The 144,179-nt window shown below is 44.6% G+C and overlaps 2 protein-coding genes across 2 annotated transcripts; both read right to left on the bottom strand.

Moving 5' to 3' along the window:
• Positions 1 to 26,249: 26,249 nt before the first annotated feature.
• Positions 26,250 to 82,272, bottom strand: vstm2b (V-set and transmembrane domain containing 2B). The gene is made up of 6 exons (XM_041192489.1): positions 82,141 to 82,272; positions 81,204 to 81,388; positions 79,543 to 79,575; positions 78,577 to 78,943; positions 72,062 to 72,091; positions 26,250 to 26,716 (listed from the first exon to the last, which is right to left on the bottom strand). The coding sequence occupies exons 1-6, from the start codon at positions 82,211 to 82,213 to the stop codon at positions 26,640 to 26,642; spliced, it is 765 nt and encodes a 254-aa protein (XP_041048423.1). The 5' UTR covers positions 82,214 to 82,272; the 3' UTR covers positions 26,250 to 26,639.
• A 3,057-nt stretch (positions 82,273 to 85,329) lies between these two features.
• On the bottom strand, positions 85,330 to 142,460 carry LOC121280056 (ninjurin-2-like). Its single transcript, XM_041191685.1, has 4 exons — positions 142,344 to 142,460; positions 94,625 to 94,777; positions 92,823 to 92,923; positions 85,330 to 85,477 (listed from the first exon to the last, which is right to left on the bottom strand). Exons 1-4 carry the CDS (start codon positions 142,458 to 142,460, stop codon positions 85,330 to 85,332), a joined length of 519 nt encoding a protein of 172 aa, XP_041047619.1.
• Between the last annotated feature and the right edge of the window lie 1,719 nt (positions 142,461 to 144,179).

The following is a 144,179-nucleotide window of genomic DNA, read 5'->3' as shown; positions in this document are numbered from 1 at the left end:
ATGTCACAGACAACAGAACAAAAGAACACATAGGTGTTGAAGTTGGTGATATATATCTAAACAAATGTGCTAATTAAGTATGGATGGTAGGGCACTCAAGGTACAGCTCTAGAGGGGGTGCAGGGAGCATAAAATATTTAAAAATATTTAAAAATAATGGAAATAGGTGGGAAAAGAAAAATCTATATAATTTATTGGAAAAACCAAAAGGAAGGGGGAAGAAACAGAAAGGGGGTGGGGATCGAAGAGGGAGTTCAGGACCTAAAGTTGTTGAATTCAATATTCAGTCCGGAAGGCTGTAAAGTGCCTAGTTGGAAGATGAGGTGCTGTTCCTCCAGTTTGCGTTGGGCTTCACTGGAACAACGCAGCAAGCCAAGGACAGACATGTGGGCAAGAGAGCAGGGTGGAGTGCTAAAATGGCAAGCGACAGGGAGGTTTGGGTCATTCTTGCGGACAGACCGCAGGTGTTCTGCAAAGCGGTCGCCCAGTTTACGTTTGGTCTCTCCAATGTAGAGGAGACCACATTGGGAGCAACGAATACAGTAGACTAAGTTGGGAGAAATGCAAGTGAAATGCTGCTTCACTTGAAAGGAGTGTTTGGGCCCTTGGACGGTGAGGAGAGAGGAAGTGAAGGGGCAGGTGTTACATCTTTTGCGTGCGCATGGGGTGGTGCCATAGGTGGGGGTTGAGGAGTAGGGGGTGATGGAGGAGTGGACCAGGGTGTCCCAGAGGGAACGATCCCTATGGAATGCCGACAGGGTGGGTGAAGGGAAGATGTGTTTGATGGTGGCATCATGCTGGAGTTGGCAGAAATGGCGGAGGATGATCCTTTGAATGCGGAGGCTGGTGGGGTGATAAGTGAGGACAAGGGGGACCCTATCATGTTTCTGGGAGGGAGGAGAAGGTGTGAGGGCGGATGCGCGGGAGATGGGCCGGACACGGTTGAGGGCCCTGTCAATGACCGTGGGTGGAAAACCTCGGTTAAGGAAGAAGGAGGACATGTCAGAGGAACTGGTTTTGAAGATAGCATCATCGGAACAGATGCAACGGAGGCGAAGGAACTGAGAGAATGGGATGGAGTCCTTACAGGAAGCGGGGTGTGAGGAACTGTAGTCGAGGTAGCTGTGGGAGTCGGTAGGCTTGTAATGGATATTGGTGGACAGTCTATCAAAAGAGATTGAGACAGAGAGGTCAAGGAAGGGAAGGAAAGTGTCAGAGATGGACCACATGAAAATGATGGAGGGGTGGAGATTGGAAGCAAAATTAATAAATTTTTCCAAGTCCCGACGAGAGCATGAAGCAGCACCGAAGTAATCATCGATGTACCGGAGAAAGAGTTGTGGAAGGGGGGCGGAGTAGGACTGGAACAAGGAATGTTCCACATACCCTATAAAGAGACAGGCATAGCTGGGGCCCATGCGAGTACCCATAGCCACACCTTTTATTTGGAGAAAGTGACAGGAGTTGAAGGAGAAATTGTTCAGTGTGAGAACAAGTTCTGCCAGACAGCGGAGAGTAGTGGTGGATGGGGATTGTTCGGGCCTCTGTTCGAGGAAGAAGCTAAGGGCCCTCAGACCATCCTGGTGGGGGATGGAGGTGTAGAGGGATTGGACGTCCATGGTGAAGAGGATGCGGTTGGGGCCAGGGAACTGGAAATTGTTGATGTGACGTAAGGTGTCAGAGGAATCACGGATGTAGATGGGAAGGGACTGGACAAAGGGAGAGAGAAGGGAGTCAAGATAACGAGAAATGAGTTCTGTGGGGCAGGAGCAAGCTGAAACGATCGGTCTACCAGGACAGTTCTGTTTGTGGATTTTGGGTAGGAAGTAGAAGCGGGCTGTCCGAGGTTGGGCGACTGTCAGGTTGGAAGCTGTGGGAGGAAGATCCCCAGAGGAGATGAGGTCAATGACAGTCCTGGAAACAATGGCTTGATGTTCAGTAGTGGGGTCATGGTCCAGGGAGAGGTAGGAGGAAGTGTCTGCGAGTTGACGCTCAGCCTCCGTGAGGTAGAGGTCAGTGCGCCAGACAACAACAGCACCACCCTTGTCAGCGGGTTTGATGACAACGTCAGGGTTGGACCTGAGAGAATGGAGTGCAGTAAGTTCAGAGAAAGAGAGATTAGAATGGGTGAGAGGAGCAGAGAAATTGAGACGACTAATGTCGCGCCGACAGATCTTCCTCCCACAGCTTCGAACCTGATAGTCGCCCAACCTTGGAGGAACAACACCTCATCTTCTGACTAGGCACTTTACAGCCTTCCGGACTGAATATTGAATTCAACAACTTTAGGTCCTGAACTCCCTCTTCCATCCCCACCCCCTTTCTGTTTCTTCCCCCTTCCTTTTGTTTTTCCCAATAAATTATATAGATTTTTCTTTTCCCACCTATTTCCATTATTTTAAAATATTTTTAAATCTTTTATGCTCCCCCCACCCCCACTGGAGCTATACCTTGAGTGCCCTACCATCCATTCTTAATTAGCACATTCGTTTAGATATATATCACCATCTTCAACACCTATGTGTTCTTTTGTTCTGTTGTCTGTGACATCTTTTGATGATCTGCTTCTATCACTGCTTGCTTGTCCCTACAACCACACCGACCCCCCTCCACTTCTCTCTCCCCACCCAACCCCACCCCCACCCTCACACCTTAAACCAGCTTATATTTCACCCCTTCCTTGGATTCACCTAGTTCTGTTGAAGGGTCATGAGGACTCGAAACATCAACTCTTTTCTTCTCCGCCGATGCTGCCAGACCTGCTGAGTTTTTCCAGGTAATTCTGTTTTTGTTTTGGATTTCCAGCATCCGCAGTTTTTTGTTTTTAATGCTGCTGGGGTCTCTTTCAGCTGTTACCAGACCAATGCAGCTGTAGGCACTGAGTTATTGTCCGGGTGCCGTTTTAAAATGGCCCCGGACCTTCAACTTTGTCAGCTGATGGTGGGTGTGGCAACTTTCTGTCCATCCCCACCATGTAATTGCCGGGTGCCCTGCCTCTGCATATTTTATTGGCTGACTGCCACATAATTGAGGTCAGCCAACCATTCCTCCCATGAGTAGATTTTACATGTGCTTTCAGATCCGCTATTGGGACCAGCGTGGTTTTAATTAAACAAAGTTGGATTATGTGTCCTAGGTCGGGAAATAAAGGGACAATGGTTAAAAATAACATTTTAAAAAATAAGGTAAAGAAAATGTTTTTATGAAATAGCTGAGACATTTGCCCAACAGGCATTTGGATCAAACAAATTAGGTGTTAAAGCTGAAAATCAGGCCACAAAAATGTTTCAATGAAGTAATTAATATAAAGCATTTCTTATATCCAACAATTTCATTCAACAATTGACTTAATTACCTTCTTTCACACAATTATTTTAATTAACAATTTCAATCCCACAAATATAAAACACAAATACCTAATTCTCAAAACTTATACTCAAAAACATTATTTGACAAAAAATTCTTTTCACAATAAATTTACATTCATTTGTTTTACATAACTTAGTTTGGCTTGACTCTAGTTTAATTAGATTTACAATTTTTACTATATTATTTCTGAAAATTATTCTCTAGAATCCTCAGTGTCACTCTCAAATCCTCAGGATCAAAATAGGCTGCGCCTATTTTCTCCATATTTGTTAATATCCTGAATATTTCATCATCAGTGTCAAACGCAACACTTCCTACATTTTCTGTCTGTGTTTTCAGTGTTTGTTGGAATATTAGGTATTTCATGATGGGCCACATGAAAGTTCTTCCTTCTTGAGTCAAAATAGAGAGATTTCTTGGTGATCCTACTCTGGTCTTTCATTTTCTGATGTTTTTCAAGAAGTGTTTTGGTTTTGTGGTTGTTCCCATAAGAACCTTTGATGGGTCAAGTGCCCCTCTGAAGGGTGGCATTCATACTTTACCATTTATGCTACAGATTGAAGGTATCTCTTTATTCCACTTTGTTGCACCACAATATTCACATACCTCTGATCTACTGCCAATATCATATTCTGGGTCTGACTCATAATTATGATGAGATAAAAGCTTCCTTCAAGAGCCTTGGTCTCCTACGTGCAGCATTAGTTCCTCTTGCATTCTGTCGTTCTCTGTCAACTTCTTGCCTTTTTGTTCTAAACTGGCTTTGGGTGCCACCTATCCTTTGCCTTACCAAGTAATAATGTGTAATGTCTCAAAACATAACTTACATGAAACAAATATGAGAAATAAAGCAAATGAAATATGAAGGATAGTTGTGGACTTATGATGTAAATTCATCATATTCTTTCTTGGTTACAGTTGGTTAAAGCATGTCTGAGTTACAGTATTAGCAGGGACACAGTGCAGGCAGGGCCGTGGGATACCATGCTAGGAGGTCAAAGCCTGGTAGGGGTGTGATTAGATGTCAGTTGCCCTACAACATGCCACAGTCCAAGTTATCATCCCACCAAGTTTATTTGAGATTGGCCCAAGGACCATGGAGGAGTGCGCCAACAATCAAACAGACATTTCGCTTTTATATATATATAAATTCAGTGCATTGTTATTCATAATAAGGTAACACAATCTAACAGATGCTGACAGTATTGCCTAAGACCGTAATAAAAAATGCAGTAATGATTTATCTTTCTAATAAAACCTCGAGTGGTTGTTGCTTAGTATAACACTGTACTCATCTGGCTGTATCTCGATAATCTTGTAATACTGAGAAACTAAATTGAATTTGAAGTGATGATGAAAATGAAAAGACTTATTAGATCCATGTGACTCATTGTGAAAAATTACCTGTGAGCTGTGTATCAAATGATAAGACATGAGTTCATGCTATTAAATCATGAAATGAAGTGTTGTCAATCTACGCCTTGCTGTTAAGAAGAGGGGCTCTACTTCCTTGAGGTGTGCAAGCTAACTTCTGAGAGGAGAGTGACTGTTAACCATGGCGATATTGTCTTCTCACATATCTCTTGAACTGGGGTAAGAAAAACATCATGCACTTTAAACACCACAAGGGAGTCCTGTATACAGGCCGCTGACTGTACAGAACATATTGACCTGGAACTTGAAGTCCCAATTTGCATTGAGTGGTGTTACTTCACTGTTGATGTTGAAGATGACGCCCACCAAGATCAACTGAGTTCTGTGATGTGAGTTTTAATATTCTTAATGTTAATTCCATTCTAGTGCCAGCTATCGGGTATATTTGCTGTCAAACAACAGGGATGTCATCAGCAGGCTAACCAACCAATCACATTGAAGAATTCTCAGAGAGCAGACAAGAAAGTAATAGGAAGGTTTTATTATTTAATTTTTATAATTTCACAAAATGTGTGATAAAGATTTGTATATACACATGGAATTAAGGTTGAAGCTGAAATATAGTAAATAAACTTTAAGCTTTTATATTATTTATTGGAAGAATGGAGAAATTTCACTTTCCACAAACATGCACTGCAGCAACTCACCAAGGTTCCTTCAACAGCACCTTCCAAATCCACGATCTCTACCACCTGGAAGGGTAAGGGTAGCAGATGCATGGGAACACTACAACCTGCATATTCTTCAGCCAGAAGTGCCGAATGCATGATCCATTCCAGCCTTCTCCAGAAGTCCCCGGCGTCACAGATACCAGTCTTCAGCCAATTTAATTCACTCCACGTGATATCAAGAATTGGCTGAAGGCTGGCTGGATACTGCGAAGGCAATGTACCTGGACAATATCCTGGCAACAATACTGAAGACGTGCTCTAGAACTTGCCGCGTCCCTAACCAAGCTGTTCCAGTACAGCTATAACCCTAGCATTTACCCAGCAATGTGGAAAATTGCCCAGGTGTGTCCTGCACACAAAAGGCAGGACAAAACCAACTTGGCAAATTACTGCCACTTCAGTCTACTCGCGAACATCAGTAAAGTGATGGAAGGGATCATCAACAGTGCTATCAACCGGCACTTGCTTAAAAATAACCTGCGGAGCCCCTCAGCTCCTGACATCATTACAACCTTGGTTCAAACGTGGACAAAAGAGCTGAACTCCAGAGGTGAGGTTCCCTTGACATTAAGGCAGCCTTTGACATTAAGACAGCAGTTAACTGAGTGTGGCATCAAGGAGCCCTAGCAAAACTGGAGTCAATGGGAATCAGGGGGAAAACTTTCTGCTGCTGGAGTCATACCTAGCACAAAGGAAGGTGGTTGTGGTTGTTGGAGATCAGTCATCTCAGCTCCAGGACATCATTGCAGGAGTTTAACAGGGTAGTGTCCTAGGCCCAACCATCTTCAGCTGCTTCATCAATGACCTTCTTTCCATCATAAGGTCAGAAACGAGGATGTTCGCTGATGATTGCACAATGTTCAGCACCATTCATAAATCCTCAGTTACTGCAGCTGTCCATGTCCAAAAGCAGCAAGACCTGGATAATATCCAACCTTGGGCTGACAAGTAGCAAGTAACATTCACACCATATAAATGCCACACAATGACCATCTCCAACAAGAGAGTATCTAACCATTGCCCATTAACATTCAATGGCATTACCATCACTAAATCCCTCACTATCAACATCCTGGGGGTTATCATTGACCAGAAACTGAACTGGACCAGCCATAAAAAAACTGTGGCTACAAGAACAGGTCAGAGTCTAGGAATCCCGAGGTGAGTAACTTGCCCCCTGCTTCCCCAAAGCCTGTCCACCATCTATAAGGCACAAGTCAGGAGTGTGATGGAATACTCTACACTTGCCTGGATGAGTGCAGCTCCTACAACACTCTAGAAGCTTGACACCATACAGGACAAAGCAGCCTGCTTGAATGACACCCCATCCAGAAACATTCACTCCTTCCACCACCGATGCACATTGGCAGCAGTGTGTACCATAAACAAGATGCACTGCAGGAATTCACCAAGGCTCCTTAGACAGCATCTTCTAAACTCATGACCACCACCATCTAGAAAGACAAGTACAGCAGACGCATGGGAACACCACCACCTGGGAGTTCCCCTCCAAGCCACTCATCATCCTGACTTGGAACTATCTTGCCATTCCTTTACTGTTGCTGTGTCAAAATCCTGGAACTCTTTTCCTAACAGCACTGTGGGTGTACCTACACCACATGTACTGAAGCAGTTCAAGAAGGCAGCTCACCACCACCTTCTCAAGGGGAATTAGGGATGGGCAATAAATGCTGGCCTAGCTAGCGATGCCCACATCCCATGAAAATAATAAATAGTTTGCTTGCTGCCTGCATCCTGCATCAAAATTCCTGCACCTTTTTCGGGTCTGTCCAATTTCATGCCATTCCAAAGGTGGAATTTCACATCAACACAGTGATTCCACATTGATTTCCATCTGTGAGGACTTCAATAGAGGAAGGACAGAGAATCACTGTCTGCAACTTTTGGACTTTTGTCTTTTACCGTGCATATCAGAATTGCTGTCAGTCTCTTAGAGTAGTGATGACAAATGGTGATAGTTTCACCTTCAATACAACTATAAAATATTGGGAAATAGGTCAAGATGTATGAAATAGAAGTGTTTTACGTTTCAGCAGAACACTATTTTCCTGTCAACTAAATCAGTTACAAACATTCTAGTTTTATCAGCTGAAAATCCCTCTTTTCTTGTCACATGATGGAAAACCACATAACACAATCTGGCAGTCATAACTGCAATGGTCAGCACTAGTAATGAAAGAATGGCAGTAATAAGCAGAACTTGGATACTGAAATAAAACCTGAATAACAGGCCTCACAAATTGATAAAATGCCAAAGCTGTAACACGCACCTCCCAGCTTTATTCTTTACAATTAACTCTATCTAAACTCCTTGGCATACCACACAAGCTTAACAAACTCCCAATGGTTAAGTATCATTGATGAAAGTTATTGGTGTCCAGAACTTTGCAGAACTTCTGTGAAAAAAACTATTTTTGCAGCACATGACAAGCTGACAGTTTCAGTGGAAGCTGTTCTACATTTAGCCTCAAGTTTTTCATATGAAACAGTTCATATGTAATGTTGCCCATTGTATAAATGTTACTGCTGGACGAAGATTTGCCGCATTACTTACTGTATGTTGCAACAGTGAGATACACTATGACACAATAGAACCTTATCAAAATGCTGCTGAGATGAAATGCATCAAAGGTCAAATTCAGAATTAATTTGATATTGCACTTTAGATTAGTATTGATGGAAAGCTTACTTCCTAATCATGGGCTGTTGTATTGCATTACAGAATGCAGTAAGCTGCCAGTATAATTGCTCTATGATTCTCTCCCTGAGGAAGCGCAGAAGTGCTACCATATAGTACAATTAAGGGTGAGAGCAAAATACTGTCTCATCCAATTTTTCCATTGCTATTGTGCTACTGAGTAACTGCCACAGATTTCAACGTATTTAATGATCTAAGATTTTGGTTATTGTTTTATGTGTCGTTCAAAAGTAGTGAACCTACACTGAACCAAGGATATCAAAGAATGATTAAAGGTGAAGATGAGCCATAGAGTAGGATTGAATCAATGTAGCACAGAATGCAACATTTCTCCAATCCTCAGCGTGGCTTTGCAATGTATGTTATAATGAAGGACCTATGTTAATATTCAGAAATGGAACTTTTGGAGAAAAAGATCAGATAGAAATAGGTGAATGGAAAGATTAGGGCATTAAACAATAAAGAGGAGGGGAGGTAAGGGTAAATTTGTAATTCTGAAAATTCAAGGCCCCAGGACAGAGTTGTGATTTGGATAAAATCAAGCAGATTTAGTGAAAGGGTGAAATAGGTGCTATTTGGATGCTATGCTAATTAGACACATTTGCTTCAGTCTAGTTTTAGCACACAACTTTGGAGCTAATTGATTGCCATGATTTTAATGTATCACCACGTATTAAAACAGACACTTGCAGGGTTAGCACTCAAGTGCTGATTTGAATTGTAAAAGGGATATGGATAGGTTAAGTGAGAGGGCAAAAATTTGGCAGATGGAGTATAATGTGGGAAAATGTGAGGTTGTTTACTTGGCACGGAAAATAAAGAAGTAGTATATTATTTAAATATAGAAATGTTGCAGAACTCTGTGATACAGAGGGATCTGGTTGTCCTGGTACATGAATCACGAAAAGCTAGTACCCTGCAAGTATTTCGGAAGGCAAATAAAATACTGTATTTCATTGCAAGGGGAATGGAAAATGCTGCAGTTGTACAGGATGTTGGTGAGACCACACCTACAGTACTGTGTACAGTTTTGGTCTCTTTACTTAAAAAAAGATATAATTGCATTAGAAGTAGTTCAGAGGAGGCTCACTCAATTGATACTTGGGATGGCGGGGATTATCTTATGAGGAAGGGTTGGACAGGTTGGGCTTGTATCCCAATGATGAGGTGATCTTATTGAAACATGTAAGATACTGAGGAGACTAGGGTGGATGCTGAGAGGATGTTTCCCCTTATTGGAGAGTCTAAAACTAGGGGACACAATTTAAAAATAAGGGGTGTTTCATTTAACACAGAGATGAGGAGAACTTTTTTTCTCTCAGAAGGTCATTGGTCTGTGGAATTCCCTTCTCCAGAGATCAGTGGAGGGTGAGTCATTGAATATTTTTAAGGCTGAGTTAGATAGATTCTTGATTGACAAGGGATTAAAGAGTATAGGAGGTAGACAGGAAAGTTGAGTTGAGGCCACAATTAGGTCAGCCATGTTCTTACCTAATAGCGTAGTAGGCTGGAGTGGCCAAATGGTCTAATCTTGCTCCTAATTTGAATGTCCATTTGGTTTCACTAATGTCTTTTAGAAAAGGAAATCTACCATCCTTACCTGGTCTGGCCTAAATGTGACTCCTGACGCTCAGCAATATGGTTGATTCTTAACTGCCCTATGAATTGGTTTCATAAGTCACTATCAGTTGCACCAAACTGCTAAAGCCACATAGGCTGCAGGAATTCAAGAATGCAACCCACCACCACCTGCCCAAGGATAATTAGGGAGTGTGCTGCTCTTAAGAAATTGTCCAGAAATACTCCATTAGCTCATCTTTCAGGCTACCTTTGCTAATCTGATTTGCCAATCTATATGTAGATTAAAATCACCCATGATTATTGCCATACCTTTCCCACAGGTCCCTAATATTTCTTCTTGCACACCCTGTCCCGCAGTGTGGTTGCTCTTTGGGGACCTATAAACTACTCCCGCAAGTGACGTATTAGCTTTGCTGTTTCTTATCTCTACTCAAACTGATTCAATACCTTGATCTTTAGAACTAAGGTAATCTCTCACTATTGTACTAATTCCATCCTTAATTAACAGAACTATCCCATCACTTTTTCCTGGCTTCTTTCCCTTCAAAAATGTCAAGTACACTTGAATATTTAGGTCCCAGGCTTGGTCATCTTGCAGTCACTTCTCTATGATGGCTATCAGATAAAACACATTTATTTCTATCTATGCTGACAATTAATTTAATTTGTCATGTATGTTACACACATTCACATACAGAGCCTTTAGTTCTGTCTTTTTACAATTTTTGTAACTTCCAGCCTTACCTGCTCGTGCACTCTTAAGTTTATACGCTCTGTCCGTTCCTGCTATACTCTGATTACCATTAACCTTATTGCTACCTTGCTCTATCACCTTGTCCTCATCTTCCCTCATGTCCCCATCACCCCCACTATTTAAAGCCTTTTCTACTGCCCTAGTTATATGACTCACCAAAACACTGGACACAGTATGGTTTAGCTCCCACGTTCACCAGTACTGGTCCTAGTGCCCCAGTTAGCCTTTTTATTTCAGATTTATTTAATTAGCTGTTTTGAAATTCCCAAGCTGCTGTGGTGGGATTTGAACTTTTAAAAAATTCTTTCATGGGATGTGGACATCGCTGGCTAGGCCAGCATTTAGTGTCCTCATTTCCTTTGAGAAGCTGGTGGTGAGCGGCTTTCTTGAACTGCTGCAGTCCATGTGCTGTAGGCACATCCACAGTGCTATTAGGAAGGGAGTTCCAGGATTTTGACCCAGAAACAGTAAAGGAATGGCGATATAGTTCAAGTGTGGTGTGTGAGTTAGAAGGGAAATTACAGGTGGTGATGTTCCCATGCATCTGCTGCCTTTGTCCTCCTAGGTGTTAGAGATCGTGGATTTGGAAGGTGCTGTCAAAGGAGCCTTAGTGAGTTGTTGCAGTGCATATTGTCGATGGTGTACTCTGCTGCCTTTGTGTCAGAGGTGAAGGGAGTGAGTGTTGAAGGTGGTGGATGGGGTGTCAATCAAACGAGCTGCTTTGTTCTGGGTGGTGTTGAGCTTCTTGAGTGTTGTTGGAGCTGCACTCAACCAGGCAAGTGGGAATATTTCATCACATTCCTGACTTGTGCCTTGTAGATTGGACAGGCTTTGGCAACTCAGGAGGTGAGTTACTCACCACAGAATTCCCAGCCTCTGAACTGCTCTTGTAGCCACTTTTTATTTATATGACAGTCCAGTTCAGTTTCTGGACAATAGTATCCATCAGGAAGTTGATCGTGGGGGATTCAGCGATGGTAGTGCCATGGAGTGTCAAGGGGAGATGGTTGGATTTTCTTTTGTTGGAGATGGTCATTGTCTGGCAATTGTGTGGTGTAAAAATTACTTGCCACTTATTCCAATCCTGAATCTTGTCCAGATTTTGCGACATATGAGCACGGACTGCTTCATTATCAGAGGAGTTGTGAACAATGGTGAATATTGTGTGATCATTAATGAACATCCCCACTTTGGACACACGATGGAGGGAATGTCATTGATAAAGCAGCTGAAGATGATTGGACACTACCCTGAGGAACTTCTGCACTGATTTACCCCTGGAGCTGAGATGACTGACCTCCAACAACCACAACCATTTTCCTTTGTGCTAGGTATGACTCCAACCAGTGGAAAGTTTTCTCCCTGATTCCCACTGTTACCAGTTTTGCTAGGGCTCCTCGATGCCATACTTGGTCAAATGCTACATGGATGTCCATAAGACCATAATATATAGGAGCAGATATTAGGCCATTCGGCCCATCAAGTCTGCTCCGCCATTCAATCATGACTGATAAGTTTCTCAACCCCTTTCTCCCGCCTTCTCCCCGTAACCTTTGTTCCCCTTACCAATCAAGAACCTATCTAAAACAAAAACAGAATTACCTGGAAAAACTCAGCAGGTCTGGCAGCATCGGCGGAGAAGAAAAGAGTTGACGTTTCAAGTCCTCATGACCCTTCAACAGAACTATGTGAATCCAAGGACAGGGGTGAGATATAAACTGGTTTGGGAGGTGGGGTGGGGGGGTGGTGGGGGGGGGTGGGGGGGGGGTGGGGGGGTGGTGGGAGTGGGGTTGGGTGGGGGGAGAGAAGTGGAGGGGTGTGGTGTGGTTGTAGGCACAAGCTAGCAGTGATAGGAGCAGATCATCAAAAGATGTCACAGACAAAAGATCAAAAGAACACAGAGGTGTTGAAGTTGGTGATATTATCTAAATGAATGTGCTAATTAAGAATGGATGGTAGGGCACTCAAGGTATAGCTCTAGTGGGGGTGGGGGAGCATAAAAGATTTAAAAATAATGGAAATAGGTGGGAAAAGAAAAATCTATATAATTTATTGGAAAAAACAAAAGGAAGGGGGAAGAAACAGAAAGGGGGTGGGATGGAGGAGGGAGCTCAAGACCTAAAGTTGTTGAATTCAATATTCAGTCCAGAAGGCTGTAAAGTGCCTGGTCGGAATTTGAGGTGCTGTTCCTCCAGTTTGCGTTGGGCTTCACTGAACAATGCAGCAAGCCAAAGACAGACATGTGGGCAAGAGAGCAGGGTGGAGTGTTAAAATGGCAAGCGACAGGGAGGTTTGGGTCATTCTTGCGGACAGACTGCAGGTGTTCTGCAAAGTGGTCACCCAGTTTACGTTTGGTTTCTCCAATGTAGAGGACACCGCAATGGGAGCAATGAATACAGTAGACTAAGTTGGGGGAAATGCAAATGAAATGCTGCTTCACTTGAAAAGAGTGTTTGGGCCCTTGGACGGTGAGGAGAGAGGAAGTGAAGGGGCAGGTGTTACATATTTTGCGTGGGCATGAGGAGGTGCTATAGGTGGGGGTTGAGGAGTAGGGGGTGATGGAGGAGTGGACCAGGGTGTCCCAGAGGGAATGATCCCTACGGAATGCCGATAGGGGGGGTGAAGGGAAGATGTGTTTGGTAGTGGCATCATGCTGGAGTTGGCGGAAATGGCAGAGGATGATCCTTTGAATGCGGAGGCTGGTGGGGTGATAAGTGAAGACAAGGGGGACCTTATCATGGTTCTGGGAGGGAGGAGAAGGCGTGAGGGCGGATGCGCAGGAGCTGGGCCAGACACGGTTGAGGGCCCTGTCAACGACCGTGGGTGGAAGAAGGAAGAAGGAGGACATGTCAGAGGAACTGTTTTTGAAGATAGCATCATTGGAACAGAGTGATGGAGATGAAGGAACTGAGAGAACGGGATGGAGTCCTTAAAGGAAGCGGGGTGTAAGGAGCTGTAGTCGAGGTAGCTGTGGGAGTCGATAGACTGTCCACCAATACCCATTACAAGCCTATCACCAGAGATTGAGACAGAGAGGTCAAGGAAGGGAAGGGAAGTGTCAGAGATGGACCACATGAAAATGATGGAGGGGTGGAGATTGGAAGCAAAATTAATAAATTTTTCCAGGTCCTGACGAGAGCATGAAGAAGCACCGAAGTAATCATCGATGTACCGGAGAAAGAGTTGTGGAAGGGGGGCGGAGTAGGACTGGAACAAGGAATGTTCCACATACCCCATAAAGAGACAGGCATAGCTGGGACCCATGCGGGTACCCATAGCCACACCTTTTATTTGGAGGAAGTGAGAAGAGTTGAAGGAGAAATTGTTCAGTGTGAGAACAAGTTCAGCCAGACGGAGGAGAGTAGTGGTGGATGGGGATTGTTCGGGCCTCTGTTCGAGAAAGAAGCTAAGGGCCCTCAGACCATCCTGGTGGGGGATGGAGGTGTAGAGGGATTGGACGTCCATGGTGAAGAGGAAGCGGTTGAGGCCAGGGAACTGGAAATTGTTGATGTGACGTAAGGTGTCAGAGGAATCACGGATGTAGATGGGAAGGGACTGGACAAGGGGAGAGAGAAGGGAGTCAAGATAACGAGAAATGAGTTCTGTGGGGCAGAAACAGGCTGACATGATTGGTCAACCGGGACAGTTCTGTTTGTGGATTTTGGGTTGGAGGTAGAAGCGGGCTGTCCGAGGTTGGGCGACTATCAGGTTGGATGCTGTGGGAGGAAGATCGCCAGAGGAGATGAGGTCAGTGACAGTCCTGGAAACAATGGCTTGATGTTCAGTGGTGGGGTCATGGTCTAGGAAGAGGTAAGAGGAAGCGTCTGCGAGTTGACGCTCAGCCTCCGTGAGGTAGAGGTCAGTGTGCCAGCCAACAACAGCACCACCTTTGTCAGCGGGTTTGATGACAATGTCAGGGTTGGACCTGAGAGAACGGAGTGCAGTAAGTTCAGAGAGAGAGAGATTAGAATGGATGAGTGGAGCAGAGAAATTGAGACGACTAATGTCGCGCCGACAGTTCTCAATGAAAAGATCAAGAGAAGGTAAGAATCCAGAGGGAGGGGTCCAGGTGGAGGGAGAATATTGGAGGTGGGTAAAAGCATCCGTTGAACGGGGAGAGGACTCCTGCCCAAAGAAGTGAGTCCGGAGACGAAGACGGCGGAAGAAGAGCTCAGCCTCATGCCGAGCCCAAAATTCATTGAGATGAGGGCGTAAGGGTATGAAACTAAGTCCTTTGCAAAGCACTGAATGTTCAGTGTCGGAGAGGGGAAGGTCAGGGGGTATAGTGAATACAGGGCTGGGGCTGGGATTGGAAGATGGGGTGGGGATGGAGGGGAGGCAGACACTTCCTCCTACCTCTCCCTGGACCATGACTACACCACTGAACATCAAGCCATTGTTTCCAGGATTGCCACTGACCTCATCTCCTCTGGAGATCTTCCTCCCACAGCTTCCAACCTGATAGTCGCCCAACCTCGGACGGCCTGCTTCTACCTCCTACCCAAAATCCACAAACAGAACTATCCCGGTAGACCGATCGTGTCAGCCTGTTTCTGCCCCACAGAACTCATTTCTCGTTATCTTGACTCCCTTCTCTCTCCCCTTGTCCAGTCCCTTCCCACCTACATCCGTGATTCCTCTGACACCTTACGTCACATCAACAATTTCCAGTTCCTTGGCCCCAACCGCTTCCTCTTCACCCTGGTCGTCCAATTCCTCTACACCTCCATCCCCCACCAGGATGTTCTGAGGGCCCTTAGCTTCTTCCTTGAACAGAGGCCCGGACAATCCCCATCCACCACTACTCTCCTCCGTCTGGCTGAACCTGTTCTCACACTGAACAATTTCTCCTTCAATTCCTCTCACTTCCTCCAAATAAAAGGTGTGGCTATGTGTACCCGCATGGGCCCCAGCTATGCCTGTCTCTTTATGGGGTATGTGGAACATTCCTCGTTCCAGTCCTACTCCGGCCCCTTCCCACAACTCTTTCTCCGGTACATCGATGATTACTTCGGTGCTGCTTCATGCTCTTGTCAGGACCTGGAAAAATTTATTAATTTTGCTTCCAATCTCCACCCCTCCATCATTTTCATGTGGTCCATCTCTGACACTTCCCTTCCCTTCCTTGGCCTCTCTGTCTCAATCTCTGGTGATAGACTGTCCACCAATATCCATTACAAGCCTACCGACTTCCACAGATACCTTGAGTACAGCTCCTCACACTCCGCTTCCTGTAAGGACTTCATCCCATTCTCTCAGTTCCTTCACCTCCATCGCATCTGTTCCAATGACGCTATCTTCAAAAACAGTTCCTCTGACATGTCCTCCTTCTTCCTTCTTCCACCCACGGTCGTTGACAGGGCCCTCAACCGTGTCCGGCCCATCTCCCGTGCATCCGCCCTCACGCCTTCTCCTCCCTCCCAGAAACATGATAGGTTCCCCCTTGTCCTCACTTATCATCCCACCAGCCTCCGCATTCAAAGGATCATCCTCTGCCATTTCCGCCAACTCCAGCATGATGCAACCACCAAACACATCTTCCCTTCACCCCCCCCGTCGGCATTCCGTAGGGGTCGTTCCCTCTGGGACACCCTGGTCCACTCCTCCATCACCCCCTACTCCTCAACCCCCACCTATGGCACCTCCCCATGCCCACGCAAAAGATGTAACACCTGCCCCTTCACTTCCTCTCTCCTCACCGTCCAAGGGCCCAAACACTCCTTTCAAGTGAAGCAGCATTTCACTTGCATTTCCCCCAACTTAGTCTACTGTATTTGTTGCTCCCAATGCGGTGTCCTCTACATTGGAGAGACCAAACGTAAACTGGGTGACCACTTTGCAGAACACCTGCAGTCTGTCCGCAAGAATGACCCAAACCTCCCTGTCGCTTGCCATTTTAACGCTCCACCCTGCTCTCTTGCCCACATGTCTGTCCTTGACTTACTGCATTGTTCCAGTGAAGCCCAACGCAAACTGGAGGAACAACACCTCATCTTCCGACTAGGCACTTTACAGCCTTCCAGACTGAATATTGAATTCAACAACTTTAGGTCTTGAGCTCCCTCCTCCATCCCACCCCCTTTCTGTTTCTTCCCCCTTCCTTTTGTTTTTTTCCAATAATTTATATCGATTTTTCTTTTCCCACCTATTTCCATTATTTGTAAATCTTTTATGGCCCCCACCCCCACTAGAGCTATACCTTGAATGCCCTACCATCCATTCTTAATTAGCACATTTGTTTAAATAATATCACCAACTTCAACCAACTTCAACACCTCTGTGTTCTTTTGTTCTTTTGTCTGTGACATCTTTTGATGATCTGCTTCTATCACTGCTTGCTTGTCCCTACAACCACACCACCCCCCTCCACTTCTCTCCCCCCACCACCCAACCACCCCTCCCACCCCATCCCTCCCCCACCAACCTTAAACCAGCTTATATTTCACCCCTCTCCTTGGATTCACATAGTTCTGTTGAAGGGTCATGAGGACTCGAAACGTCAACTCTTTTCTTCTCCGCCGATGCTGCCAGACCTGCTGAGTTTTTCCAGGTAACTCTGTTTTTGTTTTAGATTTCCAGCATCCACAATTTTTGTTTTTATCTAAGAACCTATCTATCTCGGTCTTAAATACACTCAATGACCTGGCCCCCACAGCCTTCTGTGGCAATGAATTCCATAGATTCACCACTCTCTGACTAAAGAAGTTTCTCCTCATCTCTGTTCTAAAAGGTCTTCCCTTTACTCTGAGGCTGTGCCCTCGGGTCCTAGTCTCTCCTACTAATGGAAACATCTTCCCTGTGTCCACCCTATCCAGGCCTTTCAGTATTCTGTAAGTTTCAATCAGATCTCCCCTCATCCTTCTCAACTCCATCGAGTATAGACCCAGAGTCCTCAAACGTTCCTCATATGTTAAGCCTTTCATTCCTGGGATCATTCTATTCTCACGAACCTCCTCAGGACTCTCTCCAGGGCCAGCACATCTTTCCTGAGATACGGGGCCCAAAATTGCTCACAATATTTTAAATGTGGTCTGACCAGAGTCTTAGAAAGCCTCAGCAGCACATCCTTGCTTTTATATTCTAGTCCTCTTGAAATAAATGCCAACATTGCATTTGTCTTCCTAACTACTGTGTCAACTTGCAAGTTAACCTTAAGAGAATCCTGGACTAGGACTCCCAAGTCCCTTTGCACTGCAGATTTCTGAATTCTCTCCCCATTTAGAAAATAGTCTATGCCCCTATTCTTCCTGCCAAAGTGCATAACCTCACACTTCCCCAAGTTGTATTCCATCTGCCACTTCTTTGCCCATACTCCTAACCTGTCCAAATCCTTCTGCAGTCTCCCCGCCTCCTCAATACTACCTGTCCCTCCATCTATCTTTGTATCATCTGCAAACTTAGTCAGGATGCCCTCAGTTCCTTCATCTAGATCATTCATGTATAAAATGAAAAGTTGTGGTCCTAACACTGACCCCTGCGGAACACCACTAGTCACCGGCTGCCTGAAAAGGACCTGAAAAGGATCCTGAGAAGGACCCCCTTATCCCCACTCTCTGCCTCCTGCCAGACAGCTAATCTTCTATCCATGCTAGTAACTTGCCTCTAACACTATGGGCTCTTACCTTACTGAGCAGCCTCCTGTGCGGCACCTTGTCAAAGGCCTTCTGGAAGTCCATGTAGATAATATCCATTGGCTCTCCTTTGTCTAACCTACTTGTTACCTCCTCAAAGAATTCTAACAGATTTGTCAGGCATGACCTCCCCTTGATGAAACCATGCTGACTTTGCCCTATTTTACCATGCACTTCCAAGTATTCTGAAATCTCATCCTTAATAATGGACTCTAAAATCTTACCAATGACCGGGGTCAGGCTAATTGGCTTGTAATTTCCCATCTTTTGCTTCACTCCCTTTTTAAACAGGGGGGTTACATTAGCGATTTTCCAGTCCTCTGGGACCCTCCCTGACTCAAGTGATTCCAGAAAGATCACCACTAATGCCTCCACTATCTCTTCAGCTATCTCCTTCAGAACTCTATGTTGTAATCCATCTGGTCCAGGTGATTTATCCACCTTTAGACCTTTTAGTTTTCCTAGCACCTTCTCCTTGGTAATGGCCACCATACTCACCTCTGCCCCCTGACTCTCTTGAACTTTGGGGATGTTACTCGTGTCTTCCACTCTGAAGACTGACGCAAAGTATCTATTCAGTTCCTCCACCATTTCTTTGTTCCCCACTACTACTTCTCCAGTGTCATTTTCCAGCGGCCCAATGTCCACTTTTGCCTCTCTCTTACCCTTTATATATCTAAAAAAATTCTTGCAATCTTCTTTTATATTACTGGCTAGTTTACCCTCATATTTAATCTTCTCCCTCCTTATTTCTTTTTTAGTTGCCCTCTGTTGGTCTTTGTAGTCTTCCCAATCCCCTGGTTTCCCACTGCTCTTCGCTGCATTGTATGCTTTCTCTTTAGCTTTTATGTGGTCCCTGACTTCCCTTGTCAGCCATGGTTGCCTCGTCCTTCCTTTAGTATGCTTCTTCTTCCTAGGGATGAATTTTTGCTGTGTCTCCCACATTACTCCCAGAAACTCCTGCCATTGCAGTTCCACTATCTTTCCTGCTAGGCTCATCTCCCAGTCAATTCAGGCCAGCTCCTCCCTCATGCCTCTGTAGTTGCCTTTATTCAACTGTAAAACCGTTACATCTGATTCCAGCTTTTTCCTCTCAAATTGCAGGGTAAATTCTATCATATTATGGTCACTTCCTCCTAAGGGTTCCTTCACCTTAAGCTCCCTTATCAAATCTGCCTCATTACACATCACTAAATCTAGAATTGCCTGTTCCCTAGTGGGCTCGACCAAAAGCTGCTCCAAAAAGCCATCTCGTAGACATTCCACAAATTCCTTTTCTTGGGATCCACTACCAACCTGATTTTCCCAGTCTACCTGCATATTGAAATCTCCCATGATCACTGTATCCTTGCTTTTCTTACACGCCTTTACTATCTCCTGGTGTATCTTGTGCCCCACAACCTGACTACTGTTCGGAGGCCTGTACATAACTCCCATTATGGTTTTTTTTACCTTTGCGGTTCCTCAACTCTACCCACACAGATTCTACATCATCTGACCCTATGTCGTTTCTTGCTATCGATTTAATTTCATTTCTTACTAACAAAGCAACCCCACCCCCTCTGCCAACCTGCCTATCTTTTCGATAGGATGCATATCCTTGGATATTTATCTCCCAGTCCTGATCCCCTTGCAGCCATGTCTCCATGATGCCCACCAGTCATACCTGCCAATTTCAATCTGCGACACAAGCTCATTTACCTTATTTCGTGTACTGCGTGCAATCAGATACAACACCTTCAGTCCTGTATTTCCCGTCCCCTTTCTCATTGTTGTCCCTTTATCTGATGCGCTTGAAGTTAAATTCCTATCCCTTTCCAAACACTCTGTCCTATTTTGTGTTCTGGAGACTTTAATAGCCTCTCCTGGGCTCTCTTTTCTTTTCAGTTTTTTCATAATTTTCCATGAAGTTGAATCCAGCCCCCCACTCGCTAACCTGCTGCTTTGTTTCCCATCAGTCATACTTCTTGGAGTTTTACCCTTCCCTTACCCCCCACTTTCTAGTTTAAAGTCCTGTTGACCACCCTATTTACCCTTTTCGCTAGAACATTGGTCCCAGGTCGGTTTAGGTGGAGACCGTCCCAACGGTACAATACTGATGCCAGTGCCCCATGAAATGGAACCCACGAAATGTCAAGGGCAGTCATTCTCACCTCACCTCTGGAGTTCAGTTCTATTGCCCATGTTTGGACCAAGGATGTAATGGAGTTAGGAGCTGAGTGGTCCTGGCAGAACTGAGTGTCAGTGAGTAGGTTATTGCTGAGAAAGTGCCGCATGATAGCACTGTCGGTGACACCTTCTATCACTTTGCTCATTATCATAAGTAGACTGAAGGGGTGGTAATTGGCTGGATTGTCCTGCTTTTTTCTCGACAGGACATGCCTGGGCAATTTTCCGCACTGCTGTGTAGATGCCAGTGTTGTAGCTGTACTGGAACAGCTTGGCTAGGGGCATGGCAAGTTCTGGAGCCCATAGCCTTTACGGTATCCTATGCCTTCAGCTGTTTCTTGATATCATGTGGAGTGAATCGAATTGGCTGAAGACTGGCATTTGTGGTGCTTGGGACCTCCGGAGGAGGACGAGATGAATCATGCACTCAGCACTTCTGGCTGAAGATAGTTGAAAATGTTTCAGCCTTGTCTTTTGCACTGATGTGCTGGGCTCCCCCATCATTGAGCATGGGGATATTTTTGGAGCCTCCTCCTCCTCCAGTGAGTTGTTTAATTGCCCAGGACCATTCACGACTGGATTTGGCAGGACTGCAGAGCCTAGATCCAATTTATCGGTTGTGTGATTGTTTAGCTCTGTCTATTGCATGCTGCTTCTGCTGTTTAGCACACAAGTAGTCCTATGTTGTAGTTTCACCAGGCTAACACCTCATTTTCAGCTATGCCTGGTCCTGCTCCTGGCATGCCGTCCTGCACTCTTCATTGAACCAGGATTGATCCGCTGGCTTGATGGTAGTGGTAGAGTGGGGGATATGCCAGGCCATGAGGTTACAGATTGTGGATGTATATCATTCAGCTGCTGCTGTTGGCCCACAGCGCCTCATGGATGCTCCAGTTTTGGGTTGCTAGATCTGTTTGAAACCTATCCCAGCTAGCACGGTGATAGTGCCACACAGCAATATGGAGGGTATCCTCAATGTGAATTTGGGACTTTGTCTCCACAAGGACTGTCACTCCTACCAATACCGTCATGGACAGATGCATCTGTGACAGGTAGATTGGTGAGGACGAGGTCAAGTAGGTTTTTTCCCTTGCTGGTTCCCTCACCACCTGCCGCAGACCCAGGCTAGCAGCTATGTCTTTTAGGACTCAGCCAGCTTGGTCAGTCATGGTGCTACCGAGCCACTCTTGGTGATGGATGTTGAAGTTCCCCCACCCAGAGTACATGGCAATCAACAAAGCCACCCTCAGTGCTTCTTCCAATTGGTGTTCAACATGGAGGAGCACTGATTCATCAGTTGAGGGGGTGGGGTGGGGTGGGATGGTGCAGGCATTGCAGTACATGGTAACCAGCAGGAGGTTTCCTTACCCATATTTGATCTGATGCCATGAAATTTCATGGGGCCCAGAGCTAATGTTGAGGACTCCCAGGGCTCCCTCCTGAATGCATTGCCATCTCTTGTGGCAGTGCTGTCCTGTCATTGGGACAGGACATAGCCAGAGATGGTGATGCTTGGGACATTGGCTGTAGGTATGATTATGTTAGGCTGTTTCTTGACTAGTCTGTGGACCAGCTCTCCCAATTTTGGCAGGGTTGACAGAGCTAGGTGTGCCATTGTTGTTTTGGTGCCTTGATTGATGCTGGGAGGTCCCTCTGATTTTAACTCTTTTGCGTTTTGCAGCGGTTTGATACAACTGAATAGCTTGCTAGGCCATTTCAGGTTGCTGTGGGTCTGGAGTCTCATGTAGCCATACCAGGTAGGGATGGCAGATTTCCTTCCCTAAATGGGCATTCGTGAACCAGATGGGGTTTTATGACAACTGAGAATGTTCACTATTACCGAGGCCACCTTATAATTCTAAAATTATTAATTTAATTTAAATTCTGACAGCTGCCATGGTGGGATTTGAACCTGTGTCCCCCAGAGGATTAGCCTATGACATTACCATTACATCATTGCCTCCCCTTGCGATGAGCCAATGTTTGTCTCTGAATCATTTGTTTAAGCTTCTGGATTACTAGTTCAGTAATATAGCCGCTCTAATATCTTGGTTCATAAATGTTCCCTGTGGATTAAGATGTAGCAAATGTAACTCTGCCACTCCAGAAAGAAGGGGGAGGGAAAACAGGGTGATTGTAAGCCAGATAGCTTGACAACAGGTGTGGAGAAAATGCTAGAATCTATTATTATAGATGTGGCAGCAGAGTGGTTAAAAAAATCAGAATAGCCCAGAATTTGCAATTATAATGAGGATGAAACTGCAACTGCTTGGTATCATTACTGTATAAAACTGATAGCAGAATTTTTTAATCAGAAGGTGTGTATCTTTGGAATTTCTACCCAAAAAGCTGCGGGTGCTCAGTCATCGAGTATATTCCAAATGTAGATTGATAGATTCTTGGCACTAAGAGAATCAAGAGTTATGGGGATCATGCAGGAGAATTGAGTTAGTGTAAATATTCAGCCATAATTTTCTAGAATGCTAGAGACAGAGAATAGGTCATGGGACTGTATGGTCTATTCCTGTTCCTATTTCTTATGTTCTAATAATATGTCTTATGTTTGGCACCCTGGTAGTGACATTTAGATCTGGGATGAATTTGAAAACACAGCTTGCTTTCAGTGCGGTTCACGCTCAGTTTTTCACAATAGTGACATGCATAACTTGTATTGTATTTAATTCATTTTTCCTTGTCACATATTTTTATTCTTGTTATAGTGACTAAGTTCTCATAGGGGAGGCAGTGAATTATGTTCATAACATACAGTCAATGAAGGACCAACAGCAGTAAAGAGAAACAGAACTAAGTAAATGGGAGTCAGATTCTGGTTTGATGACAGATCAATTCCAATAGATTTGATCAATAGTTTCATGAATTCCAATGTGACCCTCAAGATCCATCCTGACTGTCAAATTATCATTGGTTCTCTGGAGAATTGGAAGAAGTGTGGAATAAAGATGGTACTCATGCGATAATTAAAGCTGTGTTGATTGACCTTAGTTGACTATGTACTTTGTGCTAGTAAAAATATTAAGTTATTAAGAAAATGGGCATATAATTATCTGCATATGGAATGGAGATATAACATTCATATTTTCCTCAACATGGCCATAAATGACAATATAGTTAGCTGATGGGAAACATTTCCAAATAACTATTAACAAAGTAGTGGACATTTCTCTAATCAATGTTCAATTTGAGGTTTAAACAGCCTTGAACAGCTCAGTTAGTTAAAATGAGATTGGGGTAGGAATGAGATTGACCAAACAGGCAAAAAAATTGGTGAACTACCAACCTGAAACTTGTTTCATTTCTTTCATTTTGTTTTTTGAAGCCATCACTGAAGATCTGAGTTGACAGTTGCTAGGACAAATGTATCCTTCATTCCCTCTCTGCGAACTCCTCTTTTAAGCCTTGCTGAGCAGAGGCTGCTGCAACGTTGGAGAGGAAAGTATGCATTGGTCGTATTGAGATCTTCCTGGGTTAGCTTACTATTGGGGATGGCTCAAGGATATAGATTCTCTCCTTCAGTAGCAGATGCAGGAAGGCCATAGAGTTGTTTTAAAATTCTAACCTGTCATAGGATTCTGCAACAGCATGCAGAAGAATAAATGACAACTGTTTAACCTTTAAAAAATTATCTGGCAGTTATCCTTAAAATGCTTGTGCAAGTTTAAGTTTCTAAAGAAGAAAACTTGATTTCTTGTATCATTCTGGACATCAGTGAACAATTCTCTTGGACAGCGGATCTGAAGCACAGTTATTGGGATCATATCACTAAGATAATATTTCATCATTTTAAGGTATAACTGCTGAACAATTAGATCTTGGAACTACAAGGACGCTTTAACAAAGTTTTTGCTGTTTTGAGTTATTCACTGCACAATATATCTTACAGTTCTATACATATTGTTTAGCATTGTCAGCAGTCCAAGGACATCACAGGAGTTCCTCAGGGTAGTGTCCTTGGCCCAACCATCTTCAGCTGCTTCATCAATGACCATCCTTCCATTTTAAGGTCAGAAGTGGGGATGTTCTCTAAAGATTACACAGTGTTCAGCACCATTTGCTACTCCTCAGATACTGAAGCAATTTGTATCCATATGCAGCAAGATGTGCACAATATTGAGGCTTGGACTGATAAGTGACAAGTAACATTCGCACCAAACAAGGACCAGGCAATGATCATTTCCAACAAGGAAGAATCTAACCATCTCCCTTTTACATTCAAAGGTTGAATCCCCCACCATCAACATCAAAAACTAGTTGATGTTGACCAGAAACGTAACTGTACAAGCCATGTGAATAATGTGGCTACAAGAGTTGGGGCTGGGATTTCTGTGGCAAGTAATTCACCCCGTGACTCCCCAAAGCCTGTCCACCATCTGTTAGCCACAAGTCAGGAACGTGATGGAATACTCTCCAATTGCCTGGATGAGTGAAGCTCCAGTAACGCCCAAGAAGCTCAACACCATCCAGGGGCAAATGAGCCCGCTTGATCAATACCCCATCAACCACCATAAACATTCATTGCTTCCACCACCGGTGCACTGTAGTAGTGTTATGTACCATACGTAAGATGCACTGTAGCAACTTGTAGAGCCTCCTTCGACAGCACCTTCCAAACCTCCACCAACCAGATAAACAAGGGCAGCAGGCGCATGGGGATACCACTGCCTGCAAGTTCCCTTCAAGACACACACCATCCTGACTTGGAACTATATCACTGTTCCTTCACTGTCACTGGGATTCAAAACCTGGAGCTCATTTCTTAACAGCACTGTGGGTGTACCTACAACACATGGACTGCAGTGGTTCAAGAAAGCGCACCCCACCCAGCTTCTCAAGAGCCATTAGGGATGCGCAGCAAATGCTGGCCTTGCCTGCAATATTCATATCCCTTAAAAGAATGTTTAAAAATCAACTTGTGAAACTGGTGTTCAAAATATTAGATGTTTAGGACAAATAATATTTATGTGATTTTTGTATAGCCTAATTTGCAAGACTGGAGAAGTAAGTCATCTAATTCTAAGTGTAAAATGTATTGAAAAAGCTACAAAATACTTTTTAATCAAGAACAAATTATTTAATTAGAGGAGCTGATGTATTGCTTATCCATGCCACGGATGGGCTAATATCTTATCTCAAGTCATGACTGCATAATTCTTGCAGCTTGTACATTGTACATTACGGTTTTGTAACAAAAGTCACAACAGCAGACATATCTGTGCTAGACATTTGTTTAGCAGGCACACATATACCAAGTAAATTTATAGATATCTGTACTAGACATCTATGCTACTAAGATACACTCTTTAGGATAAATCCTTGCCTACTTGGAAGAATATCAGAAAATCGCAGATGCACTGTCTCCAATTTTCCATGCTACTTAATCTTGTTTCCTACTGAGTTTTAGTGTTTAACTCTGATGTAGTAGTCTCATTAATAATGAACAGTGTACTATCTCTTTCAGAGTGACCTGAACAAGTACAGGAATGGACCTGGGGTTTCCTGGTGTGTGCTTCTTTGTTTAGTCACCACGAGATGAATGTATTTGTAACATCGGACCAATATCTTTGAAGAGAAAGAATTTAATGAATCTGTCATTTTTGTGCTAAGATGAGATGCACAGCAATACAGGTATTGAAGACATTATTTGAAAATTCTTTATTCCAACTTATTTTCAGCAATATATCAATACAGTTTATAAATGAATGTATTACCTTATTTTCCATCTTTATTAAAAATAAATATTGTTGATGCTAAATAGTATTTATGATGGGATGTGTTGTTCCTACTCAAAATTCTCAAAGGGAATTAAATCTAAATGCCATAAAATAAAATGAGAAAATGAACAAAGAGATCAATCTAAAATACTCAAATGTCATTAGGTCACTGACCCTGAATTATCACTTGAGAATATCAAGAACTGATAGGTGGCTATGGAGTGAATTGTGCAGAAAACAAGCAGGTGGATTATTTACCAAGAAAATAATCTTATTAATAACAATTGCCATGCTACATACAGCAAGGCTTTACATTGTGTTTATCGGGAAATTAATTTACCACGTCGAGAACATTTAGAATGTGCAACATTGGACTGCTGAAAATTTTTGAAGGTCGTCCTCAGATAAACATTTTTCCCTCTCAAGCCTTCAAGTGCTTCCTTTGCAATTTTTGAAAGGCAGTTTGATCTAACCAGTTTTGAAATTCTTCACTCTTCATAGTCTTATTTTTTTTTTGTCTCCACTGCACATTTTCTTTGTTTGCTTGAGAAAGATTACTTTGGAGAAATCAGTCAAGGCTTACTAATATGTGCAGAGCCTTTGTAAGATCAGCAGAGAGATAAACAGGAATGGGTGAGATGCAGAAAGGGGTTCAAAACCTGCAGGCAAAATAAAGCATCATTTGTTACAGCGTTTCACTTTGAATTGATGACATTTCCCCATCATTGCAATCAATGTACAAAAATAAGGTTTGGCACTAACCCACAATACCACACTCGCCCTCAGCCTGATTTATGCGGAACATGAAAATTGCCCCATTGCTTTTAAGCTCAAAATATTCCAAACTAAAGTTAATCAATTCAGATCCAAAGTGTTGGGCTATAAACAGAATATACATTGATATAATTGAATTTGCAGTAAAGAATTGGAATTGGATCAGAGTTATACTATTGAATGTGGTTAAAGTGGTGCTATTTTGAGCTCATGTGAACAGGATGCCAGTTAAAATTAATTAATATTTTATGGTTGTCAGATGTTCCTTCTGGTCAATGCATCATAGAAAACTCCTGTGTTACTGTTACGATACCACTATGATACACACAAAGATAAAGAACAAGGTCAAAGGATATGAATTTACATATCATCTTTCACTACCTCAGATCATTTTACAGCCAAACAGTTTTGAAGTGAAGTCACTGTTATAACATAGGAAGTGAAATACTTAGTAAATTGGAGAGAGATGCAGCTTTAGAGATAGTCCTCAAATAACTCTACCAATAGATAGGATGTAACCCATCAATAAGGTGGGTTTCTCCAGCACATGTGATAAATCAAAATTACATGACTTGGGTTATTTTCAACAGAAATGTGTCTTGCTTTTAGGGCAAAGCTGTATTTATTTTGTTATAATAACTACTGTATGACAGCCATAGCCTATAGCTAAACACATTGTGGCTAGCAACAGCTTTTCTATGATTGTGAATAGACACTAAACGGAAAAAAAATTCCTAAGTATGTAATCTGCACTCTTATATGCTAACTATATTTTATATCAAGATTATGTTCTTTTAAACAGTGAAAGTACACACAAATACAGGAGAAAAGATGCAACATCTTCATGTATGTTTCGCAACTTGAAATCAAAAGGAGCTGAGAGCTGGAAAACATCTTTCCTTCCTTCTAGTGTTGTGATTTTTGTTGGATTCATTCATCTCTATATATGGGATATGTATCCTGTGCACTAATTGAAGATTTCTGTCTTCCTATTTGGTTTTTGTTAGAGAAACTGCTTCAGGTTCTTATTATCAAAACTAACAGCTCCTCAGCCTAACCTTCAGAGAGATAGTTGGGAGAAGGTTATTTAACCTCTGTTACTTCAGCTACCTATTCATCTGTTAAACCAAATTGCCTATCCTGCCTTCAGGTTTACTACTGTAGGAAATTACTGAAAATAAAGCTCTTCTCTAACAGAAACAGGGTTCAGCTTCTGCTCTGTGTGGATTGTCTTTTATTTCTACCAGTTAAATTCTTAACTATTGCTTTCTTTAGTGCTTATGCTTGCAACCATTCTTGTATAAAGTCCACTGGGTGGGAGAAATCCATTGTGCCAGGAATTGATATATGCTGCTGCTCAGAATTAAAATGACTTCACTCAAGATTCTGCATGTCAAAGAATTGTGTTGTATTATTTTCCCTCATTGAATTGTGCTGTTTTTGTCTTTACAGTCTGACATTTAAAATGGTTTCAAATGGAAGAGAATTACAGCCTGTGCCTCCATGTTTGACTAATCCTCTTAACAGTTTATGCATAAATAATTAGGAAAGATAATGGGAGATTGTCCAGCATTTGAACCCCACCAAGGAGTTAATGGCATCAGGATAGGAAATTGGAGAGAAAATGGATAAGAGAGAAAAACAAAGTGGGTTTCACCATAATGATATTTCAATTGGTTGTAGGGATACCATTAAATGTTAACAAGCTTTTTATTTCTGACTTCCCACTGATCTTCATGTGCTGCCTAGGAAGAAAGGGTGCAAGATCTGAAGCACCATCTTTTTTAGCCATGTCATTTCAGTTGTGTATATTAATTCATCTCCCTCACACTAATGGGCTCAGTAACTCTTGCAAAGTAATGTCTTTAACCTTTACTACTTAAATAAAGTTTCATGTTAATTGGGTGAGCTTTGTTTGAATGTAAGCAGTTTAATGACTATTTTAGATGGTTGCCAAGGTTGCCTGATAAAAAGCTCGACCTAAGATTGGCACAGACATCTTTTAGGTATCCGTCGGCTGTGAGAAAATCATCACTCATTGTGCCCATTTTATGTCCTTAAAGTAACGCAATAAGACCCAGGCCAGAATCTTATGGAGGCAACATGGGTCTGGCCACCAGGTATTGAGCCGGCGAGAGCCACGTCACCTGTTTCCGGGAGGGCCTGCTGCACTTTCTGCTGCTCACCCAGACGGGCCTTCTTCTGGGATCAAGGACCCCAGGGACAGAAGTCTCGCACCACTCCCCTGGCCAATCAGAGGCTGGCAGCTCTATTGAATGGCAGCACTATTGCAGAGACGGAGGCTGCTGCCAGTACAACACTCACCCGAGGCCTAGGATTGTTGCTGGATCTCAGGCCAAAGGTGAGTGATGGCGTGGGTTGGGAGTTGTGGGGTGGGGGTAGTGGGGGTGGGGGGGTTGTGGGGGGGGTGGGGGGGGGGGGGGGGTGTGGGGGTGCGGGGTTGGTGCGTGCAGAGGATTAACAACAAAGGCAAGAAAGTGGCTCCCAGGTTCCCTGAGCAGACAATGTGCCTTTGAACAAGAGGCCAACCACCGCCCCTCACTCTGGGAGCCCACAGTAACCCCACCACAGGTTTCCTTGTCTGCTCCCCACATAGTGACACCCTCAAGTGCCACTGGTTTACTACCACTGGTGGCCAGATGAGGACCTTAAATGGGCATTAATTTCCCACTTGACAGCCTCAATTGGCTGTCTACAGCCTTCCTGCTATAGACTTAATTGAAGTGGAAGCCGGAAGGTGGCACAATCCCCACCCACCACTCCCCTACCTGATTAAATGCCATTCATCCCCCCCACCCCAACCCTGCCGACATTCCCAGTACCAAACCCACCACAGGGGAGGGCACAAAATTCCACCCCCAATTTCTACCCCATTTTGTTTAAGTCAACAATTATGATCCACTGACATGAGGATGCATGACATTTCCAATATTTTGTATTATTACTGGAGAATAAATTGTACTGATTGTATACAGTGATTCTGATCAGAACTATTGCTGTGTGTGTTATTTTGCTGTGAAATAAAACAGCTTAAAATTACTATCTGGCCTCATCTTATGAGGTTTTTTTCTTGGTTCACTTTGAAGCAGGTTGGAGAAGCATGAGAGCTCATATCTGAAAGAAATGTATGTTTGGTTCAGATCCTAAAGGGGGTTAGTACTGTTACATCTTTGGGTTATGCTGTTGCATGATTAAAAATCAGGCAGTAAAGACACACTTGTAAATGTAAAATGAACAGATCACTAATAGGAATGAGTAGTACTGTTGTACCTGAAAATTTTAAGGCAAGACCAAAATTTGTAACAAACATATTGGGCAGAATTTTTCGCTCTGTGTGTGTGCGCGCTCAACACGCTTGAGCATGAAATAGTGCGTGATGACGTCGGGCGAGTGTCCTGATACCATTGTGCACTTGCATGATATTTTGGATGGCAGGCATGTGCAAGAGTCAGCAGAGCACCCGCTGACAATTAAGAGGCCAATTAAGGCCATTAACGTATTAATCAACTGTTATTTTCCTTTGCCCGTCCAACATTACGTTTGGTGGGCAGGCAAATCAGCCAGGTGGCCTTTGCCTTTTTGAGGAAACCTCATCCAAGGGCAGGACGAGGTTTCCGATATTAATTAAAAAAATAAAAATGTTTGCACAGAATTTTCATCTGGTATATGTTCCGGTGACTGATTCTGACGTGTGGACTTTTCTCGCGGTTTTTACAATCTTTGTTGTTGGCATTTAAATTCTTCAGCTCCCTGAGGCAGTTTTCTGCCTTCAGGGAGCTTTCTGTGAACGCTCCCTTACCCCTGCGCTGACTTCAGCGCTCGCCCTCCTCCCGCCCCCACCCCGGCAACGTTGAGCTTTTCAGTATGCCTTTCACACTGTCTGGCCGCTAATTGGCCAGCCGGTGTCAAATTGCGATTGGGGGGTCGATCACGGTTGGGGGTCCGTTCCCTGGCAACTCCCAGGCCCGCCGATTGTGAGTGCCCGCTGAACTAAAATTCTTGTCCAATAACCGGTGAGCAGTACATAATCATCAAAAATATAAGATACTGCATTCTGGATGAATCAATGTATTTCTTTCACAGTTGTGAACATCTTAGGAAATGGCGTATAATGAAGCCTTTGTCAAGAGTGAAAGTATGATAAAAATGCCCTTGAATACAATAACCTCTTAATCCGATGGCCAGTACTAACCTTAGAGTTTACACTAAATCAAGTTATATGTAGTGTTTTCAGGCAAAATTAATGTGGTTTTCATTGTCACTGATGTGAAATATGGAGTAGATTTTTCAACTTGCTGTTTAGGCCGAATACTGGCACTGACCGTCTGTTATAGAATTGTAAATTGGACAGGTGCTGATCCTTATTATGCCAAGCAGCAAGTTGAATTCTACCCCATGGTCTCTGGAGATAAAGAAAATATCAAAATCCAAACAGTAAAACACCAATTGGCTAATAACAAGCTGGTATTGCATGAGACTGTACAACAACAACAGCTTACATTTATATTGCACCTTCAATGTAGTAACATGTCCCAAGGTGCTTCACAGGAACAGCAACAAACAATATTTGACACTAAGCTACATAAGCACATACAGTAGTGTCTCATATCCAGCTGTCCAAAAAACTAGAGTTGTCCGAAAACTCGACATTTTTAGAATGTGCCATGCATCAATTATAATTGAGTAAAATAAAAAACTTACCTGGACACTTTGGCTAGGTGTTGCATTGGCGGAGTGTGGCATCTGACTAGTTAACCCCCTTGCCACTTCTGCACTGGTCTATTCCCACGATCCAAGCGACCCTTGACCCCACTGACCCAGCTTGACCCAAACCAATCATAGCCCCAACCCTGCCAGACCTGAAATCTAGCAAAATCTGAAATCCAGCACGCCCTCAGTCCTGAGGTTGCCAGTTTTGAGACACTCTTCCTGTAATAGGACAAATGGCTAAAAGCTTGGTCAAAGAGGTAGGTTTTAAGTGGCATCATATAGGAGGAGAGAGAGGTAGAGAGGGGGAGAGGTTTAGGTAGGGAATTCCAGAATTTAGGTCCTCGGCAGCTGAAGGTATGGCCATTAATGGCGCAGCGATTAAAAAAAATGATCTGATTTTTCAGATCTTATCAGAGAGCAAACTGTTGAAATTGTTTCAGTAACAAAACAAACAATTCCATTATTTACCTTTAATCTTTAGATTAGTAGCCAAGCAATTGACTAGGTACCGCTGGAAAGATTTAATCTGAATGAGCTGTGTGTGGCTTGTATCATTTCCTTTCTAGTTGTATGATTATCTAGCATAGTAACACTCGGAGGTCAAGACTTGGTTCTAAATCCTTATTTTAATAACATAGATTTGATATTTATATGAGATTATATACTAAATATGCTGTGTTCAGATAGAAATTTAATGGATTGGCACAGCACTAGAAATCAGTAACCATCACTATAATCCTCTCACTTCAAATTTGTTAATCATTCTGAGACACAAGACTGCAACACATAAGACAAAATTACCCCAGCATCATGAGAATTGGCAAGTACACATTTAGATTTAAACATGCAACGTCTTTAACCAACAATCCTAACATGGTTTACCAATTTCAGATAATTCTTACACACTCAAGTCAAAGCAGTAACTTAGCAGCTTTAGAATAGGGTCTGTCAACATACAGATTAATGTCATAACATAGAACTACATCTTAACTCTTTCAGGTTTTCAGCCTAAAACTTACCATCTGCAAAGAACACCAACAATAATTCATAGTCATAGCCAAAGATTCAACAAATTCAGAGCAAGCCAGCATGAGTCGACTTCATGCTGGAGAAGGGAGAGTACATGAGGTACCAACTGAGAAGGTAGCATTTTTGTTCACTCAAAGTTTTGATATTTCAGCATTAAACCTGCTTGAACATATACTACAGCTACCAGAGGAACATGATGAGCCACTTTTATATATAGTTTGAGTGAGCATTTTTGTTTGACCCTTCCGATATTGGTTTAAGAATTTTTCTTTGAATTTGCTTTCTTCTTCTGCAGTCTGTTGATAGTGAAGAAATTAGAATATGTTCATTGATCCTTATACATTTATTAGGAGTTATTGATTGTTCACACTGCAATCAGAATTGTAGATTTTACCTGACCATGGACTACTGTATCAGAAATACGCGATTCATACTGAAATAGAGGACAAGGGGCTGATTAAGGTACAAAATACTTTAATCACCAGGGTGTTCTGTGTTAGCCTGAAAGATCATTGCTTATTTCTATGATTGCCAAGTCGATGACTCTGCTTAAAAATACAACAATTTTATTATATAATTCAGTTGACAAAATACAAAACTATCACAAAAGAAGAGAAAATGCAAGAGGTTTCCAAAGAGCTTGCTGTCCCTTCCATATTCATTTTTGACTTCAACATAGATACAACATAAATAAATTCACTATCCTCTACCTACTAAATACACAGTTTTGACTGTTTAAGTACATGATGTAGACTGTAGATCACTAAGATAACATAGCGAAAACAAGAAAACAACTAGGGGCTTTTACCTTGGCACATGCTGCCACACTGTACCTCAGAAAGAATATATTAAAGGGTTAAATTATAAGGACAAGTTGCATAAACTTAACTTGTAATCCCCTGACTTTAGAAGTTTGAGGGGTGACCTTTTGAGGTCTTCAAAATGATAAAGGGTAGACACAGAGAAACTATACACCATGGTGGGGAAATTGAGAACAAAGGGGCACAGCCTTAAAATTAAAGCTGGACCATTTAGTAGTGAAATCAGAAAGAACTTGTTTGCACAAAGAATAGTGGAACTCTATAGTGGAATAGAGGAATTGTGTCCTCTGTGGATGCAGGGTCAGTTGAAAATTTTTAGACTGAATGATAGAGTTTTGTTATGTAAGGTCATCAAGGAGTATGGAGCTTCTTCTTCCAGCTTCTCCCATTTTGCTTAGGATTGCCAGAATGTTGATTGATCACTCTTCTTGATCTCCTCCTGTCCATTACTTTTCATATCCCACTATGTTTAAGCTTCACGCCACTGCATCTTGCCACCTGGTCTTAGGCCTTCCTCTTCTCCTTCTTCCTGGCAGTCTCATCTCCATTACTTACCTCACCATATTACCTCTCTGTCTCCATGCCATTTCGATCTCTTCTCGGCTACTTTCTTTGATGCTCCCACAATATTCACTGACCCCTTGATGTGCTGGTTCCTGATTTTGTCCTTTCTCGCAATTCCACACATCTATCTCTGCATTGGCATCGCATTAACATCCAGTCATTGTTCCTCTCTTCTTGATGTTATATCATGCTGAAACTTGGGCAACAATTTCAGCCTCACAACTCTCTTGAAGATTCTTCCTTTCAGTTTCAGCGAAACTTTCCTATCACATAATACACCACGGCACTTCTTCCAATTACTCCAAGCAGAGCTGATCCATTGCTTAATTTCCATTTCCACACTTCTATATTCTGCCACCACTGACCCAGATAATTGAAACTACCACTTTCTCCAAATCTTTAGCCATAATTTCTACATCTACAATCTGACTCCCTTCTCTAGGCTCATATTAACATTCCATATATTATGTATTTGGTCTCCTGTTCTTCATTCCCTTGTCTTCCAGCTCTTTTCTCCAGCTCTTCAGATATTTAGTCATGTTCTCATCATGGCCACCAACTAGGTCAATGCCATCTGCAATGTCATTGACCATGGCACTTCCGGTCTCATTTGCTCAGTTAGAATATCCATGGTGCTTGGGGAGAGGAAGGGACTCATTGCCAATCCTTGGTGAAATCTAACTTTGGCTTTGAAACTCTCACTCTTACCCTTGTCTGGCACTCTTCTACATGTCCTGGGTTAGGTGAGGCGAGAGTGACTGCCTTTGACATCAAGGTAGCATTTGACCGAGTGTGGCATCAAGGAGCCCTGGCAAAATTGGAGTCAATGGAAATTGGGGAAAACTGTCTGCTAGTTAGAGTCATACCTAGCAAAAAGAAAGAAGATTGTGGTTGTTGGAGGTCTATCATCTCAGTTTTAGAACATCGCTGCAGGAGTTCCTCAGGGTAGTGTCCTCAGTCCAACCATCTTCAGCTGATTTGTCAGTGACCTGCCTTCCATCATAAGGTCATAAGTCGGATGACAGCACTATGTTCAGCACCACTCACAAATCCTGAGATACTGAAACAGTCCATGTCCAAATGCAGCAAGTCCTGAACAATATCCAGGCTTCATGTGGCAAGTAACATTTGTGCCACACAAGTGCCAGGAAATGACCTTTTCCAACAAAAGAGAATCTAACCATCACCCCTTGGCATTTGATGGCCTTACCATTGCTGAATCCCCACTGTCAATATCCTGGGGGGTTACCATTGACCAGAAACTGAACTGGACTAGCCATATAAATACTGTGGCTACAAGAACAGGTCAGAGGTTAGAAATCCTGTCATGAGTAACTTACCTCCTGGCTCCCCAAAGCCTGTCCACCATCTACAAGGCACAAGTCAGGAGTGTGATAGAATACTCTACGCTTGCCCGGATGAGTGCAGCTCCAACAACACTTGAGAAGCTTGATACAATGCAGGACAATGCAGCACCCAATTAACAAACATTCACACCCTCCACCACTGATGCACAGTGGCAGCAGTGTGCACCATCTACAAGATGCCCTGCAGGAACTCACCAAGGCTCCTTAGGCAGCACCTTCCAAACCCACTACCGCTACCATCTAGCAGGACAAGGGCAACAGATGCAGGAACACCACCACCTGGAAGTTCTCCTCCAAGCCTCTTAGCATCCTTAAGTGGAAATATATTGCTGTTCCTTCACTGTCACTGGGTCAAAATCCTGGAACTCCCTCCCTAACAGCACATGGACTATAGCAGTTCAAGAAGGCAGCTCACCGCCACCTTCTCAAGTACAATAAATGCTGGCCTAGCCAGTGATGCCCACATCCCATGAGTGAATAAAAAAAAAAATTGTACATATTTATCAGGGACTCCATGAATTCTAGCAGATCTCTGGACTTTGTCCCGAGGCACCCAGTTATAAGCCTTCTCTAGATCGCTGAATCCCCACTATCAACATCCTGGGGGGTTACCATTGACCAAAAACTGAACTGGACTAGCCATATAAATACTGTGGCTACAAGAACAGGTCAGAGGTTAGAAATCCTGTGATGAGTAACTCACCTCCTGACTCCCCAAAGCCTGTCCACCAACTACAAGGCACAAGTCAGGAGTGTGATGGAATATTCTACACTTGCCCAATACAACTTTCATGTTGCATCAGCCTTCTCAATATTTCTCTATATTTGCTTATCCCTTCCGATCAAGGGATATGGAGCAAAGGAGGATAAATGGAGTGACGTAAACGGAGTGGAGTTGAGTTGAAATATGAATAGCATTTATTTTGTTTTGTATATTTCATCGGCAGAATTTTTTTTCATTCATAATTTTGGAAGAAAACAGCCCATAGTGAAATGTTTCTGAAAAAGGACACTGAAGCTGTAAGAATCACTGATCCTTATAAATAAAATTAAAAAAAAATAGAATAAAGATATCTTCCTTGCTGTCCTACTGCAAACTATTAGACTCTCTTGACTATGCTGTAATGCAAAATATGAATTTTATTTTCTTTCCACATGTATTAAGTAAATTTTCAATGATAACAATGCATTAAATATTGATTTGTTTCTTCTATTGTTTAAGAATTCTGGCAACAAATATTGATTTAATACTCATGAAGTATTATTTAGTTTCTCATACACATTCTGTCTTTGCCTGCTTCCCTAGGACATTATTGAATTATATATTGCCTTATTTGAGTTCTAAATAATTTATGTCTTAGGCATCAAATCAGATAAGATGAACAAACTTTTTTTATATACTCAAGATTTAACACTTCAACTTCAAACTATGTTTTTCCTATTTCCCATTGCTACAGTACATATAATATGATGAATTAACCTATATCTCAGGATCAGTTTGTAACATTCTCCTACAAGTAAAATAAGCAATAATGTATACTTGCTTATGGGAAAACATCACAGAATAGATACCTTTATTTTGTATGTGCCAGTTTGTGGCCTATTTTCCAAATGAAGCTAAGTTTCCTGCTCCATTGGTGCTAACTGGTTGCAAATGATTGTGGATAATTTTCAACTTCACTACCTGGGTGGTAATGTGAGAATGGTTTGCCTGCTTGTTATAAAACTCACTTGACTTTCATCCCATTACAATCAAAGCTTCAGCAAATTCTAAAATGAGTGGATGATCTGTTCCACTCCATTACCACCACTCAGGTGGTGAAGCTATATGTTTACTCCCTGGTGTGTCAGCTAATAGAGATTGATACAATTGTTTTGTTTTATGTAAATTGAGGGTGGATTGATGGAAACCCTCAAACTACTGATTTCCTATGATGTTAAATTCAATCCAGAATGGGCTTCAAATTATTTTCAGTGGTAACTTTCCACCCCTGCTGCCTTGAAGTCATTGGTTCTGGTGTTCTTCTAGTACCTCGTCAAACGCCTGCTATTTATTTATGAATATTGACAGTGAGTGTTGGCCGGTGATTCAATCATGGGAGGCATCACAACCTGATACAATCCTGATTCTGACTTCCACTTGTACAGGAGGGAATGCTGCATTGGAACCATGAGCAGATTTCTGTTCAATTTTTCCTTTCCCTGTTCTGAGCGCCATTCCATCTGAGATCAGCACAGAGCAGGGGTCTGGAAATGTACTGAAATGGCTCAATTATTCACTGGATAAATTAAAGACCTAAGCTGAGGGAGCTCCTGTTAAATTGCAATTATGCACAGAGTGCTTAGAATTTAGTTTTAGATTAAAAACACAGCTCTGGAAATGTCAGGTATCTTGTTTCCAGTCAGCAGAGATCCAATTGTTTGAGCAGTGTCAATTTGTTTTAATGCTGGAAAAATATCCAAGCCCAAATATTCTGCCCTAGACTTCATGGGCTGGATTTTAATCTGCTGGTGTGTGTGGGTTCAAGAGCAGGCATCTGTAAATTAACTTGCTGACTTCCAGGTTTTAGTGCAGCACATTAGTCCCCATGTGAGCAACACCTTCTGGTGTTTTCAATTAATATAGATTAGTCACTCAATTAAAGGGATATTGGCAAAGATTTTTCATTTTAACATTAAGCTTCTTGGAACACACCTGTGAAAGCAAGAATACACCTCAATTGACGGGGCTAAAGCAATCTCAGGGAAAGGATTTTCTCACATTGCTTGTGCTGAAAGGTTACATCATGCACTTTGGAGGCTTCTGCAATATTTTGGACATTTGGAGGTCTGACCTGTACTTGGGACTTTGATCTATCAGATTAGGATGGATGTTGCCAATGCTGCTTTAGATTGGACCTCAGATGAGGACAAAGATGACCAGCAGCAGCAAGAAGCGCCAGAAACAGTGACAGCAGCAGTATGATAAGCAGTCTGCTGCTCACAGACCTGCAGCTCCACAGGAGAGAGGAGAGCAGTGTATAGGTGCAGCTCTCAGGAGGCCATGTCACAGAGAATATACAGGTAGAAGATCAGCTTCTTGGACAAGTCTGAACACCAGTGTCTTAGGATGCTTAGTGTGTCATGTCAGATAGTAACAGCCATTTGCAACCTGCTGGAACAAGGCCTGCTGCCAAGTGGACCTGGTGGACACGCTTTACTAGCAGCTGTCAAAATATTTGCCGGATCTTGCAGGTGCACACATTAATGCATAAGACAGCTTGCTGATGGTTTGTTTGCCAGGTCTCCAATTATGTAAACTTTTCCTGTAATTATATCAGTCAGAATGTGTGGGTACTTGGGTTTGTGGCTCTGGCTGGCTTCCCACAGATGCTGGGTGTCATGGAATACACACATATGGCAATTGAGGCACCTTTGAGTGTTTGTCAACTGCACAGGCTTTCACTCCATCAATATGCTGCTCATGTTCAACCATAAGACCATCTTAATGCAGGTGCCTGCAAGGTTTCCAGGCAGCTGCTGTTACAATTTTGTCCTGCACAGTCCACCAGTCCACTCTCCCTGAGCTCTTCGCATCTGGAAGCACTTTTAACAGGTTGCTTCTTGGAGACAAGGGATATCTAGTAAAATGTGGATGACGACACTTGTCAGGAACCTGAGAAATAAGGAGCACTCCAATGAATTCAATGTAACACCCAGATGTGTCATTGAATAAGCCATTGGTATGTTGAACAAGAACGTCAGTTGCTTGGACAGACCTGGAGGCACAAAGCACAGTGACACTTAGGTGGATTTCGAGGAGGAAGGGGAGGAAGATGAAGAAGAGGATGAAGATGGGGAGGTAGAGTGTGATGAGGGCAATGCATCACCAGTTGTGCACGTTGCCACCTGGCATGCCCTAATTATTGCGAGGTTCACTTATGTTCCACCCATCTCACAACCTCAGGTAAAACCCATTTTTGCCCCCTCCCCACCCAAACCACTAACACATAGCTGCCCTGTAAACAAGCAAGCTTTCCTTTCATGCCCTCCATTGGTCATCATCAAATCAAGTCTTTCTATTTGTCATCAACAACTGAAAAAACTCACTTGGCAACCAGCTCTCCACCAAGAATAGGCAACATAGGAAAGAAGTGTATAACAAAAATATTAATGTGCTTCAAATGAAGAACAGATATTTAACAGTACAAAACACCTATCCATATACATATGCTTGTGCCAATGCAAATCTTTATTCTTCCTTTTTTCACTGCTTCTACATGGTGCAAACCTTGTGGTTTCAGCAGAGAGAGACAGGCTGCTCACATCTCTGTTCTGGCTGTTCAGATGCTCTTGGGTGATATATTTTGGGTTTTGGTGCCCATGAGGGATCCACCAAACATTGCTGCCCTTCACCTGTGCAGGGGAAGACTTGTCCATTGGGACCCAGGGCAATATGGTGAGTACTGACTGAAGTTCGGTGGGTGGGGGTCAAGGATGAGGAACAAAGACCTTTGAGCAAAACCTCCACTTCCATATTCCCTATCCCACTCATTGCTTGGGTGCATCTCCTTGCTACCAATTTGCTGGAAGGCACTTTTGCACAAGGCATCAGGTACCTCAAGGCCAAAGTTAAGTATCAGTCATCCTACTTAAGGTAGCATTTAGAGCCTGCAAGCCCTTGTCATAGACCTGTATGCGCTTGGAAGATTGCTGCATTTGATTTGACTCCTCTATTCATGGAAGAAGACATCATTGCAATGGCCTGTGACAGGCACTGCCTTAGGCATGAGTCGGATTCCTGCAATCTGTCTGTAATTGTGGACAGTGTGCTTGGAACACCTGTCAGTACATTGCACAGTCTCTGCTGCTGCTCAATGATTATCCTCTTCATCGACGATCCTCAGGGTATGGCATCTGTGTCCACTGGGGCAGAGCTTGGAGAGGCCTGTGTCCTCCGACATGGACCCTTCATCCTGTCCCTGACTCCACTATCTGCCCTTGTTCACTTGTGAAGTGTAACTCACAATGTGAAAACCCAATGACCTCACTAACCTGAATCATAGAATTGAGAGTATCTGAGCTGGTGCAAATTCTGGATGAGTCCTGTGACAATGCACTTTCAGAGAGATTGATTTCCTTGGAGGAATCGTTGTCAGGGACCTTGTCCACCTCCTTCTGGATGCACAAAGGCCTTGTGGGAAATAAAAGACTGTGAATGAGTATTGTCAAGGTAAGAGTGATGGAAATTATCATTATGAACATGATGATATATCACTCACTGTTGATGTCAAATTAACATGACTGGCGGTTGCACAACATATGATTTTGTGATATCTAATACTGTCACCAGATAGTTGGGAGGCCCCTATCTCTCCAACCCTGATGGCTAGGCACACTGAGAATCTACTGGTCCCGATGTATCCTCCTTTGCACTTGTGAGTTATGAGATCTGTGAAGGGCCACCTCTGGTTCTCTGCCTGGTGTTCTCAGTTCTATTCCCCTGCAAGGCGGGCAAGAAGAGTCCTATGAGATTAATGGCATGTGTCCACTTGATGGATGGACTGTATATGTTGAGGGTAAGTATGAGGGACAATGATGACATTGCATAGGGATGAGATTGAGTCAGTGGTAGATGTATAGACGGGGATGTAAGGAAGTGCATAGACAGAGAGAAATGGTTGTACCTTTAAGATAAGTGGATGTGAGGCATGATGTACTGAGGTCAGCTTGAAGAGCCAGAGTGATGAGGTTGGGGAGATACACACATGAGGATACTAGTGAATATGTCACTGCTCTCCCCTCTCCTGACCTGGTTAGATCATTAAATTGCTTCCTGTGTGGCCCCACGCTCCTGCTGCTGGCCTCCTCTTCCATCCTCGAAACACAGGCTTCTCCCATCCATTGTTCGGAAATAGTCTCTCTTTCCTACTGCTCACAGCCTCCAGCAGCAAATTCACAAGGGCTTCCATGAAGCATAGTCTTTGGTCATCTACCTTCCATTGCAACACTTCTTCCTTTCTCCTTCCCAACTCCAACTGCTTCAACTTCCATGAATGGATTGTCCTATTAAAGACTCGAGTGGAGGTCATGTCATGTAGATCATCATCATGCCTGATGCACTGCTTGAATGGGAAACCTGTAAACAAAATGACCACGGGCAGAATTTTCCCAAATTTGCACTAAGTTCGGTAGCGGGCAGGCAAAATGGCATTCCATTCGCCGACGGTGATGGCAGGTTTTCACATTGTATCATCCCGAGCCTGCCATATTACTTATGCATTCCCAGGAAACACGCCTTTTCCATGGTGGGCGGGCTCACTGTTGCATCACACATGCCACCATGTCTAAAAGGCAGGCGCAAGCTCACCACCGCTGCCCGGGAGACATGGCCAGCAAAGGTAAAAAGTTCCCAGTCCTCCTGCTTCAACGATTGGTCCGAGCAATGGCTGGATGCCATGGAGGGCTGCTGGGATGTCCTGGACCCCCGATCTGGCCGCAGGATGGGCTGCAACGTGACCAATCCAGCTTGGTAGATAGTGGCAGCGGTGATCAGTGCCAATGCTTTTCAGAAGAGGACAGCCACTCAGTGCCGCAAGAGGATGAATGATCTCTTCCGTTCCGCCAGGATAAGTCACTCTTCTCATCACTCTCAACTCACACACTCACAAACCCATCACACACCCATAGGGTGCAAGGGACATCGCTATTCAATCTCCCACACACACCCTCATTGTCCTCATCCCATCCATGGGACCACTCACCACCCACACAGGCCAGGCATACTTATCATCTGGCTTACTCTTTCTCCACCTCTAACCATGCAGGACAAGCTGGCACACAACAAGAGAGAGAGGTCGCAGACCAGTGGCAGAATGCCTGAAATCAAAGTTCTCATGGACTTTGAAAACGGAGCCATCCAGCTGGCCGGTGATGACCGGGACTGTTCCTGTGCTGACGGCTCTACCAAGTGAGGGTCCAGCAGTGCAACATCTATCAGACAACCAGGCTGTGAGTGATGTGTCCTGTTTTACAGGCTGCTGCCATGCACTAATTATCTCCGCTTCCTTTCACAGGCAAATCTGCCAAACAGCCGACAGATTCCATGACCCAGGGCCTCTAATCAAGCCCCGAAGAAACCTCTGAAGAGGAACCTGGAGACACCCTTCCTGAGGTCCCATCATGGCGCTCACCCACACCCTCCACCAGCACAGAGACATACACCTTAGTGGGACCAAGCTTTAGGGTAGCTTCAGGACCAAAATCTGGTGAGCATATCACACTATCTGATCCACAGCAGGCAACGGTGGTAGGGACTTCCCAGATGTCTGGCACATGGAGGATTGCTGAGTGCGAGTCTGGACTCAGTCGTGTCACAGTTGCTGCAGCTGTAAAGGCAAGCTCGGGAACCTCAGGAAGGGATGTCCGCTGCACTCGTCAGATTGCAAGGCACGATGGAAGAGTCCGCCCACCTTCAGTCTGAGGTGATAGCGCCGGCATTGCAAAGCACTGAGGTCAATACTGGCAGGGTGGCAGCTACCATGGAGACCTTGGTCCAGGACTTCGCTCCTGCACTGCTACGCAGGCTTAACTCCATCATTGATGCCATAATTGGCCTCCAACACTGTGTACCCGAGAGGGGTGCTGGGCAGCTTGATCTCATTCCAGCTACCCCTGCTCCTCAAGGAGTCAGTCTGGGGCCCTCAGGCACCCATAGGGAGGAGGATCAGCAGGTGCATGCTCCAGGCCCATCCATCCAGGTGACTTCAAGTGTGTCCAGCCCACCAACTCCCCTGTTCCTGTGACCTCAGCAGCTCCAGCTCCACAGGCTAAGAAGGGTGCCACTGCCACAGAGCATGACCCTGAAAGCAGGCAGGGGCCCTCAATGTCTCGGCCCTCTAGTGGACGCCCGCCAAATTCATCACAGACAGACATCACAGTCAGCAGGCTGCCTCCACCTCCGCTGCGGATGTCCAGTGAACAATAAGATGTAGTGGCAGGGTTAGGAAAGTTAGGAAGATGTAGTTCTCCTTGTTCTGATGAGCAGTATTCTTGTCACTCAGATGTGAAACCTTTCTGCACAAGATAAAGGCGGGTGTCTCAGTCCAGGGCCTCTTCCCTGTGCTCTGTGCAGCCTTCAGACCAAAGTGATGGTCCGGCCTCACATTCCCTGGACACATTACTGATGCCTGCACCTCAGCAGTGCTCGTCATTTCTGCCAGAATGTAGTGGGCAGGCACCACAGAGTTCTCTCATTCTCTTGGTGTGTTCTCAGCATCTTTATCAACAGGCTGTCCCTCATCTTTTCAGCATCTGTGACCACTGATGCTGTACTCCAGCTCCTGAAGGGCTCAGACGCTGAAGGCGGACAAAGCATCAGATGCTTCTAAAGTTTCATGGCTGCGTCTCTATGATATGATCCTGATCACAGAGCACAAGCGATCTGCCCTTGGCCAGATAGGAGTCAGGCATTCTCAGAGGCTGTGTGAAGATTTACAGTGTCCTCACTGCATGTCGTCATCATCTTCCTGCAATCAGGAATGGGGCCTCCATTGCATCTCCATGACAGGAGCCTTATCACAGAGGGTATCATTGGTGCTGCCATAAGCCAGACTGGTCAAACGTTCACAAATGTGATGTGAAGATCTATGGGGTCACTTCATGGCATGTTGTCATCATACTCCACAAATTTAGCAGCTATGAGGGACTCCCGAGCACGCCTGCCCAAGCAAGGCCTCATCCCTGTCACCATCGCCTCCGAAGACCTCCTCATCCTCATCCCCATCGGCTCCCTCCTCATTGGAGACATACAGCTCCTCCATCTTCTCCTCAGCCAGCTCCTCTCCCCGTTGGAGTGCCAGGTTGTAAAGGGCACAGCAGATGACGATGATGTGTGACACCCTCTGCGGACTGTATTGCAGGGCTCCATCAGACCGGTCCAGGCGACGGAACTGCATCTTCAGCATCCCGATGGTCGGCTCTACCAAGTTGTGAATTGCAGCATGAGCCTCTTTGCTCTGCTGCAGTCTGAGGCTGCCCCACAGGTGTCATCAGCCACGGCCTCTGTGGGTAGCCCTTGACCCCGAGGAGCCAACCCTGCAGCCTCTGTGGACCCTGGAAGATGTCAGGGATCAGTGACTGACTCAGGATGTAGGCATTTTCCACCCCCCCCCCCCGGAAACCGTGCGCACACCTGCAGGATGCGTTTCTGGTGGTCGCATATCAGCTGCACCTTCAGTGAGTTGAATCCCTTGTGGTTGATGTAGTCCACCATGTGTAGCGACAGAGACCTGAGGGCCATATAAGTGCAGTCAATCGCACCCTGCACCTGTGGGAATCCTGAGATCCGGGAGAATCCAATGGCCCTTGCATCCTGACTGTCCCGGTTCCGGGCGAAATGCACAAAGTTGTGTGCCATGGAGAAGATGGCATCTGTGACCTCATGGACCCATTTGTGCGTGGCAACTTGTGATATCCCATAAAGGTTACCTGTGGTGCCCTGAAAGGAGCCACTGGTGTAGAAATTGAGCGTCACTGGCAGTGGATGCCCTCCATGTCCCCGTGGTGCCAAGTCCTGCAGTAAGTGGAAGATGTAAGTCACCAGGTTCCTATACATGCACAGTCGTCGGCGACACTGGTTCTCAGTCATCTGCAGGAATGGCAGGCGGTGTCTATGGACCCTGGGTATCGCTAGGCACTGACCAGCCACAGCTCACTGTCGCTCCTGGGCAGCGTGAGTGGGATCATCAGCTGCCCCTTCTTCATGAGGTTGCTGCTCCTGCCTTTGCGCGGCCAGGAGCCTCAATTACTCTCTTCTCCATCTTCTACCATTTCTGTAGGCCATCAGGCCTATGGTCACCAGGATCCATGATCCTGAGGTGGTCCTCCTGCAGCATGAAAGAGAGAGAGACGTGGTTATCATGTCTGTACTTAGCACCTTTCTTGGCCCTGTGTGACCACCCCATAATGCTTCCTGGAGAATGCTGGTCACCTCTCGGACGGCCAGAGATGAGTGCGCTGCATGGCTGCCCTGTCAACCTGTGACATGGGGGACACTGCTCCTAACTGGAATGCTGAGATTGCAAGGGACCGTGAGCACCTCCAGCAGTGACTGCTACATGGCCAGTGTTGGTGAGGAGATTCTACAATGTGTGCAGTCCAACTGCTGCGCAGCCTAATAAAGTGGTCGCGGACTTGCAGTCTGTGCTGGGGGTGGCGGGGGAGGGTGGTGTTGGAGGAGCGTGGGGGTGCTGGGGAGGGGGGGGGTAAGGTCTAGGGCACTTGGTGACACTTTGGTGCCTCCGTGTTGCTCGCTGATGACACCCGTGCGGTGGCCTCAGACTGTAACAGTCTTCCAGGATTCACAGAAGCTGCAGGGATGGCTCCTCAGGGATAAGGGCTACCCGCAGAGGCCGTGGCTGATAATACCCATGCGGCAGCCTCAGGCTGCAACAGAGCGACGGTATAATTAGGCTCATGCTGCAGTTCGCAAGTTGCTGGACAGGCAGCCTAGGAGCCCGATCCCAATCATATCACTGTGGCTGCACCTGAATTGTCTCAGTTGCAGAGGCATGGCCAGTTTATACAGATATCCCTATTGCGTGGCCACTTCCCTCGCTTACCCTGCCCTCCACCTCAATATTTTATGCGCAGGGTCCAACGCCAGGGCAGCAGTTGACACCACCCCCACACCCCTCCCCTCCCCGCTGACACCAATCGCTTCTGAGGCTGGGCAGCAGTTGCCCCTGAACATTCTCCCAACAACAGACGCCTCCGAGGCTGGACAGCAATTGCCCCCGGACATCCCCCCCCCCCGACAACAGTTGCCTCTGAGGTTGGACTGCAGTATCTGCCGGACACCCGCATGACAACAGTCGCCTCCAAGGCTGGGCAGCAGTTACCATCGGACACACCCCCAACAACAGTTGCCTCGGTGCCAGAGCGGCACTTCGCCCTTGCCACCTGGCACCCCTGAAGCCTGCAAAGCAACGGCGACCCTGGCAAGTTCTGCAGAATGATGCTGTTCGTTAACCATCAGTTTTCCCTAAGTGAAGGCCCCCAAGTGCACGTCGCCTGTGTGCTGTTGTGAAACACATCATTGTGCTTTCCCACTGACACGGTTGGACGATTGGGGGGGGTGCAAGCGCCTGGCAGGATGGCTTTTTAATGATGTGCTGATGTATTACAATGAGTTCCCCAATGACTATTGGTGGGAAACACGGCCTGCCATTGGAGAGATGAGTGGATGATTGTGACCTGCCTTCCCGCCATCGTGAAACAGATCACGCCATATTGTCCGCACACACCACCTATCGTGCCTCCCGCCAGCGGGCACGGAAAATTTCACCCCATGATTTAGCTGGATCACATGAGCCATCGGGCACTCCATTCCATGTGTGTCAGCCTATTAAAATCCAGTCCCTTGTTTCCATTTACCTTTACTGACACTGGAACGAAAGTTAATTCCTACAAAGGGGTAAATTTAAATAATTAAATCCATAAATTATATTAAATGACACAGAAAACCCACATACATATCCAGATTTACATTTTCATGTGGGAGGGCCTAGCAGCCGTTCAGACAGTAACAACCTCAATGGCCCTTGAACAGAATGGATACAAATCATTTCAATAAACAAAAAGTAATAAGCTTGTGGGTAAAGTCACTGATCAGTATCAAATTGTATATAAAACATCAAATGGCAGTAAGCAGGTTCGAAGGGGCCACACAAATCCCAGGTTCATGGCATAAATTGCTTGAGATATTCTCTTGTGATTCATGATGCTATCAGAATCTCTCACCCGTGTAACTACTTTGAAAATCACTTGTAACCATTTACTATCAGAGTGGTAGTACCAAAACAAATGTCCATTTCCTTATATTTATCGGCATGATGTTCTATAAAATTATGGTGCACTGTGTTTAGTCAGAATTATAACTAATAGCCTATGCAGAGTTCTTTTGAACTATTTCCTAAAACTTGTAGGTGGAAGAGGTTACAGTGAATGATTTTTGTAGAATTAAATTGTGCAATGGCTCAATTTTATTAATATTGATCTAAGATTAAATAAAATATTATCATCAGTCTGCATATGATGGGATGTTGTCCTAAATATGACAGACTGTTTTCTTGTAATGAACAAATCTGGACAATATTGGATTTATATCTGCCAAATTGAAATAAGTATTTATCACTTGCTCCAGTATTACTTGAGCATGAGGAAACAACACAAAATTTAACTATATTCAAATACCATCATGTCTGACATTTACAAAAAGGAAGTAGTAGGTTTTGATTTTGAAGAAATATTTCCATTAGCACAAGAAGAACTTTTGCTGAACACAAAAGCAATTTTGTATTAAGATGAAAATAATGAAAGACTATTTTACAAGTGGGTATGTGCATTTGACTAATGTTGTTTACACTGCAATTTCCAACAATTTCAATTTTGAAATGTTGAACAGAGCAAGGGACACAGAGAGAGAGAGAGAGATGTTTAAAACATAGCATGATAATTTGGTCCTCAGGCAAGTTTATATTTTCTATTCCAGAATTGAACTTGCTGGAGAGTGTGCTACCATCATTTGTTGATAGGTAACAAAGTAATAGCAAATAACACTGTTTTTCAAATCAAAGCAGCAACCTGGAAATGTCTGAGGGAGTATGAATAATGAACTCGATCCCTCATCTTCTAGCAGCTTGGCTCAGTTGGTGACACTCTCACTGCTGACCTCTTGAGTCAGAAGTTGTGGATTGGAGCTGTTGTTCCTCTGATAAGAGGTAAAATTGAATTGTTAAAGATCTGACGTTACTATTTGGAAAGGAGCAGGAAATTCACCCAATGATCTGGACAATATTTTTTCTTCAACCAGCACCAATACAAATAGATTAGCTGGCCATTTATCTCATCACTGTGAATGGGATTATGCTGTGCACCCACAAAGAAATAATGAATGCACACACTTCAAAATAAATCCTTGTAAGTGAATCAGTTATAGACAACAACAGGAAAACATTTTGCATTTATATAGCACCTTTAATATTGCAAAATATTGCAAGATGCTTCAGCGGATCATTAAGATTTGATAAACTAAGAGATGTGATAAACTGCTCTATTTATGCATATTCTTTACTTCTTATTTGCTTCTCAACTATTTTAAAATAATGGAGAGAGGAATGAGCATACTAATTTTTGTATGCTAATGTTACAAATAATAATTTATATGGTAATATTTCTGAAATGACTTATTGGACGGGTGACCCGAATACACAAATTTATCCTTGAGAAATATCAAGAAATAATAATGGAATGCATTAGAAAACAAGCAGATTCTTAAGATTTCAAAGGAGGCTCACTCCTCAGAGGATTAATTACTATACAACCAGCCTCAAGGAGCTTCAGAGTGTGGAGGGTTTATTTCTGTCAAGGCATACTGTTTTTCAGCCAAGAACAATTAGTTGCTTTGCTGCTAAGGATCATATATTATCTGGGAGATGCACCGCTGAGATGGACTATCTGGTGTTTACATTATTAAAGGCTTTCTTTGGTTCCCAAAACATAACTTCTGTGTCTATCCCATATATTTTTTCCACATCTATTCTCCTTTTTCTCCCTCCTCTCCTCAGGGTGCTGCTGTATACTGGCGGAAAGTTCAAAAGGTGATGGCACTTGTCCATTTTCTAGACCCAGTTCTCCATTTATCAGGCATATATTGAAGCAGTGAGCATTGGTGGGCTATTTTACCATGGAGGACATCACCACTCAGTCTGTTGCTGACATCACCAACATTCAAAAGCACACAGCTTCAAGCAGGAGCCACTTGACAATAATTAGGAGTGAGACCCTTACAAATACTTCCCTCTCCTACTCTGGGGACATTGCAGTTAATTGTAATAACTCACTATTGCTCTAACTGAGATCATATTAACTCATCACAGGTAAGAAATCGCATTTGGTACCTTTCTGTTGTGTATCGTTCTCTGTTTCCCTGGACTATAACAGGAAAGTAATTTATTGGCTTTGGGATATCCTGAAATATGCTATAGAAATGTAATTTCTTTCTCATTAAAAATTCATTACCCATTGTATCATTAATGGAAACTCCAACTCACAAGCACCAACTAGTGATCTTGGGGATGAAATTCCACTTTGACAAGGATGTAAGATGTCCCAGTGGTCACTGCTTATGTGCCCCGCTCAATATTCAATTCCATTAATTTCAATGGAATTTAACATCAGGTGGTGCGTTGTGTTTATGAATTTTGTGTTACTTTTGGCCATAAAATACTTCAGCAATCAATCAAAAGGTTTTGCATAAAATGTAATTCTATCAAATCTTTAAATTCTTAGGCTGTACAGTAACATACATGACTCATTTTTTGATTACAAAATGATATAAATCATCCTACAGTAAATATAGAAATTAGTTAGTGTAGGATACTGTTATTATTCTTAATCAAATGAGAAAATATCACCAATTTGCATTTTATATTTATAACATGCATTAACACAATAACTGGAGTTAAATGTAAAAGTTTCACATGATAAAGACATTTCTTTCATTTTCCTGTTCTGTGAAGAGCAGAGAAATCTGCAAGAAATAATATGCTCCAAATAAAAGACACAACAATCAAGATAACTCTGAAAGAATTGATTTTAATTTCCAAAGAGACCTGAGTTTTAATTTGGTATTTTAATTTGGCAATTTTAAAAGGTATGGACTTTCCTCAAGGACCAATTCTAACCCTGCCACCTCAGTGCAAACCAGGCAAATCATCAGTTAAAATAGCCGCAGTTAAATACTGCTGACAATCCCACTGGTTGTAATTTTAAAATGCCCTTTTAAGCATGTGAGAGAAACACTCACTGAAAGCTTATATATAAATATGTAGGTGAAGGCACTGGGGCCCAACTTCAATTTTAACATGAGGCTTTTCTGGGGTAACTGTCGTGACACCCAGGTTCCAGAGAGCTGGATGGTTTTCTGTCTGCCTGGGCACCTGATGCGTGACTCCCACCAGGGAGTTAACATCAGGGCTCTAAGATTAGCTTTTTGCTTGTTTTTATCTGGTTAACAATGTTAATGTCCGACATTTCACACAGACCATTAACTGATTTCAATTTGAGAAATGTGATCATTATAGCTTTATAAACAGGGACGATTATGAATGAGGGCACAAATTAGCCAAACAAAACTTGTAGTTTCCCTGACGTAGTTTTCCTCCAGATTAATTGAATGAAACAAGTAAACAATAAGATCTGTAAATGGTGGTTCCTACACCTTCTAATTAATAAGAAGCTCTTCAACGGAGATATGGCATGAACACTAACACAAGAAGCAGAGTCGAGCTGTAGATGGATGGTGTGTGGTTTATTATTCATTTCAACACCTGTTTAGTTCAGTTCAGTTGATCAAAGACAAACCACTTTATAGGAAAGCAATCCTTCACCTTATCCACAATTATGATGAATATTCCACTTTGTCGGTGTGAACGTTCCTTGTTTTTGTAGTATCATTTTGACTATAGCACGACAGTACGACAAACACTTGGGCCCTTTTCTCTGATGAACAAAAAGCCTTTCAATGCAAGGTTGCATCAAATAAATATTCTGATAATTCAACCTCCAGCATGAAGTTTCCACCTTTTTTTAAAATTCGTTCACTGGATGTGGGCTTCACTGGCTGTCCATCTTTAGTTGCCCTTGAGAAGGTGATGGTGAGCTGCCTTATTGAACCACTGCAGTCCATGTACTGTAGGTACACCCACAGTGCTGTTAGGAAGGGAGTTCCAGGATTTTGACCCAGTGAAAGTGAGGGAATGGCAATATATTTCCAAGTCAGGATGGTGAGTGATTTGGAGGGGAACTTGCAGGTGGCGGTGTTCCCATCTATCTGCTGCCTTGTCCTTTTAGGTGGCAGTGGTTGTGGGTTTCGAAGGTGATGTCTAAGGAGCCTTGGTGAATTCCTGCAGTGCATCTTGTAGATGGTACACACTGCTGCTACTGTGCGTTGGTGGTGGAGGGAATGAATGTTTGTGTATGTGGTGCCAATCAAGCAGACTGCTTTGCCCTGGATGGTGTCAAGTTTCTTCAGTGTTATAGGAGCTGCACTCATCTAGGCAAGTGGAGAGTATTCCATTACATTCCTGACTTGTGTCTTGTAGATGGTGGACAGGCTTTGGGGAATCAGGAGGTGAGTTAATCATCGCATGATTCCTAGCCTCTGACCTGCTCTTGTAGCCAAAGTATTTATATGGCTAGTCCAGTTCAGTTTCTGGTCAATGATAAACCCCAGGAAGTTGATAGTGGGGGATTCAGTGATGGTAATGCCATTGAACATCAAGGGGCGATGGTTGGATTCTCACTTGTTGGAGATGGACATTGCCTGGCAGTTGTGTGACACAAATGTTACATGCCACTTGTCAGCCCAAGCCTGGATATTGTCCAGTTCTTGTTGCATTTGGACGTGGACTGCTTCAGTATCTGAGGAGTCGAATGGTGCTGAACATTGTGCAATCATCAGTGAACACCCCACTTCTGACCTTATGATGGAAGGAAGGTCATTGATGAAGCAGCTGAAGATGGTTGGGCCTAGGACATTACCCTGAGGAACTCCTGCAGTGATGTCCTGGAGCTGAGATGACTGACCTCCAATAACCACAACCATCTTCCTTTGTGCTAGGTATGTCTCCAACCAATGGTGAGCTTTCATCATGACTCCCATTTACTCCAGTTTTGCTAGGGCTCCTTGATGCTAGACTCGGTCAAATGCTGCCTTGATGTCAAATGCAGTCACTCTCACCGTACCTCAGGAGTTCAGCTCTTTTGTCCGTGTTTGAACCAAGGCTGTAACGAGGTCAGGAACTGAGTGGCCTGGCGGAACCCAAACTGGACATTAGTGACCAGGTTATTGCTAAGCAAGTGCTGCTTGATAGCACTGTTGATGACTCCTTCCATTACTTTACTGATGATTGAGAGTAGACTGATGGGGCCGTAATTGGCCAAGTTGGATTTGTCCTGCGTTTTGTGTACAGGACATACCTGGGCAATTTTACACGTAGCTAGGTAGATGCCAGTGTTGTAGCTGTACTGGAACAGCTTGGCTAGGAATGCAGCAAGTTCTGGACACGTCTTCAGTATTATTGCTGGAATGTGCTGAATTGCAGTATCCAGTGCCTTCAGCCATTTCTTGATATCACATGGAGTGAAATGAATTGGCTGAAAACTGGCATCTGTGATGCTGGGGACCTCCAGAGGAGGCCGAGATGGATCATCCACTCGGCAGTTCTGGCTGAAGATTGTTGCAAATGCTTCAGCCTTACCTCTTGCACTGCTGTGTTGGGCTCCTCCATCATTGAGCATGGGGATATTTGTGGAGCCTCCTCCTCCAGTGAGTTGTTTAATAGTCCACCACCATTCATGACTGGATGTGGCAGGACTGCAGAGCTTAGGTTTGATCGGTTGGTTGTGGGATCGCTTAGCCCTGTCTATCACTTGCTGCTTATGCTGTTTGGCACGCAAGTAGTCCTGTTTTATAGCTGCACCAGGTTGACACCTCATTTTTAGGTATGCCTGGTGCTGGTCCTGGCATGCCCTCCTGCACTCTTCATTGAACCAGGGTTGATTCCCTGGCTTGATGGTAATGATAGAGTGGGGGATATGCTAGGCCATGAGGTTACAGATTGTGTTCGAGTACAATTCTGCTGCTGCTGATGGCCCACAGAGCCTCATGGATGCCCAGTCTTGAGTTACTAGATCTGTTCTAGTATTTAGCACAGTGGTAGTGCCACACAACACGATGGAGGGTATCCTCAATGTGAAAGTGGGACTTTGTCTCCACAATGACTGTGCGGTGTTCACTCCTACCGATACTGTCATGGACAGGTGCAACTGCGACAGGCAGATTAGTGAGGATGAGGTCAAGTATGCTTTTCCCTCTTGTTGGTACCCTTACCACCTGCCACAGACCCAGTCTAGCAGCTATGTCCTTTAGGACTTGGCCAGCTCAGTCAGTAGTGGTGCTACCAAGCCATTACTTGACGATGGACATTGAAGTCCCCCACCCAGAGAACATTCTGTGCCCTTGCCACGCTCAGTGCTTCCTCAAAGGAATGTTCAACATGGAGAAGTGCTGATTCAGCAGCTGAGGGAGGGCAGTATGTGGTAATCAGCAGGAGGTTTCCTTACCCATGTTTGACCTAATGCCAAGAGACTTTATGGGGTCTGGAGTTAACATTGAGGACTCCCAGGGCAACACTTTCCAGACTGTATACCATTGTGCTGCCATCTCTGGTGGGTCTGTCTTGCCAGTGGGACAGGACATACCCAGGTATGGTGATGGTGGTGTCTGGGACATTGAAGTCCCCCACCCAGGTGTTAACGTCTAATTAGATGTATGATTCCATGACCATGTTAGGCTGTTGCTTGACTTGTCTGTGAGACAGCACTCCCAATTTTGGCACTCACCCAGATGCAGTATCGACAGGGCTGCAATTGCTATTTGCCTAGGTTAATCCGTCCTTTTTTGTATCTTTGTAGTGGTTTGTTACAATTGAGTGGCTTGCCATTTAAGAGTCAACCACATTGCTGTGGATCTGGAATCCCTAAAATGCATCAGTGAACCAGATGGGATTTTTACAATAACAGACAATGGTTTTAATTCCAGATTTTTACTGAATTCAAATTCCACCATCTGCCATGTTGGGATTCGAGCCTGGGCCGTCAGAGCATTACCCTGGGTCTCAGGATTACTAGTCCAGCGACAATACCACTATGCTATCACCTCCTGCTTGCTGCGCTCTGTATGTTGTTTAATTCAAATTATTGGATAATTCAAATATTTTTAGTGTGAAAGGTGTGTGGATTATTAAATCTCTTTGGTTCATTTCTTTGATAATCTTGAAGACTATTGCTTAAGAAAATGAGATGAAGACCAACCCCAGCCATTCTTATTTAGTAGGTTTGCATCTATTTATAGCCTGTTCCTTAAATACATCTAAAAGTGTACCATTGTTTGGGGGGGGGTCGGGGGGGGGGGGGGGGGGGGGGGGGGGGGATTGTGGGTGGGTGGGAGTGGGGTCGTTTTTCAGTTCCAGAATAGGAATTTGCAGCTTAGCAGTTAAGAAACCTGGAAGTATTGGGTTCTCTTTTTAGAATCAGTTTTCTGGTCGGGGCCAGTCATCCAGGTTGAGAGGTTGACTGTCTGGCTGGCTGGCTTTCAGGCAGGTAGCTCTTTGACATCAGGCATAGCCTGGAATTGGGAGGGAGAGATTAGAGGTCTGCAGGGGGGACATTGGCGGGTGGATGTGGAGTGCCTGGTGGTATCATGGAGGGTCATGGAGAAAATCGCAGATTGGGGAAGAAGTCTGGGGAGGAGAATGCAGACTGAAGAGGACCTCAGGAGGTTATCAGGTCACTGGGATAAGGGGGTGCCCAATTTCTGGGGACTGGATGAAAACACTTCTGCTCCTGGCCTACAACCAGTGCTGAAAGTGTAGCTTCATTAAAATATTTAAATAAGGGACCCGTCTCCTCAGAGCAGGAGTTCTTATGGTGTTGTGGGGAGCATCCCTACCTCTGAGCCAGAAGCTCTGGGTTCAAGTCCCAGCCCAGGACTTGATGGCCAAGGATGGTATATTCATTGTGCAGTTAAAAATGTTAATTACCAACCAGTAAATCTTTCCACCACATACCATTGGCAGGTGGTAAGAACAGGGGAGATTACTGGTCAGCCATTTGATGGAAAGAAAGTTGGAGCCTCTACCATCACTACAACATGCAAGTAAATGTGCAAGTGACCATAGCAACTTGGACTTCCTGAGTGAATTGTTACACACTGCCACCATCTCCTGAGAGCATGTTGCTCATCTTCCTCCAATCCAGATTGGCTGGCAGCTCTCTGAGGTGGGAGTTCCTTCTGAGTGTGGGATGGTGTTGTGACATGTCTTTAAGGGATATCAGCATGACATCACTAGAAGGGAACTGTGTCATGTGATCCAGTCTTGGTTTCACTTTTGCTTTGAGCAGAGCACACACACACACGCACACACAGCTCTGATGCCTTCAAGCTTTAAACATATGTATAACTGTTCTCATGAGCCTCATTTTAATAAATGAACCCACACGTGTTTACAGAATCCCTTAGGAGCAATTGGTGCCTTGTGTCTTGTGTCCAAGATATTATCATTATTATAATACAACATGGTGATCACCAGTGGTAAGACAGGTGACAGCAAGATTAGGTACAGGTACAACATGGTAAACAGCCTTAGATTGTGCTGCACGGCATGAGATGACTCCTGATGTTTTGGTCAGACTGCAATGAAGTCGTTGCATTGGACATTGTTGGAAATGTAGTGTCATGACTGTGAAGGAAAGCTTTGTAGATACAACATTGAGTTAGTGCTCAAATAAAGAGCTGGTAAGCAGATGAATTCCATGTGGTGAGATTTCAACTCATAGCCTGTCAGTTCCATGAGTGGCTCAGAGGACCAGCACTGGGTTAGGTCAGTTGGGAAAGGTGAGTGACCAGAGTGTAGGCCTGATTGAAAGCGAACAAGAGAGAGTCAAACAAAAGAAAAAGAAGTCATAAACATCAGGCCAGAAAAAGTTGCAGTTTTAATGGGCTGCTCTGGGAGTTGCTTAGTAATAAATTGAATAAAAAGCAAAGACACCATTACTCCGTGATGAGATTCCATCACAACCTGTCTTCCTGGCCGGAGTTTCAGAAAAGCACACATTAGTCGCTATAGTGACACTCATCCCAGGTACAGAAGAAGGAAGGCCAAAGGGATATTGTCAGAATGTCCATAAAATTCCCCAGTTTGAATTGGGATGCAGCTGACCTACCAACCGAATTGAAAATGTTTAAACAGCATACAGAGCTATGGTTTCTTGATTCAGGTGTGTCTTGACCAGATAAGCAAACCATAAAAATTCACCTAGCAATTTGGGAATGAAGATCTACACAGGCTGAACACGTCAGGATTAACAGAAGAAGAGCGAAAGGATCCCTAAGAGATAAGGACTTCATCGGAAGACTGGTTCAAAGTCATGTTAAACTTCCATATTCATCGACTAGAATTCATGTCATTTTGACAATAGCCTACAGAATCCATAGATCACTTGGTCAGCAGATGCAGGGAAAGTATACATACAAGTCAAATATCCTTTATCCGTAAATCTGAACACATCCAAAAGCCACACTTTGTTGAACCTCATCTCCCATTAGCGTGTTTGTTTGCACTGTTTACCTTGTGATTTTTGTGGTGAACATGTCAAAAAGAAACTTATTACAGGTACCCCATATTTATTAGTCAGTAATACATTTTACTTTCCCAGCCAAGGCCTAGTGGCCTAGGCTTCGGCCATTGTATTGTAAGTAGGCCTAGGCCTATATGCAGTATCCAAAAGCAAAATAATCTGAAATCTAAAATGCAACTGGCCCCGAGTGTTTTGGATAAAGGATACTCAACCTGTACTGTGTTTTTGCAAATGCAGAGCTAGTAGACAGAATTGTTGAGTTGGTGATTGTATCCATTTCCATGGAAGCATTCCATATTGATCTGCTAGACAAGTCCAAAACCTATAGCATCAAAGAGATGGACGCAAGTTCAAAGTGATCCTCGCCACTTGACAAAGGTTACAGGTCCTAAGTGTAACCCCAATTGCTGATGCACTGATTAGAACATGCAAACCTAGCAAGACATGGCAGGTGTGGTCTTCTGCATACATCAAGAAAGTATCCAGCTTTTCATCAATTCCACAAGGCATGTGGCAGAAAGGGCCATTGGCAGTAGCAGTGCATTAGAGCAAAGGCTGATGCAGCTACAAAGAGCCATGCACTGATCCAAACAGACCATACACAATGGGAGCCTTCATGCAATAAGAATGATCATCCGGTATCCCATTAGAAACATATAATAAGGTGATGAACAAACCAGAAAATGACAATGACGTGCATGAGATGAAGAGCAGTGAGCATATGTTTCACACAGTCAAGTCTGTGGAAAGCATGGATGCTGTCACATCGTCCAAAGTGTTTGCCTAGATTCAAATGGTCTGCCCTAAGAAAGTTGGTAACTATTCATTATTGGCCAAGGTTGACACAGGGGCATGTGCCAACATACTACCCCTGAATCCTAAAAGACATGAATCCATAGATGTGGAAGGCCAGGGCACAACTTACTGCTGTGATCTTACAGTGTACACCAGCTCACCAATTCTGTGTACAGGATTCATAGTCCTGGAGTGCAAGAAAAATCAATCCTCCTGGGTTACACAGATGTTCTACATCATGAAACGAAGGGTCCAGTGATTGCAGGTCTACTGGCATGTCATGACCTCACACTAATAACAATCCACGGAATCAGTCTGATGTCACAAGGCAGGTCAACTTCAGAAATTACTCCTATCACCTCAGTTCACAACCTAACATTGAAGTATCCAGAATATTTCAGCAAAATTGGGTGTTTCAAGGGAGCTGCAACATTACACTTGCAGGAGAATGCAAGCCCAGTAATTGATCCACCACATATGTACAGTATCCAGGTACAAGACAAATTGAAAGTTGACTTGGACAAAATGGAAAAAGACAGAATCATTAGAAGAGTACAAGAGCACACAGATTGATGCAGCCCAATCACATTAGTCATAAAGAAGGATGGCTCATTGCAAGTATCCCTTGATCCACGACATTTGAAACATTGTCCACATTAGCAGAGTTAAATCCAAGATTTGCAGGTGCAAAGTTCTTCTCGAAGCTTGATGCCAAGCATGGCTACTGGTCAGTACCTCTTGTGGAGAAGTCCTAAGAGCTTACTAAATTTCATATCCCAGTCAGGTGATACCATTTTCAATGACTTTCTTTTAGGCTATCTGTCAGCCAGGATCTATCTCAAGCTCACATGGACCACATTACAGACATTGTACCAGGATGCATTTGTATGACAGATGACATATCTGTTTTAAGAAGAACAAAGCAACAGGAAGACCATAACCTGCACTTATTGATACAAGTGGCGTATAATGAAAGATTGGTGTTCAATGTTCTGAAATGCAACATCAATGTGCAGCAGGTCAATTTCTTTGGCTCTAATTATTCTGGTGCTGGCCTATTTCTTGTTCTGAGTAAAATGCAGGATATAAAAGCCACAGATAATGGTCTGCAATTTATGAAAAAGCCATTTCAGAATATGTGTGAGAAGTAGAATATTGATCACGCTACTTCTTCTCCTCATTACCCTAAATCTAACAGCCTAGCTGAACAAATGATTCACATGGTAAAATTCCTATTCTCAAACATTGACAGACCAAGCAAGATCCACAGTGTTACAGCTGAGAGTGACAATTTAAGTGCAACTATTCCGTCACCAGCAGAGCTCATGTTTAACAAACCAGTAAGTACCAATTTACCTACTCTTACCCATTCTACTCTCTCATAAACTTGAGAGCAACTTTTAAAACTGCATGAGAAGATGATCAACATGCATGATAAAAATGCAGGTACAGAATTGTGAAGTTTACAGTTGAGACAAAAGTTCGCATCCAAGATCCCAGTCGAGGTGACAAGGATTTTTTTCAGAACCAAGGTCCTATGAAGTCATTACACATAGAGGCGCAATGGTGAGGCAAAGCCAAGGACATATCAGATCGATTTCAGCTCCTGAGCCGTCATACAGTCCTATTGCATTGGGGACAAGGTCCTAAATGTAACCAGGAACAACATCCAAGAATGAAAATCCCACAGATCACTGTGAGCAATTAAAGATACCTCCAGTCAAGGTTACCATCACAAGATCTGAGCGTACCAGCAGATTACCTCTATGCTTTGGAGACTCGTGGTTTCATCAGTTCTATACACTTATGTAATGGTAACTTAACATGATTATGTATCACAAATAGTTGTACTTCTTTGGAAGGGGAGAAAACATCTTTAAAAAGAAAGGATATCAAGATGATACCACTAGAAGAGAAATGTGTCATGTGATCCAGTCTTGATTTCATTTTTGGTTTGAGCGGAGCACACACACAACTCTGATGCCTTTAAGCTTTATACCTATATAGAGCTGTTCTCATGTGCCTAAAAATGAACCCACGATATGCTTACCAAATCCCTTATGAGTGACTGGTGCCTTGTGTCTTGTACAGTAAATAAGTCCAAGGTACTACATCATTATATTAACATGACAGGCTGAAGTCCTGTCTCTAGCCAAATAATGACATAGGAGCTTTAAATAGCTGCGAGGCATCCAGTGTTGGTGGGGATGCATTCCATAGCGACCCTTTAGGTGACGGGGTAGGAAATCCCACCATCCAAAAAAACCCTGGCCCATGATCTTTAAAGCTGATTTAAGATTTGGCTCACGTCGATCAGGCCCTGGCTCACCAAGTAGAAATTGTGAGATTCCACTGGTTGCTCAGGCTCAAAGGCTCCTCAAATTATACTTATTTTTTTAGGTGCACAGACACTGGTAGACACATTTTAAATACTTCTTAGTATTAAAAAGTAAATTAAGAAACTGACTAGTGTAAACCAAGAAAACTATTAAATGGTTCAGTATAGTTTTTTTAAAAAATATTTTCAATGCTTTTAAGTCAGGTTACTCCCAGGAGGAATACTGCACACTTTAAAAAAGAATGCTTACTTTTGCTGATAAACCCATTCTCATCTGTATTCATAAAACAGCAACAGGTTACCAGTCTTAAACATATCAAGGTATACTCCTTGATAGAAGAAAATGAATAATTATGTTCTATTGTGCTGTCTGCTTCCACTGGTACTTGCAAAATTTTACTTTTGTGATTGTGCAAATGAGTTTTATCAGTAACTTGAGCTGTAACTCGGCCCGTGTGATTTTTCTGATTTCCCAATTGTGCCCAAAGCAGAAACTCTGCTGGTATATGAATGTGCATCTTAATAATCAAAATAATCTCCCTAATTCTTAATGGTTTTGCTTAAATTGGAAACAACAGAACAAAAAGTGTGGAAAAATAAAAGGGTGATTAGTCCAGACTTCAAAGAGAGAAGGTTCACTGAACTCCCATTGGAATGAAGCATTTTGACAGTACCATCAAGATGGCTTATCATCCTCTGCCTGCACAGAATTGTATGCTCCATCATAGCAATACAAGCAATTCTCCCTCCACTGTGGTGATTATAACATCTCAGCATTCACCCCCGCCTCCACCACCCCCTCGCCCATCCTCCTTGTGGATTAAAGCAATTACTGAACAAAATTGTTTTATCAGCCTTTTTCTGTTCCTTCTCATTTGCTGGGTTTCTTTTGTTGTTTGTAAATATTATTAAATGTATTTTCAGCTATTCTCTCTCCTTTCAATTGTGGCTACTTATTTTTTTCCTTACATTGGTACAATTTACACCTTCTTAATAATTCCCTTAATCCCCCTTCTGTATCCATTTTTGCCCTGTGTACTCCAGAATTTCTCAGCCTTTTAGTAGTTATGGTATTAAATAGTCAACTCCCATCAGATTTTGAAATTACTTTTAATAATTCCAGTTATTTGTGGGCTGGCACCAGGTTATGAAATCTGCTAATTGTAAAAAAAACACAACTGACTAATGTCCTTTAGGGTGAGGAACCTTGCACCCCTGCCCAGCCTGACCCACATGTGATTCTAGCTCCACAATACGTGGTTGACTTTAGGTATCCTCAGGGCAACTAAGTATGGGCAATAAATACACATCAGCTAAGAGCAGGAGTAGGCTTTACACCAACTCGAACCTGCTTTGGGCAAAAACAACCTCGCCAATGTCACTCGCATCCCGAGAACAAATAAATAAAAACTAACCACACAGTCACATAAGCAGTGACCATCTCAGAAGCATCTCATATCAATATAAGGACAATAACCCTTCTTCCCCCCATCAGGACACATTGGTGGCATATATCAGACCTACAATTACACAGTCATAATCAACCATTATCTCATTCCAACCTGAACAAGTGCTTACTTTTTGGTATGTTTTCTAATATTCTGGACTGGTCCAAAGAAAGCTCACAGGATATATTTAATTTCTTATGTTTGATTTAAATGGAGGTGAATGTGTATAGTAAAACAGACACTTTCCTATATTCCTAGATTAAACTGGCTTGGAATGGGGCTAGGTCAGCACTTCTGACATTTAAAAACAGAACAAATGAAAACCCTATAACATAAGCCATTTGTTCTATCGATATAGAGGAATGTTGTGGTTAAATCTACTTATCCAGGAATATAGGAAATTTGGGCCTCACTGTATTTTTAATAATTGAGGTACTGAACATCTGTTGTTGAAAGAGATTATATTTACAAAGTGGCAGCAAAATTGCTTCGCTTAGATTGTTCTTGCTGCCCAAATAGTATAATACTGAATATAACAGTAATAAAATATACTTGAAAGGCCTATAAAATCCTCTCCCAAATGTGCAATATTCTCTGCAGTGGAGTGCACCTGAAGAAAGTGAGTGCAGATCTGGAGTTTGGGTGAGTGTGGGAGCTTTAAATGTTAATTTTGATCTTAAATGTTGCTCTCTTGTGCTTAAATTTTGCTCTTAAAATCGAATCTAGTCTGTAATTAGCAGTTACTGGAAAGCACTGTGTAAGCAAGCTAAGTTTTCCTTCTTGCAGATTAGACAGGGTAAAATCACTCTCAGTGAGCTGAGTAGTTAATTAGCTAACGGGTTGAATCTGGTTACTGTAGCCCCAGTTCAGTTTACTATAAATTCAGGCTTCTTTACTACAGGCAAGGCAGATGGAGTGCAACTGAGGAAATTGAGTGCAAACTTAGGCCTGAACTTTACCCAGGGTGGGCGTGCACGATTGGCGGGCCTGGGACTGTTCGGGAAATTGGCCCCCGACCACGATTGGCCCACAACCGTGATTTCATGCTGGCTGGCCAATTAAGGCCTGCCAAGCATGAAATGAGTATTCCCAATGGTCGGGAAGGGCCAGGCATAGGAGGGGGCCTGTTGGGGACCCGGTCCAATGGCGACCTGGCAGGCAGTTTAAAAATGGCACAGGCAGCTCCTGAAGGCTTGTCAGGGAGGAATCATATATTCTGCGTTCTGGGGAGTGAAGCCATGGCCTCAACAGTGGCTGAAGAAGCCAGGCGGGAGGGCAGGTTGGGTGGGCACTCACCACCCACCTGCCCCCCACCACCCCCCTAACCCCCAGTGCTCTCGGAGGAGGTGGCTGCCAGCAGGGACACCCTCGTCCCCAGAGGTGGAAGGAGGAAGCCACTGCACCAGACGATAAAAGCTTGGGAGGAGGTGGTAGCCGAGGTCACAGCCATGACGATGTGCGGCACACATGGGCACAGTGTCGCAAAAGATTCAATGACCTGCTGTGCTCAGGAAGTGAGTAACATGTTGGTATGGACCAGTGTGGTGAAGTGTTAAGGGCTGGCTATCCTCCTGTGGAACTCAGGGGTGCTAGAGCCTGACTGCCAATTACCAATGATGCCAGAGCTGGCCAAGGGGGTGACCCCTGGCTGCTTGGAGTGGGTGCCCTGTGGCTCGAGGCCCATGACTCGGATATGCCCTGTGAGGTGTACGTCAGGTGGGTTTGGCCAGGCTGCAATGGAGCTGCAGGTAGAGACTGGACTAATCAATGATCCTCTGTCCTTTCAGAAGAAGAGGAGCCATAACAACATTGAGAAGTCACAGACAGGTGGAGGCCCCCCACACCTCCTAATATTGACTGGATTTGAACAGGACACCTTGGAGCTGGAGAGCCACTATGCATCTCATTCAGTTGGTAATGGAGAGGCTGGGGTGCCAGATGAAGGTAAGAATACAGTGCACAGGGGTGAGAGTTTCAGATGGTACAAACATTCTTATGTAGTCTCTTCATTGCTGGGATCCTCAACCTGGAGTCCCTATTGATCATTGAAAGACGATGACACCATGATGTAGATCCCCATTGTCTCACCAGGGTGCCTGGTATGCACAGTGACAGAGTGATGACTCTTGTCATGTTGTCGTTCTTCCTTAGATTTGCCAGAAGACACTTGTTGCAGGACCCTGAAGAGCCACCCCTGATGCCAGAGAACTGCCGGGATTCAACTGCATCTGCGTCAAACCCACTCTCTGAACCAGGCACCAGTGCAGATACCAGCACCTCGGTGGGCATTAAATCTTTGGCAGAAACGGAGGCAGAGAGTGTCCAGGGTGCCAGCAGTTGGAGGACTGCTGGATTCGTCCATTAGGAGCAGATGCTCGATGCCCAGTAGGATGAGCGGGAGGATCTGGCGGAGATCCATGAGGGTATGCATGCCACGGTCTCTGTTGTGGAGGAGTCCATGCAGAATATAAGCACTGCATTGACCCTCATAGCCGAGCGCACTGCCTCCTCCATGGAGAGAGTGGCGACCCTCATGGAGATGCAGCACCAGGCACTGAATCAGGTGTTCCTGGGGTTGTGTTCAGACCTGCAAGCCCTCACACAAGCAATGACCTCAGGTGGTCAGTGCTAGTGTGGGAAATGGATGGGACATCCCAGTATCCCAGCTAGGTGCCCATCCATCAGTGATGAGCAGGGAGGTCCAGGGCAACCACATGTTGGCGCATGAGCTGCCAGTCATCTCTGCGGGCTCCTCTCAGGGTGCTCTGGATGACAGCAGCAGCTCTTCCACCCCTCTGCCAGTGACCATGGCGTCTGATGAGGCTGCGATGACCGGGGAGATGCCAGCCGTGGCACTGGCCGCTCCCTCCCAGGCAGGGCCAACACAGGCTCCACTGGCCAGAGGACAACCTCCAAGGTCATCAAGGCCAACAAGACAGCAGAGTCAGCAGACTGTCTCCAATGCCGCTGCCAGTGAGCGGGGAGCACCAAGATGTTGCACAGGTAAAAGTAAGTTTAAGGCACCATAAGCACAAGAGGGACAGTTCACGGGTGATTTTCTGTTCTGTAATGTTTTGTTTATATGTGTACTAGTGTGGAAATGAACACCAGAGATGGTATTATAAATTTGTTTTGAGTGTGAAAATTATATAAATTTTGTTTTTGTCGTAATGATCTGAGTATGCCTCACCTTTTTATTTTGGTGCAGGATACACCAATATGTAATGCGGGGTGTGAGTCGCTCTAAACTTTATTGCACAGGCACTGAGTGCACTTTGGGTTCAAATGAAAAGGTCCTCTCAGACATCTGGGATGGAAGTGGCAGCCCTGGCATAAGGTGGAAGCAGATCTTTGGCAGCCTAGCTGAAGGAACGTTGAATCAAGATGCCCCTGCCTCCCTGAAGGATACAGGGGTCTGCCTCCACACCCTCAGTGTTCTCCTCACCTTACTCCTCTTCTGACTCACTACTGGATTCATCCTTTGTGGCCTGTGGAGCTGCTTCAAGATCTTCTTCCTCCAGTGGGTCCCCCCTTGTCAGTGCCAGATTGTGGAGAATGCAGCATGCAACCACTATCAATGACACCCACTCTGGAGGGATTGTAGTGCTCCCCCTGAACAGTTCAGGTATTGGAAGTGCATCTTCAGAAGACCTCTTTATCACTGCCCTTCTGGAGGCATGACTCCTATTATAATGCTGCTCTGCCTCTGTACTTGGATGGCAGAGAGGCATCATAAGCCCTTGTCACCCAGCAGCCACCCATCCAGTCGGGCTCGAGCACAGAAGAGCCCCGACACCTGGGAGCGTCTCAGGATGTAAGTGTCATGGAAGCTGCCTGGGTACCTTGCACATACTTGCAGAATCAGCATCCTATGGTCACACACTATCTGCACGTTCATAGAGTGGAAGCTCTTCCTGTTGACGAAGGCACCAGGCTGACCGCTGGCGCTTTGATGGCCACATGTGTGCAATCGATTGCACCCTGGATGCAGGGGAACCAGCAATTACACTCTGCTTCGTTCAGCCTGGTTGGCCTCATCCATATGGAAATGAACAAATGACATTACCCACCTGAACAGAGCTTCTGTCACCAGGTTGATGCAAATGTGGACAGCTGATTAGGAGACTCCACACAAATCCCCCACAGACCCCTGGAAAGAGCCGGATGCATAGAAGTTGAGGGCCACTGTGACCTTCAGAGCCATTGGCATTGGGTAGTTAGAGGCGATCTCAGGTCCAATCATCTCACAAATGGAGGCCACTGTTTCCCTTGAGAGGCACTTCGGGCATATTGAGTTAGCTGCATCACTGCCTTTAAACCATGGCAGCAGGATAGTGGTGCCTTCTATGGCCCCTTCTGGTTTGGGCTTCCGACTGGCCAAGTGCCCCTTGTGCCTGTGCCTCTCCTCCCACAGGTCCCTACCCTGGAAGCTGCACTGGGACACCTGGCCTCCTCTCCTTTATGCCCCTCTCTTCCTCTTCAGAGGAGGTGCCTCCAGCAGAGACCACACTCCCCATTACCAGGGTTACAAAAGGCTGACTGATACTTGGAAAGATCCACGTGGTTAAAATCCTCCGGGGCCTTTGAGACACCAATGGGTCCTGAATGAAGCCTAGAAATGTTAAGAAGGAAGCCCAGAACAGAGATGAAACTGTCAAGTTCAAATAAGCAACCAGCAGCAAACTATCTCCTAAACTCCTCACTACTCACAATGGTAATGCTACTTTTCATCCCTTTTCATCCCGTCCTTGGTTGAGGTTTTGCAAAATGTGGGCTGCTGCCTACCTGTTTTGCCCATGTGGCAAGTGCAAAATTGCATTGGCAATGTAAAATCTGGATCAATTGGGTTTTTAATGGCCTTAAGTGGCTTTTTGACTGATGGCAGGCACAGCTCTGACACACATGTGCACCAACTGACCTGAAGATTTTGCGCATGCAGTATGCCATTGAGACGCTCATCTGATATCTTTTTGCACTATTTACACCTGATCGGGTCGGGTGCGTGCCTGCCCGCAAGGTGTAAAATTCTGCCCTTGGAGTTTGGTGAGTGGGGGAGTTCAGTTAAGAGAGAGAAGGAGGTGTTTGTTTTCTTTTTCTATCTTTCTCATCCTGTAGGAATTGACTCTTGCTCTTCTACAGGTGAGTATCTGGTCTAGGGTAAGTTTTATTCTATCCCTAAGGTTTAAAATAGCACACAAATTTGTGGTAAAGTTAATAAAATATATTTTAAAAATTCAGGATAAATAAGTGATTAATATAATTAAGTTATTGTTTAAAATACATTAAGGATGGTAGGACAGGTGATGTGTCAAGGCTACAGCATCTGTAGTAAGTGTTTGCGGCTTGATGGACTTCAGCTCAGAGTCATTGTGCTGGAGGCTGAGCTGCAGACTCTGTGGCAAATCAGGGAGGGGGAATGTTATGTCGATGTTTTGTTCCAGGAGGCAGCCACACCTCTTAGGATAGGATTTTCTGATTTGGTCAGTGGTCAGGGACAGGAGGTTGTGACTGCGAGTGAGGCAGGTAAGGGGACCCAGAGGCCAGGAGTGCAGGAGTAAGAGCCTCTGTCATTGTCCAACAGGTTTCAGATTCTCTCAGCTTGTTTGGATGACAGTGGGGCTGCAGGGTGGATGAGCAAACTGACCATGGCACTGTGGTACAGGAAGCCATTCAAGTGGAGGGAACAAAAAGGAACATATTGTTAGTAGGGGACAGTATAGTGAGGTGGATTGACACTGTTCTCTGTAGCAAAGAGCGAGACTCCAGATGGCTGTGTTGCCTACCCGGTGTCAGGGTTTGGACATCTTTTATTATTCATTCACAGGATGCGGGCTTCACTGGCTTGGCCAGCATTTATTGCCCATCCCTAATTACTCTGCTCAGGGCTGGAGAGGAACTTGCAGTGGGAGGAGGAGGATCCAGTTGTCGTGGTCCATGTAGGTACCAATGACATAGGTAGAACTAGGAAAGAGGTTCTGTGTAGACAATATGAGGGGCTAAGCACTAAATTAAAAAGCAGAACCACAAAGGTTATAACCTCTGCATTATTACCTGGGACGCATGAAAATTGGCATAGGGTACATAAAATTAGAGAGATAAATACATGGCTCAAAGATTGGTGTGAGAGTAGTGGGTTCTGGGGCACTGGCAGCAGTACTGGTGAAAAAGGGGGCAGTATTGTTGGGGCGGTCTACACCTGAACCTGGCTGGGACCAGTGTTCTTGTGAAGCGCATAACTAGGGAAGTAGAGAGGGTTTTAAACTAAATAGTGAGGCAAGAGATCAAATGTGGAAAGATGTGGTACATCAAAGAGTAGAGACAAGGTAAGACAGTAAAATAGTAATATGGGAAATGAGGGTCAGAGAATGGCAGGAAGGGACAGAGAGAAGAAACCTAAGAAAGCACAAAGAGGCAAAACTAGATGTTACAAAGATAACAAAAAGACTAAACTAAAGGCTCTGTACCTGAACGCCCATTGCATTCATTGCAAAATAAACTGATTGATGGCACACATTGAAGTAAATAAATATGATCTGATAGCCACTATGGGGACCTGGCTTCAAGGTGACAGGCAAGGGTTGGGTCCTGAATATTGAAATGACCTTGGTTCAGGAGATCAGGATGTAGAATCTGTTTGGGTGAAGATGAGGAATAGTAGGGGGAAAGAAGTCACTAGTGGGAGTGGTCTACAAGCCCCCTAACAGCAATCACAATTTAGGACAAAGTATGCAAGAAGAAATATTGGGTGCTTGTTTTAATCTACATATAAACTACAAAAATCAGATTGGCAGTAGTGGCCTGGGTGTGGAGTTCATAGAATGCTTCTGAGATAGTTTCTTAGAGCAGCACATTCTGGAACCAACCATAGAACAGGTTATGTATGACTTGGTATGGTGTAATGTGACAGGATTAATTAATGACCCCAGAGTAAAGGCATTCCTACGTAGCAGCAACCACAATATTATTAAATTTTGCATCTAGTTTGACGGGGAGAAGAGTGGGTCCAAGACTAGTATTTTAAACTTAAATAAGGGCAACTATGTGGGCATGAAAGCTGAGCTAGCTGAAATGAACTGGGATACTAGGCTAGGGGATAGATCAGTATAGAAACAATGGCAGGCATTTAAAGGGATATTTTAGAATACTTAGAATAAGTATATTCCTGCCATAAAGAAAAATTCTAAAGAGAGGATCCACCATCCATGGTTAACTAAAGAAATTAGGGAAAGCATCAAACTTAACGAAAAAGCATATAACTGTGCAAACATGAGTGACAGTTCAGGTGATTGGATATAAAGAACTGCAGAGAACAATGAAAAGGTTAATGAGGAGAAAGAAATTAGAGTATGAGAGGAAGCTAGCTAGAATTGTGAAAACAGATAGCATGAGTTTCTACAGGTATTTAAACAGGAAAAGTGTACATAAAATGAGTGTTGATCCTCTAGACAGTGAGGATGGGGAGTTAATAGTAGTTGATAATGGAATGGTGGATGAAATGAACAAATATTTTGCTTCTGCCTTCACTATAGAGGATACAAATAGCTGTAATAGCTGTAAATCAGGAGGTGGAGGGGAGAGAGGAACTTGGTGAAATTGCAATCACTAGGGAAGCAGTACTGAGCAAACTGATGGAGCTATGGGCTGATAAGTCTCTGGGTCCAGATGGACTTCATCCTAGGTCTTAAAAGAGGGGGCTAAAGAGGTAGTAGATGTGCTGATGTTAATTTTCCAAAATTCCCTAGATTCATTGAATATATTCAAGGCTAAGATAGACAGATCTTTGAACATTAAAGGAGTCAAGGGTTATGAGAAACAGGTAGGAAAGTGGAGTTAAGGGCAATATCAGACCAGCCATAATCTTATGGAATGGCGGTCTTGTGGTTTGTATATGTATAGCTTACTTCTGCTCCAATTTTTATGCTCCGTTATTATGGGCAGAATTTTACGTTCTCCCACCAGGAAGTTTGCAGGTGAGGGGCTCATAAAATTCCTCAAATGGCCTTCCCACTGAACTCCCACCCAACCCAACCTCTCTGCAATTTTATGGTGAGATGGGTGAGGCCTAGGCTGACCCATCAGTTCTTTCCCCGGTTAAGGTCCTTAAGTGGCCAATCCAATTAATGACCGCCTAAGAGCTGTGTCCCACCTGGCCTCAATCTTCAGGCTGACAACAGAGCAGGAGCAGGGGGAAAGCCCAGAAAGTGATCTGGTTCAGGCATCGCGTGGGAGCTTGGGGTTGTGGCAGCTCCATCAACAGCCTCCTTTCAACTTCGGGTGCCTCCTATAAGCCTTTGCCCTGCAGGTACTCCCTCCCTCCCTGGCTTCCCCACCATCACCCCCATCCCCCTGGGCCTCAATTTCCCTTCCCTATCCTGAGACCCCCCCCCCAACACTTACCCGGTCCTAGACCCTCAGGACTTAGATTCTGGGGACTGCTTGCTGTCCCAGCCCTGTCCACTACAGATTCTGGAGCTGCTGAGACTAGAGAGCTGCCAGCCATCAAATTGGCCGGCAGCTCTCTGAGGCGGGACTTCCTCCTGACTGAGGGGCAAAGTCCCATCTCCTGTCAATTAATACTCATTGGAGCATTAAATGGCTGCAGGGTTGCCAGCGTTGATGGGGATGTATTCTTCACCCACTCTTTGGATGCCAGAAGGGAAACGGTGCCATCCTAAAAATCATGGTCTATGTTTTTAATCATAGAATAGTATTGCACAGAAGGAGGCTATTTGTCCCATGGAACTGCACTGCCTTTTTCAAAGAGCAATCTAGTGAGGCTGACTCCCCTGCTCTTTTCCCATATCCGTGCAATTTTTTCCTGCTTCACATATTTATCCAATTCCTGTTTTGAAGGTGATTCTTGAATCTGTATCCACCACCCTATCAGACAGTGCATTACAAATCCCCATCATTTGTTGCTTAAAAATGTTCTTCCTCATGTCACCTCTGGTTCTTTACTAATTACTTAAATTTGTACCCCCAGTTATCAACGGTTTAGCCTTTGGAAACAGTTGCTCTTCATTCTATCTAAACCTTTCATGATTTTAAACGCCTCTTTCAAATCTCCTCTCAACCTTCTCTGCTCTAAGGAGAACAACTCCAGCTTCTCCAGTCTTTCTAATATAATTTGCCGTTCTAATAAATATCTCCTGTATCCTCTCCAAAGCTTTCATGTCCTTCCTAAGGTGTGTAACCCAAAAATGGACATAATACTCCAGGTGGGGCTGAGTTATTTTTATATTGATTTATATAAGTTTAGCATAACTTCCTGGCTTTTGTATATTATTCCTCTATTTAAAAAGCCTGCGATCCCATGTGTTTTATTAACTGCTCTGTTAATTTTTCCTGCCACCTTCAAATGTTAATACTCCCAAGCCTCTCCCTTTTTGCAGTCCCTTCAAAATTTTACCATTTAGTGTGTACTATCTCTCTCCACTCTTCATACCAAAATGTAATACCTCACACTTTTTCTAAATTCACAAACTCTTCTACCCAGGCCCAATTCAGCAGTATCTATTCTCCTGTTAATAAAAATTCCACTTCCCATCTAACCAGCAGATACCACTTCTGCAAAGGGTCCAGCATTGACCACAGTGTAGCAGTTGTTAGGCATTGATAGCAAATGTGTTAAATTGCTCCCAGAGAGAATATAGAATTTAAGAGGTAAATTCTCATCTTTTCTCAAAGTGGAAACCTCTGTGGCAGAAATGATGGATGAAAATTTACCCTCATTTATGTCCAAAGATGTGTCAGAAAGAGAATATCATGGACAGCACTGAAAGAACATTTTATGCCCATTCATGAGGCAGGTCATAACTCACTGTAAATTCATTCACTTTGAGGTGTTGGATCAGCCTCAAAATATAAAGATGTGTTTCACAGTTCATTATGACCAAAGTTGTTGATATTTTCCCATTACAACAGTGACTACAAATCAAAAGTACTTTGTTAATTGTAAAGCACATTGGGATGTTCTGAAGTGGTGAAAGGAACTGCATAAATCTAATTCTTTCAAGTCTTTTATTTTGGTTTTGTGGAGAAATGGGTGGAGCTGTGGAATGTAATTTCAAAAACACTAATAACAATCCTGAAATCAAAAATAATAAAATGGTTTGTGTCTTAATTATCGTAAACTAATGGCCCCAATTATAAAAAATAGCAACCTTTTCATTATTATAGGCAGCACCACAGATTTTCCATTTTCATAAAAATGAATGGAATTGCACATTGACAAAATCACTAAACAGCAGTAAAAAAAAAAATCCAGGAATCCCAATATAAACAAAGCAGAATTTGACATTCAATTACTGCAAATCCATGGCCCTAAGGAGTGAAAGGAAGAATATTGGATTCCTAACTTTGAGCATCATCTGTATGAATCACAGTACTGCGATTTAATGTTCTTAACTTGCTTGACTTGATTGAGCAATTTCTTTTTTACAATTTTGACAGCTCTCAGTTGGTTCCATGAGATGCGCTGCATAATCTCATGTGGAAGAGATACAGCTATGAGGGATATTCTGATCAAGAATTTACGTACTTTCTTGCAGGTGAAAGTGTAGCAATGGGGAGGCAGTGGAAGAGAGATTAAAAAGCAAACCAAGTTGAGAAAACAGAGAAAATTACCTCAGTCAAGATGAATACAATATTTTAAATGTAAAAAAAACTTTTAAAGACTGAAAACTAATAGGCTTCTATAACATACAGATATCCCAAAGGACTAAATTTGCATTATTGAAAATGTAGGGCTTGGGCAGTAACTTTTGGTTATACAAATACATAACAGGGAAATAAATGAAAAGCATGTAATGACTTTAGCTGTGATAAATGTAAAGGTTTAAACTCAGACTGTTATTTTCGAAGAAGTCAAACAGCCTTGTATGATTCACCTTACCTGAAGTTAGTGTCTGCGTTGGTTTCCCACCTGTATGAAAAGCAAATGCATGACAATGTTTAAGCAGCCATTGTGTTCTCAGTCTGTTTCATACCTGCATTGTTCCTCCTCCTCTTCCTCTTGAGATTTCCATATTCAATACCATCCATTTTGCTTACAGCAATATTAAAAAATCCGAATGCTCCTTCCTAATCTTATGGCTGAGTTCTGCTTTTATAAAGGTAATGAATGCCAGATTGGGATCGAATGGGGGGCAGGAGGGGCTTTAATGAATTTTGTTATACTTTTCATATAAGAAATTTAGTATCAAGCACATAGAGGTCGGGTAGAAGAATATTGTCAGACACAGACAAAGCTCCAGTTACATTAGCTCAAATATTTTTCCTTCACCCTCATCAGGACAAAAACCATACTGTACCACATTTCAATTTCTCACACCAATCATCATTGTGGCTTTTTTGAGTATGATTGCCAAATTAATGCTAATAAGTGCCGGATGATGGGCAGTTTTGTGGTGTGGGCCTATTGACTTCAAAAACTCATATAGTTAACAGAGAAAGAAGACTAACATGCCAGCAGCTTGGGCTGGATTCAAATCCAGATTTGAGGAGAAAGACCAGTGTACAAACCAACTGAATCATTTTTTTTACAAAATCAGTCACATAAAACAATCACTACATAATTTCCAGTGAAAATATTTAATGTCAGCATCCAAGTTACCAAGTAGCGATCTCAGCCTTGTAAGGATTGTCTCCATACCAAGGTTTTTATTCCATTTATCTGAAGGTGTTGCTGCATTTGTGCTTGTTTGACAAGCACATAATTGCAATATTTACATTGCTAAACTAATGTCCTTAGCCTGAAAGTAGAATTGTAGATTCAGAAAAATATAGCTCTGCGGTTCTGCTGCCAAGATTAGGGTATGGGTTGGAACAGTGGGTCTCAAACTTTTTTTCTTCCCTGGACCACATAAATTAGGCAGAAGATCTTGCTGACTTCTTACTGGTCCTGCCCCACCTGCTTTCATTTGTCACCACAAAAAACTCATCAGAATTAATGGGAAGGATGATGTTGCCTTTGATAACACACCAAAGAGTAATGTCTGATTTCAAGTTGAAGAGCTTCAATCTCATGTCAGGCTCCACATTCATCCATTTCCACTTCCTTGTTTTCAAATCCACAAGTGTTGAAACTCTGATCCCACAGTTGTATGTTGTAACAGCAACATAAATCTTGTCAAAAAAACTACACCGTTGTTACTCGTGATTATGACCATGCATGCAGGAGCCAGTCTGGTTCTGTGACGTCATATGAGTGGTGGTGATAAGGATTCTGGTCTGTTCTGTCTAATGATTTATAAGCCATGACGTTGTGCATCAGTGAATAGATTCTCATGGACCACACTTTAAGAACCATTGAACTGGAAGAACCCAGGTCATAGACAATGGCAAGATCCAAACTAAACAGGATTAAATGTGAAGCAAATAGTCGTTTGATGGTACTGAACTTGAGTATTGCTGAAAAAAGACATTTTTTGTCAAAGCTTTTCATATTGCATTCATCAGGACAATTCACAAGATAATACCAATGTCAGGGGAAACAACATATTTGTACTGTATGAGAAGAGAGTGCTGATTGGTTGGCAAGTGCACTCTGATTGGTAGAGGTGTTGCCATGGAGAATGCACTAGTTGATGGTGACTGACAATTAACTACCAAGCATTGTTTGAAATTTAAACCAGACAGCTCGATTCTGATTGGTCAAGACATTGCCCTAGGGATTGCACCCGCAAATGGCTGCAACTTATTTTGTTTAGCTGAAACAGGCACAATCTGTGTACATGTTCTTTCTGTCTGCGAAGAACAGGGCCCTGTGTATTTGTATACAAAACAGTGTCCACCATCAGATAGGATTCCATGATTGTACAACATTTGCTAAATAGTCCTCAGTGTGCTAAGAATTATGCTGACAACTAATTTAAGATTGTCAGTAGGGCTCACAGTGTGGTGCATTTACGTGTACTGGAAGCTACATATATTAATACACAGGACCTTGTTCTTTGCAGATATAACATGTACATTCATTGCGCTTGTTTCAGCTAAACAAAATAAGTGACAGCCATTTGCTAGTTCATTCCCCAGGGCAATGTCTTAGCCAATCAGACTCAAACTGCCTGGTTTAAATCTCAAACAAGTTTGGCAGTTAACTGTCAGTAATCATCAACTGGTGCATTCTTTATGGCACTATCTCTACAAATCAGAGTCCACTTGCTAACCAATCAGCACTCTCTTCTTATACAGTATAAATACATTGTTTCCCTGACATTGATATTTTCTTGCGAATTGTTCTGATGAGTGCAAGATGAAAAGCTTCAACAAAAAATGTTTATTTTTTCAGCAATACTCAATATAAAGCACTTCAATTTTCAGCAGGGACTTTAATAATATTTAGAAAAATGCCTTCTGTATCAAAGTTCTAGTGACTAGCTGTCAGGAAAATGTGTGGATAAGAGTTTATTCTGATGAGTAAACACATCACTAACTTCCCTGGTGGATTCAGTTGGTAGATATATGGCCAATGTGGAACTGAGTCAGACAGCTCAGGAACATCCCAGATTTGGTCTTATGCTTCTACCGATCTCAGCCAGTGTATAGGTGTCACAATTGGCCACAGACTTCTCAGCTAGGAAGGATGAAACATCAGCAAGGATCAATATCGAGCAACACTTTCCAGACAAAAGCAATTCTGGACATCAGTTGAGAAAGGGACTGGGCTCAGCTGTGATGATCCCATATTGAATAGCATAGTAATTTTTCAAAGGCAGTTTATTTACATCTCTCACAAATTTAATAATCAGCCCTCAGCTCTTACTTTTAAATAATCTACCTTTATTCCATTATTTAGTAATAATAATTAATAATCTAGTTTCACTAGTTGATAGGCTGCAAGTAGTGCCATAGATTTGTGTATATTTATCTTGAATTTAATTATATTTTATGAGTAAATGATCAACTTTATGAGTGCTTTGTGGCACAATTGACCAACTGTTATGTAAGTAATATCTACATAGATAAAACAACAAGTCAAATAATTAAAATAATTTGGTATAAATCACAACTATGGGGAAGCCTTGCACTGTCTCACCTCCCAAATGAACTACAGAGGAACTTGTATGCTCTTTTAAAACACAGCACAATGTGCACACTTCAGTAGCAGACTGAGGGACAACTGGATAAGTGCTTTGCTTTCACATGATTTCACCACCTGTCTTATCAATATTTTTATCAAACATTGCAAGAAGTATGACAACATCAACAACTGGACCAAAACAGGAGCTGATTGTAACACCAAGCCAGAGAAGAACATAGAATTTCATTTGAGCATCCAATCCCTCTGACAGGGGATCAAAGGCAAAAGGAGCAGACCCTGGATGTGGGTGCCACCAAGTAATCCAGAGGTTTGATTTATGCCATCTAGAAAGAGATGGCACTGACAATAAATGCCAACTCTTTCACCCCCAAGACTGCAGAACAGTGGCCTAAAATGTTCTATGTCCTCAGCAGGGCAGGCAAAGTAACACATCAAGTATTACCTTTTCTTCATTGCCGTACCTGGGCACCAGCACACTTTACCACCTTAAAGCAACACATGTACAGCTAACCCTTTACAATGCTCCTTGATCAAGGATGATCTAACATAACTGTACTATCTTCACTCTATCAGCCTCATATCCCCACATTCCTTATGTCACCTCACCTGATCGGAGATTCCTCAACTGCTGAGCCTTACCCTCATTTACTCTAAAATCTTGCAGGACCAGTTAGCACATAATGCTTGCCATAGGCAGAGCACCCCCACAGAGGAAGAGGTTTAAGAACTTGTGATGAAGCATTCATCTCTTACTGTGGACGATGGACAAAATTGACAGCATTTTGAAAGTGCCATGTGCCATGTTATGAACTGAACATATACAATATCGCTCTAGCATTCCATATAATGACAACTTTCCACCCCTTAATCCTAGAAGAGTAATGCATAGTCATTCTTTACTTCCACTTTTCTTTCCTGTAGATTCACCACTGCAACAGGTGGCATAGGAAGATGAAGATGATAAAAAAAATGAAGATACTGCCAAACCTCTAAGCCATCTTCCTCATAGAACTACACTGGTGGAATGCAAGAGGTGACACCAAGCTCCCCAGTGGAAAATAACACAAGACAAGGGCCACCTCAGTTTTGTGCACAAAATGAGGAGCATGATCCTGGTGTTGAGGTGGCACTTACAGCGGCCCTAGAATAGAAGAAAAACTCTAGTAGAAACTCAGAGGAAGCACAGTGTTAGGAAAAGTTTGTGTAATTGTGTGCATTTTCAATAAGTATTATAAAATAGACCAAACGCTGAGATGGTGCTTTCACATTCATAAAGGTTAGTCATACAGGAAAGGATGCATACATTTAGTTCTGACTTACACACCGATGATTATCATTAACATGGTAAGGGCAAGGAGGGCTGAGGTGCTGTCATGTGGTGCGATGGGTAATGGATTGAAAGAATGTCCTTTTCTGTACATATGGGAGCAGGAGATCAGGCTGTTGTGTCAAAGGTGGACTGTGATACTTAGAAAACTTCAAAGACAATCTGTTTTCCCTTAGCATTGCCGTGGTCACTGAGGATTCATCTGAGTGTTGCCCACCTTGATCCTCTCTGATCCATGCTGTTCTGGTTTCAAATGAGCAAGGGTTTCCATATCATACGTATCAAAGTCCACCTCTTCTTAGAATGCAAAACTGTGAATGGCACTTCATGATACAATCATTTTTGATGCCTGATCTAGACCTTGTTGCAGTATGCCTCATGACCTGTTCAGGCAGCAGAAATCATGCTTTTAATATGCCAATGGTCCTCTCAATATGTCTTGTTGTAGCACTCCACGGATGATGTTCTTTCTGGGCCCATTAGTCACAAGAGCAGGGGATAGATACTGTTAGCCAGGAGTTATCAACTGGTTTGATTATTTTCCCTAAAGAGCCTGATAGGGCTGAAGGAGAAAGGTATTGGGCCAACTTCCTGCATATCAAGCACTGATATTCAAGATATTCTGATTGTTGTTGAATTTGGTTTGTACATTGAGGTAGTGGAAGCTCTTCCTCTTGATATAGTTGATTAGGTATTCTGTAAACACCCTCAAAGCAAAGTGGGTGACATTGATTAGATCCCATGTTTTGAAGAGCCCAGTAACCCATAGAACTGGTAAATCTCTCTCACTGCTGTTTTGCTATTTTGCCAAAGGTGATGCATTGGTCTGCTCTCCTGTACATGGTGTCAGTGACCTGATCAATGCTTGCTTGTAATGCACACTGGTTGATGTCATGTAAATCCTCTTCGGCTGCCTGCAGTGATCCTGTGCCATAGAAATTGATAGTCACCTTCATAACCACTGAGGCAGGCAATTAAGCATGGCTTGAGGACTTACTGCAGCAGAAAAAGTTGCTCTGTTGCTCCTTTGCTGAAATGCACAGCTCACCAGAAAGGCTTTCAAAAGACATTTACTGCCTATATATTCTATAGGGGTGGGGGTGATTGCTGTGGGGAAGGTGGGAGGAAGGAGTTCTGATGAAGAGTCATACAGACTCGAAATGTTAACTGTCTTCCTCTCCGCAGATGCTGTCAGACTTACTGAGTTTTTCCAGCAATTTTTGTTTTTGTTTCAAGAATACCTGGTGTTCTGCATCTTCCTGATATGGTGCCTGTCTCTCTTTAGCTCTAACCTGTGCTGCTGCTCTGCCTCCATGATAATTGCATGCAATTGTGTGCCTATAAAAATGTTCTACCTTAAGGTGTATGGTAGCATAGTGGCTATATCACTGGAGGGGCTGTCTGGGATAATAAGCCAATGCTATGAGTTCAAATCCCACTGCAGCAACTGTGTGATTTAAATTGAATTAAATCTGGAATAACAAGCTTGTACCAAAAATAATAGCCACAAGATTGCTGTAAAAACCCATCTGGTTCATTCCTCCCCTTTGGGGGAGGTAATCTACCAGTCTCAGTACCTGGAAGATTTTCAATACAAGCAGATGTTTTCTACAAATATATACAATAACAATGTTACACATCTATTTCTGCAAGTTTCCAAATGTCCAGTGCTTGACATTATAGAGAAATATAGAACTACAAACTATGCAATTTTTGGTGGAAATCATTGTTTCATATTTTAAATGCAAATTAATCAATGGCAAACTTACAAACTAGTGATTAAGTGTCAGCCTTGGCTCAATAGTAGCATTTTCACCCGGGTATAAATTGATTCTGACGAAAGGTCATCGACCTAGGATGTTAACTCTGTTTTTCCAGTGAGGCTGCCAGACCCGCTGAGCATCACATTTTCTATTTTTATTTCGGATCTCCAGCGTCCGTAGCGTTTTGCTATCGTCTAAATGGATTTGATTTGCACATACTTCAGCACTGTACATCCCACTGACTCCCCACACGGTGGCAATGTAACTCCACTTACCGGAGGTATGCTGCCCGATAATGGCTGCGTTGCCCGGGGGCGGGGAGACAGAGGCGGGGGTGGATGAGGGGGCTGCCTCGCTGCCAGAGCCTACTTCTGCCCCTCGCCGCCTGTCTGAGCCGGGCACTGGGGTGGAGCGCACGCTGCTCCTGCGGGGTCCGTTACTCTGAATGTGGGAGACAGCTTCGGCAGCTTGCATCTCCGGGCTGTAGCGGGCTGTGACCCGTAAAGTGGCCTGGGCTTTGTGTTCCTGAGTTTCGTCGTCGATAAAGTCGGTGACTCGGCATTCATAGACACCCTCATCCTCCTTCTTAACACCAGAGAGCCGCAGCTTATGGGAAATGTCATTGCCCATCACCCGGACAGTCTGCAGACACAGAAAGGGCCGTATCACAACACAGGGCTCCAAACACAAGGGAATAACATCAGCCTCACCAACAGGGTGGGGGTACAGAATTGGAACAAACTATAAACTATAGAGCAGTCATCAAGTAGAATAGGAGGCAAGATCAAAAAATAAAAATAAATTAACAAATCAAAGCTGTAGTGTCAACACTATTAATAACTAGAATTGAAACATAAAAAAATATGGATGTGATATTTCGTTAAAAATTAGATGTATTGGAATAGTTTTAATAATAGTGCAAAATAAGGAGGAAGTCATGACTGGGTTTAATTATGCCAAACGTCTAACTTATTAAAGGAAATGGTAAAAATTGTTGCCGAAGAATTTGAAATGGGATAAAAGCTTTCTCTCTGTTTCGGCATACTGCTCTCCGGCGGAATGTATAGAGGAATTCTCTAAGTACGGATTACTATTCTATGAAAGTGCAGGGCGGCGGGTGAGCCTCTCCAGTGTGGCTCCTTCGCCTCTACGTTATTTTTAGGGCAATTCTTGCTCCATGTTCAGAGGATTATTAATACGGTCTTGTTTATTAATAGCACGTAGTGGAAAATAGCACTTACGCTTATTTTGGTGGCATCCTTATTTACTGGTACCTAGAAAAAGTAAAGACATTGGATCAAATTTCCGAGGCAAAGAAGCCAAAGCTGAAAGTCAAATCTTTCTGGAAGAAGCACAAGGAGGTTATCAGAAACACGAGTGGAGTGTCATATTTTGATCTTGGATTTTTATGGTGTGGAATGCTCTGGGTGATAAATTATGCATTTAACTAGTGCTCCGGTTCTAGCCCATGTTTTTACCACATCTGGAGTGAGATTGGTGTAACGTCAGCACTTATAATGTAATTAACACACCTGACTGCCAGCACATTGGAGAGATTGTTAATCTGTTTTCAAATGATCAACTGACGCCATCAATTGCACTACATGTAACAATGTTTTGGTACAATTAGAAATGTATAATTGATGTACTACAGTGTCACAGGGAACGTTACCGTGCACTATGTTCTCGGTTTGTGGATGATTAATAAAGCTCCGTAGGAGCCTGATACTTGTACATGTGGGCAGGTTTCCCACCGAGAGGAATAACTGAAAGACGTCAAACTGAAGCTGCCATGCTACAGGAAGCCGTGCCTCTCACTGGAACATCTCTGTCCCTGAACTACCCCCAAACTTGGTCCCTGTCTCTTTGTTCCAAGGTGATACATTTGGACCAAAAAAGAAATGGGACGGGAGAATCGACCCCAGTCTATACTTGTTTTGCTCCTGCCATCTTGTGTGGGACTCCTACATGGAAGCTCGTTTGTCCTCAAGACACCTTCAGGATGGCTTCGCCCAATAGGATTGGGGCTGGAATCAAAACCAAGATTTCCATTCAGATACTATCTCACTGTAGCGTTGGCAATTATCGGGGTTACCCTGATTCTCTTTAGCTCTCCCCACGCCTTCCATCTCCGGCGGCGACAAGTCTAGCCACACCTTTTCCTTGATTCCCTCGGTTTATCCCAAGGAATTACCCTGAGTGTAGCCGAGGTTTTGACCCCGGGCTTTCTGTTTTGCAGGCTGTGCCTTCTTGGCTTTCTCCCCCATATGACTTCCTCAGGAATACGCATTAAGCTGCCAGTCCTTGTTTCTTTTTAAGCCGATTGTAACCCCGAATTTGAGCCAGCACTGAGTTTGAAATCCTATCACAAGTAATGTTGCCCAATTATTGATTAAACCAAGAAAATGCCCATCTATCTCGATTTTCTACAAGAAACCCTAAACTTGACCCTATCAGTTATGAGCATTTACATGACCTCGGGCTTTTTACTGTAGCATTTACTCTTCTCGGGTTTATTGTCTTTCAGACATAGCCTCGGATGCTCAAACCTTATCTCACAATGGGCTTCTATAGGGACTGCAGTTGTAGCGTTTCGTGTATTTCTGTCAGCAGCCGCTGGACTTCTCTGTTCCTCTTGATCTGAAATTTACATTTTCTCAAAGAAATACCTCTACCATAAGCTTCCTGGAATCCTTACTCTCTCAGTCTTGCGAGATGTAGCGCTGGTTTTTCCTTGTCTCCCTGCGAAGGACCTTATTTCAGTTCTCATTTTTTCCCACCATTACCTTGCCATGGGCACAGGATTTCTTTGGGCTACCGCTTTTGCGCCAAGCGCTCCCTCAATGTCTTGGAGGCCCCTCGCTCCGAGTTCCCCTCCTCCAGCCTTTTTTTGCCTCCTTACCTTGGCCCTGTTTCCTTGGGCGCCGAGGGTCATCTCGTGTGCCAGCTCCTTGGCAGCTTCCTTCAGGTACCACCACTGGATCTCCAGGGAATACGAGGTGGTCCCGCTGGCTCGAAACGCACACGACATCTCAATGTCATCGCCTTCTTTAGCAGTCACATCCTGGGGGACTTCAAGAAATGTTGCTGACAGAAAAAGGGAACATTATAAGACATAATTAACAGACAAAATAAGTCTTTCGAGAGTAGTTTCCTCTCAATTCAGCGAAGCGTCTAGATTTGGTGGAAAGCCGAAATCGTTTAAGTTACTCTTATTATTTCTGTTTCTTTGTAAGTGATAAATTGACTTTTCCTACAGATATGAAACGCTAACTGATAGTTAAACGCCGCGCGTCCATTATTTTAGAATGATGAACTACCGATACTTAAAAACAATCACAATATTATATCATTACGAATGAAAAACACCAGCCCAAAATCGCTCAATCCCACCACCCCCCCCCCCCCCCCCCACCCATACACACACATACACAAATGCAACTTTGAGTGCAAGTCAAATCTTTATCAAATGAATGATGCATCGTCTAAACATCCCAGCGGTTAGAAATATCAGTAAGATCCCACTCAGTTGGTCTGGAGCAGTTACAAACAGGACATGCCGCAACTCTTACAACTAGAGAATGTTGAGTGGCGACGTGTTTTGAGGCTCTCGCCAGAATTACCATCTCCCAGCGCAGCGAGATTGAAATTAATAATTCTGTAAAATGCCCACTCAACACTTGCCAGTCATTTGTATCACTGAGTCAGATGCCGCGTCCACTTGGTTTCTTTTGGCTACTTGACTTTGGTTCCCGTGGCCTCAGCCTGGTCAAAGCTACTGATACTCACCGAGCTGTACAATGAGACGATGCCCGCATCAGTTACAAAACAACACTCACCGTTAACACACAGCAAAAGTGGTGCGTTTAGCATCAAGTAATAGAGAATATTGGCGATCCCGCGATTTTCCATTTCATAGAGACTTTTAAGGTACAGAACAAACGCCAGCCGGTGTTAGATCTCGAGCCCTCTGGAGTGCTGCAATCCCATCCCAGTTAACAGAGCCTCAAATATCGCTTCCCAAGGTTACAAATGTGGAACACAGGACTCGGTGCTGGTTGACTGATAAGCAGCAACGCGATCGACAACTTGATCGGACCTCTTCCTTCGATTTATTCCTGGCGGTGAAACGCAGCCCCTGGTATTTGACCGAGGTGCCCAGCTTCACAAACACGTCTTGCTTGAATTCATATTCGGAATAGGTGTGATCAGAAGCACCCGTTACTTCCCCCACACAAAGAGAGCGGATGTGGCTGCACGGACCAGAGGCAGGGGAATGATTCTGAGCTGGTCTGGTTAGCACCCATCCCTGTGCAAACAAGTCTCTGATCCCCGGGAAGAGCTCACCGAGTCAGCAGCCGATCCCTCCAGGCTCTTGTGGGAGATGTGCCTCTCACGGAATTGGAGTGGGGGAGGGGTTGGGGGGTGGGGGGGGGGGTGGGGGTCTTGCCTTTTCTTTCTTGCTGCTTGTGACTTTTTTTGGATTAGAGGAAGGAGAGGCGAAGGGGGCTCCTGGGCATCTCCAAAGAACGGCAGCAGCAGCACTGCGCGCACCGTGCGCTTCCACACAACATCCACATCAAACACCGACACGAAAATCTCAGCCAACAGGCAGCCAGGGGAGAGAGAGAGAGAGAGAAAAAACAGAGACAAGCTCGATCGGCTCCCACATCAACAGCCTCCAGAAGCTGCCGGGACAATGAATAAAACTGACGTCTCACGTAATGGATCGACCAGCAGACAGCCCAAAGGAGCCCGAGTTGCCAATTCTGTCGCTTGCGCCATATGTCCCGAGCAAACATTACATCCACAGCAAATATCTTCCAGTCACACTGGGGGCGGGGCGGGGGGGTGGTGGGGTTCACATTACAGATGCTTGTAAAGGTGCATTTTGTATTGTGATGCACTCGGGATCCTGTAATCAGACAACCCTTGGGGATAATAAGCAAGACCCGTGCCTCTTGCCTGGATGTTATTCTAATCCGAAACGAATTTAGCTGCAAGGATTAAGAGGGCGAATTTCAATCAGATGTTTGTTTTCGAGAGTAATGTTAAGGGACGACTACTTTCTGTTGAAAAATAGCACGCAGCACTAATTAGGAAATTCTCTCTAATCCACAAGGCAGTGTGTGTCGTTTACCTGAGAGGAGGTTGGATTTTTACAAGTTGGTGACCCAATGGACAACCTCAACTCTTTCCCAGTTAACAGATACTGTTACTATGCTGTTTCAAGTTGAAAGCTGTAGGTACTGTTGGCTGCGGATAACGTGGTCGAATATAAAGCACAGCACCCTGATACGATCATCTCTCTAATGAACGCACATTCGCCCCTCTATCTTGTTCCAAATGATTAGTTATCAATGGTCTCGATCCATTACACATCTTACTACCCAAGCGGCGATATTAGCACCTAAACACGCCCCCACCCCCCATTCCTTTGAAGTGCGTGATGCAAACTTATAGAAATCTTGGTAATGTACTGTGCATCTCCGCAAACCTCGCGTTTACATTGGGCTTTAGTTGGAGGGCCTCTTTCTCATTTCCCAGCTCTTTGTTTCAAAGGTTTTAAACCACAATAAGACCTGCTAAGGAAAGGCGAATACCGGATTATTTTGGAGTAAGTGGGATGTCCAGTTTAGGCTTTCCCTGATTGTCGAACAATTTCATAAATGTCAATCCGGTCATCATGCGGGAACGTCATTGAGAATTACAATATCAAGGGGTTGTTCAACTGGAAAGAGCTCCTGTTCCACTTCATCTTGCTCCAAACTGACACCAGTGACTTTTTCACATTCGGGTAAGTTTGTTGGCGTTTTCTTAGTGCGGTTGATCCATTGCTGGTCGGGATTCCCGCAAACACGCCTGGTACAATAATATCACACCGGCTAACTGACCTGAAACCTTAACTCTGTTTCTCTCTGCTGGACCTGCTGAGTATTTCCAACATTTTCTGCTTTTATTTCAACTCAGTCTAAACACGTTTCTCAAGCAAAACGTGGCAAGCAGGCATGTATGTACTCGATATCTGCAACTAGAAGTGTGGAATGTACCCCTCTCATCTCAGTGTTAACCTGGGGGCTGCTGCGATTTATCATTGCAACGTGAATTCTGCAGCTAAACGTTGTAAAATCAGTTGTTTTGCTTTTTTGCTTTCCCTAAAGACTTGGTTTGAATTCATTGCAGAAATGCATGGGTTGATCCACACACCGTCATATAGCCATTTGAAATCATACGAACCAATCAGATGAGTATGAATTCGAAAATCAAAGCAGAAACTGCTGAAAAACGCTCAGCTGGTCAGGCAGAATCTGTGGAGAGAGAAACTCGGTTAGCTCTTCAGGGACTTTGAGCAGAGTCGAAAGGTGGTAGAGGTTAACGCCGCCCGACCTGCTGAGTCTTACCAGCGTCTGCAGTATTTTGCTTTTGAGTATAAATTCGTTTTTTGGATACGCACTATCTACACATCTGAGCAACCAACTGCGAATACATTCGCATCTGGAATTAACTAAGCAGCGGATGCAACACTTCTGAAATACTGACAGATATCATTATCCAGATCTCAATGTCTACCCCCTCAAAAAGCACAACAAGGAATTCGAGAAACTCCGGTAACTATAATCAAACCTTTCTAAAGGGAGTCGTAAATTAATTCGGCAAAGTGGAGTTTTAGACAAAGAAGAGTTGAAATCAGCGCCCTTTTAACTGTGACCTTTAAGAGTGGTTCAGTTTAATGATTAACGTGAACATCGTTTTATGTTGGAGTTTTGAGTCTAGCGACAACTGGAAGAGTCTGTCAGAGCTCCCTTCCCCAATGTGAAGGCATCCGTTGCTAAACATCTTTAACTCGTGTACAGATAACAGTTGTGGTACCTTGTTTGTGCTGTACTGTAATGTGCGTGAGCCTGGGCACAAAAAGGTGAAACCGTTAATTGGTGACGAGAGGACGCCAAATAAAAGACGGAGCCGTTTGCTTGTACAGTTGTACTTTATTTTTCTGCAGCCGGTTTTATTGTGGGCACAAATAATGGTCAACAGTTAGTGCAGGTGGCAACTGGGCTGAGGTGCTGCTCCTCTGGCGTGGTGTGGGGAGGACTGAACCAGAAGGAAGTGATGAAAACATTGACAGCTGTGATCACCAGGATCAAACCGGTTACAATATTATTCAGCAGATGTACTCTGAAAACAAAGAGTAAAGAGCTAGGAATCAAATACATCAAGGTCATGGTGGAAGACATGCGGACTTTTTTTTATGAGTGTCAGCTTGGAGGCTGCATGTGAAAGCTCTCAAGGTGGAACCTGTTAATATTATATGGACTGATGCACTGTAATCAATGCCAGCATTTAAATATTTTAATTGAGGTTAGTATGAGGTTAGCTGACATATCCAGTGATAGTGATTGACAGCACCCCCCCCCCCCCCCCACCACCTCTCTGTCTCTCTCTCCGGCCCCCACACACACACCTTAAACCAGCTTATATTTCAACTCTTTCTTGGACTCGAACTCAAGTTCTGTCGAAGGGTCATGAGGACTCGAAACGTCAACTCTTTTCTTCTCCGCCAATGCTGCCAGACCTGCTGAGTTTTTCCAGGTAATTCTGTTTTTGTTTTGGATTTCCAGCATCCGCAGTTTTTTGTTTTTACCCAGTGATAGATCCAGTAGCAGAGCCAATTTTGGGGGGGGGGGGGGATGGGGGGGTGGTGGAGGGGGTTGTGGGAGGGCGGGGTGGGGTGGGGGGGTATGGTTTGGTGGGGGGAGGGAGAGAGGTCATGATACCCCACCCCCACCTTATCACCCCACAATCACTTGGTGCTTGGTCAGTGAACCTTTGGATCATTGCCTCCATTGCTCCTTTGTCACCAGGTGCTGCCATGTGTAATGAGCAAGCTCAACCCAATCTCTGTGAAGATTGGACATGCAGCATAAACCTATACAAAATTTGGTTAAAAAAATTAGCATTAAATTAACAGCCTCACGAAGAGGGACCAGGATATCCAGCTGGAAAACCTACATTTGCTGCTGAATTATATTTGGGGTTTTGGGGTTTAGGGACATTGTTGGAGAAGAGTAACTGGGGTCTATAAGGGTGATTTTCCTAACTCTTGTCACTTGGGAACACTTAATACCATAGGCAAAGGTCAGGCAAAAGGGGCAGAATATGTTATTACTGAGTTTCTAACCTTTGATATTGTCCTTCGGTTTCCAAAGGTGGAGCTTGAACTGTGCCTTCAATAAGTGCAGACCTGTCAGGGGCATACGAGCGAGGTGAGGGAGGGTGTAGCCTCCCACCTAACTTTCCAGGTCACTGATCGGTTGGCACCCCAGGATAAGGAGCACCAGGAAATATGGCACTTTGCCTGCCTATGAATCATTGCCAGCTCAAAGGTCCATGGGGATCCAAGGGCAGGCCTCAGAGTGCTTTGCTCATACTTAGCATGAAATGGGAGAAGGGCAGGAAAAACCCTCTTAATTATTCACCAGTTACTTGCTATATTCATCCTGAGAATGCTTAGGAATTGCCTGCTATTGACACTAGCTACTCAAAGTATGATGATGATAGTTTTTTTAAGCAGAAAGCAAGTGGTATTTGCAAGTCCACAATGGAGGAATCTATGTAGTGACCTTGTAAAAATATCTTTACAAACCTCTATGATTTTACTACAAATAACACACAGAAATCTTCCCCTAATATGTCTAATTAAAATGTTTCCAACTCTCAGAAGTAGTCAGCTACAAAACCTGAGCAATGTCACAACAATAAATAAATCAATAAGTAATGGTATTACTTAATGTGATTAAGCACGTTCTGTTATATTTGTTCATGCATTGAGCCACACAAACAGTTTAGTGGCATCACTAAAAATATTAAATCAGGTCTATCTTCTGCATCTAATTTAAATTGGCAGAACCTCCATCAGCTTAATTTAATAAATAATTTAATTTCCTACACAATTCAAAGGATATCTAGTGCATCCACTTGCAACATTTCTCATTCTAGGCTCCATTAACACAGCAATTGTTTTATAAACACCCTGGAGTGAAACAGCAGCTTTATGCTGAGACCACAGTTAAAAAATTTACACGTCCAAACACAAAGCAGTAAAAAGCTAGGCGATATAGCTGGGTACCTACTTAGCAGAAAATCACAGTAAAATTCTATTGTGGTGATAAAATAATTACTATGCGAATACACTGATATGAAAAGTCTTACTGAGGCTTTGCCAAAGTAAAAGAGCTGGTCTGTGAACTGGGCTATTTTTCTACCTCTCTAATGTTTGAACAGAGTCCACAGGACTGGCTTGTGTGAAATAATATGCTGGTTGCTAGAGATAATTCTCTTCTTGAGATATGCTTCAAAAACCTTTCGAAAAAGTTTATGATCTGAACTTAGTTCAAGAGCCAATTACACTGCACATTTTAGTACTGTAGACAAGAAATATGGGGAGATCTGTAATTGTTCACATTCCCACTAATCCAAAGTTTCACATTATTTCAGGCCAACCCTCAAAATGTCCATCTTAAAATAGATGGGCGTATTGTATGAGGTGGTAATGATGTGATGGTATTACACACACTACTTTCCATTGTTACGGCTCATTACTGCTGACCTTAAATTATGTCTGTGTGAAATAGGTGTCTAGTATTGCCAGGTAGCGAAGGTGGAAATTCATCTAAAGGGCCAGCAGGTATATTTATAACGGTCATAAGCCAATTGTCATCAATCTCTGCTTTATTGCTTTATGTTTTTGGGGGCCCCACTCAGCATCCTGTCTAATCCTCAATTCTAAAGGTTTCAATTCTCTTTGACCAGAGAGTAATGGGACTAGCACTATAATGTGGCCCTGCCAGCCTTGCTTTGCTCTCAGTTGCTACCTGTTTCAGAAGAGTAGTTGTGGAATAATGATACCCTTAGATTGTACCCGGTAAAATGCAATTTGTTTGGGAACAGTTGGTTGCTTTTTTGGAGCAGCAGTAAGAACAGAAATGTGCCAGGTTGTAGGCACCACATAGATCAAATAAAATTCAATAATTGATAATAGTTACAGTTGATTTTGCATACTTAATCCCACAAGCTGCATGCTCAACATTTAAAACATGATGTATGCTGAAATTTGCAACACAGCTTTGTACCAGAATTAAAAGAAAGGCAATGGAATATGTAAACACAACAAAAGTATTTCTTAAGAATTAAGAAATGCTGTGTGGTATTAACAACTTTTTAAATTTTAATTGGATGACGATCTTCGTTAACCTAGTGAACAGAGGAGTTTTCATACATATACATTGATGTCAGTGTTACTAATATTGCACAGTGTGATTTCAATATCTTGGAGATTTTAGCAAATGCAATTATGGCTACAATGTGCTCTGCTACCTCTTAGTAAGTGACATTTTAATTTAACATTTTAATGTGCTTTAAATTTAGAGATTCCTCATTTTCAAAACCTATAGTTGGATTTAACTGAGCAATGGCATTAGGAATTTTTTGTTAACTTGCAATCCATTTTATGCTACTTGTCTCACTGTAATTTGAGTCATTTAGACAATGATTTAATTTTTTCGTTAATGTCTAATACATTGCTATTGATATAGCAGGTGGCATTAGCTGCTGTTTAAGAACTTCTCCAATAGCTTTCTATCATTCTAAAAAATATATCCACAGCAACATCAATTGCAAGTGTTGAGTTTTGTTTCTTTTATCCTTAAAAAAATCTTTCTACTCTTTCTCTTGAACAACAATTCTGCCCTCCCACTCTGAAGAAACTTTTGAAAATTATATTTTTTTAGCTTGGGGCATTATCTTTACATGTCAGAGGTTTTATCAGTGACTTTGGCTTTAAGGATAATTTTGTATTTTTCTGGTGAAAATGGCAAAAGTTGCTGTCCCTTTATTTTGTTCAGGTGTTGCAGTATAAAAGTATCCCTCTATCACCAGTACAGTTTTATTAATTGTCCAGATATCTAGAGTCAATTCTGACAGAGCTTTCTTGCAGAAAATGATTTATGTAAAAAAATTAAGCACAAATAGAGCCTGAAGGCCTTTTATTAAATTTCATAATGTCTGAAAAAGTATAATTATGCAACATGTAGAGACATATTTTGATTAACTGTTCAATAGTTAATGGTTAATAGCAGGTTTTGAAAACAAATGAACAAAAACAAACACTAAATTGTGGCTAAATTCTTCTTTTTATGGATTATGGTGATGTTACAATACCAAATATGGACAGTTATCTGTCAACACATTTGTATTGTATGACATGTTTGCAGTGGGAGCTATTGTTAAGCAGTCCTAGTGCAGGTTTTTCAAAGGCACAACAAATGCATTCAGTGAAATAAAATGTTATTGGATACTTTAAAAAAATGGATTGGATGGGCAGTTAAAATGATGAAATCTGAAACAGGAACCCAACCGTCTCAAACTCGTGCAAGACTGGTTTTAACTGAGGTGTTAACGGATGCTCTCATGTGGCATGTTAATCACTGAAACCTATTAACAAGGTGACATGCCTTCGTTTAGATAGGGTTTTTATTTTTAATTTATGTTAGTCTCTCTTCCTGGGCCTTGGGAAAACCAGCAGATAAAAGAAGGTGAAGAGCTGGATCCATCAGCTTAGTGCACTACTTGCGGGCCAGCTGGAGCTGACCCAACCAGCTGGCTTGTGAACACCTTGTCACTGCCACAATCTCCCTTCAACCCCCACATCGCCATCCCAGCCCCTGGCTCTGTCCCTGATCTCTCACTGAACCCTACCCCCACCCAATCTCCTCTGAGTATCTGGTGATCACCCCCAACACTCCCAACCATGTTGCGCCACTCCCCCCAACTGTCCTCTGCAATTGGTATCCCCAGAAAAAACTAAATATAATAATGGCCTTTTCTGAGCATTCCCTGCCTGACAGGTAGACAAGTATGTCAATAGGTTGGTTTTCAGACAGGAAATCTATTCAAATGAAACATTGCATGCTTGGAGTTAGGTTACCTGACAATAACTCTGGCATCCATCCCCCAAACTCTGCACCCACCCACCACCACGTGCCACCACCTCAACACCAATAGCTCCAGAACCTCACCACAGTAAATATTGGGGCCATTGACTTTGGCTTTGTAGACTAGATGCTGTGTCCTTTCCTTGAAAACACAATATATTAAAACCAGCCTTAATCTTACAGGTAATAAAGTTAAAACATTGGCAAAAGATAAGGATTAAAATAACATGCACATGTGCAATAAACGTAATGCACATTAGTTTTAAGCATGGTCCCACTCTGACTATTAAACATTGTCCAATACAAACAGAGCTACTGGCTCTCTCTAACCATATAAATTTGTGTTTCTGTTTTTTACAGTCTCATAATTTCTTTTTCTCATTCCTGGCAGGCATAGCTCACTGTCACTCATGTCTCTCACTGATTGAAGCAGCTTTTTGCTGTTTTCCACATAGATTCTCTTTCTAATCCTGATGACAACAGTCCACATAACCAGAAAGGTTATCGTCCTACTCCAAGCTGTCATTCTCTGCGATTATGTAATTCTGAGCCCAAACACTTGCACTTCATATTCCCTTCTGGGTCATTAGTAGTCATTATTTCTGGTTTCATAGATGCCTACTTCTTACCTTTAAGCAACTATTCCTCGCAAACCCAGGCTCACAGACTCATTTTGGCCCCAGGGAAGTAATTTCTTGGCTGCTGTCCAATGTCACTTCCTGCTCTGAGCAGACAGTGTAAGATCATAAGTAACTTTTCCAAAAGCTCTTTTTTGACCTCATTGGAGTCATTGTACGTTGAACAGAGATCACATGACCAGTGTCAATCTTTGCTCCAACCTCTCTCAGATAATAAGTTGATTTGTTTACTACAGTTCTAACATAACTCCATGACACAAAAACAAAGCCTAGTGGAATATGCAGCATGGACCAAATATTATCAAAATAATTTTCACGCAGAAGATTTGATTGCCTATCAGTTAAGAAGTCAGGTCACAAGTATAAACATTTTCCTGTTCGGTTGGTCTTTGATGAATAGCCTCTCTTTAATAAGCTGCCTATACTCTGCTATATTACCAAACTAAGAGCAAAGAAGATGAAAATGAGTCAAATCATGATATTTTCATTTTACTTCTGTGGGCAGAGATCACCACTTTTATGTTAAGTACTACAATTTCTGCCTAAGAGAATGCTACCAATCCTCGCATATAATCAGTGGAAAGTAATGTAGCCATTTTGGATAACATTTGAACAATAATTGATAGCAAACACGGAAAAAGAACTGTTTTGATTCAAAATGCTAGTTAGGGAATTTAAAAAAATGAATGGTATCATACTAACAGCGTTATTTGAAAGACTTACCATTTTCGCAAAATTTGGGTTGAAATGGAGCATTGTGAATTTGCTCTACAAATGGGAAACTTTTCATTGCTTGATTAAATTTTTGAGTGTTCTAATGATAACTTAACACAAAACATGCCTGCATGTAAGTTTGTCTTTTCTTCCAATTTTGAATACCTTTAGAAATTCTAATCCTTATTGCTTCTGTATCCATTGGCTAGTGGAGCTATGAGGAAAATGTCTGACCCTGCCAGGCAAGATTCACGGTACAGAGTTTTCACTTTGGGTGCAATTGGCAATCTGAGCACAAATTACGCTAAAAATTGCACTGGTTTTCCAAAATTAAGTGACAGTTCACATTTATATTCAAACTTATTTGCATAATCACATGACTTCATCATAAAATGCAACGCAATTGGGCAGGTTTTTAGAATATAATTGCTTTGTTTTTCTAGCATTGAAAGTATTCCTTGGTGTCTTTAAGAGTGGTAACCTGGTTCAGTTTTACTGATGCAGCTGAAAAGGGATTTATTACAAAAAATAAGCATTTTGAATAAGCCTAGTCGAGCACCTGGTGTGAGTAACTATATTTTAAATAGCTAAACATGGCTTTAAAAAAAATTATACAAACTATTTACTAGTTTCATTAGTGTACAGTAGCCAGTTGCTTTGTCAATTAAAGGCAAAATTTGCTTTTGTAAGTTATTTGTAAATTAAATTGATCTGATGTTTGAAAAAAATAAAAAGGTGCCTATTAGTGCCCCATGCCTAAAAATACATCTTAATGTGAAGCTCCCCTCACCCCCAAAAGCCTGCAAATTGGCACAATTAGAAACTTATTGTGCTCCTTAATTCGACCTGTGGGCATGGCTAGTTCTGTGAGCAGGGCCGCCTTCCATTGTGCCATTTTTTAAACTGGTGCAAAAAATTTAAGAGCATAACCTTCCCTTCAGATTCTGTGATCTTTTGCATTGGTTTGGCTGATTTTGGAGGAATTGCACTGGAAACATCTGTGCTGTAATTTTACCCCCACATTCTTATTTAGCTAATCCACTGACATACATATTATGCAAGAAATCTTTTGCCTGCTTTAAGTTAAATCTTAATATATGGGCTACCAAGTGAAAGACAAGATAAATCTTCAAGAACAAGCTGTATATATATATATATATATAGTAAGAGCCAATATACCTGTCACTGAGCCTGCGTTCAGGATCATCACATTCTATGTTCTTTGATCCTTTATAAATTAACAGGGCTGCAACAATCAACTGAAGTATGATGGAGATGCACTGCAAAACAACAAATGTTAACATTGGACAAAACCTGTAGTGTGTAACAATATACAGAGCCCATTATATTATTTAACATTAATCACCATAAAAATGGTTTATCATTGATACATACTTAAATTTAGCATAATGTCCTTGAAGCATAATTAAATGTACCATTGTTTTGTTACAGAAGAAAACTTGCTTTTCTGTCTATGCATTTCTTACAAGTGAACCATTTAAGAGGAAATGAGTTGTCTTATTTAACAATTTAATTCATTTTAAATGTCGAATAACTGAACCCCTACTACTTCAAACCTCTCAATAAACAAAGAGCAATCACTGATTCTTTTTTGGAACTGAATCATAGCAAATAGAACCAAATTGAGTCATCTTAAAAATTTGTTTGGGGATGAGGGTGATACTGACACGGCTGCATTTATTGTCCATCCATAAATGCCACAGTAATTGTTTTTCCAAATGAATGAAATTCCCTGGCAGTCCAGAGGAGATTACGGGCAGCATATTGCACCCGTCGAGTGGGCATGCCCTTGACCCGAAGAAGTGTACAATGACGCATGATGATATTGGGCGAGTGCCCCGACATTATTGCACACTCGCACGATATTTCGGTCAGCGGGCACACACAGAAGTCGGCAGCATGCCCGCCAACAATTAACAGGCCTATTAAAGCCATTAAAGATCTGATTAAATGAAGCTTTTTGCTGCCCCTCCAACCTTACGTTTGGCGGACAGGCGAAAAGGCCAAGTGGCCTTTGGATTTTTTGTGAAACCTCATCCACGGGTGGGATGGGGTTTAGATCAGTGATTTAAAAAGAAATAAAAATTTTCAACGACAACGCCTTTTCGCGTGTCTGCCAAACGTAAGGTTGGATGGGCAGCAAAAAGTTTAATTTAGTTAGCTCTTTAATGGCTTTAATAGGCCTGTTTATTGTTGGCGGGTATGCTGCCGACTCCCTTGCGCGCCCATCAACCGAAATATCGCACGAGTGTGAAATGATGCCGGGACAATGTCGCATGAAGGGACATGTTATTAACAATTTTAAATTCTTTATTCTTTATTTTCAAAACACTTCAGCTCTGTGCCTCAGGGAGTTTTACTGTGCACACCCATGTGCATGTGCGAAGTTCTGCGCTCACCCTCCTCCCCCCTCCCCCACACAGGCAACACTGAGCGCTGCAGCACGTGATTCATGCTGGCTAGCTGTTAATTGACCAGCCAGCGTGAAATGGCAGCTATGGCCGATCGCGGGTGGCGGTCTGATTCACGGCCACTCCTGCTCATCCCTGCCAAGTTCGCCCGACAACCGGAAAATCCTGGCCCTAAGAGTTTAGCATATAGCATCAGACTGATATCAAATGTAGATCAGAACAGGTAATTTCCTCTCCCTGAAGAACATTTGTCAAAAACTTCTGCTTTTACAACAATTGAGCAGCTCTGATGATCACTTTTTCTGGTTCTATCCCACAAATGATAGAATTTTACTAAATTTAATTCCACAATTTGCTGTGATGGGATTTGAAATTATGGCTTTGGCTTACCAATATACCACCACAAATGTAGGTTATAATGTAGTAATGTTGAATTCATAGTTTGCAACAAAAACAATAGTTGTACCATCACATGCAATGGATCCTAAACAGTGGGTCCTGAAGCCACTTTAATAGTATTATGTAATAAAGAGTATTTCACATACACACCAACAGAACAAATAGGAAATAGTAAAACTGTATTCCTGGGCCTTGTTGCAGGAGGTGTTTCATCTGTGATGCGTTTGCAGTAAATAGGGCTATATCTAGAAAGCCCTGAGCAATGGTCTTTGTTCTGGCATATGTGTTGATGTTCCTTATTACCTGGAATAGAAAGTAGACTGTAAATACTGTGTATCATTTCAGAATTTAGCAGAAAGGTAGATGTCAAAAGAACTCAGGAACTAAATTTGGAACAAACCCAAACCACCTGCAATAAAACACCTTAAACCATGCTTCTTCTTTTACTCAAAGGAATATGAGACTTAGGAGCAGGTGTAGTCCATTCAGGTCTTTGAGCCTGCCCCATCATTCAATAAGATCATGGCTGATCTGGTTGTGGTTTCAACTCCACTTTGCCATCTGTCCAGCACCTCCCCCGACTTCATAATCCTTGACTCTTGTCCATCAAAAATATGTTTAACTCTGCCTTGAATACATTCAAGAACCCAGCCTCCGCTGCTTTCTGGGGAAGAGAATTCTACAGACTAACAACCCTTTGAGAGAAAATATTTCTCCTCATCTCCATCTTAAACAGTAGGGGGCTGAATTTTCCCCCCACTGGGGGGAAAGTTGATGGGCATGTGCATATGGGCGTGCTTCCGATCGGCGCCCCCAACTGGAGGCATGGCGCCATTTTACGTGGACGGGCCAGTTAAAGCCTGCCCAGCATGACGTCCGCACAGAAGAGCTATGTGCTCCCTGTGTGGGCGGGGGGGGTTATCCCAAAATCGAGAGTGCGCTCTTTCGCCCATGCACATGAAAGAGCGCCTCATCTCCCTGAGGCTAAGTGCAGTCTCAGGGAGATCGGCTCTACATGTAAAAAAGATAAAAGTAGAACATGACTTTGGACATGTCCATAATTTTTACACAATCTTTATTAAAATTTTTTTAAGCCTACATGAAACTTCATCCCGCCGGTAGATGAGGTTTCATGTTTTTTCTTGTTCCCGCCGGGGCTCCTGGCCTACCCATCAACCTTAAGGTTGGGCAGGCAGGTCCTTTAATTGCTTAATTGACCCTGTCAATGACCTCAATTGGCCATTGACAGGTTGGCAGGCGTGCAGCTGATTTGTCAACGCTCCTGCCTTCCTGAAAATTTAAATCGGGTGCGGTGATGTCGGGAGCTCCCCCCAATGTCACCGCACGTCACTTTACGCGTCAGCAAGTGGGCCCCACCCCGCTTGCCGACTTGTAAAATTCAGCCCTAGACATCTGATTCTTAAAGTCTGTCTCCTGGTTCAAGTATCTCCTACAAGTTGAAACTTCCTCAAGGCATCCACCCTATCAAGTCCCCTCAGAGTCTCATATGTTTCACTGTTTTTAGGCCCAACCTGTTCAACCTTTCTCCATAAGACAAGCCCCTCACCCCAGGGATGAGTCATGTGAACCTTCTCTTCTAAAGCAATTATATATATTTTTTAAAGGAGACCAAAATTGTACACAGTACTCCAGGTGAGGTCTCACCAAGGGCCTGTACAACTGCAGTAAAACCTCCCTACTTTTATATTCCATTGCCCTTGCAATGAGGCCCTGCATGAAAAACCTTCAAAGATAATGGAGAAGAGAAAGCACATGAGTAAGTGACAGAGAATGTGAGCTCTGAGGAGCTCAGATTTTTCTCCTTAGTATGATCGCTAGTGTAGTTACGTACAGCAGGATTTTTGCACAGTTGCAGGATTTGGCACCGATCTTAGTGGATTTTCTGGGGTCAGACAATTATAAATATTTTTGGTATCGCCTGATCTATACTTGAGAATGCATCACTTGAGGAGTTGGGGAGGACGGGACAATAAAGTAGGAATTAATTAGTGATGTGATACCCAGTAGCAGTTTAAAGCCCCAGGCAGCCTCTCCAACTGCAGACATGTTGCGCCTCCACTAAGGAAATGAAATTCCAACATTACTTTATAAGTGTTAGCTGTTGCCAATTATATCCTGTTTGACCCTCCCAATTACCAAGAAATATTGAACATACGTTGTATACATGTGTAATTTATATCCAGCATTACTGAGGTGACAGTGATAGGATATCCGATGCATGACGTAAGTGTTTTCACCACCTCATTTAAAAAATGTTGCATTCATCCTGTGCCAGTCATGTCTCCCCACAGATATTCACACCTTGGGTCTGCAGATGGATCCTTGAAGCTGATGAGACCTGTGACATGCAGGAAAGGTAACACAGAAGCTGTATGGGCATCAGGGCTGTGATTGAGCAAGCAACTGGGATACTGAGGATGTGACTGATTTGCCTGGACATATCTAGGGCCTTCAGTATGCAGTGGTCAGGGTTTCCAGAATGGTAGTGGTCTGCCGCACCTTGCACAACAGGGTGCAGCAAAGAGCGCGGGAGCAAGAAAAAGTTGATCAGCAGGAGGAGCAATAGCAGGAGGATGAGGAGGAGGAAGAGAGTGCAGCTGCATACATAGCTGCCAGGGACCCCTGGGACAGCCTCATTGAGGCACGCTACAGCTAAACTGAGGCACTCCTATGGCAGACAAAACCTGGACGCACTGCTCTCCACCTACCCAGATCCCAACACAAAGCAGTCCCACATTAAACAATTTATTTCTTATGGACACCTACTGCTCTCCTTTAACTCTTGTCCTACCATTCCTCACAAGGCCACTTGGCAGGCAGCAGGCAAAGGCAGGTAAGGTGGAACAATGGAGCAGTGAAATACATTTTATGGTGCATAAAAAATTAATCAGAAATTTGACAATTAAACACCGAAGTAAATACTCTTGTGCAACTACAAATCCTTTATCTTCCTTTTTCTAGTACTCCTACATGATGTTATCCTTGTGGCTTCAGCAGAACTAGAGACAGGTTGCTTGTGTCTCTGCTCTGACTGTTTAGATGCTTGTGACCAATATCCTCTGGGTTTTGGAGCCTGTGGCTGTCAAAGACTGCCCCACCTCCACCTTTATTTGAGAAGACCTGGCTGTCAGGAGAGGAGGCAGCATGTGAGGCCCTGTCTGAGTCGGGTACAAGGGGTCAGAATCAGAGCCTCCTGAGGGATGATTGTAGGTCCTGTGAGAGAAGACAGGCTTGATTTGGAACTGACAAGGTGAGAGTGTTCCACGTTATCATTGTGCAGATGATCATATTTCAGAGGTTGTTGACATCAAGTCAACATGAGTGAGTGTTGTGTGACATGTGGTTGTGCGATATTTAATTCTGTCACCAGATAGCTGGAAGAGCCATATCTCTTTATCTCCAATGAGCACAAATGCAGAGATCCAGCTAATCTCCATTGCTTCCTCCCTCACAGCTGTCAGCATGAAGATGACTTGAGGGTCAGGCCCAGTTTTTTTCCTCTCTCTTTTCTTCGGTATTCTCTTCTGCTGTGAGACCTATGAGTGCGAGAAGTGAAATATTTTGAGAGGATAGATGGACAACATTTGCAGATGGGTATAACACTGCAATAAGATGAAGTTGAGTGTTAGTGGTGTCTGGTTAGATGAGTATGTTAGGGGGTGTCTCGATAGAAAGGAGTGGGTCCACCTACAAGTTGTGTTAATCTGAGGAGTGATATGCAGGAGAAGACTTAAGAAGGCAGAGTGAGGTGGGGTGGGGTTCATATCTGAATGTGCCATGTTACTCGCCTTTCCTAGCCTGAATCTCTTGCAGCACTGTATCCAGCATTCCTGCTGTTGACCTCCTCAACCACCTCCAACCCTGTCTGCTTGTTTTCTGTGGCTATCCTCTTTCTCCTGTCTATAGGAAACACTGTCTCCCTGTGCGCCCTTATAGCCTGCAGCATTATCTCTAGAGGTGTATCAGAGAAGATGGTGCTGCCTTGCCATGAGAGGGCAGAGCAAAATGGAGGTGAGCGGGGCTGAGGGAGCAGGCAAGCATTTCTTCGCTCTTGAGCATCACCCATGACAGCAATCTCAATAAGATTCTTCAATGGCAAATCTCTGTCAATAGATAATCATTGGCTTGTCACTACCCACATTTAAAGATTAGATTGCAAGTCACCCTCCCGGACCTCAAACTGTGTACTTGGCTGCTATACATGGATGAATTACAGATGGATCATGGGTCCTGTGCACTGCAGGTAAAATTCCAGTTCTGGGAAATGCCTCTTAAGTGTTTCCAAAAGAACCTCAATTGGCTTCCCACCATTGCCACATGAGGTGCCGACATCACATTCTGCCTACTCCTGGAGGCAGAACACATTGGCAAAACAGCCCAATGTAATTTTTCAAATTTTCTGGCCGAGACTGCTTCCAGCCCTGCCCGCAAGTCTTGGGGAAATTTCCCCATCATGTTAGCTCATGTCTCAGTGGAATTGTTCATCCATTTGTCCATCTTCTTCAAATGACTGTATCATGTTTGATTTCCTCAGTACAAGCATTATTGTACTGCTGGAAAATATATTTTGAAGTATTTGATTTTCTTATGGTGCAGCCACAGTATTTGTAAATTTATACCATAATAATCTTATTAGGTACGCGATAGGATTTTTGTAGTGCCCTATACATAGAGGAAGCCAACAATTTGTTCAAACTTCAGTTGTGTTTCTGTTATATGTGGGGTGTGTGATAATACCAGACTTCAATTACTTTTCTAATGGGGTAATGCAAAGAAAACTGTTAACATCTGATATGTTCCATGTGATATAAATGTTTTCAGTGCTGTGCTTGCAGAACATTAAGGACCAGATGACACCTCTCAATTCCAATATCTTTGTTTGTCTGTGCTATTCATGCGCTGCTTCTCTGTCACAATCATGTAACTAACTATTGTGGTAGACTTCCTGCTATGCTCAAATCTGGTGTGAGTTCTGTAACTCCTATATCTCTGCACTTCCCGTCTACCTTCTCCATTTTGCTTTTGGGACTAATAGATATTCTACAATATCCTCTTTATTTATGCTGCAGGGCTGAGCTATTCACTTCAATACCTTGAAACTTCACATTTTCCTAAAAACTCACCAATTCTACCGACCTGGGGTTAAACACTTCCTTTTGATTTACCTTCTGTTGTACTACCCTAAATAATTCAGAATATTTATCAGGATTTTCCTTTAGTAAGGCAGTAAAAATACTTATTTGATTTAACTTCTGTTCATTTTTGGAACAGTGCTAATTATGGGCAAAATAATTGAAGCTTTTCATTGCTTTTGCACCATTGGGTGGAATCGTCCCAGATTTGCACTAAGTGCGGTAGCGGGCGGGTAAAATGTTATTTTACCTGCCGGCCGCAATGGGGCTTTTTACACCGTATCGTCCCAAACCTGCTGCACTAATTATGCATTCCTGGCAAACATGCCGTTTCCATGGCAGGTGGGCTCTCATTCTCCCACTATACCATCACCTCACCACTTCAGCACACCAGGCACCATACTTAAAGTCCAGCCATGCGCACACCTGTCAGCGCTTCCAGCCCACGACTGCTGCAAAAAGCCCTGAAAGGCAAAAAGACTGCAGCCCTAGGTTCAATAACACGTCCCTCGAGTGCCTTTTGGATACAGTGGAGACTTGCTGTGATGTCCTCTACCCCCACTCTGGCCGCAGAATGGGCAGTAACATTGCTAATCCGGCTTGGCAGGTGGTGGAAGTAATGGTCAGCGCCAATGCCCGACAAAGGAGGACAGCCACCCAGTGCCGCAAGAGGATGAATGATCTCCTCTGTTCTGCCAGGGTAAGTCACTCTTCTCATCACTCTCAACTCACACACTCACAAACCCATCACAGTGCACCCATCACCAAAGGGCCCTCACTCACAGCAAGTTTAAGGGACATCACAATTCACTCTGTGATGCTCATCATCATTGTCCTCATCCCGTCCGTGGACCACTCACCACCCACACAGGCCAAGGCATACTTATCATCTGGCTAGGCAGGCATCTTGCTTATGATCTCTCCATCTCTATTTATGCAGGACAAGCTGGCACACAACAGGGAAAGGTCACTTACCGACGGAGAAATGCCTGAGCAAGATCCTCATGGACTTTAATAACAGAGCCATCCAGCTGGCTGGTGATTATCTGGACCATTCCTGTGCTGACGGTGAGATCAGCTGTGCTGCACCACGTGAAGGTCCAGCAGTGCCACATTCATCAGACCACTATGCCCTGAGTGATGTGTCCTGTTTCACGGGCCACTGCCATGAGCTTAATAACTCTCCTTGCTTTTGCAGGCACATCTGGGAAACAGCCGACGGAGTCCATGACCCAGGGCCTCCAATCAAGCCCTGAAGAAACCTCTGAAGGAGAATCTGAATGCACCCTCCTTGAAGTCCCGTCACAGCGCTCACCCACACACTCCACCAGCACAGAGACACACACCTTGATGGGACCTAGCTTTAGTGTAGCCCTGGGATCACAATCTGGTGAGCACATCACACTGTCTGATCCACAGCAGGCGGCGGCAGGAACTTCCCAGGTTTCTGGTACTCGGAAGATTGCTGGAGGCCAGGAATTTGCTGAGTCCGAGTCAGATGATGAGCCTCTGGACTCGGTCATGTCATAGTTACTGGAGCTGCAAAGGCAAGCTCGGAACGTCAGGCAGGGATATCCATTGCACTCCTCAGATAGCAAGGCACAATGGAGGAGTCTGTCCACCTTCAGGCTGAGGTGATAGCGCCAGTATTGCAAAGCACTGAGGTCAACACTGGTAGGGTGGCGGCTGCCAGGACGTCACCCCTGCACTGCTGCGCAGCTGAACTCTATTGCTGACGCCATAGTTGACCTCCAACAGTGTGTACACGAGAGGCGTGCGGGGCAGCTCAATCTCACTCCAGCTACCCCTTCTCCTCAAGGAGTCAGCCAGGGGCTCTTGGGCACCCGTAGGGAGGGGCATCAGCAGGTGCATACCTGGGGCCATTGATCCAGGTGACTCCGGGGGGTGTCCAGCTGATCCGAGTTCCTTCTTCCTGTGACCCTAGCAGCTTCAGCTTCACAGCTCAAGGAGGGTACCACTGCCACACACTGGAACTCCGAAAGAAGGCCAGGCACCTTCAGTGCTTGGCTCTCCAGCAGACGCCTGTCAAGGTCATCAGAGACACAGCGTCACAGCCAGCAGGCTGCCTTCACCTCCGTGTGGATGTCCGGGGAGCACAAAGAGGTAGCAGCAGGGTTAGGAAGGTTAAGAAGATATAACTCTTTCGAGTACAAACCCGTTTCCATCTGTTTCAGATGAAGTTACATTGTTTCATAGTTTGCCATTGTGAGATTTGAACTCTTCATAATCTTTTAAATGAAAACAATTAAACCAAATCAACAAAATTGGGATAAATCAGGCACAGCCCCTAATTCAGGTCAGCTGTAAAACCAAGGACAAAAATTTAAAGGAACCTTACAAACTTTAAATCAAAATGTGATTAAAGGGGTCAACAAAACACCCCAGTCCCCGCGGTGCCCACCGAGCACGGAAGGCCTCGAGCATGTCAGCAGACACCGCGTGCTCCCTCTCCAGGGACATCCGGCAGTGCATGTAGCCGCGGAAGAGGGACAAACAATCAGGCGGGACTCCCCCGTCGATCGCCCGCTGCCTGGACCTGTTAATGGCCAACTTGGCCAGGCCCAGGAGCAGGTTCACGAGGAGGTCCTCCTCCTTCCCGACCCCCTTCCGCACCGGGTGCCCATAGATCAGGAGCGTGGGGCTGAAGTGCAAACAAAACATCAATAAAAGGTTTTTCAAATAACTAAAAAGGGAGTGCAGCCTACAACACCCTATGTATACATGGTCCACGGACTCCACAAGACCGCAAAAAGGGCACGTGTCCTGAGAGTCCGTGAACCTATGCATCCTCTTATTATAGGGGACTGCTGCATGCAACACCCTCCAACCCAGGTCCCCGATAGAAAGGGGGAGGACACCTCCGTAGAGGGCCTCCCATCGGGGGCCTCCACCGCTGGATGGCAACAAGGAACGCCAGGGCGTGTCCGGGCGGTGGACAAGGGCGAGAAAATGGAAGGTGTGCAGCAGCAGTCCATACAAAAAGCCCCTCTTTGCCGTGCCAAAAGGCATGGAGGGCATGTCCCCGAGGCGGCTCATATTGCGGGGCACCAGCACCTGAGGGAGGGTTCGGGGCTTGGGGCCAGTGTGGAATTCTGTCCGAACAGGGGAACGTTCAGACGGAAGACCACCGCGCACCTGGGCCACCTCAAGACCCAAAATAACGTCGGGTCCGAGCACAACCGTTCTCAGGTCTTGGATGGCATCGGCTGCGACCTGGACACTCACAGACGCGCGACGCGCCAACTCCTGCGGGAGCATCCAGCCCAGTCCTCTACCTCCCAGCACGTCCCTGATCCTGGTCACCCCTGCGGCCACAGCCCTCCTCTCCGCCAACCACTGAAAAGGACGGAGGGGCGGATTCCTGAGCAGCGGCTCTCTGACGATAGCCACTACTCCTGACGGGGGAGAGCTGCGTCGCGAGGCGACCACTTTCCAGACTTTGATCAGGTCCTGGTAAAAGACGGGCAACGCCTGCAAGGAGCCACCGAGGCCCAGCTGTTCTATAAACAGGAGCTGCACGTCATAATTCAGGCCGTGCACCTGACGGAAGAAATACTTCGTCAGGGCACACCATCTAGGAGGAGGCTCGACGTAGAGGTATCGCTGCAGGGTCTGAAGGTGGAAAGTCGCCACCTGTGTGCGTAGGCACACTAGCGCCTGACCACCCTCCCTAAGCGGGAGACTCAGAACCTCAGCAGCGACCCAGTGCAATCTTTTGTCCCAGAACAAGTCGACTAACAATTTCTGGATTCTTGTGACAAAGTCTGGGGGAGGGGTCAAAGTGACCAGCCGATACCACAACATGGCGGCGATCAGCTGGTTTATGACCAGAACTCGACCCCGGTAAGATAGCACTCGGAGCAGTCCTGTCCAGCGCCGCAGGCGAGCGGTGACTTTTGTCTCCAGTTCCTGCCAGTGTGCCGGCCAGGATTCCTCAGCGGGGCAGAGATGGACCCCCAGGTAGAGGAGGCTGGTCCTGCTCCAGGTGAAAGGCCTGAGCTCCTCGGGTAGGGGATCCATCTGCCACTGACCGACCAGGAGTCCAGAACATTTACCCCAGTTGATCCTGGCAGAAGAAGCGGCAGAGTAGACCTCCTGGCACTCGCGCATCCTCCGCAGGTCAGCCGGGTCACTAAACATAAGGAGCATGTCATTGGCATAAGCCAAAAGGACCACCCCGATGCCCGGCCCCCGCAGAACCAATCCCGACAACCTCCTCCGCAAGAGGCGCAGGAAAGGCTCCACGCAAATAGAATACAACTGGCCAGACAGGGGGCAGCCCTGACGTACCCCTCTCCCAAAGCGAAGGGGTGCCGTCAGGGACCCGTTAACCTTCACTAGACACTCCGCGGTGGTGTACAGAAGTCGGATCCGGGCGACAAAATGCGTCCCGAACCCGAACGCTGGCACAGTTCCGAGTAAGTATCCGTGATCCACCCTGTCGAACGCCTTCTCCTGATTGAGAGACAGGAAGGCGCTCGACAGACCAGCCCTCTGGGAATGGTGGATGATGTCCCAGACCAGATGGATGTTATCATAAATAGTTCGGTCCGGGACGGTGTAGGACTGGTCAGGGTGGATCATGTGGTCCAGCACGGTGCCGAGCCGAGAAGACATGGCTCGGGTGAAGATTTTGTAGTCCGTGCTGAGGAGGGAGACCGGGCGCCAGTTTTTCAGAAGGCGGAGATCCCCCTTCTTCGGCAGCAGGGCAATCACGGCCCTGCACCACGAAAGGGGCATCTCCCCGGTAGCAATGCTCTCCCCCAGGACCCCCGCGAAGTCGCTCCCCAAGACGTCCCAGAACGCCCTGAAGAACTCCACGGTCAGCCCGTCTAGTCCCGGGGTTTTGCCCCTAGAAAGACCGTCAAGTGCGCCAGTCAGCTCCCCCAGACTTATAGGGGAGTCGAGCTTTCCGGCGCACTCCGGGCCAACCTGCGGCAGGTCCTCCCACAAAACTCTGCAAGCGTCCTCGCTGGACAGATCCGGAGAGAACAGGGCAGTGTAGTAATCTCGGGCGATGGCCCTGATGCCCTCCGGATCCGAGACAATGGATCCGTCGTTGGCCAGCAGCGTAAGGAGCTGCTTACGGACCCCGTGCCTTTTTTCCACGGAGTAGAAGGGGGTGCCGCGGTCCATCTCCTTAAGGAACCGGATCCGCGACCTCATGAACGCGCCCCGAGACCCGACCAGTTGCAAGTCCCGCAGCGTGCCCTTCTTCTCATCATACACCGACCGCAGGGCCGGGTCCGCGTCGGGCTGATGGAGACGTGCCTCCAGGTCGAGCACCTCCTTCTCCAACTCCTCGACCCTGGATTTGCGTCTCTTTGACGACCCCTTCGCGTACTCTTGACAGAAAACTCGGACGTGAGTCTTGCCCACGTCCCACCATAGCCTCAAGGAGGGGAAGCCTCCCCGCTTCCTTCTCCAGCCGGCCCAGAAACGACGGAATGAGTGCAGGAACCGCTGGTCCTCCAACAACAGGTTATTAAAATGCCAGTACGCGGACCCCGTCCGAGCGCAGAACGAAGTGAGCTCCGCCCACACCAGACGGTTGTCCGTGCACAGAACCTGCTGTATAGAAGCAGCCGGAACGCAGGACACATACGCCTTCGAAACGTAAAGGCGGTCGAGTCTGGATGCTCCGACTCCAGGTGAATGTAACTCTTTCGAGTACAAACACGTTTCCATCTGTTTCAGATGAAGTTACATTGTTTCATAGTTTGCCATTGTGAGATACGAACTGTTGATAATCTTTTAAATGAAAACAATTGAACCAAATCAACAAAATTGGGATAAATCAGGCACAGCCCCTAATTCAGGTCAGCTGTAAAACCAAGGACAAAAATTTAAAGGAACCTTACAAACTTAAAATCAAAATGTGATTAAAGGGGTCAACAAAATACCCCAGTCCCCGCGGTGCTCACCGAGCACGGACGGCCTCGAGCGTGTCAGCAGACACCGCGTGCTCCCTCTCCAGGGACATCCGGCAGCGAACGTGGCCGCGGAAGAGGGACAAATAATCAGGCGGGACTCCCCCGTTGATCGCCCGCTGCCTGGACCTGTTAATGGCCAACTTGGCCAGGCCCAGGAGCAGGTTCATGAAGAGGTCCTCCTCCTTCCCGACCCCCTTCCGCACCGGGTGTCCATAGATCAGGAGCGTGGGGCTCAAGTGCAAACAAAACATCAATAAAATGTTTCTCAAATAACTAAAAAAGGAGTGCAGCCTACAACACCCTATGTATACACGGTCCACGGACTCCACAGGACCGCAAAAAGGGCACGTGTCCTGAGAGTCCGTGAACCTATGCATCCTCTTATTATAGGGGACTGCTGCATGCAACACCCTCCAACCCAGGTCCCCGATAGAAAGGGGGAGGACACCTCCGTAGAGGGCCTCCCATCAGGGGCCTCCACCGCCGGACGGCAACAAGGCACGCCAGGGCGTGTCCGGGCGGCGGACAAGGGCAAGAAAATGGAACGTGTGCAGCAGCAGTCCATACAAAAAGCCCCTCTTTGCCGTGCCAAAAGGCACAGAGGGCTGTCCCTGAGGCGGCTCATATTGCGGGGCACCAGCACCCGAGGCAGGGTTCAGGGCTTGGGGCCAATGTGGAATTCTGTCCGAACAGGGGAACGTTCAGACGGACAAACATGGTTCCGACCAGACTATGCTTGGCTATTTTCCCTTCATTTGCACCATCCATGCTGTAACTCTTTCGAGTACAAACCCGTTTCCAGCTGTTTCAGATGAAGTTACATTGTTTTGCCATTGTGAGTTTTGAACTCTTGATAATCTTTTAAATGAAAACCAAATCAACAAAATTGGGATAAATCAGGCACAGCCCCTAATTCAGGTCAGCTGTAAAACCAAGGACAAAGTTTAAAGGAACCTTACAAACTTTAAATCAAAATGTGATTAAAGGGGTCAACAAAACACCCCAGTCCCCACGGTGCCCACCGAGCACGGAAGGCCTCGAGAGTGTCAGCAGACACCGCGTGCTCCCTCTCCAGGGACATCCGGCAGTGAACGTAGCCACGGAAGAGGGACAAACAATCGGGCGGGACTCCCCCGTCGATCGCCCGCTGCCTGGACCTGTTAATGGCCAACTTGGCCAGGCCCAGGAGCAGGTTCACGAGGAGGTCCTCCTCCTTCCCGACCCCCTTCCGCACCGGGTGCCCATAGATCAGGAGCGTGGGGCTGAAGTGCAAACAAAACATCAATAAAAGGTTTTTCAAATAACTAAAAAGGGAGTGCAGCCTACAACACCCTATGTATACATGGTCCACTGACTCCACAAGACCGCAAAAAGGGCATGTGTCCTGAGAGTCCGTGAACCTATGCATCCTCTTATTATAGGGGACTGCTGCATGCAACACCCTCCAACCCAGGTCCCCGATAGAAAGGGGGAGGACACCTCCGTAGAGGGCCTCCCATCGGGGGCCTCCGCTGCCAGACGACAACAAGGCACGCCAGGGTGTGTCCGGGCGACGGACAAGGGCGAGAAAATGGAAGATGTGCAGCAGCAGTCCGTACAAAAAGCCCCTCTTTGCCGTGCCAAAAGGCACGGAAGGCATGTCCCCGAGGCGGCTCATATTAGCGGGGACCAGCACCCGAGGGAGGGTTCGGGGCTTGGGGCCAATGTGGAATTCCGTCCGAACAGGGGAATGTTCAGACGGAAGACCACCGCGCACCTGGGCCACCTCAAGACCCAAAATAACATCGGGTCCGAGCACGACCGTTCTCAGGTCTTGGATGGCATCGGCTGTGACCTGGACACTCACAGACGCGCGTCGCGCCAACTCCTGCGGGAGCATCCAGCCCAGTCCTCCGCCACCCAGCACGTCCCCGATCCTGGTCACCCCTGCGGCCACAGCCCTCCTCTCCGCCAACCACTGAAAAGGACGGAGGGGCGGATTCCTGAGCAGCGGCTCTCTGACGATAGCCACTACTCCTGACGGGGGAGAGCTGCATCACGAGGCGACCACTTTCCAGACTTTGATCAGGTCCTGGTAAAAGACGGGCAACGCCTGCAAGGAGCCACCGAGGCCCAGCTGTTCTATAAACAGGAGCTGCACGTCATAATTCAGGCCGTGCATCTGACGGAAGAAATACGTCATCATACGCCACCATCTAGGAGGAGGCTCGACGTAGAGGTATTGTTGCAGGGTCTGAAGGCGGAAAGTCGCCACCTGTGTGCATAGGCACACTAGCGCCTGACCACCCTCCCTAAGCGGGAGACTCAGAACCTCGGCAGCGACCCAGTGCAATCTTTTGTCCCAGAAGAAGTCGACTAACAATCTCTGGATTTTTGTGACAAAGTCCGAGGGAGGGGTCAAAGTGACCAGCCGATACCACAACATGGCGGCGATCAGCTGGTTTATGACCAGAACTCGACCTCGGTAAGATAGCAATCGGAGCAGTCCTGTCCAGCGCCGCAGGCGAGCGGTGACTTTCGTCTCCAGTTCCTGCCAGTTTGCCGGCCAGGATTCCTCAGCGGGGCAGAGATGGACCCCCAGGTAGAGGAGGCTGGTCCTGCTCCAGGTGAAAGGCCTGAGCTCCTCGGGTAGGGGATCCATCTGCCACTGACCGACCAGGAGTCCAGAACATTTACCCCAGTTGATCCTGGCAGAAGAAGCGGCAGAGTAGACCTCCTGGCACTCGCGCATCCTCCGCAGGTCAGCCGGGTCACTAAACATAAGGAGCACGTCATCGGCGTAAGCCGAAAGGACCACCCCGATGCCGGCCCGCACAGAACCAATCCCGACAACCTCCTCCGCAAGAGGCGCAGGAAAGGCTCCACGCAAATAGAATACAACTGGCCAGATAGGGGGCAGCCCTGACGTACCCCTCTCCCAAAGCGAAGGGGCGCCGTCAGGGACCCGTTAACCTTCACTAGACACTCCGCGGCGGTGTACAGAAGTCGGATCCGGGCGACAAAATGCGTCCCGAACCCGAAAGCTCGCAGAGTTCCGAGTAAGTATCCGTGATCCACCCTATCGAACGCCTTCTCCTGATTGAGAGACAGGAAGGCGCTCGACAGACCAGCCCTCTGGGAATGGTGGATGATGTCCTGGACCAGATGGATGTTATCATAAATGGTTCGGTCCGGGACGGTGTAGGACTGGTCAGGGTGGATCATATGGTCCAGCACGGTGCCGAGCAGAGAAGACATGGCTCGGGCGAAGATTTTGTAGTCCGTGCTGAGGAGGCAGACCGGGCGCCAGTTTTTAAGAAGGCGGAGATCCCCCTTCGGCAGCAGGGCAATCACGGCCCTGCGCCATGAAAGGGGCATCTCCCCGGTAGCAATGCTCTCCCCCAGGACCCCCGCGAAGTCGCTCCCCAAGACGTCCCAGAACGCCCTGAAGAACTCCACGGTCAGCCCGTCTAGTCCCGGGGTTTTGCCCCTAGAAAGACCGTCAATTGCGCCGGTCAGCTCCCCCAGACTTATAGGGGAGTCGAGCTTTCCGGCGCACTCCGGGCCAACCTGCGGCAGGTCCTCCCACAAAACTCTGCAAGCTTCCTCACTGGACGGATCCAGAGAGAACAGGGCAGTGTAGTAATCTCGGGCGATGGCCCTGATGCCCTCCGGATCCGAGACAATGGATCCGTCGTCGGCCAGCAGCGTAAGGAGCTGCTTACGGACCCCGTGCCTTTTTTCCAGCAAGTAGAAGAAGGGAGAGCCACGGTCCATCTCCTTAAGGAAACAGATCCGCGACCTCACGAATGCGCCCCGAGACCCGACCAGTTGCGGGTCCCACAGCGCGCCCTTCTTCTCATCGTACACCGACCGCAGGGCCGGGTCCGCGTCGGGCTGACGGAGACGTGCCTCCAGGTCGAGCACCTCCTTCTCCAACTCCTCGACCCTGGATTTGCGTCTCTTTGTCGACCCCTTCGCGTACTCTTGACAGAAAACTCGGACGTGAGTCTTGCCCACGTCCCACCATAGCCTCAAGGAGGGGAAGCCTCCCCGCTTCCTTCTCCAGCCGGCCCAGAAGCGACGGAACGAGTCCAGGAACCGCTGGTCCTCCAACAACAGGTTGTTAAAATGCCAGAACGCGGACCCCGTCCGAGCGCAGAACGAAGTGAGCTCCGCCCACACTAGACGGTGGTCTGTGCACGGAACCTGCTGTGTAGAAGCAGCCGGAACACAGGACACGTACGCCTTCGAAACGTAAAGGCGGTCGAGTCTGGACGCTCCGACTCCAGGTGACACAAAGGTGAACACGCTGGAGTCAGGATGGAGATTTCGCCAGACGTCCACTAAGTCGAAGGACCTGACCAGGTCCCGCAACTTACTCACACCTCGCGTGCAGTGCGGAGTACCGTGACAGTCCTGGACCCCGAGGGTGCAATTGAAATCCCCCCCGAGGACGATGCACTCTCCAGCGTCGATGGAGCCGAGATGAGTGGACACTTCTTCAAAGAAGCTCGCTTGCTGCTGCGTGCCCAGGGGAGCGTACACATTCACAAAGTGAAGCACCGCCCCCCCCAGATGCACAGTCAGGTGCAGCAACCGGCCTGGCACCGGCTCCTTGACCCCCAAGATCTCCGGCTGAAAATGCGGGGCCAACAAGATAGCCACCCCGCCCGAATTGGAGGCTAGGTGACTCATGTAGACCCCCCCTCGCCACTCCAGGAGCCACATGGCTTCGTCTCCCGGAACGGCATGGGTTTCTTGCAGGAAGCACAACGCATACTTCCCGTCCCTGAGGACCGAGAAGTTCTGGAACCTGCGCTGTGCGCCCCTGCTGCCGCGGATGTTGAGGCTGGCTATAGTCGTCTTCATTGTCAAAGGTACATCAAACCTTCACCTTAAGTCATTAAAAAGAAGAAGAGGACTTTTTAGTCCTTCCTCTCCTTCAGGAGCCCAGCGAGAAAAGTTTGGACCCTCCGCCGCGCGTTCCTATCCAACTCGGGAGACTTGAGAGCCTCGCGAGTGGACCAGAACACCAGCGGAAAAGAATGCCACCGGTCCAAGGCCAACTGAACCCTGTCTCGGCGACCGCGATGACTCGCCAAAAAGTCCTGGAGTTCCCTTGGGGGGATGAGGGGGGAGTCAGTGGAGGGCACTAGGGGATCCACCGCCTCGCTTGAGAGCGACTCAGCGTAATCTCCAGCGCTCACCACGGACACCCCGTCCTCCTCCAGGTCGTCGCCTCCAGCTTCCGACCCCTCCCCCGCATTGAGTACGGGGGCTGATTCAGAGCTGCCAGCTGGCTCCACCTGTACCTCGATCCCACCCCCAGGATCAAGGCCAGAGGGGTCCTCTCTGGTCTTCTCTAAAGGTTTTGGGTCAGAGGGCAGCGGCAGTTCTGATGCCCGCTCTCCTCCCGGCACCGGGTCGTCCGGGGAGCTCAGGACAAGCTCCTGACCCAAAACTAGGACGCCCGGTGCTAAGGTTTGGGAGGGAGCGGGAAGGCCCTCCTTTTCGCCGCCACCCAATGACCCATTAACATTTGTTAAATTTTGAAAGCTACAGTCCCCCGACGAGCCAGAAGGTACCTCGGGGGTATCGAGGGTTCCTGAGTCGGGCACCACCTCAAGGGAGGTGCCTTCAGTGACCCCTGAGGGGCCCTGTTCAGGGGACTGCAGCAGGTTGACGGGGGTAACAGTGGTAGGGGTAGGGGTTTTGAGTTTCCCCAGAGGACAGGGCGAGATTTTACTTGGTGGAGACGCCACCACCTCTTCATCGGGGGAAGGGACACACCCAACTTCTTCAGTTTGGGCATCACCCACCTCCTCCTCCGAAGCGTGACGTCTCTTCCGGGTCAGGCTGGGGGCTAGGGAGACCTCCATTTCCGAGGCCCCCTCCTCCTTGTCCAGCCCTCCCGGACACTCCACCCTCTGGGTTTTGGTTGTTTGATTCCCCGGCTCGGGGTCCCGCGTCTTTTCCCCGCCGGCCCCGGGAGCACGCGCAGGGACGACGCCGGGCCCAGCACTCGGCGCCTTAGCGCCCACGGGCCCGGGAGCACACGCGGACACGACGCCGGGGCCGGATGATGTTTTTTCCCCCGAGCCGGTGCCTGCAGGTGTCTGGGGGCTTTGGGGCGTTTCAGGGGCCGCCTCCAGGTTGCGGGTCTTCCTCCGCGCCTTCTTACGGCACGGGGGCTCTCCCCCCACCTCACCGGCAGCCGAGATGGCAGTGGCCGCCGGCGTCGCTTCCCCTTGCGGGGAGGGAGATGGAGTGGTGGCGGGGGGAGGAGGGACGGTGCCAGCCGTGGCCGCTTGGGTGGGGCTCGTGGCCTTGGAGGCGGGGCAGTTCTTCCTCACGTGCCCCGCCTCCTTACAAGCATGTCACCGCACGCCCTCCACGGTCCAGAAGACCCGATAGGCGGTCCCCTCAAAATTGATAGTGAAGGCCCCCTCCAGGCACTCCTCCTGGGCCAAGCGGACAAATACCTGGCGCCGGAAGGAGTACACGTGGCGGAGGGCCGAGTCTTTGAGGCCGAGCGGGATTGGTGCAACCCCCGACCTGACCTCCCCCAGTTTATTAATGTGGGGGAGGAGGAGCTCACTGGATAGAATAGGTGGGACGTTCGAAATAATAATTCTCTGGGCGGTGGCCTCAAGGGGATCCACCGCCAGAAAAGTCCCACCCACAGTGAGTCCTTTTTGCAGGGCAAGGTGCACCGCCCGCTCGGACCTCAAGAAGAATATGGCCTTCCCATACATTTTAGAGGCCGCGACAATGGCTGAGGGGCCGACGACCCCAGCCATAGCCTTTACGCAGGCCTCTATTGTCATTTCAGGGTGAGCATAGCTCTTTACCCCAAGGGCCCTGGTGAGGAGGCGGAATGGTGACAGGGCAGCAGGAGCAGCTGGAGCTGCAGAAGCAACCACCCCCGCATAGGTTTTCTTTTTTTGAGGCCCTGCCACCGGTGACAAAACCGCCTCCACATTAGCCCTCGAGGGCCCGGCCACAGGCGATGGTGAATTGGCCTTAGGGCCAGAGCCACGCCCACCCTGGGAAGGATTGGCCATTTTGTTTTTTTTTATATATATATATATAGGGAGGAAAGGGGGTGGGGGAGAGAGGTAGAAACAACCTCCCCTCTTTTAGGCAGGAGAGGAGAGGAGGGAGAGGAGTAAAAGACAGGGAGGCACAGGAGGGAAAGAGGTAAATGTCCAGGTGGGTGTCCTCGATGGTGGATGGACGGTGTGTGGGGGCCTGATGTTCTTCAGGCAGGGGGAGGCGATGTCTTCACCAGCTACTGCTGGCCTTACCGGGAAAAGGGCTGGGTTGGGGGAGGGGTGGCAGAAAGATGGTTTCAGCACACACACTCACCCTCCCTCTCTTCCTTCCCCAACCCCTCTGGCAGTCTTCTTGCCTCCCCCTACAAAACACAGTCCTTTATTGCCCCCACCTTACACAAACAATAACATTGGACACCCACCTAGGATGTTGTTTTTAGACACAGTCCTGGCCTTCCTGTCCTGTAACAACAGAGGCTGTTCTTCTTCTCTCCCTCTCTCTCCCTTTGCTCCACACGGGCAGGTCCAGCAGCAGCAGCAGCAAACACCCTCAAGTGCAGGAGCAGCAGCAGCAGCAAACACCCTCAAGTGCAGGTCCAGCAGCAGCAACAAACACCCTCAAGTGCAGGTCCAGCAGCAGCAGCAAACACCCTCGAGTGCAGGTCCAGCAGCAGCACACAGCAGAAGCAACAACCCCAAAAGCAGCAGCAGAAACAGTTGAAACACTGAGGAGCAGCAACACCAACACCACACACCTTCTCTCCTCAGTATCAGGGAACCAACTGAATCCACAATTGCCTCCACGAGATCGTTAAGAAAATGAACTCTTGATGGTGTTGTAACTCTTTCGAGTACAAACACGTTTCCATCTGTTTCAGATGAAGTTACATTGTTTCATAGTTTGCCATTGTGAGATTTGAACTCTTGATACTCTTTTGAGTAAACCTGTTTCCATCTGTTTCAGATGAAGTTACATTGTTTCATAGTTTGCCGTTGTAAGATTTGAACTCTCGATCTTGGGGTTACAAACCCAGTACCATAACCACTTGGCTATTTAGGCCAAGCATTACAATGTTGTAACTCTTTCAAGTACAAACACGTTTCCATCTGTTCCTATTCAGATGAAGTTACATTGTTTCATAGTTTGCTATTGTGAGATTTGAACTGTTGATCTTGGGGTTACAAACCCAGTACCATAACCACTTGGCTATTTAGGCCAAGCAAATATTACAATTGATGCTGAAGTTACTCAGAGAATACTGACTTAACAAATGTTCTGTAACTCTTTTGAGTACAAACAGTTTCCATCTGTTCCTATTCAGATGAAGTTACATTGTTTCATAGTTTGCCATTGTGAGATTTGAACTCTTGATCTTGGGATTACAAGCCCAGTATCATAACCACTTGGCTATTGCACAGCCTGGGCACAGGTGTTAATCATTTGTACATACTGTTCACTAATGTCTGTGAACTCCCATTCTTGGCTCCCTGCCTATGGCTTCTTGTTCTGATCAGCAATGCTCATGTCACTCAGATGTGAAACCTTTCTGCACAAGATAAGAGGTGGGTGTCTAAGTCTAGGGCCTCTTCCTTGTGCTCTGTGCAGCCTTCAGACCACAGTGATGGTCCAGCCTCACACTCCCTGGTCACATTACTGATGCCTGCACTTCAACGGTGCATGTCATTACTGCCAGAATGTCGTGGGCAGGCACCACAGAGTTCTCTCATTCTCTCTGTGTGCTCTCAGCATCTTTCAGGATGGGCTGGCCCCCATCTCCTCAACACCTGTGACCAGTGATGCTGTGCTCCTGAAGGGCTCAGATGCTGAAGGTGGACAAAGGATCAGATGCTTCTAAAGTTTCATGGCTGCGTCTCTATGATATGACCCTTATCACAGAGCACAAGCAATCTGCACTTGGCCAGGCAGGAGTCAGACATTCACAGAGGTTAAGTTAAGATCTATGGAGTGTCCTCACTGCATGTCGTCATCATCCTCCATAAATCTAGCAGCTATGAGGGCCTCCTGAGTGCGCCTGCCTCGTCTGACCAGTGCGGGGCCTCATCACCACCATTGTCACCTTTGAGGACCTCCTGACCCTCATCACTGTCGACGTCCTCCTCATTGGAGGAGTCCTCCATCTCTTCCATCTTCTCCTCAGCCAGCTCTTCTCCCTGTTGCAGCGCCAGGCTCTAAAGGGCGCAGCAGGTGACAACTATGCGTGACACCCTCTGTGTATTACAGGGCTCCACCAGGCCGGTCCAGGCACTGGAACCACATTTTCAGCATCCCGACAGTTTGCTCTGCAAAGTTGCAAGTTGCAGCATGAGCCTTATTATACCGTCGCTCTGCTGCAGTCTGAGGCCGCCACATGGGTGTCATCAGCCACGTCCTCTGTGGGTAGCCCTTGTCCCCAAGGAACCATCCCAGCAGCCTCTGTGGACCCTGGAAGACATTAGGGTTCTCTGATCGACTGAGAATGTAGGAGTCATGCACACTCCCTGGAAACTGTGTGCAGACCTGCAAGATGCATTTGTGGTGGTTGCACAACATCTGCAAGTTCAGCTAATGGAATTTCTTGTGGTTAACTTAGTTGACTGCATGGTGCGATGGAGGTCTGAGCATCATGGAGTGCAGTCGATGGCATCTTGCGTTCTTGCATCCTGCCTCTCCTGACACCGGGTGAAATGCACAAAGTTGTGTGCCCTCGCGAAGGTGGCATCCATGACACCATGGATGCAGTTGTGGGTGGAGGATTGTGATATCCCACAGGGGCCACAGTGGAGCCCTGAAAGGAGCCACTGCCACTGGCAGTGGATGTCCTCTATCTCCCCATGGCACCAAATCCTGCAGTAGCTGGCAGATGTGACTGACCAGTTCCCTAGGCACGCGCAGTCATCGGCAACACTGATTCTCGGTCATCTGCAGGACTGAAAGATGGCGTCTAAAGACGCTGGGTGTTGCTAGATGCCAACCAGTGACAACTCACTGTGGCTCTTTGGCACCATGTGTGGGAGCCCCACTGCTCCTACTTCCAGAGGGTGCTGCTCCTCCCTCTGCACAGCCAGGCACCTCAGTCGCTGTCTTCTCCATCATAATTGCTCCCTGTACGCCACGAGGCATACAGCTAATTCACCAGGCTCCATGATCCTGATGTACTCCTCCTACAGAATTAAAGAGAGAGACATGTGGGTTAGCATGGGTGCACTAAGAACCTCTCTTAGTTAAGTCTGAAGGCACCTCAGTGCAACCTGGAGAGTGCTGGCCACCACTTGCATGGGCAGACATTAGTGCACAGCATGGCTGCCTGAAACCCCACCTTTCTCCACCCACTCCACCTGACCGATTGGCGGCAGCCTTGCCCATTGGACTAGGTGCTGTGCTCTCAGCTCAGGCACAGGCATTCTTCTAACCTGCACTGCAAGGCTGCACTGTTAGTTTGAACCATAGAGGAGTCTGGTCCAAACCGGGATGCTGACATTGCAAGGGGCTATGAGCACCTCCACCAGTGACTGCTCCATGGCCAGCTTTAACAAGGAGGTTGTACAACATGCCCACTCACCCAACTGTTCTGCAGTCCACTGAAACACTCATTAGTTTGCAGTCTGTGCCCAAAGAGTGAAAAGCTCTGGAGTGCTTGGTGGCACTTTGATACCTCTGCGTTGCTTGAGTGGACAGATAAGCTAGAGGCCTGACTCCAATCATATTGGCTGCATCTGAACTGTCACAGCTGCAGAGGAATGGTCACTTTGTGCAAAGTGTCCCTAATGTGTGGTCGCTTCCCTCCCCCCCTCCACCCCACATGTATTACCTTCAACTGCAGGGCAGCCTTTGTAACCCCCCAAAGTCACCACAACTGGAGGGCAGCCTTTGCCCACCCCCTAACATGCCTCAACCTTGAAGTCTAACAGGTGACCATGGCAAGCGCTTCGCAATGTTACTGTGTACTCTCCTCCTAGTTCCCCTCAAAATGCAGCCTGCCAAGTGCATTCCTTTTATGTGATGTTGTGAAACACGCTGGCATGTAATCACGCTGACATGGCGGGGGGAACGAATATGGCAGATGCCATATGCAGATGCATTACAATGAGGCTCCTGGCATCCAATGATGAGAAATGCGGCCTGCCTTTGACAGGCTGAACAAATGGTTGCAAACTGGTTTCATGATGCCGTGAAACTGATTTTTGGCCTTCTTGCCATTTTGCCCGCTTACGCCACCGAGCACACCCGCACCAGCGGGCATGGTCAATTCCGCCCATTGTGTTTGCCTCTCTACTGTTTTGCTAAAGTTGACAAAAAGAAGAAAATATGGCACCTTCTGACTCCTGAGAAAGACTTTTATGCTAGGCCAGTAAACGATATTGTATTGTTAACAATAAACTAAGTTGAATCCAATGGGGCATTAGTAAAGGCAGATAGCCATCATTGGTTGTATCAACAGTGTTTGGATTACTTCCAAAGCTATACAGGTATTACATAAGATATAACATTTCTGCAGAACGGTAATTTCAATCCTTGGTTTCAGTTTGTTATGCATGATCAGTCTTACACTTCGTACTTCTCCACTGAAGGTAAGAAATTGTTTCATCATTTTTAATGAAAATCAATTTCCACACTTAGTTTCAATGATGCAATTCTACTTCTTTCCTTTGACACCAAAGCTTGGATCAGGCTTTGAAGCTTTGTACAAAAGGCCCAATGCTTTTAATCCCAACGTCCTGAGGGTTCATCAACACTTTAAGAAATCTGTCACAATTGGGGGAGGGGAGCTAAAGGACGCAGTAATTAAAAAAAAATCATTTTTCAGCATTTGCACTGCCTCTTCATACCTTAACTGTTCAGTAAAGTACATGTCATTGTTTCCTTCCCAATTTTGCTGCAAGTTTAAAAAGTAAATACAGCACATTACTTCCTTTTTGTGTGATTAATCACTCTGTTATATTTCTGACCTGGTTTGTAGGTTATGTTCATGAATGCACATCGTCCTGAGAACTGCAGGAACTATCTCTGTTCAAAATTAAATATTCTTAATTTCTTCAATTCCTTGCTGTTAATTACATTCAGTAACAAAACAGAGACTTATTCAATACATTTTTGGGCAGCAGATTGAGTAGATACTGTGCATAATACCTATGATATCCTAGACTCAGTCGTACACATAATAAACTAATCATCGACATTCGTTCTAGGCATCACAAGCTGCAAGACCTTTGCTCAGAGAATGCCTTAATGGATTAATTGTAAAAGACCAAATAATTGGCCACCTGCATCGAATCTGATTTATTTCCATCACCTGGATGGATTGGGTAATGGTTTAGTTAGAAATATACACCTGATAGCAATTACTTACTTAGTCCTGACAGACTTGATTGTCTATGCTCATTGTTACAAAGCTTGCAGGTCTACAGTTGATATTCTCTGTTGCACTCATAAAGAGACCTCATATTCCTTATGATCAGGAACATTCTTTCACTGCCTATCGTGCCCTGAACTTAATCAATAGGGACCTAGAGTACAAAAGGTAGGAAGTTAGGTCAAACACTGGTTTGGCCTCAACTGGAGTATTGTGTTAAATTCTGGGCCCCACACTTTAGGTTCGATGTGAAGGCATTAGAGAGGGTGCAGAAAAGATTCAAGAGAATTATTCCAGGGATGAGGAATTTCTGTGTTACGTAGATAGATTGGAGAAGTTGGGACCATTCTCCTTGGAGAAGAGAAAGTTGAGAAGAGATTTGATAGAGTTATTCAAAAACAGGAGGACTCTAGACAGAATAGATAGGGAGAAACTGTTCTCATTGATGAAAGGATTGTGAACAAGAGGGTGCATAATTAAACTAATTGGCAAAGGAAGCGACGGTGGCATGAGGGAAAACTTTTTCATGCAGTGAGTGGTTAGGATCTGAAATGCACTGCCTGAGAATGTGGTGTAGGCTGGTTCAATAGAGGCGCTCAAAAGAGAATTAGATTATTATTTGAAAAGGAAGAATGTGCAGGGCTATGGGGAGAAGGAGGATAAGTGTCACTAGGTGAATTGTTCCTTCAGAGAGCCAGCACAGACACGATGGGGCAATGGCCTCCTTCTATGAATCTATGATTCTATTGTCTAATTAAACAACAGTTTGACTGAGTGTCCGTAACAATGGATCCTTCATGGTGTGTACTAGATAATGTGCTCTCACAACTGAAGCAATGTACAATATTCTGTTGCTTCAGATGGTGGAATAAAACAATCTTTTGAGAGATGGCCAAATGTTCACCAAAAAACTGGCTTAGATTACATGAAACATATTCATTCATTCACATGTACTTTGTCTAATTCAGTTTGTTGGCTCATTGCCCGCCCATGGTCCATTCTGAGCCAGTCCCTTGGCTATTTATTTTTAGTGGTGATTTGCCTTTGCCTTCCATTCTCATGGGTAGGGCAAGGGGGCAGGACACAAGTCTATTGCAGTTGAACCTGTGCTGTTGACATTAATCTAAATCACATGCTAACTGTTGAGTCAACTGAGCTAATCAGCCCTCATGGAATATTTAAATGAACAGAATATAGTTCTCTAACAAAATATATCTATTTCCTACCATTTCTCATACACTAAAATAACAAGCTACACACCATTACCATCATTCCATGTGGAACCCACTTAATTACTAATTACCAGTCACCATTGAAATGGTATAACTGTTGGTTACTTGGTGCTGTGCTCTGTCATATTGAAAGATGAGATTCTTCTTACCGCCTCAGACCCAGTGACTAGCGATTAAAATCTGTATCTGACTGTTTCAGATTATCTTTTTCAGTACAGGCACTCTTTCCCAGAGCTGTACAGAATAGGAACAGTGTTAAAGATAAAAATGGGATTTGTAAAGCATCTACCACAGGAATAAAATTCATACCGTGTTAGGATGTCCCACTGTATCTAACTGGAAACTGCACCACATTGAATTACCTTTTGGCATATTACCATGCCCTGCAATTCTCAGTATTTCATAATTTAAGTGGAGCAAGATATGATATTGAAATCAGAAGGCACCAGAACTGAATTGGTTCAATCCACCATGATGGGATACACCTTGGGAATGATTTGAATCTGTGTAGTAAATGAGGGGTGGGGGAGGGAGAACAGCAAAGGGGCTCAGCAATTGCCTGGAGGATCCATGTGAGTTTAGTGGTCACCTTTATTATTAGGTGATCGGCAAGATGTAGACATGCAAGATGCTCCAAATACACCACTTGCCAATTTGGAAGCGCAAAATCAGGCAGTAAGGCAGCTTGCTGAAGGACTGCAGCAACATAACAAACAGGTCAGAATAGGAAAGAAGCATCACTGCACAGCAGAAGGCAACATGAGGGCAGAACCTGCCGCAGCAAATACATCAACTTTCAAATCCATTAAGGTGGAAAACTCAAAAGCAACTGTCAGAAAAATGTTTCCAATAACTTCATCTAGCTTTACCTGTCAGCAGCTGAGGATCTCTTTAAATATTTCATGAATAACCATCTCCTGACATGTACCACCGTTTGTTTGTGGACAGCAGTTGGTGGCAGTCAGTGGTCAGAGAGTGTAGGGTCTACATTATTTGACTTGACCCCTATTTGTTTTCTTGGTTAAGGCTATTTCCAATGGGAACTCCTGCTGCTAGGGTTCAAGGCTGCCTGAAAATTGGAACTTACATCAAAGTAACAGTTAGTTGGTACTAGAAGCCTCTTCATTTTGATTTGGGTACTGTTCCATTTTTTAGGAGACATTAAGTAGGAGAATGAAAACTGCCTGTCATATCTGCAGACTCTTGGACTCCATAGGATTCAGGAAACAGGCAAGGTTATGGCCACTCATTGTTGCTGGCCTTACCTCCTAGTCTATCATGTGAAAGACCAGCTACTCACAGACATATGAAACAACTGACTGATGTGCTGGTCAGCATAATTATTCCCTTTCCTACTGGCCAGCAGCAGGAAGGCAACATACATTGCTAAAATTCCCCAAGTATAGGTCAAGAGCCCTGGTTCCTGTTCCTCTGATCACCTCCTCAGTTGTTCCCAATGAATCATCCAATGCTATTTTATCCTACAGAATGGATATAGTTTTGCTGGGACCTGCAAGGGTTGGTGAGTGGATCGCAGGTACTCTGAGTTGCTGTCACATTCTAGCCTTTTAGAAAGTTGTGGCTGCTTCAGGTATGCAATAAGAAAAAAGTGACCAAGGTTACAATGATGTCAAGAAGAGATATGCTTTATACTATATAATTGTATTGTGAAATTGAGCATATGCCTGTGTGGGAATGAGTAAGAAGGGAATGAGAATAAACAAGAAGTGGATGTACTAACCCATAGCTTCTGGGAGGTGTGCAGCCTCACCCTCTCTTATCTCCCGGATGTTCTAAGAGGGCAGTCTCCTCCTAAGCAGCTTGTAATTCCTGTGGCCTCCTACTGTTTGGATTTGTTTTCTTCTCTTAGCCTATCTCATTCTTTTGACATCTTAAAGCAGCTACGTTGTGTTACAGAGCTTTTCTGTGTTAAGCCCTTTGGTGGTGTTGAGATACTAAAGTTTCCATTTGAAAGTAATCACCTCATGTCAGGAGTATTTTTTTATTTGCCAGTTGTCAAACTGGTGTTTGATGGTTTCACTCCATCATTAGCTCAGAGACTCCATGTTCTGCCAGCACATTTACTGTTCCAGCTATTGTGTATTACTAACTACATCTTTGCCCCAGATAACTTTTGGAATGGCTCAAATGTGTACTGATAATATTCATGATCTTTTCAATCAATTAATGTATGTTGCCCACATAAAGCATACATCCCTTTAAATTTATTTGTCATTGATTATCAGAAGTCCTCAGTGGTCGGGTTTGGGGTGTGGGGGAGGTGCAGGAAATCATGTATCATCAGCAATTATCAACCCCATTCTTTGGCAAGGTCTCAGCCTCAGGCTCAATACAGACTGGGATTTAACTGCACTTATTAAAATTAATTTAACTTTGGAAGTCACATCAGGGTCAGGGTTCATTGAATCAAGACACAAACAAATCCTGCAGCATCCACCTCTCAAAATACCAATTCTAGAGTCTCTGAAGAATGAAATAGGGCAGATCTTGAATTGTCACAAGAGTGGCCTGGAGTGCAGAAATGGCATTTCTGCAGTGTGTCTTCCAATTGTACTTGCCATCACCACAGAGTCATGCACTTCTATGTCCAACTGAGCATGTTATTACTTGTTCTAATCTGCACGATCCTACAGTGGAGCACTCACAATTTGGAAACTACAGCTGTTCTTAATATATCTGTTTCCTTAACTGCAGTAGTATCTAACTCTCCTGTTCCTTTATCAATGTCAGGGGATTCCTCTTCTTGGATGGCACTAACCATTCAGTGATGGCCTTGAATTTATTAGTGAATCTTTTAATCCTGGAAATGTAATTATTTTACATGTATGCAGTCTAGGTTGTTCAGGAATAGCTGTGTTTTCAAATATTACAGGTAGCCTTTGCCTGTGCATTCTGGTCTCTTTTACTGCATTGCTATATTTACTGAAAACACTTCGCAGACACTCTGAAGTTCTCTTTGAAGCATAGCAGCATTGACATTAGTGACTAAGCGGAGCTTACTACCAATTGTTCAAAATGCCAAGAACTTGTTCATCAAGCTGCATCACACTTTGAGAAACAATGCCTCAAATGATGAGGCAGAGCAGTGGCAGAGGAGAGAAAAGGAAGAAAATCCTGCATTCCAAGTCCCGCTTACTCATGTGACATCCTGCCCCATGTACTCAAAGATCTGTGGGTCGAGAATTAGTCTGTTCAGTCACTCATTGCAGAAACTAATGTTTCTGATTAGACGTCATGCTCGAATCAAAGGACAGCTGGCAACATGCTGACAATGGTGCGCTGGGATACTCTGGGATAAATACATTCCTTCACTGGGAATTTATTTGTTTGAAGCCTTTATAGCTTGACTAGGACTTCATTTATAAAAGGTCTTGACTTTTTGCTTAATTCGTACTTACTTTAAAATATCCAGGAGAAATCTAATAGCCAAAAGAAAAAATGAACTTGTCTTTACAGGGCACCTTTCATATTTTCAAAATAAGATAAAGTACTTCACACCCAATTATATAATTTTAAAGTGCAGTCATTGTAATGAAGTAAACATGGCAGCCAAGTTACACATGGCAAACTTTCACAAGCAGTAGTGACATAAATGTCTAGATAGCTTGATATTGATAGTACAAGGATGAAAGGGATACATTTTCACCCAGTTACCGGAACAGCTCCCCCAGCTCTTCTACAAATACAAAAGCTGTGGAGGCCAAGTCATTGGGTGTATTTAAGACTGAGATAGATAGGTTTTTGATTGGTAAGGGGATCAAAGGTTACAGGGAGAAGGCGGGAGAATGGGGTTGAGAAACTTATCAGCCATGTTTGAATGGCGGAACAGACTCAATGGGCTGAATGTCCTAATTTCTGCTCCTATGTCTTATGGTCTTATGGTCTAAATAGTGACGCTGAGTTTTGTACATCCACCAGGGATGAACTGGACCTCTCATTTAAAAGACAGCACCCTCTCACTACTGCGCTAAATTATCAACCTTATTCATATGTTCAAATCCTGGAACACATGCACATCTGATTTAACAGTGGGAATGCTACCATTGAGCTATTTCTTAAATCTAACCCACATGGGACTTTAAGAACATAACATTCGAGCAGCCCAATGGTTAAAATGGAGCAGGATTGGTTCTTGCTTTTTGTTTGCTTGGCAATATTTGTTCCAGATTGTTCCAAGTCTTAATGGCATTTTTGTCTACTTGTCAGTTTCTTTTGAATCAATGTAAATGCAGTTGGATACACACTTCAAAGAACCTGGGAAAATGTCTGAGAGCTGTTCAGCATATTTTCTGCATAAGTGCTCCTTTGACATTCAGCAAAATAAAACTGCCCTGACATCTGTTAGAGGCTGCCCAGAAATATTATTGTAGAATATTGATGACGTCATTAATGCCATATTGTTAGGCACTGTACAAAATGCCATGGACCGCAACAGAAATATTGAACTTTTACAAAATAATATTTTTATTTGATTTTGGGAATATGGCTCTGTAAGATCAGATAAAGCAAAATAAAAACTGAAACTATAGTGACAAACAGCAAATTCATTAAAACTGCAATTGTACTTCTTTCATTGAAATAAATAGGAAGCACAATCCACTATGAAGATAGCAGCAGAAACTGCAAAAAGAAACTTGTCGGCACAAAATTGCCTTATGCTTTTTTTAAGGTTTCCTTGTAACAGATTTTGATGCTTGCAATGATATACGTGGACAAAACACAGAGTCCTGTAAGAAGCATTTCATCTGTAGGACACCAGGAATGGTGTCCAATGTTTAACAAGCATGATCCACTCTATTAAGCCATATTTTACATGATGACATCATACTTCTTTCACTATACATAGGAACAGAAATAGACAATTCAGCCTTTAAACTTGTTCTCCCATAAATTAGATCATGCCTGATTTGTACCTCAACCCAATTTATCTGCATTTGATCTATTTCTTGATATCCTTACTCAACAGAACTCTATTAACCTCAGTCTTGAAAGCTTCAATTGACCCTGCATTCACAGCCTTTTGGGAGAGAGAGTTCCAGATTCCTATTGTCCTTTATGTGAAAGTGTGCTTCCTGATTTCACTTGTTCAGCATAGCAGCTAACATTTTACTCACAATAGATCTCAGTGTTAACAGATTGTGATTTACAAGAGAGATCTTTTGCCCCAGTTTTCTTTTAAAAAATGATGTATGTTGACTTTCTCCAATCCTTTTGTCCAACTCCTTATTCTCATGATTTTCCAAAGATCCTCACTGGTATGTATCTAATTACAACAGCTATTTCATTAAATAACATGGAAAGCCAGCCATCTGGTTATAGACTGGATTAAATTGATGTTGTGAAGATCTTTCAATGAAACCATTAGTTCTTTATCAGAAATTATAACTGTTCTTAAAATTTCCTCCTCATTTTTCAAACAAAAACAGCCTTTACTTCAGACAAAGGGTCTTCTTCTGTGAAATATCAATACAAAGGAAGTGGTTGGGATATCTACTATTTCCTAACTACTGGATTCCTTTTAAAGGCCCTACAAATGCTTCAACCTGTATTTTTGTACAGATGGAAAGGCTGTCTATCATAGCAAAAATGGCAGTGGGGGCCCTAACCTGGAAGTCCCACCCTCAAACCCGGCCCTTACCATTTTTGCAGGGGGCAAACAGAATGGGCTGTACTTGTACATCCATGGTTCATGGAGGAAGCTGCATATGTTAAAGTGCAGCTGAATTCAGTTAGATCCAATTTTGGCTAGTAGGCTGTCTGAAACATGACATGTGCACTTTAGACTTATCAGGAGAAAGTCTATAAAGTTAGTGGAGTTCTTTGGAAAGGTAGAGTATCCTTTAGGAGGGGTAGGGTACCCTTTTGCATAGGACTAGGGACACCTTTGGGAGATGTAATGTGCCCTTTGGGTGAGATAAGGTGCCCTTTAGGATTGTTAAAAATAGACATGAATATGCATAAAAAGTGGATAAACTCATTGTAACTGCCAAGGAAACTGTCAAAGGAACTCTCAATATGTCAAGTGATTTAAATCTCATGGCCTTAGAATAAAAAAAAACAGTAGGCAGTGCTTGTTATTTCACACAGTTTGTTGAAAAAGACTAGGGCTATAATTATAGGATTTGTGTTACATGACTGTTTTCACAACCTAACATTATCACTGTGGGGTGCCTGTCAGTTCACTGTTTAATTGACAGCTCCAATTATTAAGTCTTTGATGTGGGACTATGAATTCAAATGCTTGTTGTTATAAAGCATTATTGGTTGAAGGAATCTAAATCTAGTGAATGTGCTTATATCAATGACTTTTTTTTTAATATAGTGAATTCATCAGTTTTATTTCCTCTTGACATGGGTCCTGAGGGCTGACCATGGTGGATGCTGGGTAAGTAGGCGTTGAGGGTGTAAGGGCAAAGGGTGGTGGTGGGGCATGGCAAGAATTGACACTAAGTTGGCATAGGGGCTATAAAGGGCATGGGGTTGGGTAGAGAGGCATACATTGGCATGGAGACTGTGAGGGGCCAAGGGGGTGGGTAGAGGGGCATAGGCTGGAATCGATCAGCAAGGATGGGGCAAGGGGAGAGTGTGGTGGGGTGAGGGTTTTTTAAAATTCATTCATGGGATGTGGTCTTTGCTGGCTAGACTAGCATTATTGCCCATCCTTAATTGCCCTTGAGAAGGTGAGCCACCTTCTTGAACTGCTGCAGTCCACATGTTGTAGGAACACCTATAGTGCTGTTTGGAATGGTATTCCAGGACTTTTACCCAGCGACAGTGAAGAAACAGTGATATGGTCCCAAGTTAGGATGGTGAGTGACTTGGAAGGGAACTTTCAGGTGGTAGTGTTCCCATGCAACTGGTGCCCTTGTCTTTCTAGGTGGTAGAGGATGTGGGTTCGGAAGGTGCTACAGTGCATCTTGTAGATAGTACACACTGCTGCCACTAAGCAACAGTGGTGGAGGAGTGAATATTGAAGGTTGTGGATGGGATGTCAATCCAGGCAAGTAGAGAGTATTCCATCATACACCCGATTTGTGCCTTGTAGATGGTGGACAGGCTTTGAGGAGTCAGGAGGTGAGTTACTTACCAAAGGATTCCTAGCCTTTGACCGGTTCTTGTAGCCACAGTATTTATCTGGCTAGTCCAGCTGAGGTTCTGGTAAATGGTAACCCTAAGGATGTTGATAGTGGGGCATACAGTGATGGTAATGCCATTGAAAGTGAAGGGGCGATGGTTATATTCTCTCTTGCTGTGGCATGAATATAATTTGCCACTTGTCAATCCAGGCTGAATGTTATCCAGGTCTTTCTGCATATGGACATGGACTGCTTCAATATCTGAAGTGCTGAACATTGTACAATCATCTGGGAACATCCCCATTTCTGACCTTATAATGGAAGGAAGGTCATTGATGAAACAGCTGAAGATGGTTGGGCCTAGGACCCTACCCTGGGGAACTCCAGTGGTGATGTCCTGGGACTAAGATGATCGACCTCCAACCACCATCTTCCTTTGTGTCATGTGTAACTCCAACTTTTCCCCCTGATTCCCATTGATTCCAGTTTTGCTAGGGCTCCTTGATGCAACAAATGCTGTCTTGATGTCAATGGCAGTTACTCTAACTTCACTTCTTGAATTCATCACTTTTGTCCATGTTTGGACCAAGACTGTAATCAGGTCAAGAGCTGTGTGGCCTTGGCGGAACCCAAACTGAGCGTCAGTGGCCATGTTATTGATGAGTAATTGCCGCTTGATATCACTGCAATGAACCTTCAATCACTTCATTGATGATGAGAGAGTAGACTGATGGGGTAGTAATTGGCTGGGTTGGATTTACCGAATTTTTTGTTTACAGGACATACTTGGGCAATTTTGCACATTGCGGTTAGATGGGAGTGCTGTAGCTGTACTGGAACAGCTTGGCTAGGGACGCAACTAGTTCTGGAGCACAAGTCTTCAGTACTATTGCTGGAATATTGTAAGGGCCCATAGCCTTTGCAGTATCCGGTGCCCTCAGCCGTTTCTTGATATCACGTGGAGTGAATCGAATTTGCCGAAGACTGGCATCTGTGATGCTGGGGACCTCCTGAGGAGGCCGAGATGATTCATCCACTTGGGACTTCTGGCTGAAGATGTCTACAAACACTTCAATCTTGTCTTTTACACTGATGTGCTGAGCTTCCCTATCATTGAGGATGGGGATATTTGTGGAGCCTCCTCCTCCAGTTAATTGTTTAATTGTCCACCACAATTCATCATCCACTTGTGGTATCATGACTGGATGTGGCAGTACTGCAGAGCTTAGCTCTGATTCATTGGTTGTGAGATATCTTTTCTCTGACTATCGCATGATGCTTCTGTTGATTGGCATGCAAATAGTCCTGAATTGTAGCTTCACTAGATTGAAACATCATTTTTAGGTATGCCTGGTGCTGTTCCTGACATGCCCTCCTGCACTCTTCATTGAATCAGGGTTGATCACCTGGTTTGATGATAATGGTAGTATGGGGGATATACTGGGCCGTGAGGTTATAGATTGTGTTCGAGTACAATTTTGCTGCTGCTGATGGCACATAGTGCTTAATGGCTGCCCAGTCTTGAGTTGCTAGATCTGTTTGAAATCTATCCCATTTAGCATGGTGGTAGTGCCACACAACACGATGGAGGGTATTCTTAATGTGAAGACGGGACTTTGTCTCCACAAGGACTGTGTGGTGGTCACTCCCACCAATACGGTCATGGACAGATGCATTTGTGGCAGGTAGATTGGTGAGGATGAGGTCAAGTATGTTTTCTCTCTTGTTAGTTCCCTCACCACCTGCTGCACACCCAAGCTAGCAGCTATGTGATGTAGGATGGCCAGCTTGGTCAGTAGGGCTGCCGAACAACTCTTGCTAATGGATATTCAAGTCCCCCATCCAGAGTACATTCTACCCCCTTGCCACCCTCAGTGCTTCCTCCAAGTGGTGTTTAACATGGAGGACCACTGATTCATCAGCTGAGGTGGGCTGCAGGTGGTAACCTGCAGGAGGTTTCCTTGTCTATGTTTGACTTGATGCTGTGAGAATTCAGGGGGTCCAGAGTTGATGTTGAGTAATCTCAGGGCAATTCCTTCCCACCTGTATACACTGTGCTGTCACTTCTGGTGGGCCTGTCCAGTCGATGGTGCAGGACATACCCAGGGATGGTGATGGTGGAGGCTGGGACATTGTCTGTATGGTATGATTTTGTGAATATGACTTTGTGAGGCTATTATTTGACTAGTCTGTGGGACAGATGTCCCAATTTTGGCACATGCCCTCAGATATTAGAAAGGAGGACTTTGCAGAGTTGACAGGGCTGGGTGTGCCATTGTCATTTCCAATGCCTAGGTTGATGCTAGGTGATCTGTCCGGTTTCATTCCTTTTAGACGCCATAGCGGTTTAATACAACTGAGTGGCTTGCTAGGCCATTTCAGAGTGAGCCACATTTCTGGAGTCACATGTAGGCTAGACCAATTAAGGAGGGCAGATTTTGTTTCCCCGAGGGGTATTCGTGAACCAGATGGGTTTTTATGACAATCGAGGTTGGTTTCGTGGTCACCATTAGATTAGCTTTTTAATTCCAGATTTATTAATTGAATTTAAGTTGCATCAGCTGCCATGGTGCACCCATGCCCCCCAGAACATTAGCCTGAGCCTTTGGATTACAGATCAGTGACATCATTATGTCACAGCCTCCCCCCAAAATGTATGGGCGGTGGCTTGAGGGCTGCAGCAACAAACCTTATCTGAGCACTCAGTGGAATCGCCAAGCATCCCCCAGGTTGAATCACTATATGGAAAGGGTGGAGGTGAAAATTGAAGGGTAACTTGTTGTTCCTGAGTGAGTCTTGATATTGCCACTGGCCTTGTTATATGGCATTCTGATCCCAACTTTACAGGGTCTGATATGAAGTGAAGAATTCCCATCCATTTGAACAGCCAAGCGACTTCTTACAGATACAGAGCAATCTTCATATACCACACTGTTAGAGATGATCCCCCCCCCCCACCACCATGGACTGCATTAAGTTCCGCATCCAAGGGAGACCTCAGGAACACTGGTGGTAAGCAGAGCTGTAGAATCCCTCAAGAATGGTCCCATTGAAAGATGAAGGAGCAATGAGGTTTACATTTCATGACACGTTAATAATCAGTTTCATCAGGCTCCAGAAATCCATTGATTTGTTTTGCAGCTGGGGCATAGTGTCGGATCACTGAAGCCGGCCTTTTGCCCAGCCCACCTCCACAGTCAGCAACCTCTGTGCTGCCCCTAAACTGTTTCTGGGGTTGGTGAGCCTGACTCCCAATATTTCCTTCTCCCCCCACCCTGCCCAGAATAAAAATTGGAACTTCCAGGACACTTTCAGGAGTCAGCTTTGCAGAGCCGGAAATTCTCCTGACTCTGTGCTCCCGACCTGGGAGCTAAAATTCAAGCCTTAGACCTTCTGTTTACAGATATATAATAACACAGGCCCTTTATATTGTTTTATGATATAATCATTGCGCTTCTGCTCTCTTGGTTTATTTGTGCCAGTGTAACCAGTTTTAACAGCCTTACCAGTCTGTCTACCATTAAACCTAATGATGTATAGCTGAGGATCACTTTTTGTTGCAAAAGTTAGATATTTTTGGTGCTATGGCTGCCATTACAGAACTAAAATAACAATGTGCTGCATGTACACTTCTGATATAGACCACATTGGACACTATTTTGTTGAGGTTGTTAGCATGGGCAACTAGAGTGTTTGACTTAAGTATACAGAGTAGGCAGTTTGTGATGCCATTCAATGCATTATGTGGATTAGGCCCCAGTGATGCCATTTGTGATCTGAATGCTCCAACAATCTCTTAAACACACACAGCTCAACATGCATTCAGCAACATGAAGGACCCCATCTTCCAGTTCTATTTAAAGGGATCATTAAGAGAAGTCTGTATTTAAAGTCGGTGAAATCCAATGGAGTGGTGTATCATGCGGTGAAGTTTTGGTTTTCAGTTCAAGGAATCTACTCACACCACTTGCTCCCAGTCATAGTTGCTGTAGATTCTATTCCCATTGGTTTGTAACATGACATGGAGAATGAGAAGAGGCAACACAGAAGAGAACAAGCTGTTCAAAGAAGGAGGAGGAGGAGAAGGGCTTTCAGCACAAGATCATGTCCACCCAGGGTTTTCAGGAAGCAACTCTGTCCCAACTTAAGCCAGGAACAGTGTGTGACATCTCTGTTACTATAGAGGTGCTCGCTGAAATCTGCCACATGTTTCGGTCAGACCTGCAGTCTCAGAGGACTGCAAGGATGGCTTTGTAGGTGGCTGTGAAGGTGACTGTGGCCAGGAACTTCTTTGCAAAGGCTCTCCTTCCAAGCTGGAGCAGGGTACATCTCAATATTTCACAGTTCGTCATCCACTTGCGGTATCGGAATGGAGAAAGGTGAAAGGTAGGTTGCGATTTCAGCTCCGCTCCTGTTCACTGCTTCAGTGTGACTGTCCCAAATGGAGGTAAGTATATACATTCATACCTGTCCCCCGCTGCTGCCTGTTATGCACCACCGTGTTGTGAAATAGAGAGGGAAGTGTGTTAGTGAGTATGGTTTGGGTGATATGCCTGCCATGTTTAAAATGTGTGCAAGATGTGAGCTGTGGGTGTGAGGATGGCAGCAGTGATAAACGTGTAATGCTGAGATGAAGTATAAGTCATGACTGATTGAGATTTTTGGTAGTTGAGTGAGGTTAGTGGAGTGAGTGACAAATTGAGCTAGTAGTTGAGGTGTGTGGTTATACCATTTGCAGATGAACTTGCTGATCTTGACCACTCGTGTGAGGTCATTAAACTGTTTGGGGCACTACATCCAGGCCCTCGGAGCTATACTTCCTGCATTGACCTTGATACATATCTGCTCTCATTGCCTTCTGAGAGTTTGTCTGGTGAGCTACCTGGCCCCCTATGATTAGAGGTCCCCTCTCCTCCTGTCCACCTCCTGCAACAAGACCTCCAGTTCTGCATTTGAGAACCTTTTAGCATGCCCTCCACCTTGTTCCAACATTAGGCAATCTTCTACCTTGCTCAGAGTGTCTTCCACAATCACTTCCAGCACTTGATCCACCCAAGAATGCACCTCCTCTTTAAGAGGTGCAGGCTGGCTTTAAATATTGCACTCTTATCTTTAAATGGCACACATTTAGCTCCCCCACTGAAGTATGCAATCACTGCATTTAGTGCTGGTCTGCATGCATATATCATGTAAATGTGCAGGCAGCATGAAGTTTATGCAAACTTTAAAAGGAAATATCTCAGGTTAATTGCGCATCGCATCCCTGCACCCATTTGTTTGGGGGGTTGGGCGGCTATACAATTTTGCTATCTACATTTTTCCCTTATTCCTTGCATTGCTTCCTTTGATGCCACATTGGTTTCCTTCTCTTCTTATTCTGTTTTTTACTCAGTGGTATGACTCGACTTTAGATTCCCTGTATGTGCCTTTATTATACCAGCTGTCCTTGTCTCTGTAATAATCAGCTCCTTTGGTTGCTTCCTTATCTGTTCAGTGTCTCGTAAAATTAAGGCTCTCAGCTGAGCTTTCCTTATCTATGGTGATTTTAATACTAAACTCCACTGTGATATGATGCAGTTTCCAAAATGTTTCCTAACCTTAAGCTGTTCAACACAAAACCAGATCCAAAATTAGCTCTTCCATTATGTGATCCTTAACATCAGAGTCAAGAAGTGGTCATGACGATGGGCAGGAAGTGAATCTCTTTACTCCTGCTCACATTAATAATCCTCGCTGTTAAATCCCAGTAGATTAAATTTCCCAATTGTATTTGTACCTAAAAATAGCTCGCTAATCTTTTTTATAATTCAAAACCCATAGCATCACTCGACTTTGTGACCTGAAATAGATCCCAATAACTAGGCTCTTTTGCATCTTATTTCTTATCTCAGTACATTCAGCTTCTACTTTTACCACAGTGAATCCAGAATTCATTATTTCTGTCAATGTAAAAAGCAAGACACCTTTGTGAGGGGACTAACCTCACCCTGTAAATCTTTTGTAAAATAGATTATAGATCCCCTCGTGGCTATTTCTAAAATTTTTAAAACTGGATGAGGATCTTTTAAAATGGCTGAAGCTATGTCTGTCTGTGACCGTCAAACAAAAAGAGCTACCATGGCAGTATCAAAGAAACTTGCATCTCATTATCTCTGAAGAGACACCAGTGACACCCCTGTAGGCTGCAGAGACCAAATTCAAAGGGGGTTATACAAAGGTCACCTGCATTTCATAACTAAGGTTGGACAACCAGAGTTTACTCTTCAGCCAGGACAAAGGGCCCCATAACTGTTCTTTCAATTCCTAATGGTTGGGGCATCTAACCATTTCGGGGACCCAGACAAGGTATACACATCCCTTGTCAAAGACAATGTGGAGAGGTGGAAGTCATGTGATATGGACCTCTAGCTTGTGTAACCAGTAATATTGCCTTTCTGTATTGCAAAATCTCAGCCTGTTGTTTATCATCTTAAAAGCGGTCTCACAGAAAAGAGGCTCTGCCCAGTTTGAATACCATCTACACTGCTTCTGCTGGAAATTCTGTACCATCGCCTACAAGAATAATTCATCTCTGCATGCCTATCTCACTGTGTAAAGTCAATATCACCAGAAAAGTGAATTATACAGCATCAGTTTTCAACCTGCTGATCTCTGCGAAGGAATAATTCATTGGAATTTGATTCTGGGCTCTGGAATCCACATGCAACATAATTTATTTTCTCTGTGGTCTCTGCACTGTAAATATTTCTTTCCTCTTTCCCTCTTTGACTGTGTGACTGCAAAGGCGACCCACCTCCCATGTTTGAGTGTGTGCAAATAAACTAATGCTTTGGGTTCATCCTATCTCGAGTTTGCTGTGGGGTTATTTATAGAAATTGGATCACACCAAAACCGAGGGATTGGGTAATATGCCACTGCATATAAAGGGGGAAGCAAATCAAAAACACCTTTCTTTTATTAGATGGTGGTGAGAGGAGAAACTAGTGCAGTCTAAGTTAAACCCCGTCCAGTCCATAACACCTTCCAGGCCTAAGTTCTCTATCCTTACATGCCAATCAAAATTCTTTGAGGTACACTTCTCATGTGTGGAAGAAATAAGTCATAAAATGTTATGGGGAGGATTAAAGACTTTTCTTGCAGGTAGGTGGATGTTGGTAGCCCATTCAGCTAAACTGTTTGTACACATGCAGGCCTTGATCTAATGTGTGAGGTGATGTAGGTTAAGCTGTTTGTTTTTCGCATACTGAGAAATCAAATACCACCTTAGGCACAGTGGGTATGTTGGAAGCCAAGTTTAAGGTTGGAATGGGTTAATCAGGCATCATTAGCATAGATGCTAAGAGACTCACAGAAACACATTCTCAGCGCAGTCTGGGTGCATGCAGGGAATGCAACTAGATTCTGGTCACAGCGAGAGGGAAAGTAAAAACATCACAAGATGAATTAAGTTATGGAACCTTTTGCTACATCATTGAAAAGTTAATTAAACCTTCTTTGCTCGGGACCCATTTAAATCCCAACAGCTGACATCTCACCCTGTTCTGACTGGGAAGAGGCTGGCTGTTGGACGATCAGTTGCCAGGTCATCCCAAGTTATGTCTTGCGAACAGAAAAAGCGGTGCAGAGTCAGTGGCAGGGTGAGTCAATGAATAGTAAACCTGTGGGGAGGAGTGGGGGAGGAGGTGGTGCACCTAGACTAGGTGTCCAACTTGAACTGACTCCATTCCTACAGGGTGGAATAGGTTAAAATCAGGGCTAACGACTTAGGTTGTTAAGTATAAGACTGTGCAAAGTACTTGAAAGAGAGCAAAGAATTTACTGTGGTAATGCTTGAATATGCATTTCTTTAACAGTGACAAGAAATATTTTTTGAATGACATTATGGAAAATTGCCCATGTATGTCCCGTCTATAAAAAGCAGGACAAGTCCAATCCAGCCAATCTACCTATCAATCTACTGTCAATCATAAGTAAAGTGATGGGTGTTGTTGGCAGTGTTGTCAAGTACCATTTACTCAGCAACCTGCTGACTTATGTTCAGTTTGGATTCCACCAGGTCCATTCAGCTCCTGACCTCATTACAGCCTTGGTCCAAACATGGGCAAAAAAGCTGAATTCAAGAGGCCAGGTGAGAATGACTGCCCTTGAAATCAAGGCAGCATTTGACCAAGTGTGGCTCAAGGAGGCCTAGCAAAATTGAAGTCAATGGGAATGAGGGGGAAAGCTCACCACTGGTTGGAGTCATATCTAGCACAAAGGAAGGTGGATGTGGTTGTTGGAGGTCAATCATCTCAGCCCCAGCCCATCACTGTAGGAGTTCCTCAAGGTAGTGTCTTAGGCACAACCATCTTCAGCTGTTTCATCAATGATCTTCTTTCCTTCATAAAGTTAGATGTTTGTACAGTGTTTAGTACCATATTCTACTCAGCAGATACTGAAGCAGTCCATGTCTGCATGGAGCAAAACCTGAACAATATTCAGGCTTGGGTTGATAAATGGCAAGTAATATTTGCCAGGCAATGACCATCTCCAATAGGAGAGAGTCTAACCATCTCCCCTTGACATTCAATAGCCTTACCATTGCTGAATTTCCACCACGAACATCAGAAACCAGTTGATGTTGACCAGAAACTGAACTGGACCAGTCATATAAATAATCTGGCTCCAAGAGTAGGTCAGAGGCTGGGAATTCTGCAGCGAGTAAGCCTGTCTACACTTAAAAGGCATAAGTCAGGTGTGAGATAGAGTACTCTCCACTTGCTTGGTTGAGTGCAACTCAAACAAAACTAAGAAGTTCAACACAACCCTGGATAAAAGAAGCCCACTTGATTGGCACACCATCCACTAGCTTAAATATTCACTCCCTCCACCATTGGCACACGGTGACAGCTGCATGTACCATTTACAACATGTCCTGTAGCAATTTGCTAAGCCTTCTTAAATAGCACCTTCCAAACCCGTGACCTCTATCACTTAGAAGGACAAAATGCATGGGAACACTACCCGCTGCAAGTACCCCTCCAAGCGAATCACCATCCTGACTTGGAACTATACCACCATTCCTTCACTGTCACTGGATCAAAATCCTGGAACTCCCTTCCCTACAGCACTGTTGGGGTATCTACACCACCCAGACTGTAGCGTTTCAAGAACGCAGCCCACCACCTCCTTCTCAAGGCAAACCAAGTGTGGGCAATAAATGCTGGCCTAGCCAGTGATGCTCAAATACCATGAACTATAAAAAGAAAATATCAGACTACTGATTGCTTGTAAAGGAACTGAGATCATCAAGAAACAATTTATAGTAGTGTAGATTAAATAATTAAAATGTGCATGAAGAACCCCCTGGATGCATGGGTGAAGAAGCAAGATATGGGATTGAGGAGGAGCAGGAGAGCAATGGGCTCTGCAGGAAGGTAGCTCACTCACCTGAAGGACACCATGCTTTCCTCCCATACCCGGTGGTGTCTTTCGTCCTCACAGCCTGGTGCAGAGATAGACAGACTGCCTTGGATTAAGGAGATGAGAAGTTGCGAGGAGAGGCAGGGCGCTGCTTGTGGTGGTGGAGGGGGTGGGGGGGCAGGGTGTGTGTGTGTGTGTGTGTGTGTGTGTTGGGGCGGGGTGCTGCGGGGGTGTTGCGGTAAGGGGGTTGGGTAGGGATGCCGGACTGCAGAGACATGGGGCATAGGTGTTCCTTGACTCATGGCAACTGTCTGCCTGCAATGTGTGGAGGGAGCTCTAGGACAGCTTGGTCTCACCTGTGTCAGAGAGCTCAGTGGAAGAAGGCCAGAGCTCTGGGACACTGCTGTTGTCCTGACAGTCGGCAGCATTTCTTTCTGGGACATTGACTGTGGTCTGGAGCCTCCCCTGCATTTGGTGATGGTGCTGGGAGCTTATTATAGTGAGAATTGCCAACAATGGCATGAGCCATTGTATGAAGGGTAATAATCAATTATTTAAATCACTTGTTGCTGGAATCAGCTGATGCTGATGAACGCTCTGAATTTAGGAACCTGCAGGTGAAAAACTTTCGAAAGATATTATTGAATTTACAAAAGAGTTTTTGCAGAGTTTTTTTTTTTAGCTTTCCACCTGAATAGAGCTAAGTGCCTTTAACAACCTGAGGGAAAATAATTTCACCTCCACAATGGAATCAGTTCTGAGTTACTGGAGTTACTGAAGTTACAGCTATGGGATTCTCAATTGCCAATTCCCTTGTCGCCAATTTGTTTTGGAAGAGAACAAGAAACAGGAAGGAAAGGAAGATCAGTCAGCTTTTTTGAAGAGGTTGTGTCCCATAGCCCTAAAGAATTTGTAAGCTTTGCACGTCTTTTGAAGTTCTTATTGAGGGGCACTGCATGAGAAGAGAAAGTGCCAACTTCTGCAGGAAAACCTGATGCCAAGACCACCCACTTGACAGCCATTCCACACCCTGCACAGAAATAACTGAAGATGTAGACTTCTATGAGGACTCATTTGTGAAATGGATATGGGCCAAGTGTATTCTGTGCTTGCCTTGGTTGAGTTATGGAGAAACCTGAGCAGCAAGCTGTTGAAAGTTCTGAATATGAGTCTGTGTCTGAAATTTTTGTTTGATTTGTGTTGGTACGTGGCTATGCTTGGCAAGGTACTGCAGTGGCTTGCCGTTGCCTTCTGCAGGTTGCAGTGCTCAATTAATAGCTTTCTTGGGCACATAATAGGAAATCATGATTTAGAGAGCCTGTTACAGATGGGGAAGATTGATGTAAAAAAGATCGAGATAGACAAAGAATGACCTTTCTAAAGAGCCTTGCAAACTGGGTGAATGTACCACCAATGAAGATGATCCATTCTTCCAAAGCGAGATCAACATGAAGGTCCATGGTCACCATCAGCCTCCCTCTGAAGAGAGGGAGCGAGTCTGAAATTTTAAGAAACCTGAACCAAAAGGATAAGGTAAACAAAGAGGTTTTCTCCAGCCTGACATTGGAAATGTGCCAAATTCGAGCCATTGCATTGCCTCAGTTGATGTACCCATCAGTACATTGGGTGTATCTCAAATGGATGTTCATACTGCCACAATGAACAAATGACTATAAACATGGATTAGTGATAGTTATGTTATACTCATTATGACCAACACTGTAGACCACTCTGCACGTAGACGTGACTTCAGAATGGTATGTTACCTCCCTGGTGCTAGGGTCAAGGATGTCACTGAATGGCTGCGGGGCATTCTAAAGGGGGAGGGCAAACAGACAGAAATCGTGGTACATATGGGTACCAATGACATAGGTAGAAAGAGGGATGAGGTCCTGCAAGCAGAATTTAGGGAGCTAGGAAACAGATTAAAAAACAGGACATCAAAGGTAATAATCTCTGGATTACTTCCGGTGCCACCTGCTAGTGAGTATATAAATAGGAGGTTAGTCCAGATGAATGTGTGGCTGGAGAGATGGCTCAGGAGGGACGGCTTTAGATTTCTGGGACATTGGGACTGTTTCTGAGGGCGGTGGGGCCTGTAGGAGGCAGACAGATTGCACCTGAACTGGAGTGGGACCAACATCCTTGCAGAGAGTTTTGCTAGTGTGGTTGGGCAGGGTTTAAACTAACTTGGCAGGGGGATGGGATCCTGAGAGAAGGTTCAGCCTGGGGAAATGCACAGCCAAAATTAGAAGAGAGAGCAAGTGATTCTGGAAGGCATAGAAATTATAGACCAGTTAAGGCACAAGGGGGTTTGGCAAGGTTGGATGGTATTTATTTTAATGCAAGAAGTCTGACAAATAAGGTAGATGAGTTGAGGGCACAAATTTTCACATGGAAGTATGATGTCATTGCTGTCACAGAGACATGGTTGAGAGAAGGGCAGGATTGGTAGCTCAATATTCCAGGATATGGATTTTTCAGGCGAGACAGGGAAGGAGGTAAAAGAGGAGGGGATTGCAATATTGATCAAGGAATCAATTACAGCAGTAGGGAGGTATGACATCTTAGAAGACTCCTCAAATGAAGCCATATGGGTAGAACTGAAAAACAAAAAAGGAGCAATCACATTGCTGTGAGTGTACTATAGGCCCCCAAACAGTCAGAGAGAAATAGAAGAGCAGGTATGTAAGCAAATTTCAGAGAAGTGTAAAAGTAATAGTGAGGGATTTCAACTTCCCCAACATTAACTGGGTTAGTCATAATGTGATAGGTTTAGAGGGAGCAGAATTCTTAAAATGCATCCAGGAGAGCTTTTTAAGCCAGTACATAGAAGGTCCTACAAGAGAGGAGGCAGTTCTGGACTTAATTTTAGGGAATGAAGCTGGGCAAGTGGTAGAAGTATCAGTGGGGGACCATTTTGCAGATAGTGATCATTACTGTGTTAGATCCAAGGTTGCTATGTAAAAGGACAAGGATGGGCCAGAAATCAGAGTTATAAATCGGGGGAAGGCCGATTTTAATAAGATCAGATATAATTTGGCCAGAGTGGACTGGGATCAGCTCCATTTAGGTAAATCTGCCTCAGAGCAGTGGGACTCATTTAAGAAGGAAATAGGGAGCGGACAGGGCCAACATATTCCAGTAAACGCAAAGGGTGGGACCAACAAATCCAGGGAATCCTGGATGTCAAGGGATATACAGGATTGGATAAAGAGAAAAAGGGAGGCTTGTGGCAGATACTGAGGGCTCAAAACAGCGGAAGCCCTAGAGGAGTAAAGAATGTGTAGGGGGGAAACTTAAAAGGAAATTAGGAGAGCGAAAAGGGGGCATGAAAAACGTTGGCAGGTAAAATAAAGGAAAATCCAAAGTTGTTTTACAAGTACATTAAGAGTAAGAGAATAACTAGGGAAAGAGTAGGACCTATTAAGGACCATAGTGGTAATTTGTGTATGGAGCTGGAAGACGTAGGTAGGGTTCTAAATGAATACTTTGTGTTGATGTTCAGAAGTGAGAGGGACGGCATGGGTATGGAAATCAGGCAGAAGGACTGTGATATAATTGAAGAAATTAGCAGAAAAAGAGAGGAGGTTCTAAGTCATCTGCTAGGCTTAAAAGTAGATAAATCTCCAGGCCCGGATGAAATGTATCCCAGGCTGTTGAGTGAGGCAAGGGAGGAGATAGCAGAGGCGCTGGCAATAATTTTCAATATCTCTCTGGCCACAGGAGAGATGCCAGAGGACTGGAGGACAGCCAATGTTGTACTGTTAATCAAGAAGGGAGGAAGGAATAAACCAGGGAACTACAGGCCAGTCAGTCTAAACTCAGTGGTGGGAAACTATTGGAAGCAATTCTGAGGGACAGAATTAAGCTACACTTGGAGAGGCAGGGATTAATCAAGGACAGTCAGCCTGGCTTTGTTAAGGGAGTTTGTTGATCAGTAAGTTCATGGATAACACGAAAATTGGTGGGGTGGTAAATAGTGAGGAGGATAGCCTTAGAATACTGGAGGATATAGATGGGCTGGTCAGATGGACTGATCAGTGATAAATGGAATTTAATCTGGAAAAGTGTGGGTTGATGCACCTGGGCAGGACTAACAAGGCACGGGAATACACGATGAATGGTAGGATCCTGGGAAGTACTGAGGATCAGAGGGACCTTGGTGTGCATGTCCACTGGTCCCTTAATGTAGCGGGACAGGTAGATAAGGCAGTTAAGAAGGCATATGCGATACTTGCCTTTATTAGCCGAGGCATAGAATATAAGAGCAGGGAGGTTATGCTGAACTGTATAAAATGCTGGTTAGGTCACAGCCAGAGTATTGCGTGCAGTTCTGGAATCTGCATTATTGGAAGGATGTAATTGCACTAGAGAGAGTGCAGAGGAGATTTACCAGAGTGTTGCCTGGGCTGGGGAGTTTTAGTTATGAGTAGAGATTGGATGGACTGGGGTTATTTTCCCTGGACCAGAGGAGATTGAGGGGGGACATGATTGAGCTGTATAAAATGATGAGGGGCATAGATAGGGTAGACAGGAAGGAACTTTTTCCTGAGGTGGAGGGATCGATAACCAGGGGGCATAGATTTAAGCTAAGGGGCAGGAAGTTTAGAGGGGATGTAAGGAAGAATTTTTTCACCCACAGGACGGTGGGAATCTAGAACTCACTACCTGAAAAGGTGATAGAGGCAAAAACCCTCAGAACATTTAAGAAGTATTTGGATGTGCACTTGCGATGCCATGGCATACAAAGCTATGGGCCTAGCGCTGGAAAATGGGATTAGAATAGTTAGGTACTTGTTTGACCAGCACAGACTCGATGGGCTGAAGGGCCTTTTTCTGTGCTGTAGACCTCTATGAATCTAGGAATTGCAACAACTCATACAGATACAACATTCTACTGATACATCATTCTGTCTCTTAATACTGCCCATTCTATACAATTGCCCATTTAAAATTACACCTGAAAAGAAAGGGCTGAATTTTCCCAGCCTCATGGTGACAGGTTTGGAGGTAGAGTGGAACCCAAAAAATAGTGTTGAGACGCGAGATGGCTCCCGACATGTTCCCACTTCCAGGCTGGGAAGCGGATCAGCTATGTACTCCATGGAGATGGGCAGCTAATAAGCATTGTTAATGCCTTAATTAGGGGTGATTTTGCAACCTTACTCAGCATTTTGCTGCTGGCAGAGTGGCCCCACCACTGCATGATGAGGTTGCCCGCTCATGGGAGGCGGCCTCTCTGCAGCAGGCCAGGTGCCCGTCTGAGACATAGGCTCCATTCTTCAATATAAGGGCCACGGGGAGAGAGGCTACACCCACAGCCCAAATAATTCCACTGGAGGGGTTTCCCCTCCACTCCAGAGTTGCTGGCCCTCTGACTGTGCCTGCAGCATTGGAAACCTGCCTACCACCCCGAATAGGACAGTGGATGCATCAGCAGCCAATTAGGAGACCACTTCCCAGAAGATTGCTGAGCCAATCTTGCTGCTGGTAAGTGTGGGCTCAGGACCCCCATTTGGCCTCAAATTCAAAGTCCCAAAGCCTGCAGGAAAATCCAGCCCATTAAGTCTATTGACAGGCAGCACTAATGCCTTCCGCCCATTTGATTACCAACCCTCATGGGTGCTAGGAGCAGAAATCTATCTTATTGTCTCCCTTCAAAGCTAAGTAATGCATTACAACTGCATGACCATGTAAAGTATCCTTACAAGCATTCTACTGAAGAGAGCTTGTAAATAATTGATCACATTTTCTGGAATAAATAGCTTCCTCAGTATGTGCAAAAAGAATTTTATATGTTTTGCAAAACTCTAAAGGAGCGAGTAAAATGTTTAAAAAAAAAATTCATGCTTAATTTGTTTCAGTTCTAGACTAATGACGGCATAAACAGGATGAAGGTTTTAACAGGAAATACAGTTATATATAACATATACATATTTCAAATGTATTAAAAGCCTTGTGCATGTAGGAAATGTGCACCATTTCAATGGTTGTTGTACCATTAGGAGCTGGATAAATCAAAATCAGCTCCTCTACTGAGCAACACAGCTTATTCTACATCCGTTTGCTGTGTACAGTTTGACCAATTCAGATATACATGTACCGCAGCCATTCAGAGACAAAGATGTAATTAAATTGTCACATTTCAATTGCAATCTGCATCAGATTTTAACGCAAAAATCCACAATAAAACATTTGAGCTCCTACCAGTGAAACACAAAAAGCAGATGATTAGAAATTTCAGAATGTTACTGAAGGGATCAGAACAAATTATCTCTTTGACCTGCTGAAATTCAGATGAGCCATGTACTTATGACATGCAGTCTGTATTTGTCCTTAAGCAGTTTCTCTAATTTATAGAAAAGCCACAAATCAGAGATTTTATTCTGGAAGTTTTATTGATGTGGGACAATGTCTGTGAAGATGCATCCATGTGTACTTACATCATGCATAACTGGTCTCCTAGCTCTACTTCATAAACATCCATCACAATGTCATGGAAAATGGTTTTGATATTGTCACAATTCTGGAATGCAACTTTGATTTTTTTCTCTACTTTATAAACTATTAAAGTTGTTTCATGCTCTATAGAAGCATTACAAAAAAATGTTTTCCAATTCCTATTATAATATATACTCACATTTATTCTGTTTTCTTCATTGGAGTTTTGCCGAAAGAGAGGCTCCTCATCAGTGGATACATCACTGCCATCATAAGGGGAATTACGGTGCATATTTCTCCAAATTAAGGTGCTCATCCTGTTCTTATGAAAAAACTCCCTATCAGAAAATCATAAGGAAGCATGAGGTTTTATGGATGCACACTCAATTTCCAAATCCTTCTGGAATTTTTATAACTAGCTACTAACACTAGTGCAAACAACATGCTTTATGGCTTGTGTCCATTTCAGGAACTTTAAGCCATGCTTACCATTCATTGTATTAATGGCAGTAAATGCAAGATATGAATGTGCTGTAATTCTGGTAGTCTCTTTATGCATCATGGTGTGGAGTTTCTCTTTTGCAATCACAGTGAATGAAAGCTCCAGAGTTGCTGACTCATACGAGCTGTTGAAAGCTTTTAGCTGCCACTTACTTTTTTTTGTGTTCTTTGCTTTCTGTTATTAGCTTTTATTTACATATTTATTAGACATGATGAACATCAAATTAACTACAAATTTAAAGTCATGGTGTTCTCAGGAAAATGCTTTGCCAAATCTGTCTCAGTTCCTTTACAAACATAGAAAGTAACAATATTTAAATATGTTCAAATGTATTATCATGGTGATTTGTGTATCATTTTCATAATGATAACAGTGACACATACTTTTGTCTCAGCCTCCTTCCCAAGCAATTTAAAGTTTGGTAAATAGCTTTTTTATGAAAACTTTGTCCTTTTGAATGTTTATAAATGTAATTATAAATCAATTAAGCTCAGTGAAGAGTTTAAGGGAACCAGGTTTATTCTGTGAGAAGGAAGATCTCATAACTCATGAATGAGCTAATAAAGGTCTTATTAGAGACTTTCTCAACAGCTCAACCAGTTTACCAAGTAAATAACTGAACCCCACAGGCTCAGAAATTGCCAGGTTGGATCACAAGTCAGTTAATTAATGATCTTATTTCACCTAGAGATTGGTAGTAGCCCTATAATTCAGGACTGTGCTTTAGGGAAGGGAAAGATGGTCAGAGATTTTGATGCTGGTCAGTATCCAGTGACTTCTGTTGGAAATATACGAGTGCGGACTTCAGGTAAGGCAGGATCAGGCTAAGCCCTGATGTCCATCATAGGGAATAGCTGCCAGTGTGCACTGAGGCAAAACTTTCCCTCAGGCATGAGCCAGTACCAACTGAACTGTACCCCAGCAGGGAGTGAAGACCTTGATGCTGAGGCAGAGAAACACTGGTGGATAAAAAGTGGAGGAGAAATAAACATCTTATTGACACTAAAATAAATTTTCCACTCCTTAGACTTTTGACTAAGTCAATTTTACATAATTTGAATCATTCTACCTGAGGCTTATTTGAGCAGGATCTTACATATGAACATATCAACATAAGAATTAAGAGTAGGCCATTCGAAACTTTGAGCCTGCTCTGCCATTCAATAAGATCATGGTTGATCTAATTGTGGCCTCAACTCCACATTCAGCCTATGCCTGATACCCTTTAATTCCCTTGTTAGACAAGAACCTATCTACCTCTGCCTTAAAAATATTCAGTAACCCTGTAACTTAGGATCTTATATGTTTCAATAAGATCACCTCTCAATCTTCTAAACTCCAATGGGTACAGGTCCAACCTTCCCTCACAAGAAAACCCCCTCATCCCAGGAATCAGTTGAGTGAACCTTCTCAGAACTGCTTCTAATGTGACAATGTACTTTCTTAAATAAGGTGGCCAAAACTGTACACAGTACTCTAGTTGTGGTCTCACCAATGCCCTTGTTTAGTTAGTCACAGCTGCTTCATTCATCC

The sequence above is a fragment of the Carcharodon carcharias genome, chromosome 7 (assembly GCF_017639515.1).
Source record: "Carcharodon carcharias isolate sCarCar2 chromosome 7, sCarCar2.pri, whole genome shotgun sequence".
Taxonomy (NCBI): domain Eukaryota; kingdom Metazoa; phylum Chordata; class Chondrichthyes; order Lamniformes; family Lamnidae; genus Carcharodon; species Carcharodon carcharias.
Note: the sequence above shows the minus strand (reverse complement) of the source record. Positions and strands in the feature narration are given on the sequence as shown.

Excerpts from the sequence above, each read along its gene's own strand:
- vstm2b (XM_041192489.1), bottom strand. The coding sequence starts at position 82,213 with ATGGAAAATCGCGGGATCGCCAATATTCTCTATTACTTGATGCTAAAC. Across the intron at positions 79,576-81,203 it reads CCCAAGGAAACAGGGCCAAG|GTACCAGTAAATAAGGATGC; the intron begins GTAAGGAGGCAA and ends TACTTTTTCTAG. Across the intron at positions 72,092-78,576 it reads TATCGGGCAGCATACCTCCG|GTGGGAAACCAACGCAGACA; the intron begins GTAAGTGGAGTT and ends CTTTTCATACAG.
- LOC121280056 (XM_041191685.1), bottom strand. The coding sequence starts at position 142,460 with ATGAGCACCTTAATTTGGAGAAATATGCACCGTAATTCCCCTTATGAT. Across the intron at positions 94,778-142,343 it reads ATGAAGAAAACAGAATAAAT|GTAATAAGGAACATCAACAC; the intron begins GTGAGTATATAT and ends TTTCTATTCCAG. Across the intron at positions 85,478-92,822 it reads GAACGCAGGCTCAGTGACAG|AGTACATCTGCTGAATAATA; the intron begins GTATATTGGCTC and ends CTTTGTTTTCAG.